Raw genomic sequence first — 134,602 nt, 5'->3', positions numbered from 1 at the left:
GTGCACCTAAGCACTAAAAAAGCATATATAAAAGTATAAGTAAAAATAACCGCAAAAATCATTAAGTATTTTTAGGAAAATATCCCTGACATCAAGGTTCTCTTTTAATAAAACTCAATAAACCACTACTACACACTTGTATTATAGTTGTAGACTTGCTGTTTCAAAGTACAAAGTTTTTCACACAACTTTTCTTACTATAATCATAGTAAAATGTCGCAAAGTAAAGTATTATCGCAATTTATACTGTCAAAATTTTAAACTCGTTAAAAAGTTGTTTAGCATTAAACTAAAACTTTTTTCTCGCTGCGTTTTTAATTGATAAGGCAACTGACTCCTATTATAAGATTCCTAAAGTTCAGGCCACTCGTGGTCTCCACTATCTCAATAAAAGATCCCGACGTGATGTTTAATATCTTAATATAGATGTTCTTAGAGGGTAGAAGGAATAGTATAGCAGATTAGTACAACAATCGAAACAAAACTTATTTTTTATTTACACGAACTAAAGAAATACAAAGATACATTATAACTACATCACACTATACTAAAACTACATTTAAACACAAATGATAGTAAAATACTAATAAGTTTTTTAGAACTTAATCAAGAAAGCATCTTAAATTTAATGTTTTTGAAATGCATCATACTTAAGCACAACATACTGCCGAATGCTCTGCCGAATGCTCATAACTTTCAAAATGTTGTTTATTTAATATCAAAAGCAAAGAAAACTTTTTTTTCTTACGTATTCATTGAAAAGAAAATAACTCCTAAAAATAAAAAATGTCTGCGTAAAACAGTTTACAGCATCCGCTTTTAAATGAATTTATCGCGTGAATACTGCGACAGGCCCCTGAGAAAAATATTTTTTTGGAATTTTTATTGTAACGGATGTTTTAGTCAAAAAATATATTTTTTTTAGTATACTTACTTTGCTGTGTTCTCAAGGGTCGTTTTTTTTCCCAAATTTATAATGTTTTAATGATATATACAAATATGCCCGATTTTTAATTTCAAAGATCTTCAACTTTCTAACGGTTACTGAAGCATAAAAATATTATAACTTATTTTAATACATTTAATTTTGACTATTTTAAATGGTCCACCCTTTTTTAATCTAAACTGTATTTATGTAAGACAAGACATGACCCATGCACATTTTACTAAAATTATCATTATTTGAACATGAAGTCTCTCATATTTATTTTATGAGTGTATTAAAGTAAGTTATATTTTTTTTACTACAGTGACCGTTAGAAAATTAAAGGTCTTTAAAGTTTACAATCGGGCATATTTATTGTATAGTTATACAAATAATATATAATTATTAGTAATTCAAGATTGGGTGAGTCACCAAAGTACAATTAGTATTACTTAAACTTTAATAATACAAATACTTTTGTAAATTTTTGTTACCACTTTATAAAATAAAAAGTAATTTTTAAATTTATTGTAGTGGAATGTTGTAACTAATTAAAATAACAAAAAAAAATTCTTTACAGAACTAAGCTTAGAAAATTAAAAAAAAATGAAACTATTTTTCAAGGAAGGTACTTGGTTTGCTTGTTTTATGTTTTGGTTTGCTAAGTTTGTACTTGTAGAAAGCTATTCAAAAACATTTCCGGAATTTATTAAAGTAATTGAAAAACCTAAAGTGCAGTCGTAGAAGTGAAATAAATTTAAGTTTTTTGGTGTTAAAAACAAGGTTAAACGCTTTTACTTTTATAAACAAAATTGTGTTATTATTTTTAAATAATAAAAAAGTATTATTTTAAACTTGTATCTACTAAGTTTTATTATTAATTTTTTACTTAAAACAATATTTCTAACGCTGTTTTTCCTTAAAAAAAATTTTTGCTTCAAAGCTTAAAAGCTTGTATTAAGAATACTTAGTATAGAATTATATTTCACACACTTTGTTATTAATTTTTCGTATAACTTTTTTTCTTTATTAATGTTTAACTAAACTACAAGTTCTAATTTATTAAAAAAAAAAAACAGATAAATGTATACCGAAATTAAAACTAAGTTATATACGTTGATATAAGGTTTGATCGAACCAATTTGATGTTTTCGTTGGTATATGTTTATAAGTAAAACTTTATATAATTAAAGCATCTTGCAAATATAAAGAAAGTTTGTTGAAACTAATTATCATAATTTAAACAAGTAAATTAACAGTAAGAATATAAAATAGTTAAAGTGTATCAACTTTTTGTCTATAATTCTAAGCCAATGGTTATTGAACAAGAAAAATATAAGCGCTATAAAAGTTTAGTCTAAGGATCTAGTGTACAAAATAAACCTTTCGGTGGTCGATTTATACCAATAATTTTTGGCGTATAAGATAAAATTCTTAATATTTTTGTTCAACTGTAAAGTGTACGTGTTACACTTGTAAATAACAAGTATTAATTTAGCCAAGTATAATGAAATAAGTTTAAATCTTAAAAAACTCTACATTTAAGTGTTTTATTGTTGATAATTTTTTTTATTTTGACAACATAATCTTGAAAAAGCAATAAAGTTAATAAATACTTACTTTATGAGTATACTTACACTTTTAAGCAAATATAAAAAAACTAATATGTATCTTACTAAAAGCTAACAATAAGACAGTCCTCAACAGACGATCAGTTTTTTTTAATGCTGCTGTATAATTAATAACTGTGTAGACAAGGTTGTAAGTCTTTTGACAAACTTAGACCCCATACGCTTTTTATGTATTAACACTTGGTTTAAAAGTTTCATTCTGTTAATAAAGACCGGACTAAATTATAACACTAGTTACAAAATGATGGTAAACTAACTTTTTTTATTTAAAAAAAGGAAATAACTGGCTGACAATTTGTTTTTAGAATGGCCCTATCAAGGTTTTTTTCTTAAAGCTTTACTTATATTATCATTAGGTACAGAGGAATTATATTTTTTTCTCCAATTTAAATTTTTGGTAGTGTTTATTAATTATATTTTAACTATAAAGATACTAATATTAATTTTAATTGGTCGAACAATACAAATACTGATATTTTTTGTTTGTTAAAATATGAAACTTTAAAAATTTGTGGAAAACAAAAAAAAAAAACTTTTTCAATATAAAAGCTACACTAACTTTGATTTAAAAACAAATATTACAAGCAACAAAATAATTATGCTATCATTAAACTAGTACAAATACTTTGAACATTAAAAAACTCTGTTCATAGAATACTTGAATTTTCTTAGTAAAACAAAATTGCATTTTTTATGATTATTAAACCTCTTTAAAAAACACTTTATTTATAATGTAGATAAAGATAAGTATAATTCTTAATTGGTAACTAATTTTAATTATAAAATACATTTATTTTATTTCATGTTTACACGAACATAAATTATTAAATATGATCAAATAAAAGTTTTTAGTATATTTATATTAGAGAGATTTCGATTTACCTTACTTTTTCATAAATTAAAACATATAAACGTTATTTATAAAAGTTGTTGTTTAGTAAAAGCAGCTTAATTTTTAAAACTGGTTAATAAATAAAAAATTAAAGGTTTAGCTTTTTAGTAAATGTTTTTGTTAGGCTTTTAGAATACTAAAAATTTTTGTTAACTGTATCAGTTTTATTACTTAAAATGTTTTAAGAGCAAGAAAAAAAAACAGTTTTAATGCTGTTTAGAAAAAAAAGTTATAGTATAGTATTTAACAAGTAACCATATAGCCTTACATTTTACAATTGTGAATACAAATAAATGTTTTAAAACAATTAATTCTAAATTTCTGTGAACATGTAAAAACTTAATTAAACATAAAGTTACTTAAATGCTTTTTAACGAGTTTTAAAATCCATTAATATTTATTATAAAAAATATTTTTGACAATTAAGTTATTATTAGGTGGTTACTTAATATATGTACAACATATTGCATTTATAATAGTGAATTAAAAAGTATAATTATAAATAAAGTATCTTAATACAATAACTGTTTATCTAAAACTTCTTAACTGCGAATGCTAACCTTCTTAGAATGTAATCTGTAAGAGAAAATACTATTGTATGAAGTACTATAAAGGAGATTGTTTGTTAAACATTCTGTGACAGTTTTAAAATCATTTACTATTACATGTTACGTCATTTTTTACAACTATAGACGTTGTTGTTTGTCACACAGTTATAAAAAAAACTACATATTTAAAATTTTGACTTCATTTAAAAAATTAGTACAGTATTTTAATAAAGTTTTGTACTAAAAGATGTAGAAAATTTCGTTGTAAAATATAAACACGAACTAAAATAGGTTTGATATCAAAAAAATACTTTAAGCTTCTTTAATTTTTTTTCAATTACAACAGTACAAAATAATAAAAAAATGTTTAATAGATAAAAAATATTTGAATTTAAAACGAAAATAAAAAAACATTTGTTTATATAGTTTTTCTTAAAGTCTAATTTTTAAAGGATTTTTTTTTGTATAATCATAAAAGTAAATTTTGTAGATACTTTAAAGATTCTATTTGAATAAGATTTTAAACAACTGAAGATCTCGTTTTCAAACGAGTGAAACATTGTATATTGTTAATAAACTATAAAATCTACTACTGATATTTAAAAGCATTAATCTTTTTTTTAACTTGATCTTAAATTAAAACAGCTTAGTTCATGTTATACTTAGTACTTATTACGTAAAATAAACATATAATAGTTAAAAGAACTTGGACTTAAGTTTTTAAATTTTAGAAATTGAACTTTACAACATGAAACACTTTTACACAACTTCATGAACAATTGCTATCACAAAAACAAAAGAAAAAGTATGTCAAAAAACATCATAGAAAGCTTGAAACGCAGAGAACTGAGCATCAATTTCAACCCTGTTAGTTTCGTCAGCGCCAATTACTTCAACGAGTCGATGATCCAGAGCATGCGCGTAGAGCAAAGTGTGTCCATCAAGCTGGAAACTAGCAACATCCACGTCCGGTGCGGGTCTTGGAACAGCGGCGGAAGATTACTCTGCTGCGGAAAATCGCAAGTAGGAGTCGAGATCTTGAAACCGTTTCAAGGCTTCCAAAACATTACGATTCCGATCGAACAAAATCATTTCGTGTGCGAAACCAGGTTCATGCCCAAGCACCAAAACTTGTTCGTCGTTTCAACCAGAAACGGCGCGTCTTTCGAGTTCAGCACAAACGGGCTGGAAATGGACAGTCAAGTGAGAATATGGGACGTCGAGACGAGTAATGTGACCAGGGCTTACGGGTTCAGGGGGCTGGCAAAAAAAGTGGCGACGTCCCCTTCCCTGCCCCACCACGTCTGGTTCAACGTTGACCAGGGGATGCGCAAGGTGGCGGAGGCTGACATGAGAGCTCCGTTGTACAAGACGGTGAAGTTGGGTTCCGATGAAAGACCGCGCGCGGGTTTGTTGGACTCGCGAACTTTCGACGTGAACCCGGTGGACGGAATGACGATCGCCGTGTGCGACAGGAGCAAACTCGTCTTCTACGATCGGAGGATGTTGAGCTCCGCGTCCGTGAACCGCCCCGCGAAAGTCGTCAATACTAGCCTGCTCGACGGCGACGGAGTTTTCATTGTGCAGCTCAAGTACGACCCTAGCGGAAGAAAATTAATTTTCACAAACTCGTGCGGCTTCAACACAAACCAGTACGCATTGGACACGAGGGTTGATGGTATTCGCAAGTTCACGTTCAGGGACCGAGCAGCCGGAGCCGTCACGAAAATTCCCAGCTTTCTCGGGGAAAAATATGTTCTCTTCGACGTTTTTTACAAAAACTACTCGGCTGTTTTCGACCTCGAAGACATGCGCTACATGGGCACGATGAAGCTTTTCAAAGAAACGAACTTCTTCTCCAACGGCTGCAGTATGCCCCATCCCCATTTCTGCTTGGTGGCGTCGACGAACAACAATTTTGTAAGTTTAACGACTCCCACTTCTTCTGGTTGAAATTGAAAACTTGTTCGGTTTTTAATTGGTTTACCGCAAAGTAAATTAGTTACGTTTTGTTAATACTAGTTATACATACCTAATAACTAGATCGAAAAATTTTCGCTTTTTTAGTGCTTCTATATAACCTAAAGTGGTACTGTTTATTGGATTATAATGATGTAAGTTTGTTTTTAATGTGAAGCTTGATAAATTTCTATTTTTGTTCAAGTAAACCCAGCAACTTAACTTTTACATCTTTTTAAAATTATCATTTTACGGTACAACTGTATTAAACTTACAGTTAGAATTATTTTAGTGTTATAACAACACAAAATAGAATCAATTGTTGCCCTTACTTTTAATAAAGTTGATACGAAATAATTATGTTAAACTTCAACTGTATTGAAAATTGATTTAGAATTGTGCCTAAAACTTGTTTAAAATTAAAGTATATTTTTGTTTTTATAAGCACCAGTTTTATTAAACACAGTTTTAAAACATTTCAATTGCAAACAAATCAAAAGGTAACGGGTTTAAGACTTTTTTTGTAATGAAAAACAATAAACAAATATGCAATAGTTATAACAACATACATTTATTTTTGTTTTACAGATGTAATTATCTAAAAAGTATTAGTTTTTATACATGTTATTAATTCAAAATATTTTAGACAGTCTTTTTTGATGTTTTTAAATGATAATTAATGATAACAAATTATATAAGTTTGATAAAAACATAAATACAAAAGTTATAGAAGTGAAAAAGAACTTTATTGAAACCTTGAACTTTAAAATAGAATTGTTGAAGGCAAACTGCTTTTTTAAACCTCTATGGCGTTTAATGATATGTATAGCTGTTAAAGTCCTGATTTGCTTTAACTTTGACAAAAGATGCAATAAAAATATCATCTAATCATTATATTTTTTTAATCAAAAACTTATCATTATTTTAAGTTATAAATTGATTAAACTTATTGTCTTTGAAAACTTTTTTAGCTATTGTTATTAAATTTAAAAATACTCTATATAAAATTGTTTAAAGTAAAACTTAAATATTAGTTTAAGAAGTAAAAAAAAGACTAAACATATATGAACAAAAAAATCTTAAAAATAGTTTTTACTAATTCACTGTTAAAAGAAATAAACTGCGAGTCAAATAAGTTTAATATTTAAAAAACATTATTGCAACACTCTAGAAAAGTTGTTTGATTTAGATTTTTATTTATAAAAAAAAATAAGAACTCTGTTTTTAACACTGCAATGTAAATTTAATGTTTCAAACATATAACTTTTGTGGTGTACGACTCAATGACTGGGGAATTTATTTGTACACCAGGTATTTAGCGTTAGTTGACTATTATACTTGTATAAGTGGTAAAAAGAAAAAAAAACTTAATTATAAATATAGCTTTGTTTAGATTTTTATTAATAAAAACAGTTTATGACTAAATTTCAAACCTATACAAATCTTAAAATAAGTAGACATTAAAAGTTACAATAAACCAAAGGTAGTTGAAAAAAAAGAAAAATTTTCCATTTCAACAAATGCGAGCTCATTTATTAAAAAAAAAAACTAAATTCAGAAAATTGTAAAACAGTTTGCTACTATTTTTCTTAATTATCAACATGTTAATATATTCTAATCGAGCTTACTTTCATATCTCGTACTATTTTTTTTACCAATATATTTAATACCAATTTTGAATTTTTGCTTATAAAACTATATCCTCTGTAATTTTTTGTGATTCTTCATTTTCTAACATATCTTTGTTTCTCAAATAGATATACCTAAAAATAACTTTACTGACTGCATTTTAATAAGTAACTACAATTAATGTACTCTTTGTAAATAGTTTTTATTTAAATTACTTAAAATATTTAATGGGTAAAAAGAAGAATATTTGAATAAAAAAAAAAAAAAAAAAACAATTTGAATCATGCATATTTAAAAAAAAGTTTTTTCGCATTATTTTAACTTAATTTTTAATTGTGAATACTTTAGTTTAAATAAAAACAAAAGTTACATAAAAATGGTATAATTCATTACATAGAGTATAATGGTGAATAAAAAAAATAAAAAAAGTTGACAAAAGCTTATTAAAAATTTATCCCAAACCTTCCCACTGGCATGTGATCTAAACTTTTTCTAAAATTGAAATAAATAATAACTGAAGTTACAAATATAAGCAAAGCTATGTTTAGTTTGTTGAAAAAAATTCTTCTCATATCATTAAACGTTAATGTAAACATCTGTAAAATTTATTTTTACCATATCAACTTTTTAATAGCGTGTTTTAAAAAACTGGTTTAATTTAAAATGATTACTTTAACACAAACTAAAGTAGTTTTTAAACTGCTGAAACTATATACTTTAAGAACTCAAGTTATACAAAAACTTTAAAGTTAATACAAACTAAGTATGATGCTCTTAAAAACTTTTTTTCTAATAATTTTATTTTTAACATATGTTGAGACTACTTACTATTACTTAACGTTTTATTTACTATATTTCTTTTATCTATTAGAACTGTTGTACCAATAAAACACCGTCAACACAGCTTAAATATTTTGTTTTTTATTGCAACGTTACAAAAACTTCTAAACTGCAAGTCTAAAATCATTTCTGCAGCTAAGCATGAGGTTCAAGTAAATTTGGATACCAAAAGTTTTTAAAATTTTGGCAGATCTTCTTTTACTTGATTGGCTAATAAGAAAATAGCTTTATTATATAAAATTATAAATTAGTGGTCTTAACGATGTAAAATCGTAAAAGTAATTGTTTTACTGTGCACTGAAATTTTGTATGATATAAACATATTTTAAAATGATACTTATTTAGTTTTTTTAATATATAATTTTAAAATAAATTAACAGTTCTGAAAACGTTATTCATATTCTAAGATAAAAATGTATAATTTTTTTTAATGATAATTTTTGTTTTCTATAGTTTGTTGTACAGCGCACAACTTTTGAAAAGGTAGAATGCCACTGATATACACATCAGATAAGTTTTAAAAGTCGTTGTGTATTTATAGTAGTTTTATTAATTAAAAAAAAAGAATTTTTTATTTTAGCGTTAAAATAGTATGTAGTCTCACTTATTATTTATTACAAGGTATACAATTTGTACTTACAAAGTGCAGCTTTTTGTACATACATCAAACATATCTTAAGTAAAGAACATAACTGAAGTTAAAATAATGTTAAAGTTAGTACTTTCAGAACAAGCAAGAATATTTTTTTGTTTTGTTTAACATTAATAAGTAAAACAGTATCTTTATGATTTCTTAGCCAACAATCCAATATGTTTAAACTAAAACAAAAAATGTCTTGAATGCATAAACATAAGAAAAGAATAATAAAATTCCTACTCTTAAATACTCTTAAAAGTCTTTTTTGTTCTAGATAAGTAACACATTATTATCAGAATTGAAATAATTCAAAGTTAAATTTAACTAAAATACAATTTTCTACTGACATCTTAACATTAAAAATATTTGATTAACGAAAAAAAGATTACCACAGATATCTGAACAACTTATATTCGCCAGTTTATCGCCTTAAGAAATACAGTTTTTTAGAAGTATTCAAATGACCTAAATAGTTGTGCTACAGAACAATCAAGCTAAATAACATTAAACTGATAAACAGAATGAAAAAATTATGTTATAGCTACAATCCGAAGAAAACCTACTAATAAATTATATTCTTAAAACCTACATATTTATATTCTTTAGTACAGTCCTCAGTGATTCTGGTGTGTGCTTACAGATAGATTATTTATGGAAGTTTGTTTCATAATTAGAATACTTATACAAATTAGTAACTGTAACTACTACAACACAAGTAAAACAAGAATGTAGGCCAGTAACTGATGGCAAGGCGAATTAAAGTAATAAAGCTAGCTTTCATTATTAATAGTGTATTTAAGTATTTAGAGTACTTTATTTTTGTTAGCGTCTTAAATGCGCTTTTTAGATGATATAATTAAAGAAAACTTCCTTAGTTTATAAATTAACTCGTTTTAAAAGAACTGCTACTATATTTTCAAACTAACTTGTTCGATTGGGTTCGATTTATTAGAAAAATAATATCAAAAACAATTTTTCTTTACATTTAGTATACTTTTTTTTTTGTAAAAAAAAACAAATTTTAACTAAGAAAATTAAACACACACGTATATTTTAAAGTAGCAGAATAACGGGATATCGAATTTTGTCTAAAAACTTCAAGTTACAGCTAAAATGTAATTTAAAATAAAGTTTTTAACACAGAAAAATTACTACCCGACAATAACAATAAAAGTATGTCAATCGTAATTACAAATCTAGAAACATCTTTGTGGTTGTAATAAATTTAATTTATTTATGCTTGACAATTTGTTTTTCAAAGACAACTTAGTAATGAATTTAAATTGACCAACAGTAAAAGATTACTTCTTAGAAAAGTATTACAAAATAGGTATTACGAAAAAAAACTACAACTTAAATGATTTTATAGTAGTACCTTTAAAATTTAACCTTAAGACCTAAACTTATCGTTCAAACAGTATAAAAGGAACAAATGCAGGTTGATAAACCAACAATTTGAATGTCAAACTAACATTAAATTGTAAGTAAACTAATAATATTTGGCTGTGAAAATATTGATTTTAAGTTAAATACCCAAACAATTTAAAAACACCATAAAAACACAGAACAGTCAACAAAAAAAAGTTCAACAATCCTTCAATGCCCATCATCTTAATAGTTTTGTTAGTTTTTGCAAGGTCTTTTATCAGGCTGGCATTCTTGTTTTTATGAGGAAATGGTATTTCCGGAACTGGAAGATTAAGAAATTCACAAATTGGTTTCCAACCATCGCTAAGTTTCCAAATAAGAAGCTTTTCCTTAGGTGCTTTCTAAATTTAAGAAAAAAACTATGCTTCTAACAATTTTTAATTTTTTTACATTGAAGTTAATAACTTTAAGTTTAGACTTTTTTTTAAGTAAATAAGGTTTAATACACAATTACCTATCACTTTTTTATTTAAGAATATAATTAGAAAACTATGGTTAAAATTAGAAACTGGAGCTTTTTAATAGCCTGTATAAGAAAATAAAAGTAAAGATCGTTTGTTAAATTCAAATAACTCAACTAATGTTTTTATTGTCTTTAACCATTGATAATGCATTTATTTAAATTTCTTTTTGAACATTAAGTACGTTGGTATAAATAAATATATATATATATACGGTAGAAACATATACACAATTTCAAAAATAGTTTTATGAATGAGTCTTTAACAATGTGTTTCAAACCAATTATAAAAACAAAAAACAAGTTTTAAGTTTTGATTGTTAAAAAAAATAGTGTATTAGCTTGTGAGTGTATAATCTTATATAAATTTGTACCGACGTCTATAAAAAATGTAAAGAAGTAAAAGAGCTTTAAATGAATACTTTATGTATAAATGTAAACGGAGCTTTGAATAGAAAAATAATTTTTAACTTATAAAAAAATATTATTAAAAAAAATAAATTATAATCTATACATCAACTTGTAGTGTAAACGTATCTAAGTAGTTACATATTTTTAAATTTATATTGCCAGTTTTTAATGGCGGTGTATTTATAAATAAGTTAAAAAAAAGATTGTTGTTAAACGGTAACTTACATTTCTTACATACGAGTTATGCTTTCTATACATCATTCTTAAAACCGGCTCGTTAATTTTTACTTTATTTGCCCATAAGCTGTCTTTCACTTGGAATCCAATCGTTGTCGTCACTTTCAATTATATTTAAATAACGGTCAAACTAGCTACATTTGGATAATAAGCATCAAGAAACATTAGCTAACTTGCCACATTAAAAAACTTTACGAATGGTCTCGCATAAAAAAACGACAACCTTCCAATCACCTTCTCAAAAAAAGAAACTTCCAACACGGACCTGACTTGCCTGTCAAAACTTTTATACCATTCATCTTCGCTATTTCTCTCGCAGTGTATTATCTTTAAATTAATAAGTTTTACTTTTTTTTTGTATTTAGTGATTTTAGTCTAACAATTTTTAAACAGAACAAATAAAAATACAACATGACTTAAGGTTTTAAAGATTTTATAGTTTATATGTTGTATACAATATTTTTAAAATAAAAGTTAACAGACTTTTTACCTTTATCATAAATTAAAAAAATAAGTTATATTCACATATTATACTATCAAAAACTACTTATTCAATATTCAATTACTTTAAAAATGTCTTAAATCACTGAAAATTTAGAATTTGTTGTGTAAAAGTTCAGTTTAAGTCATACCAAAAGTGTCGAACTTTTATGAGCTTTAGCAACTCAACTAAACTGCTGCAAAACAAACTAAATATATTTTATTCCTTATTAATGTAACAAAAAAAAATCATTTAGTATTTCTATATAGATCATATTATGTTTTTAATGTTTTGTTTTTGAGCATATATCTACCCTATTTCAAAAATAAGAACCTAAAGCTACACTTTATTATAACTGTTTTGTTTTTTCAATTGCACAAAAACATGCGTCTTAAAAATGTAAACAAATATTTGTTGTTATTCTACTTAAACAAACTTTAGCTTTAGGACACGCTTCAAGTATCTGCTCCCAGAGACCATTAGCTGGAATGTCTGTGACGGCATCAACTCCTTCCAACATTTTTCTTATTTTATCCGCATGGAGTCCCTCTTCGCACATTTTCGTCCAATCAGCACCGTTATATTCGTAATGCTGCATGAAATCGTGCACGTTCAAGCCAAGGTGACGCAACGCAGCCGCCATACTTTTCGTGCCGCATTTTGAAAATCCCGTGTAAATCACTTTCATTGGTTAAACTTTTTATCGTGGAAAATTCTTTATAAAAAAATACAGTTTAATTTAAATTATGTGACTTAATTAATCTCTGGAAATTCGCCGTACATGAATAAGCAATTCTCATATTATGTCTGTTGAAGATTTTTGATAATGGATTATTTTTGTTGAAATGCTTTATACTAGATTTTTGAATTCTCTGCCGATATTTGTTTTAACTGAACTATTTAATGGGGGGTTATACCAAATAATTTTTCTTGTTCATTTAGTTTTTTGCTTGATTAAGTCACATAATCAAAAAATATTAAATAAAAGTATTCTAATCCAGAATCAATGTAATCGCTGGTGGCTGCAAATATAATTTAAAAGGGGGTAATTACCGTTCAAAGAACATTATTCACAAGGCAACAGTCAACTATGACCTTGAAAAGAAGTTCTATATCGGCTTATGCTCAACTCAGTTCAGATTCCGATATGCTAACTATAAAAAATCTTTTAAAGATGTTGTATATTTAGCTTTAAAGTACATTTGCTACCTAAAGCGCAAAAACATTGTTTTTAGAATAACTTGGGAGGTGACAAAAAGAGCACAGCCTATAGCAGATGGTAGTAACCCTGTTTGTGGGCTGTACTTAAAAAAATCAACGGCCGTTGTGTATGCGTTAAAAAAGAGGGTTTCTTAAATAAGAGTAGTGAATTCATATCGTCTTGTCGACATATGAAAAAGCTCATCTTAAAATTCAATAGATATTAAAGTATCTAATGCAGGGGTCGGCAGTCTTATGTAACTCGCGGGCCAATTTTTTATAAAATATTGTTCGTGGGCCGCACTATTTAGAAAAAAAACCCTTTAAGGGACGCATTTATTAAAAAAAAGTTCTAGTAATAAGTAGAACAATTTTATTTAAGATCAAAAATATGATATATTAAGCAATATTAAAACTAATAAAGAGTGTTTATTGATTGAAAAGTCTAACTGTAAGTTTTTACTACAAAATCTTTAATATTTGTTGTTTTTTATATGTATATTTTTTGCTGAAAAATAGCTCGCTGGCAACATATTTTGACTTTGGCCGCAGTTTGCCGACCCTTGATTTAATGTAATAGTATCTTGTTTGTAGTTTTGTGAATTTTAGTTATTTTTTAATAGATTAATTTTTGCACTGAGTATCTGTACTGTATAATATTTTATAATTACGTCATAATGTTTTTGTATTTTTGCATAATTTGTGTATTAATGTTTAGCAAAGTACAATTCATTTCGAACCTATAGCTGATGATTAAAAACAATTTTATAGTTTTTACAAAGCATATGTTCTGTAATTTTTACACTTGAGTTTTCTCAATAAGTTATATATATTACCGTCTTCAGGCTAAATCTAAGTTAAAGTGCTTTTGACAATCAAAAGAAAAAAAAATGCAATACGGTCTTGTATAATATGTTTATATTATATAACTTAATTATTTGAAAAGTTTAATTAGTTAAAATACACATTATTATGTTTTTTTTTTCAAATACTTTAACATCATTTTGAAAATAATCATATGGTAATAAATAAGTTATTAAAATGTCACTAACATAAAAGATAACTGTAATAGTATTTTAACAAATTTAATGTTAGTAACAACTTTTAAAAAAGAATAATAGTTGTAAAATACTAAAAAAAAAAGATATGAATTCTCATATATAAATTCAATAACAAAGCAGTTAGTTTTAAAAAGATTACAAACTTATTTCTACAGTCTGCGGTCTGCATTTTTAAAAAACAATATTATGTTTTCAAATGCATAAATATCTTTAAATGTCACTGAAAAAAAGTATAAATAAATTTTAAGCCATGTTTCTAAAGTAATTTTTATTAAAAAAATAGTTTAAGATGTATTTTTAATATATTTAATAATTAATATCAAAAAATAGTACTCACTAATTTAAAAACAACAACTATTTGTACGAATATTCAAAACGATAGTAAATTAAATTAAATGTACTTTTTATAAGCTAAAAAATGTAAACTTGGAAAAATTATACCAAAGAAGTTCATTTAACTTTACCAACAAAGTAAACCTATAAATAAACTTTTTATCCCAACATTTTTATTTGTTAGCTACTAACAATTAAAATTTTATTAAAAACCTAACATTTGCTTTTTAGAATGCAAAGCTAAAATAAGGAATAAATGAATAAAACTCACTAAATAAAGTAAAAAATAACTTAATTTATATACCTTATTTATACTATACTTCAAATACATTAACAAGTAGCTAGTTAATTAAGTCTACCTAATTTTTAAGAGAAACCTAGTTGTTTAATGATTTATCAAACACATGTAGCTTGCTTTGTGTGCTAAGCAAACAGCATAACAGAAATTTGTTTTTCTACTACTACTATTTGTTACGTTATAAAGTATATAAACTGTAAAAAAGTGATTTTAAACACAACAAACTTATCTTTTATTCTTTGTAGCGTTTTACTTTTATTTCATTTTATTTGTAGATATAACTCTATTTCGTTAACATTATAAAAACAATTTTTATATGTATTTTGTTGTAAAGCGTTTGTATTTACACTTGAAAGCTCCTTGAACATAAATAGTCTGCTTTTTTTTGAAACTAATCAGAATTAAAACCAAAACTAGTATATATCTTTAATCATACAATTTATTTTTTAAAGACTATTTTTAATTTTCAAGTAAACTCTTTATTGAAACATACTTAAATTTTTTATTTGAAAAAAGACAACTGATATTAATTTTTTTCTAAAGAAAAAGTAATAGACTATGAGTAGCAACTATAAATACTAAAAAATATTAAAAAAAACGTGTTTCGATTATAATAAATAATATTTAAGTAACGTTATACATTAAGTAAGGTAAATCGACTTATGTCTCAAAATTTTTACAAATGCTACACAGTCTGTAGTGATTATTTTCGTTTTGCAAAACGAGCAAAAATTTCAATATGCTTAAACTTGTGTATAGTTTTTTTACTTTTTGATCATAAAGAATTTACATCTTCTTATATACTAATTAATAACAATATTAATAATATATTTCTTAGTGATATCTAAAGTATTTTTTTCATTAAAACAGTAATTTACACTTTTTTATGTTTGAAAAAAATGTTTCTAACACGGTTTACCAAAGTTGGCCGAACGCCTTGGGTGCCATAAGCTACAAAAGAGCCAAAAGGAAGGGGGCTGACTAGAAGTGGGGCCCTAATTTGAAGAGCTCAATATTTCCAAATGTATTAGGCGTTTTTAAGGGTAGTTTTGAAACTTACACAGGATATTCTGGAGTTGGAGATGCAGACAAAAAACTCTTAATTTGATGGTTTTTTGAGAAATCATTTAGGAGGGGCCATTTTTTTTAAATTTCTTCAAAGAGAGCCTTATCTTATAAAAAAAGTTTGAAAAACCCTAATTTATATAGTTTAATGAACGAAAAAAAAACGCTGAAAATATTTACTCCTAAGACCTAGTGCAGGAAAAAATCTTTCGATTATCGAGTCGCACACCACTTGAATACCTTTTAACGTCTTGTCCGAGGACCAATTTAGATGTTATTGAATTTTTTGGTCATTTATATAATTGTTCACTGAATAACTTGTGACTATTTTTCAACTACTTTTACAGTTTTCCATCACCAAAAAACAAGTTTATCGTTAATGTTATTTGCTCAATCGAAAATTTAAACTAAGACCTCGTGTTTGTCGCTTGCCTTTTTTCTTTTTGCAAGAAGTATATGTTTTCTACGCTTTCCAACAACTGTTACCCCTAACCCATACCCTTAGTCTCATATTTGGTCGGATGGAAATTGTGTGCGAATTGGACTTGAGCGGTTTACACTTTTAAACACACATTTTGTTTTTAATGAATATTTTTTTTTCTAGTAAAGAATTTTTTAAACTACTAAAACACTTTAGTTGAAAAATGACAATTGATAAACTAATGTCTAAATAATAAATAACCATGGGTAGTAATTATAGTAATTAATTTAGCAAACTAAAATAAAATTTTCAAGTTACAATAAACAATAATTTATTAAACTTCTGCACAAAGTAAGTTAAACCTGTGGTGTACGACTAGATAACCGAAAGGTTTTTTCGTACAACAGGTTCTTAGACCAAACTATTTGAGCGTTTTTTTTGTCGTACAATAAACAATATATAAACTTTTGCGCATGCCAAAAATTCTTCAAATGCGACAGAGTCTGTAATGTTTTTTTTTACACAAAAAATTGCAGAATTACAACTAGTTTTTAAGTAATGTTTTTAGTGTTCTCTTACTTTTGATATTAGGAATTTTCATCTTCTTATAAACAAATAGATGTAACAGAAATCAAAAAAGAGTTTTTTTTGTAGTATTATCTAAGACATTATTTCATGAAAACTGTAGATTACAGTTTTTCTATGTTTGAAAAGTATTTATTTTAGGAAGTAGTTAGTTTAAAATATGTAAAAATAAATTGCTTAAACCTTTAAACATTTTTTAACTATTAAAACTAATAAAATGACAACATGTTAGGCAATTCTTTTTATACAACTAGACCTTATAAAACAAAAAAGTTATTTGTTCTTCAAATTCTTAGCGAAAATGAGAAAATAGTTTTTAATATTTGAAGATAAGTTATAGTCTTTTAGCTTATGTTTTTGTTTGATAACTAATCATTTAAAAAACAAAAGCTAAAAAAACAAGGATTTATCAGTTGATTTAAATAAGAGCCGTCTGTTTCCGAATTTTTCCAAAAAGTTTTTACAATACTTACTATAATCTGGTAACTAATGTCTATCCGCAATAACTTTCACTCGGACTATTTTTCAACTTTCAAACTTTTATTTAGACCAATCAGTATTAAGAAAAGTTGTGCTAAGATAAACTCTAACAAATTAGCATATGTATAAACTCGTGGAATACTTTTTTTGCAAAGCTTATTTTACAATAGACTTAAATATGGCATTAAAATATACTTGTATCACATGCTAGTTAATCTACAACTTTCTTGTTTTATTAGCTGAAGGAATAAATATCAATCATGAACTAATAAAATTGAGTACAAAAATACATTTGATACACATAAAAATATTACATGAGATCTGTCATAAGTAGTCGCCAAAAGCTGTTGGTATTACTTTAAAAAGAGTAAACCGGACGATATAACTACTCGTTTAATTTTTCTCTTAACAAAGTCTCCGTTCTTTAGAGTTTAGACTAAGGCATTTGTTAGTACAAAATACGCGGAAAAATAACTGTAATAAATTAATGGTATCTTTAAATTTAGGATAGAAATAAAAAATTAAAAACATTGAATATATCTAATTAATTAAAACTAATGGTGTTTCTTTGAGTTAAATTGAATCGAAATTAGACGGAAAATTTTAGGTTGCTAGCAAAGTACTTCGCGTTTTTAGATACTTAAGTATATAATAAGTTGCACTTGAATGTTAGAATTAATACTCATTGCTGAATTAAACTTTTACCAATATTTTACAAGCACTCTGCTACTAGATCCACTAAATACAACGCTTTTGTAGTTGAATCTAGTACTTTTTTATTACTTCAACTAACTATACGCTGAAAGTTATGCAAATAATTCACAAGTAGGGTTAACATATAGGGTTTTATCGAAAAAATAACACGAATCTATTGTAAAGAAAATGTCATGCCAACTACACAAAGTAATATTAGTAACTGATACATTACAAGTTGAATGTATAAAGCTAGCTATAAGTAATTAAGAAAATTATTGTACTAATAAGTATTTTTAGTATTAGTTACGGTTTTTACAGATAGCGTTACAAGTATACGTCGTGAGTTTTATAAAATCTAATACTTTTAAACTTTTACTTATTATATTATCACCCAAATAACTTGTTCATTGGCGTATTTATTTTCTTAGGAAAAATTATTAGTTATCTTTTTAACACTTGATACAATAAAATAGATTAACAAAATTAAAAACAACGTAAAAAATTCAAAATGGTTGTAAAAAAACGGTAAATCAACATTATTTTTTTCTAAAATAAACCAAATTGCAACTGAAATATAAACTAAAAAGTTTTTAGTGCTGAAAATTATTATATGGAAAATGCAATAAACACGTCATTTATAGTTAAACATTTTCAAATATAAGCAAATTTTATTAAACTCAATTTCAGTATTTATGTTTTTGTTATGATTACTTATCAACGAATTTAATCTAACCTCTACAAAACTTACTAAAGTTTAGACAAGCGTCTCGATAATCTGTTGAATAGAAATCTTGATGTATTCTTAAATGTATATAACTTGAATTTTTTTATTGATTAGACCAGAGATAAATTACAGTAGTCCTTTTTTTTTAAACATGAAATTATTCAAAAAACTCTCAATAAAAAAACACTAACTTTAATAGTTTCATAATTTTAATATTAAGAATAAATTTTCAAAATTAAATATCTCATCAAACAGAATAAAAGAACCAATGGCAGATATAATTCTCAACAGATAAACTAAATATTCAAAAAGTAAACAACTTTAATTTGATTAACAGGTTTTAGCCGTAAAAACTAACTATATAAAGTACAGTACCCAAATAATTTATAAGCACCATACGAACACAGAACAGTCAACAAAAAAAAGTTTAATAATCCTTCGATGCCCATCATCTTGAAAGTTCTGTTAGTGTTTGCAAGATCATTCATCAAGCTGGCATTCTTGTTTTTATGAGGAAATGGTATTTCCGGAACTGGAAGATTAAGAAATTCACAAATTGGTTTCCAACCATCGCTAAGTTTCCAAATAAGAAGCTTATCTTTAGGTGCTTTCTATAATTTATTATTTAAAAATTCTGTTTTCAAAAGTTTATCACAGTTTTGTTTTGGTCTAATTACTTTAAGTTTAGTAAAAGTTCTATCGATAAAAAGTTATCATAAAAGAATAAAGTACAAAAGAATTAGTATAGGAATAAGTAATTTTGTAATTTTTGATATAAAAAAGATAAAAAGGAAAGGTTTAAAAACACATTCAAAAAAAAAAAGTTTGCAGTAAAATAAAGTTCAAAGTTTCTAAATTTTACATTAATACTATTTTATCTAAAAACTAATCTCTTTTTATAAGTAAAAGCGTTTTTTCAGTTGCAAAGAACTCATAAGAAGATTAGTATTAAACTTCTTAAAGCTGATTTAATTTAAAACTAATCATAAAATCTGTTTATACATTAGTTTCTAGTGTTTTTGTGTCTTAAAATTTATTCTTACTTTTTTATTTGTTTGTAACTATTTTCTTAATGGCTGCGTATCAAAAGCAGAATATTTTAAAAACAAAATTGTTATTATTATTTTTTTGTTTAAATTAAACTAATAAAAAAAAGTTTTTTAAATGTATACTAACATTCCTTAAATAAGAATTGTGCTTTCTATACATCATTCTTGCAACCGACTCATTTATTTTCACTTTGTTTGTCCATAAACTGTCTTTCACTATGAATCCAATTGTTGGCTTCACTGTTAATTATCTTATATAAATGAAAAAAATATTAGAATTTAAAAAAATACAGTAATATTGAAAGAAACGGACTTACTTGCTACTTGACAATACTTAACAAATGGTCTCGCATAATAAAACGACAATCTTCCGATCAGCTTCTCGAAAAAAGAAGCATCGGTTCCGGACCTCAACTGCCTGTAAAAGCTTTTGTACCATTCATCCTCGCTATCTCGCTCGCAATGTATTATCTGTTTTTTGCTGTACTTAGTGATCTTTGTCGAAAAAGTTTTAAGTATGAACAAATAAAACACCAATTCGTTAAAGGTTTTATTATTTTACAGGTTGTTTGATATGTTAAATGGATAGTTGCTTGATGAAAAACAAACTTTTTTTAGCTAGTCATAAATTTTAAAAGTGTTAGGTTAGATACACATTTGTTAGCAATAATCGATTGTTTCATCAAAAAGATATTTTAAAGTTAAGATTAGGTAAAACTTTTTGTAAGTAAAAGTCCACTTTAAGTCACACCGTTTTTCAATGAACATTTGTATTTCTTAGTAAACTAAACTGCTGCAAAACAAACTAAATATCTTTTAAAAGCTATGTTTTCAATCCTGATTTATAAAATAATAAAAAATTCAAAGAGTATTATAATATGGACTGTGTGTTAGAATTGCTAACTTTTTTGTTTATGGACATGTGAATATCGTTATTCAAAAGAAAAAATTACAGCTAAAAAAATACTTAATTATTCTAAGCTTACATTAAATAAAAAATTCAAAAAACTTAATACGATATTGCTGTTATTCTACTGATTAAACCAACTTTAGCGTCAGGACACGCTTCAAGTATCTGCTCCCAGAAAGCGTAGGCCGGCATGTCTGTGACGGCATCAACTCCTTCCAACATTTCTCTTATTTCATCCGCATGGAGTCCCTCTTCGCACATTTTCGTCCAATCAGCACCATTATATTCGTACTGCTGCATGAAATCGTGCACGTTCAAGCCGAGGTGACGCAACGCCGCCGCCATGCTTTTTGTGCCGCATTTTGAAAATCCAGTGTAGATCACTTTCATTGGTTAGTTTTATTGTGAAGCCTTTGTTAAAATATAAACAGTTAAATGAAGTTTACATAATTCATAATTCCTTATTGGTTAATGAGACCAGTTTGTAATTTTTATAAAAGTTTTATAACAACCAACTATTTTAAACAGAATGTTTAACTGAAAATTCACTCTTTGTTCATCATTAGTTGTGTTTTTCAAACTGAGCTTGAAGTACAACAAAGCCTAATATGGTTAACAAAAAAATATTGATACCTAACTTTTAATCAGCACAAGACACACTAATGATGAAGTTTAACAAAGATACAAAACGACGCTACAAGATTTAATAAGGGACTACGCATAATCTTATATAGTTTAATTTGTTCAACCTTATTATATCTTTTTAGTGTGCGTCGCCTAAAGGTCAAAAGTTCATTCCTCTTGTTGAGCCAGTTTTTAACTTTTTTTTTCACCTTCAGACTGTTACACTAGGCTGTAGACTTATATTTTTACATTTTTTATGCAAATTTAACTACAAACACATTTTAAAAGCTCAGTTTATTTTTATATATGCTGCGTGTTAAAGAAAATACTTTTGTCGTTGGCATTTATAAATCTGAACTGAGTTGAGCACAAGCTGGCTGCAAAGCCAGCTACGCATTTTTTCTGCAATTTAGTGAGATTTAGTGGCGAAGTGCGAGTTTGTTTTGTAAGCCACGGTCGCAGTAAAAATGCTTTCTTTAGTCTATTAGTTATTAAGTTTCAAAAATTCTGCATTTAGTTTGTCAGTACTAGACACATGTAGATCTAAATTTAAAAACCTAAAGCTAGTTTTACTAAAACTCAAGTAATGGTAACTACGCTTAGAGCTGTATGCATTGTAGACAACGTTCGCAGAATAGCAGAAAAATACATATATATGTATATATATATGTGTTACCACCTCCACACTGAACTTAAGTTAAACATGTTTTTGAGAATAAATTTAAATTGTTTGCAACGGTGTTTCATGAAATATTTATTATGTAGTTTACTTAATCATATTCATAACATATTTATTTATATGAATTTATTAATTTTTGTGAATTTTTAAGTTCACTGACACCAATTTTCAATTTATCATACTAAATAAAAATACAACTAAAATATCACTAACTAATAAAATTCAGCTGTAATAATTTTGGTATTGTAACAAGAAGAGTAACCTTTGGTAAAAAAATTATTTTTTTAAATACTAAAAAAGTAAAAATAAAACCTCATATACGAATGTATTAGTATAGCTATAAGTAAAAAAAAAACAGATCAACTTTTTTATATAAGACCAAGACAGTCAAATGCCGTTTCCACATTTTACTTTCAACTATAGCTTCTAATGCATGAAAATCTTTGAAAACTTTGTTGAAAAAAATGTGATTAAACTTTATGCAATTATATTTAAAAAGTGCTTTAAATACTACCTTTTATAAAGGCATGCTTAAAAATACTTAATTATAAATGCTGAATGAAATTTAAAAAAAAATTATAAAAACAAAAGCTGTGTGAATCAATATTTGTGATTGTAGTAAATAAACTTAAATATACTGTCTGTAAATAGTTAAAAACTAAATATCTACCTAAATGTTAGCTAGTTAACTAAGTCCATAATGTTTTATTTAACAAAACGTTGTTGGTTAATAGTTTTATTAAAAAACTTGTTTTGTATAGTTTTGCTAGTTTTCAAATACTTTTTAAAACAAAAACAGTTATTTTTAAAAGGTAGTTTGAAAATAAACTCTTTGACTGCTATACTGAAAAATATTTTATAATGCAAGAAGTAAAATATCTTCTATTTTTTCAAGCTAAAAATGTAGATAAAGCTACGTTCTAAAAGCTGTAGTGCTAGAACAAGCAAAAATGCAAAATCATAACTGCTTCGTTTTATTTTTAAACTTTTTGTTGTGTGCTAAGCAAACAAAACAACAATAAATACACGTTTGCTTCTTACTACTAGTAATTGTTATTATGTAAAGTAAATTAAGCACAACAAAATTTTACTAAATACAATACACTCATTTTTAAGTCTTCATGACAGTTTGTGTTGATTTAATTTTGTTGATATAAAGTAGTTCTATTTTTTTTATGTAATTTTTTTTTCAGAAGTTTTTTGTTACATAAAAGAGTACCTTAAGTATAATTTTATTTTTTATCTATGAAAGCACTTCAAATTCAAAAAAAAATTTATATTGAAGACTATTTGTGTTTTTTCACTACAGTCTTTATGGAAAATTATTAAATAAGTTGTTGAAAAAAAATAAAGACAAGTAACTGATTAGGGTATTTGTACTTAGACGTATGATTAATAATAAAAAGCGTTAGTTTTAAAGACAAAATATCAGACTATAATAAGCAATTATTGTTAAAGAAAAAATGTTCTAAAATTATAACTAACTATATTTTAGTATCGTTGTACACTTTTAAAAAGTCGTTTATAATAATTTTACATGTGATCTGTAGTGTTTGGGTTTTTTTTTTGCTTAAAAAATGGTAAATTTTTAATTAAGTTGTATATAGTTTGTTTTGAAATTGGTTATCTTCATATTGTATTTTAATTTTTGATAGTTTGAATTTTTATTTTCTTTTAAACTAATAAAACATCGGAAAAAAAATTCTTTGTAGTGTAATCAGAGAACATTTATCGATGAAAGTGTTTCACAGATGTATATGTTTAAAAACTAAGACTTTTAAATAGTACGTATACATTATAGTTAATAAAGCCTTAGCTGACCTAAAAAAACATCAAACTCAAAAGTTAAAATTACTGACAAAAAAACTAAACCGTCACTTCTACTTGTTTTTACTGATCACTAGACTACGTTAACTATTTTTATACAGTTACTTTTACAATAATTTTCAACAAAACAAAAACCATAATTTTTTAACAGGAAATTATTTTGTTACATGGTTTTAAAAAATAAATCATGGCTAGTCAAAGGGTGAGATCTGGCAGTCTTTCGTACATAACAGGCCGGACTTATTTGACGAAGACATAATTCTACTTAAAGTTATACTAAAATAGACTTTAATTTTTCTACAAAAACATTTGTAACACTATTATTATGATATTACAACCACAGTTTACATATACTTAAACTTATATCATATATTTAGTTTTTTTTGTTATGTTTTTTTGACTCTTAACAGCTTCACATCCAAAAACTATGTTGCAGATCGGATCCAGTCCGCGAACAGTTTATTCAGTTTATTGTGTGTAAGTAAACTAGAACCTGAACAACACTAGTTTCATCATTTTCTGAAAAATTTTTCTTTTGTTATTTTATTTAAGTTTATAGCTTATTTTAAGCCAAAAGTTTTAAATACACTAGCTATAACAAAACGTATAAAAACTAAGTAGAGCGCTGAAGCAGTGGTCTTCAACTTCTTCAAATGCTGTGCACACTAGAATACTGAAAAATAAAAAATTTGTGCGCATTAAACTATAAAAAGAGCTCTTGAATACTTTGAGATTAGTTTTATACCATTCAAGTAGAAATAAGTTGAAGCAGTGATACTTTTTTATCTGTTACTTTTAAAACGAACTAAACATGTATCAGCAAAAATAGTTAATAAACAGTTTTCATTTTTGTTTCATATTTTAGAAATATGAATTTTAGAAATATTTTCATATTTTCATTGCAGATTTTGTTTCATATTTTAGATTTTACAAAAATGATACAGTTTATAGAAGGTTAAACAGTATGTACTACACTTTGTTTAAAAGAGTTACTTGCTATCAAAGTTTACGATACGTTTTGATGATGAACTTATTAAGTTTTACTAAATTTCTTGGTATTTTGTTTTCTTTATTCAAAATACCTCTAAAGTTCTTAGTGAGTGTAATTTCAAATCAATACAATATACGTAAATTGATAAGTTATAAAACGATGGGTAGGTTTTTTTATGGGTAATATTTTATGGGCACTATTGTATGGGTAGAATTGCTGCAATCAATTATGCCCATAATTTAATGTGATGTCATCAAAATTATGTGTAGTATTTAGATGTTGCTGCAATTAAGCTGCTGCAATTAAATGAAAATAAAATACTGTCCAGGCCTTATATAAATATTATGGATAGTTTTTGTTGTTTTAAATTTATAAACAAACAAATAAGAAATAACTTGAATACACATAAACCAATAGTTTGACTTATTTGTACATTTAATTAAATAATATTTTGTAAACTAACAGAAGTAGAGGCTAGAATTATTAAAAGATTATGAATAATTTTTTATTCAAAGTTAATAAAGAAAAATAAACAAAAACTTGTATACACTTAAATAAATTGTTTGATTTAAAAGTTTATTTTTTAATTTATATTTAGTAAACTTAAAGAACTCGTGGCTTAGCCTTATGTGTTCTATTTTATGGGCACTATTTTATGTGTAGAATTGCTTCAATAAATTATGCCCATAATTTGATGTGATTTCATTTAAATTATGGTTAGTATTTAGATGCTGCTGCAATTAAATGAAAAATAAAACAGTGTCTAGTTACAAATAAATTTGTTGTTTGGTTTATATGTACATTTATTTAAATCATAATTTATTAAAATTTAATAATTAAAAGTTTTGTTAAAATCATAAAATAGTTCCCATAAAATAGTAAACATAAGGCCAAGCCACTACTTTTATAAGTTTACTGAATATAAATTACATATATACAATTATAAATCAAACAACTGATTTATGTGTGTTCAAGTTTAATTTTTTAATTTTGTTTATGAAATCTTAAATACAAAAACAATCCAAAATACTTATAATATGCCAAGCCACTACTTTTGTTAGTTTACAAAATATAAATCACAAAAAAATACTTATAAATCAAACAATTGGTTTAAGTGTATACAAGTTTTTATTTTTATTTTTTTCTTTATTTAATCTTAAATAAAAAAATTATCAATAATCTTATTATATGTATAGCCACTACTTTTGTTAGTTTACAAAATATTATTTACATTAATGTAAAAATAAATCAAACTATTAGTTTAAGTGTATTTAAGTTATTTTTAATTGTTTGTTAATAAATTTAAATTATCCATGATATTTATATAAGGCCTAGACAATATTTTATTTTTATTTAATTTCAGCAACTTAATTACAGCAACATCTAAATGCTAACCATAATTTAAATGAAATAAAATCAAATTATGGGCATAATTGATTGAAGCAATTCTACACATAAATAGTGCCTTAGTACACATAAGGGTAAACTACTACTTCTATAAGTTTACTAAATATTAATTACATATATACAACTATAAATCAAACAATTGGTTTATGTGTGTTCAATTTTAATTTTTTAATTTTGTTATTAAAATAAAATAAAAATAAAATATCCAAAATATTTATAATATGCCAAGCCATTACTTCTGTTATTATAAAAAATATAAATTACATAAATATATTTAAAAATCAAACAATTGGTTTAAGTGTATTCAAGTTTTTTTTCTTTATTAAATCTGAAATTAAAAAAATTATTCATAATCTTTCAATAAGTCTAGCCTCTACTTCTATAAGTTTACAAAATATAATTTAAATAAATGTACAAATGAATCAAACTATTGGTTTATGTGTATTCAAGTTATTTTTTATTTGTTTATAAATTTTAATTTAAACTAGTTTGTTTATAAGTTTAAAACTATAAAAACTATCCATAATATTTATATAAGGCCTGGACAGTATTTTATTTTCATTTAATTGCAGCAGCTTAATTGCAGCAACATCTAAATACTACACATAATTTTGATGACATTACATCAAATTATGGGCATAATTGATTGCAGCAATTCTACCCATAAAATAGTGCCTATAAAATACTACCCATAAAAAGTCCTACCGTAAAACGATAATTCACTTCTTTACAAAGAAGAGCTTTGACGTCATAGCACGCGTCATAGTTAGTAAATTTCATGAGCTTTGAAATCTACAAGTAAATAAACTAAGGCAATCTAACTATTAAAATAAATGAGAAAGTATTTTAAAAGTATTTAAAAATTTTGAAATTAATTTTAGACAAAATAATTTTGTTACCGAACGTTACTTTTAACTAACATACTTATAAAATGTTTTTTACCATTAGCTTCTGCAACAAAACTTAATAAATTTTATCAAATTACATTATCAGATTGGTTAAGCGTGTAGTATTTTTTACTTTATTTAATTTTTACCAGATCACATAACTTGTTTTTGTTTTCCTATTATCATTCACTTTATTTAGAATGAATATTATTTCTTTGACCTATATTTTACATAAACATAGTAGTTACGGTAAAAGCATTTCTTTCATTCCGTACCTACAGAAGACTTTGTTTTACAAGTAAATGTCTCTATAATTTTTCAAGTTTTAACAAAAAGTACAAAACAGGTTTTTAATTTATTACTTTGTTTTTTGTTAACAAAGGTTAACTTTTGCATTGTGAAAAAGAGGTGAGCAAAGCAAAAAACAAAAAAAAGCTCAAAATTTCTACATTTAATCCTTTTTTGTTGTTTTTGGTTCAGCAATGCAATTAAAACAGAATGGTTATGTAAATACAAAAAAAAATCGGAAATAAAACTTTTTTCTGTTCTAATTGAAAGTTTTTAGTTATACTTTGTTGTTAAATGTTTTGATAAATTCGGAAAAAATAGAAGTAAACAGAACAAATTTTGTTTATCAACAAAAAAAAAAGAATTTCATTTTCCCCCACGCACTAATTGAAATAGGTCACAATAAAAGGCAGTCAGCAAACTCAGAGGAGCAGTCAATCTGCTTCCAGCGGATCAGGCCCATCTGTCGGCTTTGAAGTTTCCGGATCAGGCCTCGTTATTGGCACAGAGTTGCAATCAGTTGAAGAGCAACAACTTGCCCGTGCTCCTTTATGTAACAAAATATGAAGAATTAAAATAAACGCTTTTTTTTTGAAGATTGTTGTTTTGTTGTAAATCATGTTTTATTGTAACTTCAAAACATTTTATTAGAAGAAAAGAGAAGTTTTATAAAATGTTTAAAAACTCAATAGAAAAATATGTGTATGAACACCTCGGGCAAATTTACTTTCAACTATTAAAGCTGTTTCAAACTCACTTTTCTCCCTTTTCGTATGTATCCGAATCAGTAATATAGTAAAGAAGGGTTGCCATTTCTTCGTTTAACTTTTTCTCGTCAAGCTTCTTATATTTATTTTCACAATCGGCCATACATTCCGTTGCAACTAAGTTTTGCACTGAAATATTATTTTCTATAACATCAAGCATACTTTAAATTTGTGACAAAATAAGCAATTACTTGAATATGCAATGATGATTAATAACACGTGTTTGCTACAATTTTTAGTAAACAGATTATATTTTAGTACTTGCCTCGTCATAAAAAAAAAATTAGCAAATACGCCTCTTTTAGGTCTCACAAAATATAAGTTAGTTCATCTTACATAAAAAACATTAATACTTGAATGTAAAATAATACAAACTTAAACATATTTCATTTATATCGTGTGTGAATAAAAAAATGTTATGAAATAGAATTGCAAACTCAAAGTGAAGTGAAACATTGCACATCCAGTTTAACTTTGGAACATCGTGAAACTTCTTTCTGAAACTTGTAAAAACATTAACGAGAAACCAAAAAAAAAAATCAACTAACAAATTCCTTCGCCCCCTGAGTGATTTCGTCAACATTCAAACGTTTGACCCAAAATAAATTCAACACTTTCGGGAGTTACAACATTAAACGCATCGCCATGGAGTTTCTAGCTCCTCTCGTGCAATTGAGACCGTTAGCAGATGCTGTTTTGCGCGATTAACAAAAAGCACACGGCGACTTTCCACTTTTCACGGCTTTGCACTACGTTCATATTGGCGTTCATATTGTCTGAGTCACTTAAATATAAACTGTTGGTATTTTATAATAGTAAGAAAATCGTTAAGTCACTTCTTATAAAAACACTATTAGTGTCAGCTCCAAAAGCCGAAAAAAACAAAACATCTAAAGTTTTTGTGTGAAAATATTTGAAGTAGTTTAAAAGTCTGAAATAGCTAACATACTATACTAATCTTTTGTAAATGTGAAACAGTTTTTTTACGTTGGATATTCGTCATTTGAAAATACTTATAAATAAAAAAGTTCGAAAAAATAGTTAAAGAAACGTACTACAGGTTAAACAATACTTTTACTAGTCTTTTTAGTTTAATAAACAATAGTCTTGTATATGAAGTTTTTTTTGCTTGAGTGTGTATAATTTGTAGCACATGAAAATAAAAGTAAGATAACTAAATATGACGAATGTCATTACAAAAGAAAACAAAAACAAAGAAAGCTTACAATTTAATTAAAGTTATATATGAAAACATATGTTTCTGTGTGTCAACACTTCAACTGGGTTCTGTAAAAAAAAAATTACTGTAATGAGAGAATAGAAGCATAGAATAAAGTAGGTGTATATATGTTTTCATTAAAATAAGATATATTCTACAGATAATAGTTATTAATAGGTGAAATACTTAATATTAAATCCGACTGTTATAAAACTATATGATGTTTGTAATTATTAAGTCTAAAATAAATAAGTAAGCTAAATTACACAACAAAACATAATATAAACAAACAACTTACTTTAATAGGAAAGATAACTAAATCAAAATTTACTGTTGTTAACTAACGAAAAAAATACATTCGTTACAACTAATAATTACGTCACAATGTAAATGAGGTTATTTAAACTATTTAATTTGTATTGTAATAACATTAATTTTGTTTTTATGTAATCTATTTTGAACAAAAATAAAACATTAACCATTAGTTAGTAAATCAATAAAATTTAATAAAACTTAACGACGCTGAAGGCAATAAAAGTCACAGAAACTCGGTGTATCATGTATATTATATATTGAATGTTAGTAATGATTGAATCAAAGTTATATAGAATTAGGAAGCAGATTTAGTTCAAATGTAAAAATCAAAAAGTGAAAAAATGAAAAAATTAAACTTTAAGGAAAAAAATTAAACTTTAAGGAAAAACAAAACACAAAAAAAACATAATTATTACTAGGCTTATAATGTACTGACCGATAATTAATTTACAGCGACATACATAAAATCATAATGACCTGAATTAAATATATATTGTATTTTATAATTAATAAAATAATTAATTGGTAAAGTAGGAGTCGGCTGTATAATTTAAATATCCCATACAGATATTTTATATATTTAGTAAGTAAATTGTGTTATATGTGAAAGTTAAAATGTAAAACAACAAGGTAGTCATATTCTAAGTATAAACCTGCAGTAAAAAACCTACTTGCTCTCTTGGGCGTAGTAGGTAAAAAAGCACGGTTTATCTGTGATTTGAATACAGGCTTCCAATTAAACTTGGAACTTAACATATAAAGGTGTGAAGAATTATAGTCGGAGGGTAAAGTGAATATATGAAATTTCAGAGAATATAAAGTGACTTGTGTGAAATAGATATAAATAATAAATGAATAAAACTATATGTTACTTAGGATATATAATTATATTAATATATGTTAAGTGAATGTGTGTGTGTATGTGGAAGGTGAATGAAAAGTATGAAAGGTGAGAAGGCGCCAAGGTGTTATTTGAAGAAGAACCGTCGGTTGTGTGCACAGTTGTTTGAAATATCACGTCTTTTATTTAGTAATTGTTTACTATCTTCTGCTAAAATTGCCATTCGTTCAAGGTTGCATATTTGGCAGATCTTGCTCGCGCTACTGATGTTATTGTTGGCGTGGTAGAGGATGCTCCATTCCATTTCTGGTTTGGTTCCATACCTATCAAAATACTGCCAAACTTGTCAGATTTCGTTTTGTAGCTGAAATATGTATTAAGAAACAAAAACGAAAATAAACTAAAATGAGCTAACTCTATTTGGTAGCAAACAAGTTTTACTAATTTATGCTGACCACACTAAGTAAAAATAAAAAGGTGGCAACAGCCAGCAGTTCTAGTAAAATTTTGTTTTATACTCTTGCTTTATATAAAGACATTAAATAAACTAGTCTTGTTATTAGAGTGTTTTTTTGCCTAATTTTAGCTGTAATTTTCTTACACTTAGTTGCTTAACGGTGTTTAACTGAAAATAAATTTAACCAGAAAATATTATCAAGAAAACATCGGCGAAAGTCTACAGAGCCTAAGCTTGAACTTTTTTATGCCGTGAGACAAGCTAAAGTTGTCATAAAGGTTGTGATCTGATGATTGAAATGGTGTGATCAAGCCTTTATGTTAACAGAAATTATATGACTAAATGTGACTAAATATGATGAGTACTATTAAAAAATTAAATAAATAATATATGACTAAATATGATGAATGTTATTAAAAAACTACAATAACAAAAACAATGACAGTTTAAGTTATATTAGAATGTAAAATTGAAAACGCGAATTTATCTTGTTGTTAAAATTTAAAAAAATATTAACTAAAATGAGATTTCAAATGATTTCGATGATACGTAAAGTATTCAAGTAGCTTATCTTAAAGTATAAACTTGCACTTCTTTCATACATTATAACTAATGCCCTACTGGTAAAAAAAAGATAAGCTTACAAACATAATGTTTAATAACTTTATTAATTTTAACTGTTAATTCTAGATAAAACAAATTTTCTAGCAACTTTATATCAGTTTAAAGTTTGAAATGTCAAGCAATGCAAGTTAATATATAAAAACAAAAAAAGTTATATGTGTGCAGTAAAACTTAAAAATAGTGTTAGTTTTGCATTATTTAAGTACCATTTAACTACAAGACAAACAAATTTTTTCATTATAAACTTTATTAAAACTTAAGCGCTTTCGGAATGTCCAAATTCCCTTATCAAAATGCTAAACACTCTCTAGTTAAACTAACACAAAATAAATTGAGTGAAATTATATCATTTGTAAAAAACACAACTAATTAAAACGACAAGTAATTAACAAAAATGGATTATTTAAATACATTAATAGTTACTCTTGATCCTTTATCAGGACCAAGCTGATTATTCAAATTTGGCTGGAATTTTTTAATTAAAAGAGCTTCTGAAGATAATAATTCATTATACGAAGTGCACGTTTTAATAACTTTGAAACAATTATAAATATTTTTACAATTAGTACAGAATACACAATTTTCAATATGTTTAAACACCGCACTGTTGGTTGGAGTCACATGTTCTTTAATTCTGACGAAAAGTTGTCTTTCTGTCTCACCAATGTACTGGTTGTTCAGATCTCCTGGACACATAAATTTATAGACAAGACAACTTTGATACAAGCTACTTATTGAATCTTTTAGGGAGAAATATTTCCCTACTTTTTCTGATCTATAAGTAATGCGTACTTTTACCCCGATGCTTTCAAATACTGCTTTTATGTTCTTGGCGAATTTCTCTGACGTCTTTTTAACATATGGTATTGTAAAGAATTGTTTCTTATCATCTTTATTTTCAATTAATTCTGTCTCAAAGGTGTCTTTCTTTTGTATTTGTTCATCGATAAACTTGGCCGGAAATGAGTTTTTCATCAACAGCTCTTTTACCTTTTGCCACTCGTTATTTTGTAAATCTTCTGTAACGAGATTTTTGATTCTGTGATTCAGGTTTTTTACTAAATTTCTCTTCCACGACTGCGGTACACATGAGTTAAAATTCATGAGCACGCCCGTGCTTGTTGGTTTTCTGAATATTGAAGTTATAAACTTGTTGTTTTTTATTGTCACCTGTGTATCGAGATATGTTAGTATGTTGTATCGAGATATAAAGCATTATTTATTTTGTTTAAGAGCACTTTTAAGTAGGTTCTTAAAAAGTTAATTTTCTTTTGTACTAAAATGTTTTTTGGTTCTAAATTTTTATTTTGTTTTTATAACAGCAATACATTAGTGATTTTACAAATTGTTGAATGTACAAACAAGTTCTTAAAAACAAAGCATAGGCGCTAAAAACGTTAGTTTCATTTATTTAACTAAACACGATCTTTTAAGAATATCTTACCTTAGATTAAAATATATACATAACTGAAATACTTAAAAATACAGTTTTAATATTCAACTACCATTTGCCACTTAAATGAAATATATTAAGGCTCTGTATCATTTGTAGAAGTTTTCAAATACGCGTCTGATAACTTACTTATTCTATTGTGTAGTTGCTAAAGAATTAATTATTATATATCAAACACGTCATTTTAATATTTTTTGGTAATTACGATTGCTAATCACAGTTTGTTATTTTTTGTTTCATACAGTCTTCATCAATTGACGTTTTTCAACTAAAAATCATTAGTATATTTTAAACGAAAGTTTACTTGAATTTTTTTTTGTGAGATACAGGGTGTTAATAAAAATGTACTAGATTTTGTTTGAAGTTCTGATTAGTGTCATAAACAAGCAAGCAAACTATGTTTGCTACAAAAAACATAAAAAAAACAATTTTTTAATTAAAAACAAAATAATCTTATATCTACAAAATTAAGTAAAGATAAAATGCTATAAAGACTTAGAAATAAGATTATTATGTTTGAAATGACATCGTTGCAATCAATTTACTTTATAACGTATCAATTACTAGTATAATAGAAAATAAAATTCTTTGCAATGCTGTTTGCTTAGCACACAAAACATGTAACGACTTTTGATAAATCATTTAGCAATTAGATACCTTTAGAATAAAACATTTAAAATAAAATAAATTTTTCTCGGTTAATAGAGTTTTATTCATTTATTCCTTATTTTAGCTTTGCATTCTAGAAAGCAAATATTCGGTTTTCAATAAAAATTTAATTGTAGTAGTTAACAAGCATAAGTATTTCAAAATAAATCTAATTAAATTTGTTTGTCTAGTTAAAAAGTACTTTTAGATATAATTTTTAAAATTTACATTTTTCTAAATATTTGTTTAAAATAGATTTAATATCTTTTACTATTGTTTTGAATATTGGTACAAATAGTTGTTGTTTTTAAGCTAGTGAGTACTGTTTTTTATACTAGTTAGTAAATATATTAAAAGTATATCTTATTCCATGTTTTCATAAAAATTACTTTAGAAACATGATATAAAATTTAATTTTACTTTTTTCAACAAGATTTTAAAGATATTTATGCATTTAAAAACGAAGTATTGTTTAAAAAATACACACTACATTAGACTGTATAAGTAAGTGTGTAATCTTTTTTAAACTAATTGCTACTTTATTAAATTTTTAAATGAGAATATTATGTTTAGTTTTTAGTATTTTAACAAATATTATTCTTTTAAAAGTTGTTACTAACATTAAATTTGTTAAAATACAGAATTGTTACAGTTATCTTTTATGTTAGTTACGTTTTAATAACTTGTTTATTAACATATGATTATTTTAAAATTATGCTAAATTATTTGAAAAAAATATAATAAATTTTCTTGTAATTAATAAAGCATTTCATATAAGTAAATAGTTATACAAAAACACAATATGTCCTGGAAAAGACGTTAAAAGGTATTAAAGTGGTGTGGTGCGACTTGATAACCGAAAGGTTCCTCGTGCACCTGGTCCTAGGAAAAAATATTTTGAACGTTTTTTGTCGTATAATATACAAGTCCACATTGCAATTTTACTTTATCTTAGTATCAAATGTACTTTAGCTTAGGTCTAGCCTGAAGCAGTAACACACATATATCTATATACGCTTCTGTCATTTTGTGAGTATTGTATACAAGACTTCCACAGATAGCTCTAGGCACAATTCCCATGACTTAATTTTTGTAAAGCTAGATGAGGGTTTTCAATCATCGACATGTGTCTAGTGTTAAAAAATTAAGTGCAAGTTTTCAAAACTTTACAATCAAGAAATCTTTGCAGAACATAAAATGAAATTTTTAATCAACTTGTGCATAAATTATCCCAGATCAGATAGACCGAACAAAATTTTCCCATATGAGGCATATATTAAAATAATACACAGCTTGAGAGGTAAGTTAGCTAAATATGCGTAAAAATTTACCTAAAAATAACTAACGAATTATGAAAATAACTATTAAATGTGCATATAGCCAATATGGTAACAACACAGTGTTGCATAAAAGTAAAAAACAGCCTCAAAAAACTATTACAATCAGCCTATTACAATTTTTAATCATTAAAAAAAAAATTTAACTTTTTAGCTTTTTATACAGTCACTTGTTTAATTTTTGTAGTTTATGTTTTTTTTTGTTTGTTTTAAAATAAGTTAAATTTCAATATTACCTTGGGCAGATTCAAAAATAAGTTACAATATTTTATTGTTCTTTTTTGTACAATGTACCTTAAGTATAATTTAAAAAAAGTTATAATTTTGATGAGCAAAAAATAAAATCTCAAGTTAACTTGGTTGTTATTCGCCTTTTGCTAAAAACTTTTTTTTAAAGTTACAACTTGGTCTCAATATGTCCTGGACAAGACGTAAAAAGGTATCCAAGTGGTTTCGACTCCATAACTGAAAGGTATTTTCGTGCACCATGTCCTACGACCAAATATTTTGAGCGTATTTTTTGTCATTAGGGTTTTTTTGGATTGAATAATGTTAATTAAACTGTGTTTTTTAACAAGGATTTTAAAAATAACAGTTTAATGAAAGTGATATACACCGGATTTTCAAAATGCGGCACGAAAAGCATGGCGGCGGCGTTGCGTCACCTCGGCTTGAACGTGCACGATTTCATGCAGCAATACGAACATAACGGTCCTGATTGGACGAAAATGTGCGAAGAGGGACTCCATGCGGATGAAATAAAAGAAATGTTGGAAGGAGTTGATGCCGTCACAGACATTTCAGCTAATGGTCTCTGGGAGCAGATACTTGAAGCGTGTCCTGACGCTAAAGTATTTTTATCATTATAATATTAATAAATAAAGTTAAAGGTTTTTGAGAATTTTTTTTTTGTGAGAGTTAACTATAAAAACTTTGTGTAGCTGTTTGTTCTTGTTTAAAACTAGTATAGATACAATACATAAACAGAAAAAAAGCAAATCTTCTAGGGTTTGTTTTAAATATTTTAGGGAAGTGTTTTTACTATACAAGTTTATAAAAGTTTATACTATGGAAATCAGGATTGAATAAATAACTTTAAAATTAATTTGAGTTTGTTTCGAATCACTTTAGCTTACTTAAAAATTTTTAAAGCTCATGAAAGTCAGAAATTTCAATATGAATTAAACTTGACTTTTACACATTACTAACTCTCAGTATTTATGTTTGAAGATGTTTTTGAATATAATAATCGAATACTTAATGTGCATTTCTTTTTAAAGACTAGTATCAAACTTAGAAAGTTTTTAATTTATAATTCATTGCAAAAACGAGTTAGCTTTTAGTGAAATATTTTTTTATCTTATTAAATATTAAAACTGTAAAATTGCCGATGGTTTTTTTTTTTTGTATTTTCAATTTATTTTTTAATGACAAAAAAATAATTAATAAACATATAGATAATACATTGCGAGCGAGATAGCAAAGACGAATGGTTTAAAAGTTTTGACAGGCAAATTAGGTCCGAAATGGAACTTCCTTTTTTTGAGAAGCTTATCGGGAGGTTGTCGTTTTTTTATGCGAGACCATTAGTTAAGTTTTATCTTACAGTAAGTGAGTTTGGATCTTTTGATGCTACTTTTATGAATTTTAAATTTTAATAGTTTAACTTTTATATAAAAATAATTATTAGTGGCGCCAACAATAGGATTCCAAGTGAAAGACAGCTTAAGGAGAAAGAAATTAAAAATAAATGAGTCGGTTTGAAGAATGATGTATAGAAAGCATAACTTGTATGTAAGAAATGTAAGTAAAAATTTAAAAACAAGTTTTGTTTATAATAATAGCTTAGTTCAATTTAAAAAATTTAGAATTAATTTCGTTTCTTTAAAACTTTATAAAAAAACAATTAGTAGTTTTGTGTTAGTGCATTATTTAAAAAAATATCCGATAGTTTATTAAAGTACAACAACCGTAAGTATTTGTTATAAATCTAAAAATTGTCTCCTGTTATTTGATAACGCTTTTTTCTTTACTATAAACTAAATTCGCGTTCACTTTTTTTCATTTGAGCACCTTGTTTACACTTATTCCTTAATTAATTATCTTGTTTAACTTTTTGTACTACTTTACAATTTTTGTTGATGTCGCATCGAGGCAAATTAGTATGAAATAAAAGTCATCGTTATTTTAGTAACTTAATAAAATGTATAAAAAAAGTATTCGTTAAAACGTTCTATATTTACAAATGTATGTTTTATTTTATTATTAATACCCAACTACCTTATGCTCATAAATATATTTAAGTAAAAAATATACGACCACAGACAGTATTTTTTTCAACTGATATAAGATAATTGTCCTGGGCATGACGTTAAACAGTTTTGTCGTATGACTCGATCGCCGAAACCTGTTTTCGTAAATCAGGTCCTTGTAACAAACTTTTTGAAAGAGTTTTTTTGTTGTTGTTTAATAAAAAAATATATATATAAACAATCAATTGTAAATTTATTAGAACAACTGAAAAGCTTAAACTTCTAACAATATTTACAAAGTTTTTTGAATTTTCTAACATTTTGCTTTTGGTCCAAGTCAAACACTTTATTTTTAATAAAGTAAATTCTTTAAAGTATATTTTACCTTGAAAATTTTCATTAAAAAAAAATTCTAAATGAGTAAACTGCTTTTTTATTCTTATACTTTTTTCAAATTCTTATTTAACTTTAGTATTATAAAGTTTTGTGTTTATAAACCCTACTTGAGAACAAATATTTTATACTTCATAGTATAATTAGAACTATAAAGTAATAGTAGCCATTTTACAGTACAGTTAAAAAAAAAAAGAGATTTTAAGCCATAAGTAGTAGTAATTTATAAAATGATAGTAACCGTTTTTCAGTATATTTAAATTATATTATATATATATATTAACTTTAAAAATCTTATAGCTTACTATAAGAGTGAAACATTGTTTGGATAGTTTTATTTTATAAAAAAAACGTTATCTTATTCCTTATAACTAAATAATTTAAGAACTTTTTATTGTTCAATATGGAGCAAATTACAATATAATAAGCTATAAGTTATCATTTCACACTAAAACAATAAAAAAATTAAATATTTATAGTTTTTTATTTTAAATAATAGAATACGCCAAAAGAAAAGCTTTTTATTTGGAAACTTAGCGATGGTTGGAAACCAATTTGTGAGTTTCAAAATTTTCCAGTTCCGGAAATACGATTTCCTCATAAAAACAAGGATGCCAGCTTGATGAATGATCTTGCAAACACTAACAGAACTTTCAAGATGATTGGCATCGAAGGATTATTGAACTTTTTTTTGTTGACTGTTATGTGTTTGTATGGTGCTTTGATATTTTTTACTTAAAATGACTAGTTTTTAAGTTGAAAACTATCAAATAATTTTTTTTTGTTATTTGTAAAGCGTTTAGTCAGTTAAATGTTTTACCTGTATTTTAATGATAAGTTTTGGATCATCAAGAATTTTTCTAGATGTACTTATAAAATTATTACGTTATTATTTTTTACCAAAAGCTATTTATATTTTTTTTTCAAAGAAAAACTTACCAGCATTAATAGCATTATACATGATGTTAAGCATTTAAATAGTATTGAACTAATACAGTTTATTTAACTAAATTAGAATTTCAAGAAATGTTATACAAAATCACTCTGCAAAAACTTTTCAGTTTGTTGTCTAAATCAGCACACTTAAATTCAGCCTGAAGGTGCTAACACATACATAAGTGTATATTCTGAGAATTTTGTCTGCAAGGCTACAAAGCTTCATGCAGTTCTGAGCAAGTTCACATATTTTGATTTTTCGTAAGTGTTTTAAGCCGACATATGACAAGTTAAATGCAAAATGTCAAAAGTTTACAATCACTAACCTATAGCAAGCTTCATTTATTGCGGCCCTGCTTTAGAAAACAAACTTACATATGCTCACGAGATCATGGCCAAATTGAATCGCTGACTCTAAGCATTAAATAAATCAGATTGCAGCTTAAAGTTCTAAAAAAGCATTCACTTCAATCATGATTAAGTACGTTTCACAAGATGTAAACAAATAGTAAATTATTTACCTATATGGTACCAATTTGGTTATGCACTAAAAAACTATCACAGCAGAAACTTATGGATCAAAAATAGGCACATTAGAAAGTAATCATTGAAGTTTATTAAGTTGCAATTTTATGAGTTTTTGTGCAGTCACTTGTTTAAACTTTGATACTTCTGTTTGTTTGTTTGTTTTAAAAAGTGTTTGTGTACTTACAGCTTTATAAGACAGATAGATATTAATAGGAGAGGATTTGTTGTGAGCTGCGTCTTTGACAACAGCAAGCATCATTTTTCGTGATAATATTCTACGAGATATATTTTATTTATACAAAAGAAAGAAAGTGAAGAAGATAAAGTGCACACTACAGAAAGCTAGAAACGAACATAAATGAATGAAATAGAAGCTAAAACAAATCCTTAGAAGATAATACAACGGAGCTTCTACATAACGAAATGTTGCCGAAAATAACACATACTCTGGCTCTGCCAACTGCCCTAAATTGAATATAATATGCTGCTTTATAAGCACTGCAAAAAATATAACTACTTGTAGTACAATGTTTTAAAAAATTTTACAACAACTTTAATGTTTATTTTTATGGTTATTTTTTGTTCAGTAGTAATTTTTTTTCTAAAAACTATTAAACGCAGCATATTATCGGCATGGTTCATTTGAAAATTAGTTAGATCTTAACATCACAATGTATTGTGCAATTAAAACTATAACCATCAGATATGTAATTCTAAAAATTTCTAAAAAGTAAAGTAACAAACTACATTTAAATCTATTTAAGAAAAAGCATTTCACAAAAATTTGAAAAAAAAGTACAGCAACAACAATCTCATAAAAAAAATCTAATTGTTTAAAGAATGTGTTACAAAAATATTTATTAACTGTTGAATATTATAAGACTATAATTAAAAAGCTTTTAATATATAAAAGCATGATAAAAAATCTAAAATAAAATAATTTTAACACTGAAATATCTAACAATGTAAATATTGCAGTCAATTTTGCATAGTACTTATAAAATCCGAATTTCAAATAAGTTTTGTAGCAATAAAAAAATAGGAAAAACTACATTAAGAAAATGATTAAAACTAAAAGTTAGCAAAAATAAAAGCAATAAGACAACAAAGTGAATAAAAGACATCCATAAAAATACAGTTGTAAAAGTATGTGCACTTATTAACAAATTGTGTAAAATGTATTCTGGTTGTAAGGTATTATAAAAGTGCAAACTTTGTAGAAAAAGCAATAAAATAAAAAAGACCTACAAAAAGCGAAGTTGTACAAAGATGTGCACATTAAAAACAAAAAAATGCGTAAAACATATTCTGATGTAAATAAAACGATATTTTGATTTCAAAGCAACACAAATGATATTAAAATGAAATTATAAAAAACTTTAAAGTGTATCATTCAAGCAACAAGTTTCGCGTCTCTCGCCATTTCATAGAAAATTCCCTTCTTCAAATTGATGAGGTTTTCGGGTGAATCCAACTGAACTAACTTACCGGCGTCCAACACTGCAACTCTGAAAATTAGTTTGAATTAATTTAAAAACACAAAATAATATTTTATTTGACTGTATTCTCATCTTCTTGTTTAGTACGCATAGAAAGAATTAAACTAGTAATATTTATGTTTTTATAGTGGGTGTCCGAAAACAATCCAGTCACTTTAATCAATAATGTTGATGTATTTTAAAAAAGCCTTTTTTTCGTAATTTATGCTTACTTTTTAGTTTTTGTTAATGTAAACTTGTAAAAACAAGTTTATTTAAAAAATTATTTTAGTCATGTTATTTTCAATAGGATTTTTCAAAAACAAACCGGTCACTGTCCATAATAGTGTTGAGCCGGTGGGCAATTGTGAAAACTGTACAATTTCCAAACTGTTCTCTTATTGTTTCCTGCAAAATTTTTTCATTAAAAACAGAAAGTAAAATTATTTAATACGTATACAAAATAAAATATTAAAGTAGCTAAGAATTGAATATTGTTTTGTTAATAAATTAATCAAAAAACATAACTATCAAACCTTGAACTATTGTGAAAGATATATCTTTTGAAACATAAAAAGTTGGGATTTGATAATAACACATATGAAAAGTAACAAAAATATTTTTTGGGCGTATAAATAACAGTATAAAACTTATAAAGAACATCAGTGTTATAAAAACCTTAATCAATAAACAACTTAGTTTTTAATGTCAAGTCAATTCTAATACAACTTGTAGCAGTTATTTTTACTCATACCTGTATGAGCGAGTCAGTTTCGAGATCTACCGCGGCGGTTGCCTCATCCAAAACAAGAATCTTGCTCTTCTTCAACAAAGCTCTCGCAAGACACACTAGCTGCCGTTGACCAACACTGAGGTAAGTTTGTTAGATTTAATAATTGTGAGCAGTTAAACATACATGAAAAATTTTCTTGCTGGAATGTTCTACATACGAAAATTTTAATAAAGATTGTTTGCATTATAAGCTTACCTTATAATGTAAAACTTTTAAAATCATGATATAAAAAGAAAAGTTAGAAAAATTATCACAACCGTCTAATTTATTCTAAACTTTACGTATTGTTCTAATCGTTTTTTTTTTTCTGCCCACGTTAAGAAATACTCAAATTTTTAATTAAGTTAGAGATATAAAAATCTAACATAAACAAACGCACCTCAAATTTTCCCCTCCTTCAGATATTTCGTGGAGCAGCTTGTGTTGAGTCGCAGCCACGAACGCCTTCAGGTGGGAAAGTTCCAACACCGTCCACAGCTGCTCGTCCGTGTAAACCTCAAACGGATCCAGGTTCATTCGGAGCGTGCCAGAAAACAATATCGGGTCCTGAGATGTTTGTAAGTGAAAATTCTTTAATCATCCATTTTAATGTAAGTTTAAAATGAAAGTATAAAAGAAGTTCAGTTCCGCTAAAATAACAAGCGCTATTTTTTTTTTAATGTTAATTTTTTTTTTTGAAATTTAATAGACAAAGTTTTTCTAGAACAATTATATTTTGAAATAAACTTTAATGGCTTTTCGTGGTACAAATTTCAAATAGATTAAACTTTAAATTTGTTAGCTAACTTAAACTACAATATTTGAAAACTAATTAAGTTAAGACTGTTTATCTGAAGTTTAGCTTAAAGTATTTTTGTTTGACAATTTCTCAAAGTTTTCTTTTAAATATAAAATTAATATTTGTACAAACTTAATATTTTGAACTTACTACGTGACTTGTAATTGAAAATTTAAGTTGAATGAAAAATACAGTAAAAAGCTTACAACTGTCTTGTATAAAGCTTTTTTTAGAGACAATTAAAAATCATATGTAAAAACTGCTGAAGAAATATGTAGTATAGTTCCATACAAGCTCATGGCTACATGACAATTCATACTCCGATAGTTCGAATTCTTAAAAAAACTATTTAAGAGACCGTATCTCAAAAAGGAAGGTATTTTAGAAAAATAAAAAAAATAGTTTGTAGGTTTTATTAATATCTACAGGTATTTTTTTATTTTTTGCAAAATTTTAAATACTTTTGAAGATAGTTAAAAATTACTAGAAATAACTATATTTTTAAGTTTATTTTAGCCATATTTCAAGAAATATTTTAGAAATTTTCAATAATAAAAAAACGGCTTGTAGATATTAAGAAGACCTAAATGTATATATATTTTCTAAATATACATTACTATTTTAGTTATAGTCCTTTCAAATTTTTTTAAAAGAATTTGAATTGTCCGAATTTGAATTGGCATGCACCCCAAGGTCCATCTCTTTAATAAAAAAACATTATGTTAAAAAACTGTATTTTTTGTTTTATTTTTGATAACATAAATTGAACTTACTTACTTAGTAACAGAAATACCTTATAAAAATTGAAAATACTTTCAAAAGAGACATTAATTACGACCAAAAAAGTAGCACTTACATAAATTTTCTAAATTTTGATCTTTATTAAATGTTTTTATTGCGTCATGAATAATCTCTTGCAAAGTGGAAAATTTACAACTAATAAATTTCCAAAGAAAATTATTAGTAGAATGTATAAGCAAAAAACACTTAGCATATAATAAAAAAAACTATAAGTTAGTTATTAAAACTTCACAATACAACAAACTTTTTATCATTAGTCTATTAAAATAATGTTTTTTTTTATAAAAAACCTCCAATAAAATTGTACTTGTTTCAACAAAAAAAATATAAACAATCTCACTTGAGGAATAATAGCAATTTTAGATCTGAGCCGGTGAAGACCGATGTTCGAAGTATCGATGTCGTCTATATAAACCACTCCGTCCGATGCTTCGATTATTCGGAATATTGCTAAGGTAAGGGACGATTTACCAGCACCCGTTCTACCGACCACTCCTATCTGGATAATGTGTATCAAACTTTGATATCCAGCTCGGTAAAATAAATATTTACGTTATTATCAAATCTTAACGTATATATTTTTCATTTCGGTATTATGTTAAGAAAGCAGAAAAGCTAAATAAGTTTTTGTTATGTCTTATCATCTTAGTCTTATAAAAATACAGATAAAACAATTATATTAAATAAATTATAACTCTTAAATTAAAAAAACATAGTACGTACAGCATTTCAAAATTCCTTTTATTTTATTTCATATTTTACAAAAAAAGTTAGAAGACTCAAACGCTTTTATTATACTTTTAGAGATTCAAAACGTTATGAAGAAAGAATAATAATAAAACCTATTGATTGTTATAAACAAACTTTTTCGCCGCCTTTTATATTAATTGAAATGTCTTTCACGACCAAGGGAAGTCCTTTTCTATACCTGGTGCTGTAATTTCTGTACTCAATTGCTCCGTCTTGTGGCCAGTTTTCATCAACATTACCTCCAGCAAGTGGCGCCTTTCAATTATTAATGTTGATTTTTATACAAGTTGTTCAAGTACTCCAAATAAGAAAGAGTTGAATTATTTTATTTTAAATATTTGCTGTATTATAATAATAAATAGTTTTAATAGTGTAAAAAGTTTAGTTTATGTTTCCTTGACAAACACATAAAAAGTATTTTCTAACTAAAGAAAACATTCTAACGAATTTGTTTTAAGTCTTTAAGCTCTGGTGTTAACACAAAATATTTGAAACAAGTTGTATTTTTTGAATAGTTAATAAACTAAAAGTATATAAAATCGACAAAACAGATATGTTTTAACTAAAAATACTTCTTTGATAAATAATAACTAATATAACAATTTAAGTTAACATTAGAATTTTGTTTTACAAGCATTTTATTAAAGAACTTATTTAAACCTCTTGTTCAATGTTGGAATACTCCTCCACTCTTTCAACAGCAACAATGTTTGTTTCTAACTCACTCGACTGCCTTACTAACCAGTTCATTATTTGCGTTGTCTGTTAAAACTATCAGTGTATAACAACATAGTAAAAGAGTCGTGTGAAGAAGCTAAATAAAAACGTTGTTTGATCGCCAAGTTGTGCTACTAACTTTTTAACTATCTTTTTAGTGATGTGGTCAAAAATTTTGAGTTTGTTATATACATGCTAACTTTCAAATTGAAAAAAACATCAGTGTACAAACTAACCCTTATCGCGTAACTAATGGACAGACCAACCAGGCCACTGTCAATGTTGCCTCTCTGAATCACGGCAAAAACTGCGGTGAAAAAAACAATGAGGCTTCCAATGACTGTAACCCGCAATTCCAACCATCTGTATTAGGTTTTAATTTTTCTTTAATTAGTTTTTGTTTAAAAGAATTCTTGAAGAATTTTGATTCGAAAAAGTTAAAGATTGTGTATGAGTTGAATGATGACATATATTAAAAATATGAAAACAGTGAAAGGTATTACTATTGTAATATTTACTATAGTTATGTTATTTTATATAACACATAAAGTTTGGTAACAATTCAGACAGTACAAACTGTTGTAATCAAACAAGTTATACATAAAAGTTACAAAAAAATATATTTGCATATCGTTTTGATTTAATTTGTAGAACATTTTGATAAGATAAAAATAGTTTATTTTTGTTATAAAGTTTTACATTAACTTACCTGTTTGAAACAATGTTGGGATAATAAGCAGCTTGGTTGTAATCAACTTTCTTTTCGCTTTCCCTGATAAAATCATTCTGCAAATTGTAGGCTCTGATGCTGGATGCTCCTAACAAATAAAAATACTGTTAATAAAACGACTGTTAAATATCTAATCAGGGGTGGGCAAACTAGTGCCGGCAAGGTATTTTTCAGCTAAAAAATAATTTTTGAATGGTGAATAAAAGCATTTTGAAAAATATACAAAAACTTTTAAACAATTCAAAGCAGCAAACCGTTCAATGATTCGCTGAAGTGGGAGTAAATTGGAGACCTTCTCACCGATTCCAACCTCTTCAGTTGCCGTGAAGTTTTCACGAATATTCTCTGTGTGTTATCAAAAATACCAGTTTTGAGAAGTACTTTAGGTATATTTAATCTATACTTACTATAATGATAACGTTTTTTCAAAGGATTTGATTTAATTAGAAAATATGTTTTATAACGATTAAAACTATATAAATCAAACAGTATTATAGACTAAAAGGTTTGAAAAAATTGATCATTTGATAAAGTTAAATAAGTTAATTTTTGAAAGTAAAATTTTACAAATTTTTATTTTTAAATAAACAAGGCATCTACTTGTACAGCGTAGTATACAACAAGTATGGGAACGATAGCAGCAAGAAATATTGGAAACGAATAGCTGATTACAAATATCGTTGACAAAACACTGAACACGGTTGACAAAAACGATTTGAGGTTTGACGGAATGACTTCGTCTATCAGGTATACATCCTTACTGTTTGTAGAGAATGGTAATAAAAACAGTGTTTGAAAATAACTGATAAAAGAATTAAATTTACACAGAGCTACACTTTATAGGAGCCAAAATTAATAAAAACTAAAGTTTTTAATGAGTTTATTACTTAACATTTTTTCGCGCTTTATTTTAAACTATTTAATTACCTAATTATTAAGATAATACTATATATATATAGTAAATATCTCATGCCGCTTATTAGTGTATTTACTCGTTAAAATTGTGAAAACGAAAAACATATCTAAAATAATAAAGTCAGTAAAACAATATTAAACATAAAAAATGCTAGAACCTGAATCTGTTGATGATCCTTCCAAGAGGAGTCGTGTCGAAGAAGCTCATTGGAGACCGGATTATTTTCACCAGCATTTTGTTGTGGATCTTCACTGCGGCTCTTACGGAGCTCCATGTCAGTAAAATTGAACCGATGAACAAGAATACCGCTGTAATAAAACAAATTTTGGTTTTAAATTACACTGTACTTCATAAAAAATATATTTTTATATAAACTTTATTTATTTAAAATTTTCACATAAGCTTAATAGTGTTTGTATTTACATTTTTCCAGCATATAATTAACAATAAAAGAAATTGATAATTTTTTTATAGACAAACTTATTTTAATTACAAAGAAACCTTTACCTTTACAACTATTTTACTTAAAATGACATCAGCTTGTCAAAAATTTAACGATATTTACAACGTATTTTAAGACTTTTGTTAAATAATCAACTATACTGTGTAAATTTTTGATAAAATTTAAACTACTTACAAAAAAAAAAGATTCAAAAATATTGCTTCTTTGAGGTATACAGATTTAAATACAGTTTAAAATAGTAGTAAACCTTTAAAACTTATGTATTATAAAACTATTGTTAACTGAAGTTTAAGGTTATTTGTTTCATATAAAAGCCACGAAATTTTTTAAATGCATAAGTATCAAGTATCAGTTATTTTGTGTACTATTAAGCAACTTTTCATTAGCTAAACAAAACACAAAAGGTTTTAGTCAGTTCCAAGTTAAAATCTACAGTCAAATATGATAAATATTTGACCTAACAGCAACTGAAACTAAACATAAGTTTATAGTAAATTCAAAATCGATTTTCATTTCATTTACTTTGAAAAATTACAAATTCCAATAAAAAGCTTTGAATTATTTTCTTAAATTCAAAACTTTTTATTAATGGGTCAAACAAAAAAGGTGATATTTGTTATCACTCGGTATGTATGAATAGAAATATATTTTAGAGTAAATATTAAAAAACATCGATCAATATACGAGGTAACCGCCCGCCATTGTTATTTAATGAAGTGCAAGACAAAAAATACTGGAACAATTTGAATATATCCTGTTGTAAACGAGTGCTAAATCATTTATTAGTAATGGATAAAAAAAACTTAAAATTTTTGTATTTAAACTACATTTGTGTAAAGCTTTAAATGAAATATATAAAGTACTTGTTAAAATCCTTAAACTAATAAATTTTTAAATAAAAAATTATAAATGCAAATACGAGAAATAGTGTGTCTTTTGGTCAATTAAAATAAACTTAGTAAACTTAATTCTACCTGTTTTCTGTTAATTAACCATCAACAACATAAAAAGTTTACACTTTTAAAATGAAAAAAACTTTCATTTCAGTGCATAAAACACGACGATCTTGGTATTTGAATATTTAAAACAACAACCTTGACCAAGACCGAACAGCCCGTATACTTCTAATCTGTACATGGTTGAGTTTTGAGTTCCTGTTACCGGGTCCACTGGGTCATTTGACCAAGCTGTTAGGTATTTTTTGAATGTTTAAATTTGCTGAAATTCAAAATTTTTTTGTTTAGTAACAGCAAAACATCTTAAAAATCCTTTGAAATGAATGAAAAAATTTTGATACCAGGTAAAATAACGAGGAAAAATAGGTATTCTTATAATTTCACTTACTACACAAATTTATATTGTAGTTTAAAATAAAAATTTATTGAGTACTTTTTGGGTTGATTGTAACAGCTAGAGTTCACAGATTGGACTTAAGTAGATAAATACAAATATTTTACTTCAAAGAATTCCGTTACAAATCAATGTCTTACACTTTTAAAGATCTTTAGTTATAATTAAACTCTTGACATTAAAACAAACTTAAAAGTAAAAGGATTTTATTTTTATTTAGTTTTTATAAAATATTAAAACTTGAAATTTTCTAATAGAGAGATTCATGGTTTTTCAACGAAGTTAATTAAAATAAATTGGTCAAAAAAAAAACCTTTCAATATAATATGCTGTTGTAGTTTAAACGGTTATAAAACTAGCAAAAACGTTTCACCAAACTTAGTAATGTGGTATATTTTTAAACAAAAAAATAATATCAAACTACAAAACAGTAAATGAAAAGTAGTGAACCTGACAGCCACAAGCCGCTACCAATACTAGCAGCATTCTGAAGAGTGAGATTTATTAGAAAAATAACGAAGAAAGGTCCTCCCAAGGCTTTTAAATACAAGAGAACATCTCCGAATTTTATCTGTGAAAAGAGGTTAAAAATCATTGTAAAGTTTTTACATGTAAAGCAAACTAAGTGTAAACAGAAATCCAATCAAAACTGGTGATAGTTTTGAAACTATTTTGTATAAAATTTATTATAACGTTAATTCAAGCTTAATAGTTTTATTGATACAAATTATCTAAATCCTATACCTTACTAAGTTAAAGAGGTCTGTATGAACAAGTTAGTAAAGGAGTAAAGGACTTTTTTGAAATAAGTTTTGTAAGTTTGAAAATGTTTAAACTGAATCAATAAAAATTAAAAAAATAATTAGTATAAATCAGGCTATTTTTGTTGAGATTTTTAATTATTTTTTATTTTAATGTTAAGTTGTTTTTTTCACGCATAACTTAATGTTTTTAAACTAAAAAATCTAACGCTATATAAACTTATATAGCTATTTTAAATTTATATAAAACTTAAAAAAAATTTACATATCATTTTGATAAAACCAAGTTGTTCTAGGACTATATCAAACGTTTACAAAGCACATCAAAAAAATACAAAATAAACAAACACTTCCAGTCTCCATGTTTTCTGCGGTCATCAGTTTGTCTGCTGGCTTTTTATCTTCTCGGCTCATTTGCTCACAAAACTTACTCACTGACTCTTTTCGACTGCAAAAGTTTAGTGTTAGAATAAAATTTAGAATACTTTTTATTCACAATAAACCGCTAACCTCATTCTGCGACGATTTTTAAATGATGACTGAGAAGGCCGTGTTCTTTTTATTACTTCTTCTGTATCTAACAGCGTAAAATAAATAAATACATGTTGAAATTGGTGTTTGATTATCAGTTTATAAAATTAAGTTACATTAAAATAAATTTTGCCTTAAAAAATTATGTAAAAATCAAATGAGGTGATAGGTTGTTTTAACTTAAACTATAAACTATACTTAATTGTTTTTATCAAATAAAATTTTTTCTAAAAATAAAACAAGAGTAACCTATATTTAAACTAGTTAAAATAAATTCGATATAAAACTTATTAAACTTGAAAAAATATGTCAAAAAGCTCTAGATACTTTTTAGTTTAGCTAATTATTTTTGCTTGATGATCATCCAACCGTTTTCTACAAGCAACAAATAGATAAAAAGTTTTATTTTAGTACAAACGGATAATTTATTTTTTGAAACCAACTTAAACATGTGCAGTTAAATATTATAATCTAAAAAACAAATTATACTTTATTCAGTTTCTAACCTGTTTCGTCATTACTCGAGTCTTCTTTGGATTCATTGTAAGTGTTCAGAAACTCGCCAAAATGTCCGTTATTTTCAATCAACTGCTGATAGCTTCCGACTTCGGTTATCCGACCATCGACCATCACAATTATCCGATCAACCGAAGGTAAGAAGGAGACACCGTGCGTTACTAACAACCTGGTCTGTTGGTTAAAACATGCTAGTTGTATTGTGTAACAAGTATGTTGTTATTAAAAATTTGTTAGTCAACTTATGCTAATTACAGTTAACCTTGTTTAATAAAAGAACTTTAAATAAAAATTTTTAATTTAATGATTTTATTATACTGTTCTAATTAAACTAACTGATATTCGGGTAGTATCTTTTTGTAAAGTAAAGTTTTTTTTTTTTTCAAAAAAGTACATATAAATTTATTTTACTGTGCTTTTCAGCTTAACAAACTTAAAGTCAAAAATAAAAACTCATAACTATTAAAGACTCCTCTTTTTTAAAAGTACTTTTCTTAAAAAGTTAGTTTCATGAGTTCATACATACTTCAATTGTTTGAGTATTTAAATATTGAACAAAAGAACTTGAATATGAATTAGAAATGTAATTAATTATTGCAAATAACAATTAAATATATACTTGCAAACCTTATTTTTAAGAGCACCATTAGGACCAATAACTTGATCAAAAATATTTTTACCAACATGAGCATCCACCGCGCTCAGCGGGTCATCAAACAAGTATATCTGTAAAAATTACAAATTGAAATTATTTATTTCTATTTGATTTAAGTTTAAAGTTATTATTTATTGTTTTAGATAAATAAAAAGCAAAAGCAACTATAAATTTGAGTCTAAACAAGTGTATATGTTCTTAAATTTACTTCAAACTCAAACTAAGTCTATTTTAGTCAGCATTAATATATTAAGTTCATTTTTTTTTTCAAATATTGATATTTTGTATGAAGTTCGACTAAGCTTTAAACTTTTCAGTCTTATTTTAAATTTGTTCCTTCTTCAACTGAAAACTTCTATTAGCTTATGTTTTGTAGTTTATCTTTAAATAATTACTGCAGTAAGACGGTGTTCCAATTAAATTTTTAGAAAACTAGCTTATACTATATCAAAAACTAGACATAAAATATTTTTTTTTAGCTTTAAAACTTTTCGATTAAAATGTATAGATGTTAGTTTCGCTAGGGTGATTACAGTTTAAAACTTACATTTCAAAATTAAAGATATAGTATTTTATTAAAACTAACATCGCGATATTGGTAAACAGCTCTTGCAATTGAGATTCGCTGCTTTTGCCCGCCTGACAAGTTAATGCCCTGCAAAGTGAGAAATTTGCTATAAAAACAAAACTTTGACGCGGTGATTTTTTATGAAAACAATTTACAAACTATCTGAAAAAACTGTCTTCAAATAAAAAACTGTTGAAAGCCATTCAAAAACCTCACTTTAATAATATTTTACTAAACATGTTGGTAGTAACAGTTCAAATTTTCAAACAAACCCTTTCTCCAATCTCAGTGAGGTCGCCGTTCTGCAGCATTTTGAAATCTTGTTTCAGTTGGCAGCTGGTGACTGCTTGTTCGTACAAGACGCAACTGAACTGCTTGCTGAACAGAATGTTGTCTCTCACCGTCATGTTCTGTATCCACGCTTGTTGAGGCACATACGCGCATGTTCCCTTGAATACATTTGCAGTTAATTATCTCGGAATATTAAATTTGAGTTAGTTATATTTTGTATTTTTAAAACACGAGTTACAAGTTTTTTTTAGCTTTTTGTATAAAATAAGTTACCTTTAAACCAAAAATTTCAATTCCAAGATTACAACAATATTTTATAATTTAAAAAAAGTTAATAAAAATTTAGCTTTTTAAAAACTTTTTACAGTTGATTATATTTAGCAAGCAATTTTTTTTCTAAGTTTAAACTCGTAATAACAGCTAATAAACTTTTTTTATACAGTAATAAAAAAGCTTTTCATTTTAATTACCTAAAACTTTTAAATATAGAACAAAAATTTAAAAATACATTGTTTTTAATAAGAAAAGCTTGTTTAACATTGTGAAGTTTCACTTATATTACTAAAACTATAAACGCTAAAAGTAATAAAAATTTGCCTTTATTGTATAATTTGAATTAAAAACAGTAATAGAAAAACTGTAAGACTAAAAGTAACTGCATTTAAAGCATTTATTTTAAAGATTCAATAATTTACCTTAACTTTGACAGTTCCTTGAATTTTTTCCATGTCGCCAAGTAGGGCTTGTACGAGCGAAGATTTCCCGCAGCCCACTTGCCCCACTATTGCCACTAACTCCCCTTCCTTGATGTGCATGTTGATGCTGTTTAAATTAGTTGATACTGTGGTATAACGGTTTGAAAATTAAGTAATATCTAAAAGCTTTATCAAAGTAGGGCTAGTAGAAACACTTAAAGGATATGTTTTCTTTTTCTATCCAATACTTTCATACAAAAAGTTTTGAACTTTATTTTTTTAAATGTTGTTTGAAAAAGAAATATATACACAAACTAACGTTTTAAAACCACAATATTAAAATCATTGATTAATTTAATAAGAAGTCAATATCAATATCAAATCATTTGAATACAAGTGTCAAAAGTTAAAACGTGACAGTATTAATACAGCTTCAACTTAAATACTTTTGAAACATCAATAAGAGCTATGTTGGTTTTGAGTAATATACACAGTTTAAAAACATAAACAGAAAAACTGTTTTATTTTCAAGGTTCTATGTTTAAAATATAAGGGAAAAATTAAAAAGCCATAAAGTAGTAAAACTTTCATTTTAAGTACACATTGGGTATAACCTACATTAAAAGCTTACATGTAGGTTATTTTAAAAGTTTTTTTATTTTGAAAGTGCATTATTGACAAAGGAACAGAAAAACAAATTTTAATCCAACTGCAAGAATAAAAAACTTATAATATCATAAAAACTACTATATATTGAATTTTTATGCTGTTTTGTCAAGTCATTCCTCATCTCAAATTTTATCTTAGAACTTAAGCAGCTTTGGCGCCATAATTATAAAAGAAGAAATACTTTACATTCTTATATGTTTTGAATATTTATTGCAGTATTAATAAAAAATTTCAAATTTTGTAAGTTGTATATCGAAACTTCTATAAAGACATTAAAAATATTTTAAATAAATGTTATACAAACTATAAGGAATATGGTAGACTAGTAAAAACATGATTCAGTTGAGTTTGAATTAAATTAAACGACATTAATTAATGTCAACATTTCTTTTTATTAAAGTTTTTGCAAGATTTACTAAAAATAAATAATTAATTTTATTATAAATTTTGCTTAAATACATTTCTTAATATCTCTTTCATCAAATTAATACTACGGTTTAATTTTTTTAAATAAAGCTTTTTAGTTTACTGTGAACAGCTGCACAACTATACACTTTTAATGAGGTAATTTAAACAAAAATATTATTAGTCGTACTAAAGTTTGCTTATAATCATTAAAACTAGTAACTTTTTTACTAACTTTTTCACTAAACTAAAAACCATTTATAAATATACTAAATTGCATAGCTTTACCAAAGTGTGGTCTTGTAAAACTTTTATTATAAAATATGTAGTTTTTTTGAGATTGCATTTGGCATATGAAAAGCTATCAACTATTGATAAGGCAATTAAAACATCGACAAACTCATTCAATACAGCAGCATCGTTTTTGTCCCATGAAAATTTCCCATTATCAACAGAAATGACGTTTTTGTCTTCAAATGTGAATACTGAACTTTCATTGGTTGTTCTTTCGACGTTTCTCGGGTTCAATTCGCTTTGACAAAGGAATTTTTGTAATCTTGTTAAACTCACTTTTGCCTAAAAAATATATATTATTGTAACTAAGTAGATGTGTTTTATATTATTAAAGAATATAATTTACTAAAAAAAAAACATCTACATTAGTATAACTGCAATGAAAGCTTTAAAATATTTTCGAGTCATTCCTGTACGAAAAGTTAACTAGATAAAAATTTAAAGTCATAAAACATACTCACACAATCAGTTTTTATTTTAATGAAATTAAGTTTATCGTTGTTAAAACTAAAGTTCAAGTATAATGAATTTTCTTTAGGGATATACCAGATTTTGGTTTAAAAAATATCCACTGAGTCACAAACTTTTGCAGATAATACTACTAAAAAACTTTAAGTTAGTAGTTCAAAAAAAAACTAACAAATTAGTATATTTTTCAAGTAAAACAGTTAATAATCTGAAAATTAATTATTATTCGCAAAAAAATCAAAAACGAATCATAATTTAAATGAAAGTTTTTGTTTGTTCACTCTGCATTCTATCCATGCTTTATTAATCAATTTAATGAATGCTACTGCCTCAAAAATTAAAGAAAAATCATTACAGCCAGGAAAGTAAAAACCATCGTTGAAAAAAAAACTCAATGGATGGTTCAACATCTACCTATCTGTTTCAATCTAATGTACCATCACTTTTATTGAACTGTTCTACGACAGTCAACAAAAAATAACTCACATCGATGATAGACGAGATCATCATGGGAATCATAATGATGGGAAACCTGAGAAGTTCGAACAGGGCGAGCGACACGAAAGCCTTCTTCGCGTCCAACACGTGCGACTCGTCCGACAGCACGTAAACCGCGAATGTTACTAGACTCACCTGTTTGAAATTTATATGAACGTTTGCTGTTTTATTGAGGTAGGTGTACTGTTTATCGCTTATTTAAAGACAGTAAAGTCTTTGTTTCATGTGTACATTGTTCTGCTTCGTTTTATAAACAACTTAATATTTTCTAATTAGACTTAGCAGACAATCTAAAACATAAAACTTTTTGGACTAATTTTAATACAGTCGTCTTATTTCAAGCTGCTAACAAGAAAAGGCGCTAGACCCCAGGTCAGTCCCGCCACGGACATCAAGTATGAGGCTGATTTCAACTTCTTTGTTTCCTTACCTCTTATCACGTTCACCTTTTCCTATGATTTTTATTAAACTTTTTATGACTTTTTGATTAAGACAATTTTATGTAATATTTATAAGTCAATCAAGTTTTGACAGTTTTAAGGGAAAAGCTCAATTGTGAATTTATATTAAATCTGAAGAAATTTTTTTGATTAAATACATTAAACTGAAAAATTTTTTGTTCAAACACTCATTTAAAACTTTCATTTTAAATTCAAAAACGATTTAACTTTTTTTAAATATCCAACCATTTAAAAAACTTCTACGAAATTATAAATAAAAAATTACCATAAAGGACATTTCCCACGCATACATTTTAAGCAACTTAATACCATTGAGTATTTCATTCATCATTTTTATTCGCTCGTCTTTATGCTTCATTTGGCATGTCTGTTTATTTTTAAATTTTCACTTAAGATAACTTTTATAGATTTTAACATGATTATAAATTGTAAAAAAAAATCTACAAAAATTAAAATTAAAAACTAGGTACTTATTATTAGAACCAGGCTGTTGGTATAAATATAATTGAACTGCATTAGTTTCTAACTAAATATTATTTAAAAAAATCAACCATTAAAGAAAAGATAATTTCATTACCTAAAATTTTCTAATTAGAATTTATTCGAAGATTTAAAAAATTTCTAAATTTTAAAGACGATTTCAAGTAACTTTCTATACAAAACAAGCTCTACTTTTCTAGATTCTTTAAATAGAAACTTCGATTTTTTTAGGTAATAACATTGTCATCAGATAGCAATTTTTTTTCCAACACAAACTACACTTTTTAAATTTCTAACCCACCTGCGACTTGTAAGCCTTCTTGGCGATGACCCCGTTTATGGGTATCAGCGTCACCATGACGGCCAGGCCCGCGAACACCGAGTTTCCCAATTCGTTGTGGAGAAACACCAACGCGACGACGATCTGGAAGGGACCGGACCACAGCGTGTTGAGGTAGGGCAGGAGGTCCTGGAGGCGTTGCGCGTCCACGGACATCAGGTTGACTATTTCGCCCGCGGTGGACTCCTTGCGCGACGAGTTGGACAACACCAGTGCCTGAGTGGCGGTGTCAAAAATTAGTGGGGTTTTGATTACTAAATAAACAACTTGTATAACCTGCTCAACGATATCAAAAAACTGTTTGATTTTTTTTTCTTACTGCAATAAGGTAAGATATAAACACAATTTAATTCGATGATTTCAATAATAACAGTGCCAGAGTTTTTGTATTATTTTTTTTTAATACAAAAGTTGAGATTTAAAAACTAACATTGTTTTAATGAAGACGCCATAAGTATGGTAATAATAAATGAAGGATAAAAACTAGACTTTAGCATGAAAAAAAAGAATTAAGGAAACAGTGTTTAAAATGAGAGTAAAACTAGGAATACAAACGTTTGAAAACTATAAAATTAGAATTAGTAGCTGGATGGTGATGATAAATGCATTTATAAAAATGTTTAAACTACAACTGAAATGTTTAAAAGTAAAGTCTAAACCATTTGAACAGCAACGTAAAAATAAAAACTATCCTTAGTATTGGAAATTTAAATTATGAGTTCATTATAAAACTATATAATATTTATAACAAAAAAGCTAGAATTATTTGAAGATTACAATACTCATACAATTTATTTAAACCAATATATCTAAAGCTAAGGGTACAATACCGCCCACTTTTAAAAACCATTGATTTTTTATGATAATTTCGTTGTACATTACTATTTTGTCTAAAAAAGGGTGATTTTGCTTTTTTTGGAAAACTCTAATCAAAACTGATAACGAACTTGTTTGTTCAGCTTTTTTATAAAGGTATAGTACAGGGTTTCCCAAAGTGGGCCAAGTGAATCTTTTGGGGTCCATTAAAGAAGTTTAGGAAGCTATGAGCAGTAAAAGGGCCATGAGGTCATACTTTGAAACTTAACTAGATATTCTGGAGTTGATGATGAACAACAAAAAAATGTCTTATGCGTTTTTAATGGTAGTTTTATAGAAATCTTACCGAAGGGGGCAATAGCTTTTAAAATTACTTTAAAGGGGGCCATTTGAAAAAAAAAGGGAAACCCTTCTACAGTACTAAAGATAAACAAACTGTAAACTTTACTATCCTACATAATATTAACCTTCCTGTAAACAGCACTGATGATGGCCGATCGCAGCCTCATGCCAGTCAAGAAGCAAATGTGAAAGTACTGGTTTATCACAACGCTCTGCACGAAAGCCACTACAAGCATCATGACCGATAGCACGTATCCCTGCCATATGGGTGATTTCCCTTCGTTGAAACCGATCAGAAGACTGTTTTTTTGGTTCATTTAAAGATTTAAAACATAAAAAGAAAGTTTAATATTACTGAATAGATTTTTAACTATACTAGTTATTGTTTGAACTTATACAAAACTTTAAATGAAATTTAATAACTAAAATACCATTTATTTTCATATATTTCGGGATGACAAAAATCAATCAACAATTTGAAAGTAATGATAAATTTAAAAAAAATACCTCAATAACTGAGGACTGATAAACTGCAAGGCGTCGTTCAAAATCTTAAGAAAAACGCTGGAAATAAAAACAGGACCAAAAGTGTTTCTGAGTGCCCGAAATAGAGATGCTTCTTTCTCATTGTTTGTTCCTTTACATAATTATTTTATTGTTAAGGCCATAGGGGGTCCAACACTTTTTTTACAAAAATTATCTTTGGTATTTATATGAAAACTTTTTAATGAGATAAAATCTTGATTTAGTTTTCTTTTTTTAAAGACTTGAGAATAATTGTGTGAAAAAAGTTTAAATTTCATTAAGTTAAAGTGAAACTAAAACGTTTTATTGGTATTGTTTTTTTTTGTTAAAAAAATTCAGTTTACAAGAAAAAGAATAAACCATACAAAAGTAAAATGACATCGCTCTAAAATAATTTTGAGAATTAATCTATTCAAACATAAAATATCAAATATTTTATTGAATCTTTATATATAATTAAAACAAGATACATAAAAATTTAGTTCTACAACAAACAAACTGTTACTAGGATCTTGTATTAAAACATCTGTAGCTTCCGGAGACTTTATGGGGCTTTCTTCGCTATTACTTTCAGGATTGCATCTTTATTTCAGGAAAATATATTGTTTTATCAAATACTAGTAATACTTAAACAACTTTTTGTAAAATTTAAAAACTCAATTAAGATAATTTATTGTTTTTTTTACGTGTCTCAATACATTTTCTAAGATTATCATTCAGCAAGTGTACTAAAGCTAAACACAAGTACAAACACAAAACACGAATAAAAACTCCAACAAACTTGCACAGCCTTCGTTCGGCGTTCCAGTTCTTCATGAAGTGTCTGGCAGACCTTGCGGACTTTTCAGTGTCGTTGAGAAGCCACAGATCATCTTCAACTATTGGCTGCTTGTATCCCTTGTATACCATTCTGCAGTTTGTGTGTTCAAAGTAATATTTTAAAATACAGACTGTAAGTCTTTCAACCAGCAAAAATACCAAAAAATGGTAATAAGAGACAATTTTTTTTAATTTATATAATGGGATTTTAGATATTTAAGCATTGGAAAAAATTCTAAATAACTATGCTTGAAGTAAATATTATACAAATATGTACTAAAAGTTATTGAAAACTGTTTTATATTTATAAAATTATACAAAATATAGCTTATGCTGTTAAATTTGTACATTTACAGACTCATTTTAAAAATATGTAATTATACATTTGTTGAAAATATCTTGTATTCATGAATTTTAATTTTTTAATATTGTACAGAATTAAAGTGTTTAAAATATGTAACTTATTTTATTTCAAGTAAGTATCTGTAAAATGACAATAAAATAATGATACTATTATGAAAAAAAGAAGTTATTTTTGTAGCTTGTTATTTAAATTTACATTAGAAACAACATTCAAAAATGTTTTAAGAAAAGTAAGACAAATGGAAACAATTTTACTTGAGCCGTTTCAATAAGCTTTAAGAGAAAAAAAAAACTAAATCCAAAAATATATAATAATAATTCTCAAATACTAGAATAAAAGGTAAGTTGGTAGTATGCCTTTTTTAGTAAAGAATTGGACAACTTGCAATATTTCAAATAATACTAGTTATGGCTTCAAAAACACTAAAAAAAAGACTCAGTTTTAAAAACAAAACTAAAATTTACTTTTAAATAACTAAAAACTAAAACTCTATGAAAGTTTTATTAAAGTTCGTATTTACAATTTAAAATATTATCGTTACAATTGTTTTGTTTTTGAAATTTAAAACGGATTTTTTATTTTCTTTAAACCATAGCTACTCTCAAGTACTTGTTTTTATATCATAGAGATAAATTATACCTAGTAAACCAATGAAACGTAGCTCTGGAGTAGAAAGATGAGGATTTTTCTGGGCACAATTTCGCTCCAGACCGTGAAAGGTATCCATTTGTTTCGTCTTCTTTTAAATATTTGTCCTACAAATGTGTGATTTTAAACGAGTTTTAGATTAATGAAATAAAATAATTGTTTCCATTTAACTTTCCTAGAAAACATTATGTAGTCGCAACACTTATAGAAAAAAATCAAAGTTAGCGAACTATTAAGTTAAAGCATTGCATCTTGTGTTAATTAAAATGTTTACTTATTTTTTTAATCTTAGTTACAAATAATGCAAAATTGAGGAGCAACATTTATGTTACTTTATAGCCTAAATATTAAAATCGAAATTTTTTTTTTTTTTTAATCTAATTGGTATGTTACTAGTGTGGATTAATTAAAACTAGAAGAACTTTAGCTTCTATTTTTAAATTATCAAAAACTTATTTGGGGCCAGTTGTCAATAATTCTTTTTTTCTAAGTTACTGATAAATCCAAAAATCTAAATGTGTTTATATAAATGAAAAAAATCTAACTGCTAAACTATACAACAAAACAAAAAAATTTAATAATTCATATCATAAAAATAAATCTTATACTGTGTAAATAGCTTAATCATCTGTGTACCTAGTTATTGTCTAATTAAACTAAACATACTTTACTTAGACCAGATCTTGGTCCATCAACAGCAAAAGACATGACAAAATGGGAAAGTGCACAAAAATATTTGATGATAAATATTATGCTCCTCACAAAATCTCCACTTGAGACTTTCTGAAAAAAAAGCATTTAAAGACATATGTTGCTTAAAATGATAACTAACTAAAAAACAAATAAACCTTAAAAAATTTATATTTAAATAATTCTTTTTAATTCCTTTCTTAATTTTATTTCTGTTCATTATACATTTTTTAATAAAGTTTATAAACTTATTGCTAGTTATTATTATACTAACATCACTTCCAAACATGACTTGAAATTTCTCAAAGAAAATAATTCCCCAAAATATTAAGCATAAGGCCCACAAAACACTGAGATGCCCTGAAGTTTTAATTCCTTTTCTTCTGTCATACTTCAATGAAAGTATAACATGGACCTAAAAAATTGCTAAAATTTCAAGTAAAAAAACTTGCAAAAAAAGTTAAGAACACTACTTTCATACAAGTTATTTTAAAATGTAAACTAAGTAAATTTATTTTTGCCGATAGGTATGTTTTATTTATAGTACTGTAATATAATTTATAAACTTAAGGTAGTTAGTAACGTTTTAATAAACTAAATAAATTAAATATAAGAAAAGTAATATATTAAAAGTTTTGTTTTATTATTTTGAAAAACAAAAAAATTCTAACCATGGTAAATCCAACCAAACCTGGTGAAAAGATGTGTGCTAAAGGTGGATTTTCACCTTTTATATACTCGTAAGTTGCATAACAGACATCTACTACACACAACATTTTCAAAAGTATTGTTACGAGCTGTTAAAAAAACCATATCTTTATATCTATTTACTAACATTATACTTCATCATGTTAATATTTGTTCATAAATAACTTAAAATTGTTAGAATTCATGGTTTTAAACCTGAAAGTATCATTAAACCAGCTATAGAATAATACCTTAATTAACCTAAAGACATTGATTATCATTCCTTTTTCTAAACTCACTTTAAAGTACTATAAATAATAGTTAGTTTAAAAAACAAGTTGTAACTTATTAATTATATTCAAATTGTTTATTCAAACAAATCAAACAAACCATTCTCAGTTTAAAAAGTCTAGAGGGAAATATTTCAGCATGAGCAGACTTCTTTCGTTTCAAGTAGACGGGTAAAGCAAATATCCAGTGGATGAAACATGGAACTAATTGGAATACTACTTGTTGAAAACAATCACTAAAATGGGGAGTTGCCGAGTTCAGAAATTCTGTTAGGTTCTAAAACAAAAAAAAAATTTCAACATATTTAATAGAGATTGAATTACATAAATCACAATAACCTAAGATTTTTTCTTGAAATTAAAATAATGATGTTTAAAGTACATGTTCCTTTTCTTTGCCAGCATAAACTATAAACTAAACAAAACTAAATGAATTGATTAATGTTCATTTTAGTAAAATAAAAACTTTGTACTATTACAAGCTTTTATCTTCTAAACAGTAAGAAGTTGTTGCAGGCATTATAATACAACAATATCTCTACTTTTTTTCAACTGTTTTTATTTCTAATGTGCTTTTTTTGCATAAAAAAACTAGTTAAGTTATTCAAACTCTAAAATAAATTAAAAAAAAAAGTAAAATGTGTACAGAATTTTTCTATAAAACGTGCAATAGACAAAAACTTTGCTAATTTTTAAATAAAGAAGTTACAGAACTACAAGTACAATAAAATTTAGATACATTATAATATTTATTTTTGCATCAGTAAAAAAACAGTTTCAAAGCAATGATTGTTTAAATACATTTTAAAAAGACTAATGTAAATAAGACTACATAGTATGTTTTATCATTAATTAAAACTATAAGATGTATACACATGTCTTTATAAAAACAGGTTACAAAAGCCTTTTTTTCTTTGTAAACAACCATTAATTTATTTTGATTTTTAATTTTATCAACTTCGTATATTTCAATCAAAATAAGTAAAAAACAAACTTTTAAAATTCACTAATGTCATGGTTGCTACTGGTTTTTGAATAAAAACTTTTATGATGCCAAAAACGTTTTTTCTATATGATTGTGTCAAATCGAAACTTTACTACTAAATATGTAAAATTTGCTTAAAATTCTAGATTTTTTAGTGATTTTTATTTCTCAAATTTGGATTTTTCCAGGATTCCAGGTTTTGTAGCAACCCTGTAATATTTTCAAAAAGTCATAAATTCAAAGATTTTCAATGATTGTTTTTTTCCTATGATTATGTTTAAAATGTTACGATTTAGAACATAAAGGTTATGTGGCCATCCTAACAAAAACAAGTTCTAAAAATTAAGAACAAGTATATTTATCGAAGTAAAAATTATAATAAACAGCACTAAATAAAAACAAGTACTTACAAAAAACTTCTCTTCACCACATACTTTAGAAGCTAGATCCATTTTTCTTTTTTTTTTGTAAAAACTAGTATTCCAATGTACTATTCATATTTAATTCTGTGAAATTTAAATCAGTTCAGTAAATAGATGATTTATAACAAAATTTATAATAAAATACTGTTGACAAACACATATAACTGCTTATCAGAAAAAATTGATTTCTTATAAAAAAGCTTGAGATTTTATACTTATTTTTTTCAACTAAAATTAGAAAAAAACTTAAAACTAATTATTTTTTAGGACAAAGTGTTGCTAATAAATATTTTCACTATAAACAAAAAACTTTTAGCAATATTTTTAAGCATAAAAAACAATAAAAACAGGACAAAATAATCAAGCCATAGTAAAAACCTTAGTGGTAAATTGATGTTTTAATTGATAATATTTCTAATTTTTAAACTACAAAATAAGTTAGAAACTGCAAAATATTGTATACTCTTTTCGTGAACTAATTCAGTGGTCTTCAAAGTGTGCACAAAATCTGTTTTGGTGTAAATGGAAAATTATTTAAAACTTGAAACTTACACTAGATATTCTGAAGTTGATGATGAAGAGCTAAAAAAATATTTTAGGCATTTTTAATGATAGTTTTGAAACTTATACTAGAAACTATGGAAAATTTTCATAAAATTGGGGACCATAAGTTGTAAAAGAGAAAGCAACAAGGCCATAATTTGAAACTTACACTAGATATTCTGGAGTTGAGTACAAAAAGCAAAAAAAAGTGTGAAGCGTTTTTAATGATAGTTTTTTAGCAATCTTGTCAGAGATGGCCATAGATTTTTTAATTTCTTTAAAGGTTGTCTTTTAATGAAAAAGTTTGGAAAAACCTGCCTAAGACATTATGAGAAAATTGTACATTGGGGTGCACATTTTTTTTTTTTGCAATTTTGGGTGCACATACTTTATTTAGCATGACAACCACTGAACTAACCAAAATTAATTTATGATGCTTTTACCTAAAAATAAAAGTCAGGAGGAAATCCTTGAAAATATTTAAAACATTTCATTCTAACAAGATTTTGTAAACTATAGCCTACAATGGAAATTACACCACCACTCATTTAAACTTTGATTTGTAAAATCATTTACACTCACATTTTTTCAGTTGTCTTTTCTACAAGAGCAACCATAAATAAATAAATATTAAAAGAGATAGAGGAATATCTATAAAAATAGGATGTTGAGTATAAACAAAATAGAAGCAAATTTACTTTAAAACAGATTAAAATATGTTTTTTACATATTCTTTGAGTCAGATATATTTTTTGCAATGATTTTTTAAAGATATGTAAATGTTTCAGTTTAACTTAATTATATATCACACAAAACAGTCAAGGACAACTTTAAAACACAATGATACAGTGTAGTACACTGAAAATTCTCTATTTATTTTTTGAAACTATTTAAGTTGTTTTATTGAAAACTTATAAAATTATTAGAATATACCTATTAAATTCAAAACTAGTTGTTAAAAAATTTATAGTTCTTTGTTTTTTTTAAATACAACACACTTTTAATTTAGGGTGACAGAATTTAGAAAAATCAAAATGTTGTAAAAATTAATATTAAAAACCTCTACATAGCTTGTCTACATGTGTTTAAGTATGATTTTGTAAGGAAATATACAGTATACTTGTAATTAAAAAAACTGTACTAGATTTACTCACTCAGCACTGTCAGCAGTGCAAACTCAATCTTGTAATAGCTTGTTTAGGTAACAACATCAATTTGAAACTTAGCAGATTGTAGCATGCATTGTTTTGTGCTAAACTGCTCGATTCCGAGCTCGATACAGGTCTACTTTAATTGTTGTAGAAAAGTTGTTACAATAAATTTAAAACTATTGACTAAGAAAAAAATCTGCTTACATTAAAAAACAGTTTTTAGTAACGAATTTATATATTGGATAGTGCAGAAGCTTAATTTTTTAACTGTAAATGTTAATACACAATATAAAACTTTCTGAGCTGATAACGGAAATAAGTTGAAGACTTTGCATTTACATTTATCATGAATGTTGTTATACTCTTTTTATAATATTTTGAATTAAAAAATGTTTTCAAAAATTATCATTTTTGCTTTCTTTAACGATACTACTTTATTTATTAAAAATAAATGCTTAAAACTGTAATTTTTTAAGTAAAGTACATTTACTATAAAGAGTTTTAAAAGTTTGCTAAAAAAAGTTGTGCTTCATTTTGAACAACATTAATGTTTGATAAAACTAAAATTTTAATTAAATAAATATTTAAAAAACTAAAAGATATGTACTAAAATCAGTTTCGTTCTTATTAGAACTCATTAGTCACTGCAACTATTTTAAATGAATGTTGCTCACGGGAGACTTTTTTCAGTAAAGTGCATCCCGCGAGCAATTCTTGTAAGATGACTTGCCCGCGACTTATAAAATACACTTGAGCCGACCCCTAAATGAACATTAAAATTTAAATAACTACAACAGATAGAGCTATTTTATATAAGACAAATTTTTATTAAATATTCTTAAAGATCTTTTTTACTAGATTAGAATTTTTTTACTAATTAAAAGTAATCTTCACCTGCACACTTTAAAGTTTTTAAACTCAAAACAAATAAGTGTTACGCGATATATTTTTGAAAGCTATTTATCTACAAATAATGTTTAATGCCTTTTATTGTGTAATGGAAAAATATTGGAAAAGCTGTATTATTGATTCTGTAAGAACCAAAGTGTGTGAGTATATGCATACGAATAAACTATTAAATAACTAAAAATATATACAACTGTTATACTATGTCACTTAACAACTACAAAAAGACAAAAGCAAAATATTGTTACGAGTTTTTTTTTATAGTTAAATTCACTAAGAAAGAGCCGTTACACTTTGCTTGTTTGGTATATAAAACTGTAATTAAAATCTAATAATCAAGTAAAACGGTATACTGTGCAAAGTGTATAAACTGAACGCCGAAATTTAACACAATTAAGCACACTTAACACCGCTGGCGAAACACAAAATTTCTGATTCTCTGACTCGAAGCTCAACTACTTGACTGTGGTTTTGAAGTCTAAGCTTAATTAGAACTTAATGTGTTTCTTAGTGATTATAGACTTAACTGTTTGGAGTACGTAACAACTTTGCTTAACTTGAAAGCTGTGGCACGAGCCTTTGAAAACAGAAGTAGCATGAAATGGTTTAGGTTAAACCTATCTATGTTGATTTGGCGGCAAAGTTAGTTAATACAAGCGACGTTAAAAATTATGCAAAACTTAAATAAAAAGTTCAGTGCTAGCTTTAAAGGTAGGACAAAAATATATTACAACTTTAGTGTCACCTAGCCGCATTACTAAACATTAAATAAGCTGTGTATCAAATGTTTAATAGCATAAATGCTTCTCCATTTTGAACTTAATCTATGAAGGTTTGAAACTAAAGTAACGTTTTAATTTAGTATAAGTATAAACATCTCATAAAAAAAAATATAAATATAGCTGTAAAAAAATAAATTACAGCTAATTTATAAAGAGCTACTACATAAATATAAACTTTTATAAACAAAATAATATTTTACAAACCGTTTTTTGATTATCCGATAATCACCTAAATTTGTTTTATTTTTTTTTTTTAACCTTCGCATAAGCGTAAAACAGTTTGTAAGAAATAAAATAATTTAAAAATTTATATAACTTTGTCTAGTTATAATTTTGTAAAGCTTTATCTTTTAAAAGATTTAGTTTTAGATATATTTATCATTTTCATTAAACTTTTGAAATGGATCTTAACGATTTTGAAGACAATGGCAAAGTTTTTTTGTAACAATTAATAAAATTTTAAACACAAAATTTTTATTCTGCAACCTTTTAAACTAATTTTATAATTAAACAGTATGTAACTTAATCTTAAAATGATTTATATAAAAACTAGCTTTCTTTTAATATTTAACGTAAATTTTTGCCTACTAAATAACATAAGTTTTTGATACTTTTATCACTCTATTTCTTAAGAGTAGATTTATAGATCAATGTAAAATAAAGATTTGTAAAATGATTTTGAGTATAAAAATGATACTCACGCATATTTTTAAAAACAACATTCAAATACAGTTAAATACGTTGATTGTTACAAGGTTAAGTTTTTTTTTTGATATTTTACTAGTTTTTTTTTTTACTTTTATATAAAAAAAATCATATTTAAAAAGCTAAACTGCTTTATAGATCGCTTGGTTTAATTATCATTCATAAATGCATAGGCTTAGTTTTATATTTTACTTTAATTTTACTAACAATCAGTAGATGCTAAATTTTGTAGTAGTATCTTTAATATATAAGATTATAACAAGACTTTTCAAACAAATTTATAAATTTTTAAATGAAATTATTAAATTTTAATTTATTTATTTTTAAAACTTAAACATAAACTGAAAAACATTATCAAATTAAATGTTTGCGAAAATTTATACCGTAATGCATTTTAGAAGGGTGTTGATGTACTCCGGGCTACCTGGGTCTCTAGCTTTGTGTGAAACCGTCTTTGTAACAGATTCGGCAGTTTCGACAGGAGCCAGATTAGCAGTAGCTTCGGGCCATCTTTATTTTTAGTTGCTACCTCGTTCTGCGACCGAGTGCAAGAAAGTTTAAGAGCTAATACCTTATTCGTTTCACTTATAATACAAGTTTAAATATAGACTAACAAGTATCTATATGCTTTATTATACAATAAAATCCAAGAAACAATAAGAAAGGTTTACTACTTGAGAAAGCTTCTTGCAGTTCACAATTCTAGTTGTGCTGTAACAAATGGTTGCTCGTACAGTTTACTAGTTCAGAAAATAGGGACTTATACTTCCTCGTTGACACCGGATGTAGAGCGCGCGAGATATAAACATACAATATTGAAATAAAGAAAATGAAATATAAAAGTTATAAGTTTATGCCACCGAATGCGTGGGCTTATGCGTGGAGTTCAATGTTCAAATTGATCCAAAGTGGAAGTTTTTACTGTAGGACAGCTTGTCTACTACAGTATGCGTAGGCTTATGAGTATGGCACTTTAACTACTCAAATCGAGTTGTACCCCCGTCGACGTTGCTAAAGTAGGTATACAAAATGTATATAAAACAAGATAAAAAAACTACGAAGTTATGAAGCTAAGTACAAAGTAAATATTTCAGACAAACAAATACAAGGTTGTGCCGGAAATCATCTAGCTTTTCCAAGATGGCGACTTATGCTCAAATTTGCGAGCAGCAGAGTTTCGCTTCGTGCTTGATTCGAGGTAAATGACCTAATTCACGCTCTGATTGGGCGTATTTATAGTTTTTCGATTCTCTTTCTGGAGTTTTCGATTGCAAAACAGTTCCGCATGACAAAGGCGTGATTACAATTATAACATGCTGATTGAAGCATGATTGGTAGTTAATTCTACATGGCATTAAGAAAAATGCGTCCACTAGCAGTTGTTATTATTTGTCGAAAACAATGTTTTTGTAAAACAAAGTGTTTTTGTTATTTTCAGAATTATTAATAAAAAAACGATTCAAAAATGAAATTATTTATAAACTCGACTTTTGGACTATCGAAGCGAAAATAATAAAGTTTTCACGTCGATGTCCAACATCGACCTTATTAAAACTTTTACTTTTTTTAATGAGTAAACTTTTTGAAAGCAAAAAAAAAAGTATCCTATTTGTCAAAAAGTCGTTCTCTATATAGTATTTAAATTTTAGAGTAGAGTTTTAGAACAATTGGTGACAAAAGAGTAAAAAGAAGGATAAAAAAATTCAAAAAAAAAAGTATGCATACTAACAAAAAGTAAAAGATAAAATGCATTACATTACAAAATAAATTTATTTTCTTAGTTGTATAAAAGATTGTATTATCATTTAATACTGTTTATATTTTGAAATATTTTTTCACCTAAATCTCAGTCTTAACATTAAAACTTGATTTATTTAGTTTCTTAAGTAAAAATTTTGAGTAAAAACTTGGTTTTATTTTAATATAATTGTTTAAATGCTATTTTCCATGACTTTCACATATCTTTTTTTAGATTTATCAAAGAACTGACGACTTGTCAGTGACGAGGTCTTTGACCGAAACTTAGTTTGTAAAATAAATTTTTGAAAGAATAAATTCATTAATTAACATGAACATTTAATAAACCATGTTTTGGTTTTAAGAAAACAAATAAAGAGTTCTCAACCACTGGAAGAAAAATAATGAATATATTCTTTCATGAATTTATTTTACAAACTAAGTTTCGGTCAAAGACCTCGTCAGTGCTTAAAAAAATCTAAAATGATATGTAACAGTCATGGAAAATAGCATTTAAACAATTAAATTAAAAACAAATTTTTACTCAAAATTTTTACTTTAAAAACTAACAAGCAAAATTTTAATATTAAGGTTGAACTTAAGGTAAAGTTAGAATTTTAGTTAAGATTAAAATCAATATAACATCAATAATAATAATAAAAGCTATATGTAGCTTTTTTTTTTCTTCTAGTTAATTTTTAAAGTAAACATTGCTTAAACAAAAATTTGGTTATTAAAGTGATCTTAAACTTTTCAGATGTATTTTAATAAAGCTTATTTTAATCGTGACGTAACTATTGAAAATTTAAACAATCTTGTGCTTGTAATAGCTATGGAAATTTTGAAATCCCTCCCGAATGCTTTATATAAAAACTTATAGTTAAGATAAATTATTACCTAAAAACAAAACAAGTTAAATTTTAATATTAAAATTGAATTGGGGGTAAAGTTTAAATTTTAGTTAAGTTTCAAAATCGAAGAACAACACATATAATAATAAAAGCTTTATGTAGCTCTCTATTTTCTTCTAATTGATTTTTAAAGTAAACATTGCTTAAATAAAAATGTAGTTAATAGTATTAAGTGAGCTTAAGTTAAGATGCATTTTGGTCGAGCTAATTTTTACTGTGACTTAAATATTGAAAATTTAAGTAATTTTGTACTTGTAGTAGTTACGAGAATTTGAAATTTTGCTTGAATGATTTTTATAAAAAAACTTTTAGTTTCAAGAAGGTTTTATGCATGCTCTAAATAAATTTTTGTGTAGCTATTATTTTCTTGAAGCTAAAAGTTTTTTTTATAAATACAGCTTTTATGATTGTGGTTAAGACTTAACTAAAATTTAAACTTTACCTCAAATTCAATCTTAATATTAAAATTTAATTTGTTTTATTTTCTAAGTAAAAATGTTGAGTAAAAATTTGTATTTATTTTAATTCAATTGTTTAAATGCTATTTTCAATGACTTTTATATATCGTTTTAGATATATTTAAGCACTGAAGAGGTCTTTGATCGAAACTTAGTTTGTAAAATAAATTCTTGAAAGAATAAATTCATAAACCATGTTTTGTCAAACTTCGGAAAAAATCTAAAAATTGAAAAAAAGTTAATCGAAGTATCAAAAAAAAACTTTTCATACGAAGCAATGCATAAGAATGTGTTGAAAAGTTTTATCGAAATGTTTAAGTAATATCAGTTTAGTTTGAAAAAAAATTGTTTTTAATGTAATTATACTTAATTTAAAACTGTAAAGTAGAGTACTTTAAAGAAAAAAACTTATGTCAGCACACATAAACTAAAAATTTAAAATTTCTTTGGCATAAGTTCTAAAAAATCTGATTGTTGCTGACTTAAATATTTTGAATACATACCAAATACAATGCAGCTGTATTTGATAAAAATAGCAATCAAAAAACTCACTTTTTTAAGCATAGTTTTTTTTTTGGTTTTACTTATATATTTTAAACAAATGAAGCAAGTTAAAATAAAAAACGTTTTTATCATGTAACTGTTAATTTTTAAATGGCAAGTGTGTTAATAAAAGTAAAGATCTTTTTTCTCAACAAAATAACAAAAATATTCTATAACATAGAATAAACAACTTGTTGTTTAACTTTTTGATACCATAAGCTTATGAACTTGACGATGTTAAGTTATTACTAGTTTAAAATATTTACACTTAAACTACTAAACTCATGCAGTAGAAAAAAAAAGATTAACAACTAAATTGACACTTTCAATAAAACTACTTAAGTAGTGTAAAATATTGAAACAAATTAAATAAGAGATATTTTTATTTAAAAAAATACTTATACAGTAAAAAAAAATTATATAGTTTTTAGTATTTTTCATTATATGTATTAACAAAAGAGTTTTTTTTAATTAATTAAAAAAATTATACTTTCGTTTTGTATTACTGTAGACTTTAATATTTGACTTAAGTTGTTTTGAAAGCTATTAGTATTTGAATTTATCGGATTAGTTTTGACTACTTTTACTTCTATTCAAGATGATTGGGAAACTGATCCATGAAAACTTATGTTAAGAAGAAGAGCAAGGAAAATATTAACATACAAAAAACAAACAGTGATAAGTAAAGCTTCGAAAAATAACATTTGTAGCAATCTGATAGCTACTAAAAAATTGCTCTGAGCTTGAATGTTTAAACATAGGCTTAATTAAAGAATAGCTGTTGAATTTCACTGTGAATTGTGTCAATGCGGAAACTATCTAAAAACAGTACTAAAAAATCGAATACATCAGCATGTATTAGTATAAAGTGACAAGATTTCGGAGTTATAACTAATATTAAATTAGTTTTCTTATTATTTGAAACCAGAGAAAAGAATGTTGGGAACAATGTTGCAACTGCTCAACTTAAAAAGGCGATTTGTTGTAAAATCAAAGCACCATATAACGTTAAATATCTACAAAGATTATTGTTTTATATTCTTTAAGAAAAAAAGAATAGAATGCAGAACTTGTGTGAAAATTATGAAAAAGAATTTACAAGATTACACAAAAAAGACAATCCGTAGAAGATAAAATGACATAACTTTTTATGTTCTGAAAAGGAGCTTTTATGTAAATAAGTTTATTAAATCCTAGAATAGGGGTTTCATTTAAGTAATTTTTTTATAATCCAATTTACCATCATAAACATTTTTTTTTCACAAAATTCAAAGTAACAAAAGAAAAAAAAATAAAAGCTCATGAGTTAAATTGGTTAACTTTTTAAAGTCACTTTAAAAGGGATAACATGAAAACTGTTTTTTTATGATTCTGATTTATGATCTTCAAACTAATTTAACTTTTGTCTTAATTATTTGTTTATTGCCAGGTCAAATATAGTTATTAAAATGATTAATTATATAGTTACATTGTGCATTTATAGTAGTTTTTCATTTGTACATGTGTCAACCAATGGATTTTTTTCTTTCAACACGACATAAACGAATTGAGTTATTTACACATATATGGTGTGAGGCTTGATGACCGAAAGGTCTTTCTCCACACCAATCCATTGACCATAGTTGTGAGAGTTCACTTTTTTCTTTCTTTCTTTCTTTCTTTCTTTCTTTCTAACTATGTATTAAGTACATACAAGTTTTATAACTATTTATAAATAAGTTCAAGGAAATATATTTATTATTTTTTCTACGTTTTTTACAAGGATTAAATTGGCATAATGTAAAGATATACTAAAGTTTTGCATAATTTAGAAGATTGTTGATTAAAATAAAAACACAAATAAAAACATTTTTTAGATTTGTAGTTTTTATTTTATTTTTTTATGTTAGAAAAACATCAGAAGAGCTCATTCTCCCCTCTGCAACGGTAAACATTTTCTGAAGGTCAAGCCAGTGAGTTTGAGCTCATCACATGTTATTTCACCTGCCCTTTTTTGAAATTTACTAAGAAAAAATTTACCTTTTATTTAAAAATAAAACTAAATCTGTCTATAAACTATTTTTTTAAAATAACCAAACTAAAATAAAAATGAAATTAAAAGTTAATTCTAACCCTTTATTGAAAAAACCCCTGTCAACACTCAAACCCTGCAAACATGTGTATCAAACACTCACAAGGTTAAAATCCCAACACCAAAAAACCACAAAGTGTGGGAAAATGATGAAGCTCAAATCCCCAAATAATTATCCGCCAACGCTACAACAAAAAACACATCAACAATCCAATCATGTGATCACTGCCACCAGTGTGAACTTACAATCATGCTATCTAAAGGTTTTAGAAAAACTTGAACCAATTCAAGACTAGTTTGAAGTATTTTAGTTTGTTTTATAAATTCAAGCTTGTTAAAAGTTTTCTCTGATCTCAGGTACTCCAGAATTTAAAAATTTTAGACTAACTTTTTTGACTTAGAAATCTATTGTTTTTCTTATAAGTTATGTGTTTTTCCAATATATTTTTTTAAATCTGTGATTGACTACAAAAAAAAGCCTAATGTATGAACTTTATGTCAGCTATTATAGAAAATAAAAAAGTTGTTTAATTCTAATTAGTTCTAATTAATTCTAGTTATTTTTGTAAAAAGTTCGAAATACTGATGGTTAGCATTTATTGTCAGTTTTGTAAAAATCTATAAAAAAAATATATCATTTTTTTTTGTTTATTGAGCTTGACACCTAAAATTTTACATAGGTGTTTCTTGCTTTATTTAGAAAAAATATTCTTTTAGAACAAATCAAATTTTAAGTATTTACTTTAAGGGCATAGGGGGGGGGGGTAAACACCCTTTTTTGGTTTTTGATTTTATTTTATATAGTTTTTACTAAGCTACAAGATGCTTTTTACAGATTTAAAAATTTTTAAATAACTTTTAAGATATAGCCGGTCAAAGTCGGAGGCAACAATAGAATCCTTATGGGATGCGCAAACTAAAACGGCAAAAATAGACTATTCAATAAAAATCTATCTTCTCCTACGGTTTTTGATATAACTACCTCAAACTTTCAGGAAATGTTCCTTGATATATTTAGAAAATTCTGTCGGAAGGAATTTAAAAAAAAATTAAAAAAAAAAAATTTTTATAAAAAATAAACAAAAAAAACAGTTTTTTTTTTGTTTTTTTGTTATAAAATTTTTATTTTTTAGTTTTTTTAAATTCTGTTCCGACAGAATTTTCTAAATACTGCAAGGAACACTTCCTGAAAATTTGAGGTAGATATCTCAAAAAACGTAGGAGGAGATAGATTTTTAGTGATTTCAAGTTATTTGCCGTTTTAGTTTGCGCCTCCCATAAGGAACCTATTGTTGGCTCCGACTTTGACCGGCTATGTCTCAAAAAATATTTTGAATTTTTTAAATCTGTAAAAAGCATCTTGTAGCTTAGTAAAGACTGTATAAAATAAGATCAAAAACCAAAAAAGGGTGTTTACCCCCCCCTATGCCCTTAAACAGTTTTGAAATTAAGTTTGTTAAAAAACTATTTTTTTCTTTTAAGATATATTTTATAACTTAGTAAAAATTAGACAATAAAAGTTTTAAAAATAGCGTTTAAAAACTCTACAGTGAGATAGATTTTAGTCAAGTAGTTTTTGTTTGCATTTTTAGTTTGTGCATTTCATAAAAAAACCAATGAAACTTCCAAACTTTGATCCCATACATTTTAAAAATAATTTTAATTGTAAAATGTACAATAAATAATGACTAATAGCTTATTTATTTTTTAATAAAACTAAAAGATTGTGTTTTCCTTAAATAAACATTTTCGAAAATTATTTTGCTGTTGAAATTTATAAGTTTGTTTTGTTTTCTATTTTTGTATTTTAATCAGGATCTCTTTTTTTAAAACTAAGATAACTAAGATTATATTTCCCTAAAATAAATTTAATTATGTAAAACTGCAATAACAACTTATACTATTCCTTGTTTTAATAACACAAGATTAAATATTTTTTCAGCTAAGTTAAAAAAATGGCTGCTACAAATTCTAAAAAGCTTGTTGCAACAATTTTACAGTATGTGGAAAGCGAAATGAACAAAGCTGGTAATGCTGACAACAGAAAAGATTTAGAAAATGCTTTAACATCGTTGCAATCTGCCTGTAAAATTACTTCTACTGAAGTTCCTAATAATCAAAAGTCTCTTGAAGAATTATTTTTAATAGCATCCACTAAAACTGTTAGTAATGAATTTAGTAAAACTTCAAAAATTATCAGTATAAAACTTCCTTTATTTAAGGCCATAGGGGGGGGGGGGTAGGCCATGTTTTTTACAAGTTGATGTTATTTTATAGAGTTTTTACTAAGCTTCAAGTTGCTTTTTACCATTTTTAAAAATTCGAATTAGTTTTTGAGACATGACCGGCCAAAGTCGGGCCGCATAACAGGTTCCTTATGGGGAAGGAAAAACTAAAACGGCAAAAAAAGACTAATGCATTCAAAATCTATCTCCTCCTTCATTTTTTAAGCAATCTTCTTCAAACTTTCACAGTCTATTCTTTATACAATAACAAAAAAATTTATTTGTGACTTTAAAAAATTTCAAGTAAAAATACCTTTTTTTTGAAAAAAAAAAAAAATTTCATAAAAAATCACTTTTTTTTTTTGTCAGAAAATTTTTATTTTTCAAAATTATTAAAATTCACAAATAACGTTTTTTCTCATAATGTAAGGAACATTTCCTGAAAATTTGAAGAAGATTGCTTGAAAAATGAAGGAGAAGATAGATCTTAAAGCCCGTTTTTAAAAACTTGAGAAAAACGGCTTTAAAGTTTTGGTAAATTTTTTTATGTTTTTTTTTTGTAAAATTTTGGCATAAGTTTATGTAATCAACATCAATATATTAAAATGTTTTTTATTCAAATTTTTTTAAATGTTAAAATTTTATTAAAATTTTATTAGAGTTTTATTTAAATAAAGTAGAATAATTAGATGTTATGTTTAAAAAAAAAAAAAAAAACTGATTTTCTCTGCTTCGGTTGCTTCCGAAAAGATGTTTCCGACAAATCATAACCGGTCATAAAAAAAAAGTTACTTAATATTTTTAAAATCTAAAAAAAGCATCTGAAAGATTATGAAATTTACTATAATATAAGTCTATATGTTATTTTTGGTCAAAAAATGGCTTCTACCCCCCCTATGGCCTTAATAAACTCTTACCAAATATTAAATTAATATTTTTTAAAGTTTAAACTTGACCCAACGACTTAAAAAATATATAACTAGTAATTGGTTTACACATCATTTCATATATATGACATTTTTTTCAAAAGTTTTGTTGTTAAATGCATTTCTTAAACTAAATATTTTTAGTAAAATAAGCAACTAATACAAAATTGATCAGAAAGTTTGAGTTTTTATACTAAGAGTAACATATAAAACTTTTAAACAAACACAACACTCTCAAATATTTAATCAATCTTAATAAGTTTTAAATATTTTTCATCAGAGATATGCTATAAAACAGAGTAAAATACATTTAAATTTTGTTTGTACTCTATTCTGTTGCACATATCTGATAAAAATTAGTTGAATTTATTAATCATATAATTGTTTTATATGTGTTATAAAGTTTCAAACTTTGTGGATACCTATATTTACCTAATTAAAAAACTTGTATGTTAAAAAAAATATTGAAATTGGTAGTTTACATGAATAAAAAAACTTTTGAAATATAAAATAACATTTTCAATCAAGCTTAATTTTGATTAAAATATTTGTTTGTGCTTAAAATAAAGACATTCAACTTAAAAATGTAAAATAACTTATAAAACAAGTATTTGTTTTTGGCAATAGCATTCGAAAAGTAAGTGATTTGTTACTTTAAATTTTTTGTTTTGAAACAAGTTTTATTATATTTTTAAATTAAAAACAATTTATTTCTAAGCTAGAGATTGTTTAAATAAAATGTTAAAACTGTTGTTATATTTTTATTAGAGCACTGAAGTTTCAAAAAACAGGGAAACTAAATACAGAGATCTCTATAATATGTTAAAGAATCTAAATAGTTACAATGAGCAAATAGTGTCTGACAAATCTGTATCATGGCTAAAACAATCAGCAACCATTGCTCTTGAAGTAAGTTTAAATGTGAAAAAGTTTAACTTTCATTATTAGTATCATAAATATAGTTGTATCTAAAAACCTAATAGTATTGTTAAGGATAATTACTAGTTTCAAAAAAAAATCTATTTAGTTTTTATAGTAAAGAATATAAAAGTACAATAAATAGTGAGAAGAATTTAGTAAGAGGAATGTTTTGAAATACTAAACATGTTTTAATTTTTAATTCTTGCATGTCTATGGGATTATAAGCAAACATAGATTTAAATCAAGGTACACAACTCAGATGCTTTTTTGATAGTATTTATTTTTTAAGTGTATATCCAATTATGCAAAAAAAAAAACAATCATATTTTCTTTTAAGGGCATAGGGGGTGGGTAAATCACCTTTTTCACAATATAGTCTTATTTTATTGAGTTTTAGGTAAGATAAAAGTTGCCTTTTACAAATTTTAAAAACTCAAAATAATTTTGGAGATATAGTGGGTCGAAGTCAGAGACTACAATTTGTATTTTATGGGAGGCGAAACTAAAATGGCAAATAACTAGAAATCACTAAAAATCTATCTTCTGCTATGTTTTATGAGATAATTACTTCAAACTTTCAAAACTTCATAATTACTTCCTTGCAATATTTAAAAAATTTATTTTGTAACAAAATTGAGAAAAACAAGAATTTTATGACAAATAAACAAAAATAAAATAGTTTTTTTGTTTATTGTTTTTATAATTTTATAATTAAAAAAAAAATATTTCCAACAATTTTTTTTAAATATTGCAAAGAAATCTTCCTGAAAGTTTGGAGTAATTATCTCAAAAAACAAAGGAGTAGATAGATTTTTAGTGAAATAGTCTTCATTGCTTTTTTAGTTTCCGCCTCCCATAAGGAAACTGTTATAGTCTCCGACTTTAACCGGTTATATCTCAATTTTTTTTAATTTATAAAATCTGTGAAAAGCAACTTGTAGCTTAATTAAAACTAATAAAATAAGATCAAACTATGAAAAAAGTGATTTACCTCCTTATGCCCTTAATTGTTTTATGGCTGTTTCTAATTTTAAATGATATTTGTATAAGTTACTTTATTAATTTAATTACTTTATGTGTTTTAATTTAAAAATGTTTGTTGTGTATGGTGTATAAATAGTTTTTGTAGTTTTGTTTTTATTCTACCACCTAATTCTAATGGAATAAATTATCACCTGCTATCAGCCGAAATTGGCTATGTGTGCTCACAAATTAAATCGTGTACTAATACACAGAAGCTTAATATCACTAATGTAAAAAATTGATAAATAACAATAAACTTACAGTATTAAAAATCAAAAAATAAAACTTTTTATTTTCTGGTTTCTTTATCTATTTGGTTTTTTTTAGTGTTTTTTGTTCTTTTAGTCGATTGTAGATAGAAAATACCTTCTATTTGTTATTTTTATTTTCAAGAGTTACCCTTTTACCACCAGTGCTGATATTTAAGCTCTGTCAGCAAGTGGGACATGCTGTACAGCAGAGGCTCATGGCCCACCATCAGTACCTGACCAAGTCAACAAAGCCTGTACCGCCTGAGGGTAGAAAACACAGTAGTGAGATTAGTATGCACCAACACCTTCTTGTTGGTGATGTTTCCTAACAACTCTAGGATGTTACAGAAGCATTGTAAGTGGAAGATGCTAATTTTCTGATCTGCACACTCTACAAGGTCCATGTTTTGCTACAGGCACAATATTTGTTTGTCAAATGCTTAACTTTGTTTATCTTAAACTTATGCAGCCATTCAACAAAAAATTACTAAATCTTTACTGATCTATCAATTTATTTTATGTTTAATTATGTTTTTGACACAATATTGAGTTAAGTGGATTTACTTTTATGTCTTTGCTGTTGGTTTTGATTGTTGGTGGAATATGTTTTTAGTTATAAAGGTAATCCATTGTTAGCAGATTTTATGTATGGTGAAGTAAAATACAACATTATGAACATTATTATGCATACAATAAAGAAGAGAAAGCGTTTATTGTAAACAAGCTGTTGAACTCATCTACCTGACTGTTCTACTGTATAAGATTATCTCAAGCCGATCATTTTTTACTAATACTGCTTACCACTTTGCACCCACTAAAGAAAGTAAACTGTGGTGGAACAACACCTTTTTAATTGCTGGCTGCTTAGCTGAAGGCAAGTGGTGGTTGTAACAACACAAATAAACCCTGGCGCCCATCCATTTGTAAAGCTAAATTAAACTTGGAAGCAGTGACTCACAGTGGACTGAAAAAGAGGCTGACCATGATTTTTTTTACTTGCTAGAAAATAAAATTAATTAAAGTAAAACTTATCTAAAGTTATGTAAAGCTCGGCTTGTTTTTTTCAAAAATGGTAATGATTGTTTTCTGCTTAAGTATTTCAACAGTTAAAGTTGTTAGGTAGTCAGTTTTTAAAACTTTTATTTCGAAAATTAATTAAGTTCTTTTCTAATTTTTCAAATAAAAGCTTTCAAAAATAATGAAAGTAAAACCAAAAATTACTTACACTTTGTTAAAATTTCTATGATATATTGTTCAACAAAAAATAAAACACGTTATTTAAAACTTGAAATTTTTTAATTTTTAATAACTTAAATAAATAAACATAAAAAAAAAGATATTGCTTATAAAAACCTATAAAAAAAGTTTTGTTCCACAAATTCTGGTTTTATGATTTTTTGTAGATTCTCTGTTTATATGTGCTCTAGCCTGATAAAATTTCAGTTGAGGTTTTCTAGTGGCTTTTTGAGTTATTTGACCCTAAATATACCTTTAGATTGCCCTAAAAACACCTTCAAATAGTTTAAAAAGTAGCAATAATAAAAAAAAAAAGTATTCAAAAATTTGAGTTGTCATATGAATCTAGTTATATTTTTATTGGAACTGTGCCATATCAGATAGAAAACAAAAAAAAAGGACATATAAGTATTTCAAACATTTTTGAATAGTTGTTGCAAGCTTGAATTTTTATGTAAAATTGAAAAGTACTTTTGATAATTTTTGAAGATGAACTTAAGAAAATTGGCTGCATTTTAACTTACATATTTTCTGAAATACCTTAAGCAGAAAAGAAACAAAACTAGTTAAAAAAAATACCGAGTTCTATTAAACAATATTCTCTCCCTTTAAACTTCTGTTTACGAAAGAAGTCAACTATTGATTCAACCCTATTGCGTGACTGTTGCTTTCCGTGTGGTATCTTTGCAAATATCCTGTGAATCTGGAGTGACGTCTCAAGCACATGGTCAGGGTAAAAAATTAAGATTTTAGTTGTTACCCATGAAGCAAAATTCTACTATCCACAGTGAGAAGAAACTCAACGGAACAGACATGCTTATACAGCTGAGATCGTCATTGTCAAAGAAGCTGTCAAAATGACAATGAAAATAGTGTCAAACCTCCTATGCTGCTCCAATTACTGCTTTTTGATGGGATTTTTAAAATCTTCTTGAAGTATTGAAGTGTAAGTCTAATGAGTTCCCGCTACCCCAGTGTTTAAAATAAATCCTTGTCTACTTTTACCTTAGGGTTTACTCCTAAAGCGTAACACTAACAAAAAGCATCCACAAAAAGTAGAGGTAAGCAAAATTTTTACTGAGCTGGTGCCAAATCAGCTTCAACCTATAAGGGCTTGTGAATTCTAATAAAATTCAACTAGAATTTAGGATTTTTTTTATACAACAGTTTTAACTAATGTACACCCTTTACAACTTATTCTTGTAGTAGAACGTGTTGTTTTTCAACTTAAGAGCATTTAAATTTAAATACACTAAGCATCTACTAGCTTTTAAAGCATAAAAATAGTGTTATAAGTTACATCATTTTAAAGTTTTAAAAGTATCTATATTTTTTATGAAAAAAATTATAACATACAAAATTAATAAGTACTAGTATCTAAATATCTTTTTGATCTAAACAACGATCTTTTCATAAACATTTTGCTAAGTTAAAGTTTTCTTATTGTAAAAAAAATACTTGTACAATAATATTTAAAAAAAAATCAGTACATCTAGTTAAGCATTTTTTGATAAGTATAAGTAATTATTTTATATATTCTTTGTTTTTATTCTAAAAAATTTAGCTGAGCTTAATCCTAATCTTTAAAGTCAAACTATTTTATAGTAAATAGTTTTGTTTTAAATAAATCACTATTCTTTGACAGACATACGAGCCAGTAAAGTTAAGAAATTTGGCAAGTGGAGTTTTTCACAAGACTTGCGAACAAGCTTCCAAAATTCCAGGCTGTTCCAGAGAGATTGCTAACACTGTGCTCCCAACCATTGTAGACACCATTTTATCTTCTAAAAAAACAGTTAGTTTTTACGAGCTAACGTAAGCTACCACATTAATTTTTTTTTTAATTTTTGATTTATAGTTTTTGAGTTTTATAATTTAAAGAAATAGTATCATCATATAAAAAATTGGAAAAAAATCTGAAACAGTTTTTGAGTTTTAATAATATTGTAACTTTTTTATAAGTTTAAGCTTAGACTATTTCAGTTAAAAAACGTATACGAATAACGTTCTAACTTATTAATAGTTTTTGGTAAATGATATACAGAAGTTTGTTATGAAAATTTTTGTAATGCGGTTAGTTGATATATGTAACAAAATCATGTTTTATGGTAGTTTAATAATAAATTAGTTTTCAAATTGACACTTAAAATTTAAAAATCCTTTTTTGTTTACAGGTTGACGAGCCTATATTGTTAATTTTAAAATCAATTGTTGATGTGTTTCCCAAGTGTGCCGAATTCAAAATAAAAAGAGGAAAACTGTGTAAACTTCTGCACAATTTCATTTGCTGTTATGATCAAAAACTTCAAGATATTTCTATAAGGTATTGTGTATACTTTTTTATTAATTTTTATGTTTTAGTGTTCCAAAAAACATTTTAAGCGTTTAATCATACCAATCATTTGTATGTGAACAAGAAAACATCATTTAGAATAGTTCCGTTTCAACTGAGAATATTAATAAACTCACATCAATACTTAATATTTATATAATGACATAAAATAAGTTTTTAATCTATTCTCCAGAAAATTATATACACCAGAAAAGAATTCATTAAACGGGAATAAGGAGATACTATCAAAGTGTCACGACCGTTAAATTTCAACGTTTATCATTAAAAAATAACCAATAGATTAGTAGATAATATGTACTTGTTTTAACATTGAGCGTATTATTAGCATATGGAGCAAGTTGCCGGTGATAGGCAGCGGCGGCGGCCACGACGACCAGGTTTTTGTGGAAGCGTGGAACGGTCAGCTGGTCGAAGCGGTCAACGCGCTCGAGTACTGCGTGGAGTTTGTAGTCGACGAGGACTACGGTTTGTTGACACTTTTTACTGTTGCAATTTGCTACTTAAAATGTGTGTTTTGAATAAGTAGTGTTATCGGATTAATTGTCAACAATCGCTGTTCATAAAATGTTAATTATATTACCTTGAAAAAATTTCGAATAATGAGCTGTTCTTTAAATCTAAATCTTGTTGTAAAAACAGACTCGTACACATATATTTCTAACTCATTTAAAGTAGAAAACCAGCTTAATAGTTTGCACGAAATTTAGTGACTGTTTACTATAAACATTTTTCAATGCACATTGTATTGCAACAGACGGGCTTGATTCTATTTACGGCTCAACGACTCTTCACCTCAGCAAAATTTCCGATTCAGAGCCGCAAGCTTCTCGCGATATTATACAAAGGTGATTTTTTTAAAAGTTTATTTTTAAAAGGTTACTACGAAGAGATTGTATTTAGAAAGTTAAAAAATATCAAGTTTTAAGAATTAAGTTGTTATTTTTACAAATTTTCATATCTTCTGTATCTATTTTCTCAAATAATGATTAAGAAAATAAAGTTATTGTAACGTCTTTAAACTTACACAAAAAAAAAACCTTCAATATTTTTTTAGGCATCTTATTCCGAGTTTAAATATTTTCGTGCACTAAAAAAGTTTATTTTCAAATTTAGAACGACCACATTGTAGCTTGTATTATGAAAATAAATTTTAAATAAACCAGGTACATATCTGTGTGCAAGTGTATTTGTGCGCTCTTTGACGTTGACTTGGAATCAAGCGTGCAAATCCCGTTCAAAAGAATGATTGACCTCATAAACAAGCTGATTACGTTTTTTGACAGAAACGGGGTTGGTTTATTTTTATTTTGAATTACATGCGGTTACATGGAAATTTAAGTTCCGACAATTCAAATTCTTAAAAAAAATATTTAAGAGATCATATCTTAAAAAGTAATATATATTTGAAAAAGTGCAAATACGTATGTAGGTCTTATTAAATATCTACAAGCATTTTTTTCATTTTAGCAAAGTTTTAAAAATTTCTTGAGATATTTAAAATCTGCTGAAAATTAATGTGTTCTAAAACTTATTTAAGTTATATCAGAAAAAAAAATGCGAAAAATAAAAAATGGTTTGTAGGTATTAATTGGCCTACGTATGTGTTTTTTTTTTCAAATATACATTACTTTTTGAGTTGTGACCCTTTTTTTAAACAATTTAAATTGTCATGTACCCATTTATATTCTAGTCTTATTTGTTGTTCGGAAAACAAATACTCACTTTTTACCAATTAAATTTTTCAGCCACAAACTCAAACGGTGCTTGCGAGGAAGAGGTACTTCACAGAAATGGAATTGAGCACAGTAAAGCTGTTACGTCACATTGCCAACGGGTTAGTGCGTTTAAAAAATTAAAACACGATTCGAAGTGTTTTATGTTTTACTAACAGAGTATATAATTATGTTTTAGCATGCCGAAAACGGAATACGACTTTGTGAAGTATTTTCTTCATCGCGGGCTGGGAATGATAAAAGACGCCAAGTTTAACAAATCCAGCAAAGTTAGATGTGAATACTACGAATTCGTTTCTCTGTGGTTGAGAGTTAGTTATCTTTATACTACTTTTTGTTAATCACTTAAACGTGGATCAAATGATATTTATAATTAAATTACTTAAATACAAATGTTAGTTAGTACTAGGCTGACGTGAATAAAATATGTATACAAATTTAGTTTATGACATTATCTTTTTTTTTAATATACATAATGTTTTTATAATTTAAATTATAAAAAAATAGTCGTAGTTTATTTTAGGTTTTATCACTATTTTTTCTCAATAAATTTGAGCAAACTACGTTTATCAGTGTTAATACTAAATCAGGCTAAGTTGGTTTTTTTGGAACTAAAAGCAAAACGTCAGATTTTGTCAGTTCAAGTGCTTAAAAGTTTGTGAATCTTTTAAAAATTATAAATTCTTTTTATTGAGTAGATTAGTATATTGTGAATTTTTTTCCAATTGTCAATTGATATTGTAGTACTATTGGCAAAATGTAAGAATTTATCAGTACAACTGCTTGTAGATTTTTGGGATCCTAAAAGTAATTTGAGGATCAATTTGTTTTTTAAAAAATATTAAAATGTGAATTTATGTTTTAATTAATAAGCATTTGGTCTTTTTATCCTTAGTTCTACTTAATCAAAGCTTCATTGGCAAAATGCCATGATTTGTCGGTACAAATGCTAGAAAATTTCTGAATTTCAGAAATTAGTTTTTAAAAAAGTTTGTCTTAACTTGAATATATTATTAAAATATTAAAACAAGCATTATGTTTTTGTAGCCCAGTACACTATCTGAATTAGCACCCTGAAAGTATAATTTTTAATATTTTTGTAGCGGTAAAGTTCAAGTTGAGACAACTCAGAATGTTATGATATTTTTAAGAGACCATATATAATAAAATGATTTGAAATTTAAACTTTAAAAGTGTACTGTAAGTTTCTATTCATAGTAGACTATGTCATTACAACTAAACTGAAAGGCTACGTAGTTTCATCTAATTATAAACCCAATTTGGCGACGCCCAACAAATATTAGGAAAAAGTCAGTCTAAAAAAATTAGTTCCAGTCCTAAAATTGCAAAACTTAGCGTACTAACCCTGTTTGGTAATTTGTAACAAGTTGTTGTTATTTCGAAGTAAAAACATTCGTTTCCAATTTTTAACTTTTCATTTTATTGATGAATTTATTTCCAAAAAAGCATTATAAAGCATTTGCAGAAATTTTTTCGACATGATGTGTTTGTATTTGTAAATGGTCGAAATCAAAGTGATGTAAAACAAATGTTTTGATAATAATAAAACAACTTTTATAAACTTTTTAAATATTAAAAAGAAAATATTTGCAACATGTTTAGAAGTTGAAGTTCAAAATTACAAATTGAATAATATTACAAAATGCAAACCCAGTTTTTATTTTATTATTGGTTTCAGTAGGTAAAGATCAACCTTTTGAAACATAACAGTAAAAAAGTACAACAGAATATTTAAACAACTTATTATTACGTTAAAGCAGTGGTCGTCAAGCTAATCAAATTCTGTGTACACCAAGTTGCAAAAAATAATATCGGTGCACCCCAAGATCTAATTTGAATAAGCGCCGCTAGTGGTGGGACTACATAAACTTTTTTATTAGTGCATTTCTCCTTAAAAGTCATAAATCAATTTGTATTTACATGCAAACCATTTACGACTGAAGCTAAAACTTTTTATTTGATCTTTTTTTTAATTGACTTCTTTATTTGTTTTACTTTATTTTTACAATTATATTTTAGTTATGTGGCTTTGTCTTACATACTTATTAATTGAACACTTCTCCGCAATTACTACAAAAATCCCCACTTCAGTATTCTTTAAATACTTTATTAATTACATATTAACTACATACTTAATCTAACTCTATGTATTTTTTTTGTTATCTCAAAATTTCGTGTACCCTAAAAATTTCGTGCACCCCACAAAAAGTTTCTTGTACACCTTGTGTGCGCCAGTGTACACCTTGACGACCACTAGTAAACATGAATGTTCAAAAAAAATTCAAGCAGAAATTTTTCGCTCCCAGTTTTTTAGTGACGTCATTAAAGTTTTCAAAGAGTTAAACTTGAGAATTTTGTATAAATAAGCATAAATTTTTATCATGTAAAAGAATTATTCTTAAAGGTGTATGGCAAGTTATTTGACGCCAGCTTCATAGACTGGTAATATATAAACTATAACCTGTATGTTCGAAACCATTTCACTTCTAGTAGTTTAAAATAAGCTTTCTTAATTAAAACGATATTTAAGCACATTTAGTTAGATATTTTAAATAGAATATTCTTAGTAAACTTTAAACATCACAATGTTTAGATTTAAGGCATCTAGTCATACATATACGCTTTCTAAAAATAATAAATTAACAAAAAGATTACAAATTAAATATAAGGAACTTAACAAAACTTATTTTATGTGTTTAATCGATAATTTTGTGAGTAGGTTTATTGAACAAAAATAAAACGAAAATATACTTAGAAAACACTTTGGTCCAAGGATCTGGGTGCACGAAAAGACCTCCCGGTCATTGTGATAATTAACATTGTATTTTATTTTGTCATAGTATGTATAAATTATGTCATACTAATGGATCAAGTTAGTTGATCAAACATGTTAAAAAGAGTTTTTTTAATATAACATTCAAGTTATACATAGTACAAATCATAAATGCTAAACGTGCTTTTAGCTGTAATGACAACAAATGTTATAAAATTTTTTATAATGTTTATAATAGGTAGTTAAAAAATTGTTAATATCTAATTTGGTTTTTACATCTTTAATATCATATGAAAAAAGAAACTATTTGATATATTTGATCTACTGAATTGTATAAAAAAATATATTTTATAATAATAAACTTTGTTTTTGTCATAACAAAGCATTAAGTCTTGCCAGATTTTCTATTGTTGATTGTTGATTTTCTATTAAAACAAAATATTAATTTAAATTATATTTAAAATACAAGTAGTTTGATAACTGTTTTCAATGAAACAAGTATGTAAAAGTTAAGAAAAACAGTTTCGAAAAGTACTCAATTTGTTAATTAATAATGGTCTACTTTTCAAAGGTAGACCGGTCAAAAATGCACGAAGTGACTTTTGCACAAAGAGTTATGTTTCAAAAATAAAAACAAAAGTTAATAAAAAAAAAAGAATAAAGAATGTAACCAACCAAGGGTCATGGTTAAGGGTAACAGTAGTAGTAAAAAAAAATTTTAATAAGAAAAAAAGGTAAGCATTAGGAGTAACAGTGATAGTAAAAAAATGAAAGAAAAAAACGACCAAGAGTAAGGGTCAGGGGTATCAGTAAAACTTAAAAAAAAAGAAAATATACATTAAAAATAAGAGAAAAAAAAGTTTCAAACTGAACAAAAGTTTCCTCGTGCAAAAGTCACACCGCGCAAAAGTGTCATTCGTACATTTTGACACCTACCCTTTCGTTGTTTTTACTGTTAAATTACAACGAACTCGTTTTATATTCTATTTAACTATTAATTATTATTAACCTCCTTAAAAATGTAGAAAGGGAACCACTTATTTCTAACCCGCGATCAAATCCCACCGGATTAAATCCACTTCGGTCAAATCCGAGAACTGCTTACCTACCAAGGGTAAGGGTTAGGGGTAACAGTGATAGCAAAAAGTATATAACTAATAAGTATATATAAAACAAAAAAATGGAATAAATAAAGAAAAGTAAATAAAAAGTTTTGAATTGGAATTGTGCGCGGGTGGAAATTGTCAGTATACCATATAGAAAATGTGCTAAAAATTTATATTATTAGTAGGCTACGCAGTTAAAACTATTCTAGTAGGTTACGTTGTTTTATCTGGTTACAACTTGGCGCCTAACAACAAAAATTAGGTAGAATTTCAGTTTAAATTGCAAAATTTTGCGTACAAACCCCGGTTTGTTAATAATTTTATTTTAGTTTTTGAGTAAATTTAATTTTTACAGGAAAAAGGCAGGTGGAGCAATTTCGTCAAAAACGAGCAGTGCCAAGATGAAAAAACAATATATCAAATATTGGTTGAAGATATAAAATCTACTGGGCAAAATACGTCTATTGTTCGTTGTTGATTTTTGTTAACTACACAAATGTTGTAAAAAAGTAGTTAAATCTTTTTAAATTTTTTAGGAATTTATTTATCTTAGTTTAGGTCTTCACTACTATTTGTTAAAACTCTTTTAGTTAAAATACTTTTATAATGATAAATGCTTGTGTTACACTCTATTTATTTAATTGTTGCTTTCGATAAAGTATTTTTTATATACAAACTACAGGGTTGCCACACACTCATGGAATTCAGGGAAACTCAAGGAATTTTCAAGTTATAGAAAATCTAAGGGAATTTTGATTCTTTTTTTTTTAACTCAGGGAAACTCAAGGCAGTTTTGGTTTTTTCTATAAATTTAAATTAAAAATATCTCAGGAATTTTTTTCTGGATCTAGAATGAGATTTAGTTAATCTAGTTTCAATGTTTTATACAAAAAAGTTAGTTTTATTTATTTTTAAGTGCTTATTTAGAAATTTTTTAGCCTTGCGGCTAGTTCTTCAATATTCTTAGAATAAACATTGTGATTTTTTAATAAATAATAAAATTTTTAAGAATTTGAAAAAAAACTTAGGGAAACACAGGGAAGTTTAAGGTTACTCAGGGAAGTTTCTGGTCACTCAGGGAAGGTTTTTTGACTCAAAGAGTGGCAACCCTAAAACTAAGTTTATTGAAAAGGTAACAAATATTTTTTTGTTCACTATTGTGCTTTACAGCTCAACTTATCCGGTCTGTAAGTAACTTGCTCTGGTAGCAGCGCTCTTTCTGTGCCGGCATAACGGCTTGATTATTTCTCATTAATATTATTTATCATACCAACTTCTCACGCAGGTTTTAGACGCGGAGGTTTCGAAGAAGAACCGAAACAACGGCAACAACAGAAGCAAGAAGAAGAGGACCCCGCTGATGGTCGACACGAGAAACACCACCACCAGCTGTTTGTACGATGAGAGATCTCAGGTTGAACTGTGCGAGAAGGCTCTGAAAGGTAGTTGGATGCAATGCGTGCTTTTGTTGTTTTTGATTGTTCAGAAAGCCGTTTCCCAAGCGTAGTAGATATTAAAACTTTAGGTTTGATATGTTTTCATCTGCAAAGCAGTAAAGTCTAAACAGCTTCTTAGTTAAATTTTATTATCAGGAATTTAAAAACACAACTTTTCTTCTGTTAGAAAAAAAAACAAAAAACAGTGTGGCAACGCACTACAAGTTATGATAATACTAAAATTTAAGAAATTTATCTATTTGTGTAGTTAATTTCTAGGAACAGTATTATAGATGTTTCATTAGTTGTAAATAATGGCGAGTTCGGTTTTAAATCGTACACCCTATAAAAACTATGTGAAGAAAAGCAAATAGAATAAACAACAAATAAAACTGTTTAAATGTGGACAAAAAAATTGTAACAGCTTCGCAAATGATCTTAAGATAACTACTAAAAAATATTAAATAATTTGACAATATTTACTTTTAAGATCTTATTTACTTTTAAGTTAACGAAAAACTAAAAAAAACCAATCGAACAAGAGAAGTGAGCATAATTTTCTTCGGTGAAAATGTTAGTTTATGTAACAGTATACTATTTATTATTTATCTGCTAAATAGTTTGCATTTGTACACACTTTTTCAATTGATTACTACTTCAACCAAAGTAATTTAAGAAAACTTGACTACCACCTGCTAACTGTAAGTGAATAATATATTCTTGCTGACCACATCCTGGGCACCTGAAAATTTTTTCTACTTTAACGTGTGTCCTTTTTGGATCTTGTGTAATTTTTTATTAAACAGTTGCTGTTGATGTTGTTTACACATACGGATTGGAACATGACGAGAAACGAGCTCTTCAGAACACAGTTGTTGATTTGGTGAGGAAGCTGCTTATAGAAGACGATTCAACGGTTCTGTATCTCAAGTCAGTTTCAAAATATTGAGCATACACAACAGGGTGGCTGCAGTACTGTTTTGTTTTTTTTCACTTATTTAATTTTAGAAAATTAAAAACAGCAGTACAGTGCTATCAATTAAATCCTATGTCTGAACCAATTCCCTAAAGTTTTAAAACCTAACCCTGAAATCTAACCCACTTTACCCAAAGATATAATAAATAGTAAGTTTGATTGATTAAATTAAGGTTGAAAATCGCTTAAACTTCAAATAACTAGATATCAAGTTTTAGCCAACTAAATTCGAGTAGCAATACTGCAGCCAGCAGGTTCATAACTATTACACTCGGAAATTTTTTTTTGTTGCAAAAACAAAATTTAAAACTTTTAAACTTTGTTTGACAATTACAAAATATCAAGCATTTTAAACCACAACTTTCATTTACTTCTTTCGACGCAGGAACGAAAGCCTCAGGAAGGGCTTGTACGAGCTGCTGGAAGCCGTCTGCTTCCAGGAGAAGGTTCCCGCGCACCTGCAGTCTTCCGCGTACAACCTGATGCAGTTCGCGCGCAACAACGACGTCAGCACCGACGTCAAGAGCTTCTTGCAAAAGTCCTTGTTCAAGATGTCGGCGTTGCAGAGGACCACCATCATAAGGGAGGCGTTCAGCTACACAAAGTAAGCGTTTTTATTGAAATGTTAACTTATTGATTTGTTCGAAGTTTCATCGTTCTTTTACTTTTTAAAACAATTATTAAGTCTTTTAAAAATTTCAATTGAAAAAAAAACTTCTTTAACTTAATTAATGTTTGGGTAAGTTTTCACTGAAAAGAAAAAGTTATACAGGAGTTACATTGTTGTGAAATAAAACAAAAAAGTTTTTTAAGATGTTCAAGATCTAAAGTTTGTTAATCATATTGCAGCACCAAAGCAGATGATTCCGAGCCAGAGGACGAACAAATTCTCAGCGACTATGAGCCTGAATTGGAAAACTTATCCACGGTTGAAGCTATCAATGAAGAAAATGTTGAGATGAAAAATGATTGTTCGGACAGTGAGTGTGTTGTCAATGGGAAAGTTGACATGGTTGTTGAGCAAGATGAAGACACTGTAAAAGATGTTTCAATTGCATCATTAAATGTGAAAGGTATTTAGTTGTTTCATAATGAAAAAACAGCTACAAATTAAGATATTTTTTGTTTAGGTTTTGTTAACAGGTACTAATATAAACACAATTTTTTGCCCTGAATGGCTCTTTAGTTGTAATTTATGATTGAAAAAAAAACAAATAAAAATAATGTAATATAAGTAATAAATAAAACGAGGCGCTCAAAATTAGGAAAAAAGTTGTTAATTTTATGAGTAAATTAATAAAAGTTTTTTAAGATGGTTTGTATGTATTGTTTAAAGTTTTTGAATCTAAAAAAAAATTAAAAACATTCTGGATTACAACCATATTTTAATACTATTTTAGTTAATATTAAATAGTCTAAAGTTTGATATATTTTTCCATTCAGTTAACGATTTCTAGCTATTTTTTAGTATCTTGTTTTGTCTTATATATAACATCTTCCATTTATTTATTAATTAGCATTTTAAAGATCAGATTGTAAGGGAAGAGCATTACAAGGCGAAGCATTGTTTTTTTTAACTATTAATAAAATATTAATACTTTTTCTCCTTATAACTGTATAAGTTTATAACTTTAATTGTTTATTTTGATTGAAATAATTTTTTTCTGTAACAAATAACACAGTATAACTTATGTTTTTCACTTTTTATAAAAAATATATTTTTGATACCAACCAACTTATTTTACACAGGCTCAAATATTTTAAACAATGACTAACATAAATTTTTTAATAAATATAAATTTCACTTTAAAGTTATAAATTGAGCATGATAATTTTATAAAAAATGCAACTTTTATTTTATGAACTATAAGTATTATATGAACGTTGCTTTTATTAAGCAGTTAGGTGTTTCAACGTTTTGGTATTAAATTTTCAATTTATTATGTATAAAATCACAGCTCAAGAGAACTTTGACAATAATCAGGACCAAAAAGATAACAAAGAAGAAAGTACTGCGTTAGAGAACGACATTGAAAAAGTTCCTGTAGAATCACGTAAGTTATTTTTACAACTTCACAAAATATTATTATAGTTAAGCCAATTTTCTGTCAATTTTTGATATTTTTCATATAGATTGTTAATTTTAAGTTTATAAAAACAGCGCGATTGCATATTGTTAATATCGCATGTGAAGTTAGTGAGAAAATTACTGAAAAAAGAAAATCGTTTGAAGAAAATAAGAATGAGCCTAGCCCAAAGAAAAGCAAAGTTGAAGAAGAAACTAACAATGTATTATCGGTTTGTTTTAATATTAACTGTTATTTTAAGTTGTAAGATCACTTTTGGATTATTTAGTAAAATGTTATTTTAAACCTTTAAACAATTTATATATCGATCAGGAATTCCCAATTTTTTTTTTTTCAAATTGCCCTCTTTTAACAAATTTAAAAGGCTATCGCCCCCTCCAACAAGACTACCATTTAAGACATCCATGACTTTTTTGCTCTTCATCTGCAACTCAAGAATATCTAGTGTAAGTTTTAAAATCGACCCCCCCTTTCGCCCCTTTACTAATTATTGCCCCCAACTTACTAAAATCGCCCCCAGTGGGGCGGTACCGCCCACTTTTAGAAACCCTGGTATTGATTGTATGTAGCTAAAGTAAATTGGTTGCATTTGTTTAACATTAATGCTTAAACATATTTTAAAAATCCTTTCATTAAAATTATTTATAATTGTTTTTCATTTGAATAACGATAAAAATCACTAATTGTAAAATCATAGCATAAGTATCTTGAATTTGCAGATATTGTGTTATTGTTTAGATATATTAATTGTTTTTAAATGTTGTAAGCATATTTTAAAATTAAAATCTTCATGAAGTTTTTTTATACATACTTCAGTTAAATAAAATGACAATATAAATATAATAAAACTGTTTTGCTAGGAATCCGATGATGAAGACACTAACAATGTGATCTCAGATTTCATAAAGGCCAACCAGTAACTAGTTAAATTTTTACAATGTGTCCAAATAGCAAATTGTATTTTAGTTAATGTTTAAAAGCTAACAGTGTTTTTTTTTTTGAAAAGTCTTTAGTAGGCTAATAAGACATTTTATCAGTCTTATTTTTTCTTTTTTGTTATAGGAAATTAAAAAATTAAGAAATCGCTAGAATATTACAAAAAAAATATTTTGTCATCTCTTTTTTTTTTATATAGTATTTTAAGACTTGTTAAAATAATACGTGCTATTTAAAATAAATAGAGTTGTTCTTGCTATTTTTAAGATGATAAATTTTAAGTTTTGATAATTTATTGTAACTTTTTTTTAAAGTATTTCGATTAGTTAGTATTACCAGTAAAGTTAAATATCATATATATATGAAACATAGTTTTAAGACTCCACTTATTAATAGTTTACGTAGATGTACTACAACATAAATATCAATTAATAGTACAAACTTAAGTCTAGCAGCTAATGCAATAGTTTATAAACACTACTCATACTATAAATAAAAAAAAATGTATAATATCAACTAAATGTAGTCTTACGATATAGGGTTAATTAAAAAATGATACTTTGTAATTTTAACTACAAGTCGTTTATTTCTAACTCGGCCAATTTCAAACTGACTATTTTGAAATATACTCATATTTAATTTTAAGATTTATATTAGAAAATTTATAGGTTTTGGGTTGATCTTATTGATACAAACATACACTTTTTGCAAAATAAACGCTTTGTCTGAGCTTAATTCGTTTTGGAAATCTGTACAGTATGTACTTATTAGTACAGTATAGAAGTATATATGTATAATTAATACTTAGTATAGAATTAAGTAAAAGGTCTAAATGTGATACGGCAGTCTATCACTCTAATGAGAAAATTTTTGTGATCTGAATCTACTTCATTTAAAAATTAAAAAAGCATTTCTTAAGTCTAATAACAAAAAAACAAATTTTAAAAATGTGATATTAGTAAATATAAATAAACCAAAATTATCAATACAAAAAAAAAGAAAACAAACATTATTCTCCTTGATATATTTCAATTATACTATTGATTTGTAGTATTTCAATTTATTAAAACAATACAGTTTGGTTGTTTAAAATTGGAAGTAATACTTAAAGCAAGCAAAATACAAACTATGATTAAACCTAAATAAAATCGACTCTCAACAAAATTATAATCAGGGTTGCCACTTTACCTGGAAAAACCTGAAATTTGACAGTTCAGGGAAAAAAAACCTGGTGTTTAAGAAATTTTGTAAAAACCTGGAATTTTCACATGTTTTGTAGTAAAATTTCAATTTGACTCAAAAATTCTATCATATAAATAAAAATCTTTTGTCATCATTAATTTTTTTTTTATTAAAAAAAATATTTTAAGTGGCTTTACAGTATCTTTTCAATGTTTTTATACTACTTTGCACAGTTTCTTACCATAAACTTGACTTTAAACTAAAAATAGACCCAAAAATGTGTTCTTTTAAAAATTGGAAAACCTGGAACAATTTTTGAAAAAACGAGTGGCGACCCTGTATAATAGTGCGGAGATACCAATTTAATATGTTGAACCATAATTTTGCTTAGTTGTTATTATTTGCTTAAGTCTAATTTACAAAATGAAATAGCAGGTTACTGTAGCTTTATATTTTAGTTTTAAAATTGTTAAATTAAAAGTAACAGCAAACACAAAAACTTAGTAAGTATGCAACTGAATACATATTCAAAAGAGACTACTAAGATTTTCATATTACACGCATATACTAAGTTAAAGTACTAAGTAGTACTTTGATTTTTTATTCGTTAAATATATTAAGAATATCCTGCTTCTTTAATCACATACTATGATAAAATTATGTTTTATGGTAATAAAGTTTTACTAGTTTTAAAAAATCATTGAAAGGGTAAGTGTTATCCGCACCTTTTAATGTTCCAATATTTTAGCAAACTATGACAAGTATTTTGAGTTTTTCTCTTAGTAATAGTTTTTTATTGCTCTTATTAAAAACTAAACTTTATAAATTACCTATTTTATTACTTATTGTATGTAGCTAACAAATATAAGCCAATCTAAATTAATTTACGTTGAAATCAATTTGTGAATGTTCTATTCAGAACGTATTTTAAAAACGCTACTACCTTTACTTTACTTATAGTTTGTAACTTGAAGGAAGTTTTGAGCTTGTAGTATGCAGAAAATTTTTTCCAGTCTAGTAACATACGTAAGTTACCGCAAAGACCACTGAAATAAGCAATCAGAATTACTTAAACGAAATATGATTACATATATTTAGGGTTGGCAGTTTTTTTGGGTGACAGGCAAGATTTACCGGAAGAAAATTTTTCGCTCGCCTTAGTCTGTATTATTTACTATTGTATTACTTACTATAAAGTTTGTAATTCTTTAAGAAAATTTTTCGCTCGCCTTAGTCTGTATTATTTACTATTGTATTACTTACTATAAAGTTTGTAATTCTTAAAAAAAATGAAATAGATTTCTTAATGTTTTTATTGTGAAAAAAGTTCCAATGAAAGCAAGCTGACTTTTTTCTTTGAAAAAAATCAACATAATCCTAAAATAGTCTAAAAAATATAGAAAAGCAACACTTATTGCAATAAAAGCAACTTAAGCTATTTAACAATCTTTCTTACAAACACCAAATACATAGTTGTTTGACATGCATGTAAGTGTTCTTTAACAAGCATTAGACTACAATGCACAACCATTAACAACAGTCAAAGGAAATCGATTGTCACAACAACTGTTGGAGATGAATGTGCGGTACAGTCTAGGGTAAAATTTTAAGTTAGTATACTTTTACGAGTTGATTTACTTTTAATGACTATCTCATGTAGTAAAAAATACTAAAAAATTTTTGTATTCGATCTAAAATTTATCATAAGTATGAGTAACATATGTTTGTTTTGTTAGAACTTATTAAAGTTGATAAAAGTAAGGAAGTAAATGTGTTAACTACTAATTCAGATTTTTACAAACTCTAATGTTCTAATTTTACAGAAGGTATTAAATAAAATATTTGATGACTTTAAGAAAAACCTTACATCGTAAATGAGGATACTTAACATAATGATTGGAAAATGTTTTACCGTTTTCTATTATTATTACATTTGTTAAAAAAGTAGTTTAGTGTTTAACTATTGAGATATTTCACAAAACAAGAAATTATCCATGAAAAGTCTTTTGTTCATATATCATAATATTTTACAAGCATCTTACCTTTCATAAAATGAAATTGACGTAGTTTATGAAAGAAGTTTAAACAATAGTATTTTTATAATAATGAAAATTCTAATTGAAACTATTACATACATGTTTAACGTTTCGTTTTGTATGCTGTTTCTACATAACATATAAGTAGAATATTTTACAAAACATGTTCGTACTTCTTACTTGTGGATCCCATTAGACTCGCAAGTGAATTTGTATTAGAGCAGAGCTATTCTTTATATTTGTAGCTTTTGCGCATAATTTTTAAAGATAAGGCACACGACAAAAGTGTAGGAACATATTACGTTAATAAAAACCAGATTTAATGTGTTTCGAATTAGTAATTTCAACAACTTATAGCAAACTAAATACATTTAGGCTGTTAATTTGTTCTAGCATTATAAAATTTGGATTAACAACAACAAACTAAATATTTTAAAGCATTAAATTAGTAAATATACTAGATAGTTAAATTTTAGGTTTTAATAATAAATTGGAACTGTATGTTAATATAAAGAAGTTCAAGATTAAATGTTTATTCGTATAAAATATAGATATGCAACAAATAAATATCATAACTAGAATTCAAAAAAATATTAGACTTGACACATCACTAAAAAAATTAGTTTCAGATTAGTCTATAATATAAAATTAAAACAGTGAAGTAGTTTTGATTAAATGTTTTATTAATGAATAAAGTAAGTATAGTTTTCTGACGATTAAAGTAACATATATAAAACTTTTTATAAGAAGTTTAAAAAAAAAATGCTATTGTAATTATAAAATAACTTAAAACAAAACTAATACATATATAAAATGGAGCTGAATTAAATTGAAGTTTACTTAGCAGTTATTAATTGTAAAACAAAAAACAAAATTTATTAGTCCATGTAGTTTTTTTAAAGTTTTAAAATCACTGATGCTGATTAGATTAAAATATTCGAGATTAATTATTATTTTTATTGAAGAAAATTAACTTATAAAGATTTTAAATTTTTGCAGTTTTTGATAGGCTTCAAAAGTTAACTAAAATATAAAAAACAAACAAATTATTAAAAGAAGACTTAATCATTTAACCTTTTAAGTTAATTTTTCAATATTATTGTATTTTATATTTTTTGAACTTTTATTTACAGGGGTTAAATTTACACTTATGTTTTTTTAATCGGACGTTAATAAACGATCTAATTTTAATTTTGGCACATTTTATTGTATAAAACTTGAACTTTATTTTAATTAGATAATTTTTTGAACCTAATTCACTTTAAGTAATCTACTTCATTTGATAAATAATGTGTCTTTACTTTTCAATTCTAGAAATAGGATAGTTTGTTTGTAAAGTCTTATATAAAATTTTATTAAGAATGTTAAATAAAATTTCAACCGGATAAATATTCAAATTTATTATAAATATCTTAAGTTTTTGTTTAAAATTCAGCATAACAATGAAAGTGTTCTTAAATTATAAACACATTAACTCAAACAGGTTAAAACATTCTGTTATAATTAAATTTCAAGTGCATCATAAGTTGTAAATACTATAAAAATAATTAAACATATGAACTGGAATTGAAAACTAAAAAGAACAGTTGAACAAAATCAAGTATCATCTTTTGGTAAGTAAACTATAGAAAATTAAATAATAGACTTCCCAAAATTAAGTATTTTAACAAATAAGAACATGCCTAATATAAAAAAATATTCAAATAAACTAAATCAGAAACTCTTAATTGTGTAATTTTGTATATAAGTTTTCACTAGGTTAGTTGAAGAAATACAGGTTTTTTTTCATTAACCGGCTACTTATTTTATAAACTATCCAAATAATAGGCAAACAGTCTTCGAGTCCTTAAAAGAAATTAGAAAACATGTAAGAGTTATTTTTTTTTTACAAATAAACTCGGGCTTACTAATCGTATCATATAATAAGCGTGAAATGCAAAATTAAAAATGTCTAATTGTATGAAAATCATAACAGAGTCAATACAATCGTTGTAAAAGCTCAATTAAAAGCATTAAATTTTTGATCATAAACCGAATTATATCGAAACTTTATACTTTTTTAAATAAAATCTTATTTTCAAAAAAATTTCAACGCTTTTCATTCAATGTTGGTTTTAAGTTTAAAATCTTTTAATTATACAAAATGTCACGTAACTATTTCTAAATATAATTTGGTTGAGTTGTTACAGCTGTAAATGTTTTTTTTGGGAAACTGTTTTTACATTTCGATTTTTTTAAAGTTTGTATTTCAGTCTATAAAATACACAGTTTAAATCAGGAAAGATAAAATAAATTACTTTAAAATAAAGATAAAAACAAATTAGTTGCTTTTCTTATGACCACTTTTAGATAATATCATTAAGTTCATTTTTTAAAAGTTAACAACGCTTTTAAAACAGTTTAAAGTATTGTGTAAGTAGTTAATAAACTTTGATGAATTTCATGAAAACAAACAATAAATTTTACGGGTAGTTTTAGAAAAATAATTAGACCTTAATAGTTTTTCATAGGTTTTATTTTGACCATGAGTTTATTCTAAAACTTCAAAAGAGGTTGTATTTAAATTATAGGTAAAATTAGAGGAAAAAATAGTCACCAATATACTTAAAACTAAAACATTTTAAGTATAAAGCCGTAGTTTCTAAAATTAGTTGTTTTTAATAGAGATAAGTAGTTTAAAAAACCTTTAATATTAAACTAAAAAAAATTAAACTTGTAATTAAACTATAAAAACATTGGAGTTTTCATTTTATCGAAATCGATCTTTTCTACATTAAAATAAAAGTTGTACAATAATCATCCTTTAGTTACATGTAATATAAATTTTTAAGAAACAGTCACTAAATAAACCGATTCACAAAGTTCACCTTTGTCCTTTTAGAACAATTTAGTAATGTGGTTATATTTAACACAGAAACTACTTCTAGTTTTTACACCAAAAGGAATATAAAAATTAGGTGGCCTTTAACGTATTACTGACTTTATCTTTTACAACCGTTTTACTCATTGTAAGTGGCAATAAATGTTGAAAGCTTTGAATAATATTGCTTACGATTTTTTTTTCTATTTCCGTAAAATTTATTGTTTGTTTTTTTTTAATTTATAAAAGTTTATTAACTACTTAAATGTTATTTCAAATGTATAAAAAAAGTTATAGATGTTTTTATTTTAGCATAAAATAAAGTATTTAAATAGTAAGCTAAATAACTGTTCCATTTAAACTTAAGTTTTTTTTTTTGTTTTTTTGAGGAAATAAAAGAAAAAAATCTTCTTTTTATCTTTGCAAATCTTGCTTTCTTTCTATTATTGTAGTTAAAACTTGGAAATATATTCGAAATAAAAAGAAAGTTTAAAATAGATGAAAATTTATTGTTGTTAATATCATTATTGTTAAAATTATTATAGTTTTTTATCTCTTTTTCTTATTTAAAGCATAAATTTTACAGTATTTATCTTCATACTTTATAAAAGTTAAGTTCAGTAATTGTAAAAACCGCTTCTTTAAAATTCTTAAAAAAAAAAATTACAATAGTTTATTTAACTATTCAAATGTAGACTTGTTTTTACTGTTCACGTTAGATTATTAAATAAAATAAAAATTTCCTTTTTAACAAAAACACTTATAAAAAATTTTTTTTTGTAAAAAATTTCAGCGTATTTTACTTTCTTTAAAGAAGTTGTAACCTATAATTCAAGTATTCACACGTTTATTATTAGTGTTGTTTATCTACTTTTAAAAGTTAATTTAAAGTTGTATATATAATTTTTAGTTTATATGTTACTAAATAAAATTCATAGTACAATATTAAACACAAAGTTCAGTTAATTTTCGTTTAGTTTTATTTTCTTTCATTTTTCTTTGTGTTTAAATGATTGTTCATTACTAAAGATTTAGATATTTAAATGATAAGAAAAACTATGTGTAATAGCTCGTAAGAAACTTTGTAAGCATGTGGTGTACAATTCGATAACCGAAAGATTCCTTTGTACACCAGGTCCTACGACCAAACTTTTTGAGCGCTTTTTTTTCCTTCAATAAACAATAATAATAATTTTTTTTTTGTTTTTTATTCTATAAGACAGCTTGGATGTAAGACCTAGAACATTTCTGAATAGAATTACAACCTCTTTGTAACTTTTATACGAAGCTAAAGATTGTATTCTTTTACCTTTAATAATAGTTGTATTGAAAGCTTAAAATATTCTACGTTTAAGTCATACTAGTAAAATAAATTCCATGAACTTCCGACAAAAATTAAAACAATGTTTTTTAAAACATATTTAAATAAACATATTTTTTTATTTTAAACAAAACAAATTTTGGATAAGAATAAATATACAGCTTGTAATTTCCATATTAAAATAAACGTGTTTTTCCATGTGTTTATCAATTTTAATATACTTTTAAGTAAAATCCGTATAGATAATCACATACCAGCACATAAAAATATTTGTACTGTAAATAAAGCAACAGAGTAAATTTTAATATTGTTAAACTCAGCTTAAAAAGTTTTCTGATTAATAAAGAAGCGTATGAAATTAACAAACAAATTAGTCATCTTAAAATCAATGTTATTGTCACCAAGTCGAACTTTTTGTAACGTAAAATGAAAAAAATAGGCGTAAAATTGCAGGTTGGTGTGTCAACTTAATGGATACTCATGATAATCTTAACAAAACAAATTGTCACTACTCATTATCTAAACAAACAAAACTAATACCATATAAAACAGTATATAAGGAAGGTTCACCCATTACGGTGATAACAATACCGGAAGTTTTACTTGAAATGTTTTCATTGAAGGCATTATTGCTTTATGAGAATGATTTTAGTTGAACGCTCAATATTTCTTCTAGGCTTTTCTACGAAAACGGAAACAATTTTGACTGAAATTAAATTCTATAAATTATAAATTGTAGGCTTCGATTACAAATAAAAACTTTTAAATATTTTTTAAAAGTTGTTCTATAAGGAGAACAAGTTTAAAACGTATAAAACAAAAAACAAAGATGATATGGTTTTAGAATAACATGACTGCGGGACTTTAACACCTTTTCGTTTTTAACTTTTTAATTCTTGATAAAAATAAATGATTAGTAAAAAGTGTATATAGGTTTTATATTTTACGAAGTAAAATCACGGTAGGCCAATTTTAATCAAAGTTTTATGTTTTAAATTATAAATAATATTTTTTATTGAAAAAAAACTTCAAGAATTAAAAACAAATTATTTATAATAATATTTGGGTCTCAATTTAATATATCAGAAGATTTACCTGATATCATTTTATTAAAAGCACTACTGATAGTTAAGAAATTTTAAAAACTTGAATAGCCAAATTTTCTTCTGTGAAGTATAAAAGTCCAACACTTTAATTGTTTAAAATCAATCATGTTTTTAACAGGTAATTTGAAGATATAGTTTTTAAATTTAAGAAATTTAGTAGGTTGTATGTTTACCAAACACTTGATTGTTTGTATTAAAGTTAAAAAAAAGCAATAAACACTTAGGAAAATTCCGAGTCATTTGACATAAACTAAATAAAAGTATTAAATCTGATTTATTGTTAAGTACTGGCATACATTTTGAACATAAAAATAAAATAAACTGAAAAATAATTTCTTCAACGTTTTATTTGTAATAATTAGATTATTTAAGCTTACAATGGTGCAGCTTTTAGTAAAGTTTCATACCAGTTAAAAATACCACCCAGAAACTAGTGCAAATGCCTGTTTAAACATCAATTATAGAAATTACGAGCTACAAAGTAAACTTTGTGTATCTGGTAATTTACCACGGCTCAGCATAATTTTATCTAAATTGGCGTGAAACGCTACGCAACTGGAGTAAAAAATATCAGGTTGCTTAGACTAAGCGTAAGTCCAAATAAGCCCTTGGTGCTATTAAATGCTCGTTTTTCAAAAAGTAAATCTGTAAACTCGTTTTCGGCCTTAACACTTGCTACTGAAAATTGTAGATGTTAAGTTCAAATTTCGTTTTCTTTTAAACAGAAATTACTTGAAAATCTGCTACCGAAAGTTGTAAACATCAATTTTTTTTTTGGTTTTTTACAAAACAGAAAGTGTCTAAAAACTTAAAAATAGAAGGAAGTACTAATAATAAAGAAATCTAATTTTTAAGATAGTTAAACCCCAAATATTTTCAAAAGACCAAATTTTTGTTATAAATAATAGATCAAGTACACAATATTATAACTATAAAAAGTATATTTTTTAATATTTATTTGTTTTATTTTTCTATTTAATAAATCATTTCGAATAATTGTTAAAGCAGCACTATAATGAAAATATGAACTAATTTAAAATTATAAAATACAGTTTATGTATTTTTTTGTCAAATAGGTTTAACATAATTGAAAAATTTATAGTTTATTTCTTTAGTGCATAAACTATTTAAAACATTTGTAAAAAAATCTTAATTTCATCTTACTTTTTATATTTTTAAAACTTTTTACCTATAGAAAATTTTAGTTTTAATTTGAAAACAATTTATTTCATGAAATTGATAAATTATTACTCGACTAATTACATAGTAATTTCTTTTCTTTTAAAAGTAAAGAAATAACAAAAAAAGAGAATATTTTAAGTTTTATTTAAGTTTCAATTGTTAATGGTATTAAACGTTTTACACATGGACAAATTAAGACGGACATTAATGCCTGTGCTAAACTTTAATCTCTAAAGTTAAATGTTCGGTTCTTCTACTTAATATTATGACCAATAGTAAACGATATAAACACAAAACTAAAACACAAAAGTTAAGTCGCTTAAACGAATAATCCTAGCACTAAATACCCCAGACCTTAAGTAATCTTTCTTGAGCCAAATACTACCTAACCCTAACTTAAGCTCTAACTTAACTTTTATTTGTTTTCGTTTTAGTAAGAATCTTAATTGAATTTTTATATTGGAAATTTTTATTTTCTTCAGAACGTATTAATCGTTTTTAAGTATAAAAAGTAGAAACCAATTTATTCTAAATCGTAACTAGTAGTCTTTAAAGTTATAAAAACAGTGTTTACAATCTATATAACTTTAAAAAAATTCAAAATGTAAGTTGATTTAAATACTATTTATCAAACAATGTTCTTTACTAAACCTTAAAAAAATATAATTTTTGACTTTACTTGCAAGATAGTTGTGTTCTTCATTCGCTACATAATATTTCATTTTGTTGTCATAATAAGATAACGAGTACCTTAAGTTTGATATTCATTATGTGTCAAAGTTCATATAGTTTTTTAGGATTTTTAGATTTTAGTCAACTAACTAACATTTTGTTTTACTAGCTACTAACTTAAATATCGTCTTTTTTTTACAATTATATATTTGGACTTAAAAAAATTATAAGCTCGTTAAACTAAAGTGAATATAGTATTGTTGAAATTATTCAATTTAACAAACCATCTTTACTAAAAACAAATCACTTAAAGAAAATTTTGATTATGAAATAAACTGCTAATACTTTCTTTATCTTGATTTTTTTTCAAAATAAAAAAATATAAGCACCAGGTTATTTTTTGTGAAATGTGTTTTACTTAATAAGCGTTCTTTTTGTAAAAACATAAAAAATAGTTAGACGTACTTTAAATATTGATAAATAAATTATGTTTTATAACGCTTTTTGTATTGTAAAACGTTTAACACAGTATAATAAATCCCAAGCTTGTAAGTGTGTGCCACGTCAAATCTTATTTTATTAGTTTATATAAAAAAAGTATAGTATGTAAATTTTCGTTGTGAACAATACTAAACTTTAACTTGCATAAGTTATATTTATCATAATAAAATTATTAAAGTACAAATTTTTTCATTTTTTGAATTTAAAGCAGAATAATGCTATGACTTTTAAGAGTTATTTACTATTAATGTATTTCAATGTACTTATTTGCTATTAAAAGATTATGAGTTCTAATAAAAATTAATTTAGATATTTTAACCGAAAAACTTATATTTAAGAAAGTTAAAAGGTGCAAATTACTTTTGCATTTCGAGAATGAATTTTAAGTTTAATTGAAACTGATACTTGATGACTAACTATCATTGAACTTTTGAAAAAGTCTGAACTGAATTTTTTGGTAATAAATTAAAACTTAAAAAAATGTAGTTAAATATTTTAAATAAAACTGTTTGGTGTAACTAAAAAAGAAAGCTAAGTTTTAATTCTTCGCTTTTATTTTTTTGATGCATTTAAGCAGAATGCATTAAGTAATTTGATAACTCGCAGTAAAAATTAAAAGATAAAATTATTACTCATACTATAATTATTTCAAAATAGATTTGTAAGATAAATTAAACATAAATCTTGTTTAGCACGCTAAGCATCATTCGTTTTAGTTTTTTTATTTTCTTAAAAAACTCTTATGTACTATAGTTATGAATTGAGGGAGATTCGATTGTTCTTGTTATTTTTAATTAAATAATCATTTACTGTTTTGTTATAAATTTTGTTTAAACCAGGATACAATTTTATGTCATGTCCACGACAAATAGTAAATTTTAGAATACTTAAACAGGACATTTAGAATACTTAAACAATAAAGTATTATAAAATTTACTATTTTGTCCTGGACATGACATTAAACTGTATCCTGGTGTATGAGTCGATAACCAAAAGGTTTTTTCGTACACCAGGTCTTTAGACCAAATTTTGAGCGCTTTTTTGTTATTTAATAAACAAGTTTAATTATTTTTTAACACTTGTCATGTTTGGCAACACATTAAAGTTATAAAGTAACAACATTTCGAAAGTTTATCATAAAAAAAAGTTTTTATAATAAACAGCTGTAAGTAGTTTGTATTTAGAGTCTAAAATAAAATAATTTCTGTTCAAAATCTAAAGAAAAACAACACTACTATCTTGAAACTTTGTTTAGAAATTCTCTTTTCATTGTATAATTTCTACAAGAATGTACTTATAAAGATTTGTTTCAGACATTTTGTAACTTCCATTTTTAAGCTGAAAGTAAAATAGTTTCATACTGAATAAATAAATTTAGTTTTTGTGTTGGCTTGGTACGAAGCTGGTAGTTATAAGTTTTGTTTCAGTACATTTATAGTTCGGTAACTTATATCATTAAGTAACAACAATGGCTTTTATAGTTAATACCATAACAAAAAATGTCATTTTATTTCTTAAAAGGTAAACTTGGTTCTAGTTGTAAAAATAGCTTAAAATTGTTAAAGTTAATAACAAAAAATTCCTTAAGCCCATTAATTAAAAAAATTCCTTAGTCAAGTATTTATGTCCTCTAAAGTTTATTAAAGAGACGGTATTCAAACTGGATTTAAGTTTAAATAAAATGATTGATTCAAACTTTTATACATTTATTTTGTACAAACATGTTTATAATTACATTATGAGAAAATTCATGTTTTATTGCAATCATAACAATTTACGTTTGTTTCAGAAGTATGAGCCTAAACAAACATGTTCAAGCAATCACGATAGGGACTCACATCAAAGGCTTGGCAGAAGCTTTGAAGTTTTTTAGTTGTGTACTTTGGTTTGCTGTTTTACTTAAAGGATACAAAGTTCATCTTATTAGCATAGTTGCCAGATTTCTTTGACCAAATCAAAACACAATTATTCGAAAATGACATTTTAACTTAGAAAAGACAAACGTTATTCAATAGTCTTGACTTGACTTCGTTTCAATTTGAACATTCTAAAAAACATAAATTTTTAAATGCAGATTTTATGTTTTGAAAATTTTATTTGAAACTCACGTTTTTTGACAGGTAATTGTACATTATCGAATTCAAGCACTATTATGGATTATTATGCAAAATTATGAATTTACTTTAGTTTGTTTTAGAATTAAACATTAAAATAAGCAACATTTTAGTGTGAAGTACATGATGAAACTGCATTTGCAAAATATATTGTTCAGGAAAGTACTTAGAAAATTATAATTTTGCTATTAAAAAATAAAAAAAGAGCTTTTTATTTAAGAAGGATGCAAGTTCACTTCAATAAAAAAAAAATTATAAGCAATAGATAAAAGCATCTTAAGTCTGTTTTAGAAACAATTAATAAAAGTTTTCCGACTTCAACAATGCTTTGAAATAAAATAATTCAAATGTTTTTGTCATTATATTAAAAAGAAACTAAGTCTAAACTTTCCAGTCTAGTAAAAAAAATCAAAAAGTATAATTACTTTAATAAAACACAAAATATACACTCTGTAAAATATGAAAAGCTGATGTTTAAAATGTGTTGGTTCTGTCGAAAACTTTGTTAACTACCCACCATGATAACACGTTATATTATACTAACTTACAAGAAAAATAAGGTGTTTAGTAATTACAAATTATAAATATAAAACTAAAACTTATATCGTTAAAAAGTGCTTTAGTCCAAAAAAAAAATTATAAAGAATAAACTAAACTTATTCACCAGTAAAAAAAAACAGCTGGAAATAAATTAAAGACCATTTGTTTAACCTCTTTTGTTGCTGACACTTTAATATTTGAGTTCATTGAAAGATTGAAAACATAATCCAAGGTAGATTAAACTGTTAAAGTTGTTAAGCTTGGGAGGGTCACTTTTAATTTCTGGTTAAATAAATATTTAACCTAAATGTCGAAGTTTATTTTATAAATACCTGCTGTCAGCAAGTAAATGAGTTTAGCTAAGGTTTCCATGACCAAGGTGTTTTCAAAATAAAGCTGTTCTTTGAAGAACAAATTTTTTCTAATTTTTTTTACCCAGAGTGCTAAAGCTTGATTTATTACTTGACAACTTGTAACGTTAAATTTACTTGATTCAATAGTATCTGTTAGGATTTTTTTTTATGGTTTGAATACTTTGCCAAACTATACGTATATAATATTTGTTGTTTAACTATGTAATTTGAGTATATTTTATATCTATTTAAAATTTTTTATAAATGAAGAAAATATTAAATAAACGTAGTAGAGTTAGATAACATAAAACTGTTTTAATACTTTACATATGTTTGGTTTTCACTATTGAATAATTTAAAAGAATTTATTAATTATCAAAGGGTATAAACATATAAAGTATGAATTAAACAAAAAAACTTCTTTTTATTTGAGATATAAAACGTAGTGGAAATTCTTTCATAGTAATTGATTTTTAAACAATTCAAAAGCTTTATAAATTTGTTGATAAATATTTATTAATTTTAAATTTTAAACTTATTTCTATCTTCTTTTACTGAATAAACAGTTTCTTAGAAAATAAAATAAAATGTTTCAAAAATTTTGATAATTAATTAGCTTAAACACTCTTAAGAACATTTAATAAAATCAAAACAAAAAATACTTTGATAAGACTAAATAAAGCTTACATCACAAACACAAATATAAAGATATTAGTAAATAAATGAATAAGTTGACATTTGTACACAACAATAATAAAAAGAAACAAAGTAATTATTCTACCTTTTAACCGATAAAGTATACTTTTTTAGGTTTTTAAGATTTTAGAACATAGATAAAAATGTTTTAATATTTGATGTGTTGAATTTTTGTCATATTTTATTTGTTTTCAATAAAGTGAGCACTTTAATCAATAGTTTAAATCGTGTTTATCTCACAGGTATATCAAAAGCATGTAAGGTTACAACTACTTACAAGTAAATAACTTGGTTATTTTTTTTCTTAACAATCAGCTTATGTACTTATTTTAAAACATTTTTTAGAAAAAGTATAAAGTTACTGTTTTTGACCTCTGTTACATTTAACGGTCCTTAAAAATAAATTAAGATAAGCAATTTAAGCTGTTTGATAATAATTCTTTTATACGACTTAAAAGCTTTATAAATTTCTTGATAGATATTTGTTAGTTTTATATTGTAATTTTTTTTAATCTTATTTTACTGAATGAAATATTTTTCATAAAATATAATAAAATGTTTCAAAATTTCGATAAATTTTTGCTTAACTTTCTTTAGTACTTTAATAAAGACAACAAAAAAAAATTTTGAAGACACTAAATAAAACTTACATCTTAAGTATAATTTGAAAATGTTTGTAAATAAGTGAATAATTTGATATTTGATATTTGAACACAATAATAATAAAAAGAAACAAAATAGTTCTTCTACCAGCAAACCTATAACCGATTAGTTATATTTTTAAAAGTTTTTAAGAGATAACAATATAGATAAAAATGTTTTAATATTTTTTGTGCTGAAGTTTTGTCATATTTATGTTGGCATTAAATAAAAAGAAGCATTTTAATCTTAAGTTTAAGATCGTGTTTATCTCCCAGGTATATCAAAAGCATGTAAGGTTACTACTACTTACAAGTAAGATTTTTATTGTTTATTTTTTTTCTTAATATTCAGCTAATGTACCTTTTTGGAAACATTAAGAAAAAGTATAGAATTACTGTTTTTGACCTCTGTTACATTTAACGGTCCTTAAAAATAAATTAAGATAAGCTTTTGAATTACACAATACGTAATGCTTTGCGTGCATTAACCTTTTTTCACTAGGTTAAAACTAAACACTCAAGTTTAAGCTATAAACTGTAGAGCAAAGTATTTGTATCCTGAAAAAAACTCGAGTAAAGTCAAAGCATATAATTGAATTAATTTTTTTTTTCCAAGTTTTTGTTGATGTATATTTTTGCGCATGAAAAATACCAAAAGCAAGTACAAGGCTTAAAAGAAGACTATACAATACTAGTTTTGTTTAAGTTAAATCTAATGTGGTACCTAAAATAAAACTTTAATGTTTTTTACTAAATTAAAAACCGATAGGTACTTTGTTTAAAATAAACTCATCAACAAGTACAAACTAGTTTTCGATCTTCTACTGTAACTTTTAATTAACTTTTTTTTTAATAATTTATACTGAAAATGAAAAACCAATAATCATGCTTACCGATCAAGAATATTTTCTTAACTAATGATGTTTTTATTCATTTAAATTCAAAAAGCTGACAAACTTGACAGCTAGTATGCCTTAAGCCCATTGTAATAGGTTTTAAGCAGCACAATATAATTAATATCTACAAATTATACTTTAGGATTGTTAAGTGTTACAACAATATTAGAAGTTAATATTTACATCATAAAAGACTAGTTGGTCTGTACAAATTTACTACTTATTATTTGTTTTATACTAGTTTCATAGAAATTAAAGTATATTTCTCTCTTTTTACAAAAAAAAATTACTTCTTTATTATCAAAAACTTTCGAAATAATAACTAAACTATTTATTACTCTACCCTACAAATACTTAAAATCTAAAAATATATGAAACAGTTTTAAAAAATGAAATTTTTGAAAGTAAAATTCAAAAGTCTATGTTTAGGCCAAATAAAATTTTATAATTTAAATTCTGTTTTATATACTTATGTAATGAAAAAAATTATGATTAATTTCTCTTTTTCAACAAATAAGTAAACTAAAATAACTTTTAATTGAGTTTTAAAATTTAAAAAGTTTAAATTTAATTTTTTTGTTAAGCATTTGTTAAAAAATTGGTTTTATTTTTTTGTTTGAAACAGTTTTACAGCCTTTTTCCGTATTTCTAAACCAATACTAATAATAAATACTATTCTCGCTAAACAAAAACTTCAATACTCAATGTTCATTTGTCCTGGATATAACATTAAAATCTGTCCGTAGCGTGCGACTCAAAAATTGAAAGGTTTTTCGTGCACCAGGTCCTAGGATCAAATATTTAAAGCGTCTTTTTTTATTATATACTATTACTTCATTTTTTATTTATTTTAAGCTTATCTACATTTACATTTTCTTTTAGAAAATAAATGTAACTAAAAAGATCAGTTGATCATAAGTTTAAAGTTAAACTGTTCAATTAATTTTAATTGTATTTACGGAACAAAATATGTAAAAAGAACTTGAAAGTAACTACAAAATATTTAGGAAAATAATTCTGATGGAAGTAAATCTAATAATTTTTTTATTAATTTCATCTTAAGTAAACAAACTTTATTGTCATGATATACCAATGCCAGATAACATATTTTTTTTTCTTTTTGAAAATCCTAAATTGTCAACTGACTGCAAAAAGGCTTTCGTTAAAACTAAATGCATCGAAAAACAAAGTATTTAAGTCTATTTTGCTTTCGGAGGTAAAAATAAGAAAATAATAACTTATTCGACACAAATATAAAATAATTGTTTTAGAATGCTTAGACAAAGTGTTTTTCGCTGTTCAAAAAGTTTACTGATTAACTTTTCAACTTTAAAGTGACAAAAATTTTAATGCTTGTAAATATGAACATAAAAATAAGTAAGAAGAAAGTTATTGTCAACATTAATATACTAATGTTAATTTAATGCTTTTCAACTGTCATAAGTGTAAAACAGATTGTTTAAACATTTTTTAAATTGTCAAAAATTACGCTAGTTTCTTAAATTTTAAATTTTTAGAAAACTTAACAAATTTATTTTCTCAAACAAGAAAACAAAGAAGTCACCTAAAGGCGATTTAGTTTGTTTAAATTACAAGAGTTTACATAAAACAAATGCTTTCAGTTATTTTTCCTTATCTGGTTTAAAGCCAATACTTTGTTTTAAAAGCTAAAATGTTTTTCCTATTATTTTGAGATAGAACTTGGTCGAAAAAACAATACTATTGTCACTTATTACACAAAAAACTTAATTAGATAAACGGGTTTTATAACTAATTAGTAAAAGTTAAACAAAAGCTATAGAATAAGTCTGAAAACTTCATAGAACGTAAAGAGACAAAAAAAAAAGTTGTTATTAGTTGTTATCACAAGCAGTTACAAAAAAAAAAGTTCATAAACTAAAAACCTCAAACTAGTTATTATATAAAATATTTCACGCTTACTTTTTCTGACTTTAAATTATTTTTTCTTTACAACATCAATATTAAAATTAAAGTAAGCTGATTTTTTTATATATGTTTTTTGTACTATAAGACAATATTAGCTATGAATAAAACTTTTGAAGCTGTACATAAATAACTTTAATACTTATAAAAGTTATTGAATACACTTATTTTAAAATAATGATTCAAGTATACAGTTGTACTTGAATATACTTTACTTAATAAACATTTAATTTTTAAGGTTACTTTTTTCAGCTGTGAGATAGGATAAAACGTTTATTAGATAAAACTAGCTACTAAAACGATCGTACTTTGATAAATCTTGTAATAAAAGTTATTTATAAATACTTCGAATTGGTTTATATTTAAACTATTAAGGTAGCTGAAATTAAAAAAAAAACTTGAATTTTTAAATATATTAAAGGCTTGATATTCGAAAGTTTTATATTTTGTAAAAACTTTTAAATAGCTTTATAACAAAATAACGTATTTGTAATTCTTTGAAAACATACATTAAAAAGTTACTGAGCTTATACCTGACATATAAATTCAGAACGATACTTAATTTAACATAATTAACAAAATTTATATAAACATAATAAAGTTGATTTTATGAAAATAAGAAATAACTTTTAGTTTTGTTATATTTTTTACTTTTTTTACTGACAAAATACTTTCAAGCTGCTTTGAATTGAGTTAAAACATGTAAAATGGTTGTAGTAATCAGTTAACAAATTTTTAATTAAATATAAACATGTTTAGTTTCAATCTAGCTAATTAAAAGTTTTTTAACGTAGCAATAAGACTGTTTGTTTTTAGACTTACTTTGACGTTTAACTAAAATGTATAATGTATTTGTAAGCTTACAAAATAAAGACTTATTAACTAGTTTTACTAAACTATTTAGTTTTCCTTACTTAAATATTTAATATCCAAATTTTTTTTACGTTTATAAGAAACATCATTGTTTACTTAAGTATAAAACCTATATATTTCAAAACGTGCTTTTAAATTTCTTAAACAGTATAAAGCATCTTATAGTATAAATTATTCTATACTAGTATTATATTGTTTATTGAATGACAAAAGAAAGGCGTTATAAAAGTTTGGTATAAGAACCTAGTGTTTGAAACAACCATTAGGTTATCGAGTCGTACACTACATGCTTATAGAATCTTTTACGAGCTAACAAAACCAGTTATAAAAACTTAGAGTTATAAACTTCAACAAATAAAACAAACCATAAAAATAAAAACAGTCAACAAAGTATATCAAAATTTTTAAAAATCAGTGCTTAAATACATAGCATTTCGTTAATTAAATATAAAAAAAAAAGTTTTATTTTTATTATGTAATAATTTTTCAAAATGTCTTATCAATAATAAAACAGTAAGTTTAAGTATAATGAAATAGCATTATTTGATCATGTTCAATTTTTTTTATGAAAGTGTATACTTTTTTTTTTCTAATGGTAGTTAGTTTTTAATGAAAAAAGTCAACAATATTATAATCTCTTATTTCAAAAGTATGGTAAAAATTTATACCTGAATTTAAAAAGTTATACAGTTAAATTTTACCGAAAGCATCGAAAACATAATAGTAAAAGTTTTAAGCAGAAAATTATCCAGTTATTATCATTAATGGTAACTTAGAAAAAAATATAAAGATTACGATTTCTTTTCCAGTCCGACACAAAAAGTAATTTTAATTTTCGGACAGTAGAAGTTCGCTTGACAGGCGACATTGCAGAAAGGCACACAACCATGAAAGTTGTAATGTGATTATTAGCGACTCTATGAAGCAATTAGTTAACAGAGCGAGCTTTGTTACAATTGTCCCTTTTCGTATAGAATTTAATGTTGTGAAAATAAAATTACTTGTTTCTTGCTGTGGCATAAACAGCAATTACAAGTAATGAATTAGTACTTTAACTAATATTTTACTTTTAAAAATAGTTGTTGTATATGAACATTATATATAAACATTAAAGTAAAATATAAAGCAAAGCTAATATATGGTTATATTGTACAAAATTTTAATAAAAATACTTTTTTTTAACTTAGTTCGCTTGCATTGATGCTTTTTGGGAACATTTAGTCGAAAATCTGTAGTGAGTTTTTATAATAAACATTAAAAACATTATTCAACATATGTTTTAATTATAAAAGCTTTTTCATAGCTTATAAACTAACACTAAATATAGCTGATGAATTTTAAAATAACTTTGTAAGTTAAGAAAAACCAGTTAAAAGTTTACATGTGTTTACTAAAATTAATATACTCAAAACTTTTATAAAAATTGCAATAGTAGGGCTAAAGAATTACTATTTACATTTCAGCTAATAATATTTTCTTTGTAATTAAATTAAGTAATTTAAACGTATAGTACTAACGTATTTTATACCAAATATCTTAATGTAATCCTGAAAAAGACCAAATAATAAGTTATACCATATTTTAAAACCATATTTTACATTATTTATTTACATTATTTATTGACGAAGTTCTTATAAATTTAGTTTAAAATAAAGAACCTGACCTATCGTAGTTTGGCTGAGATAAATTTTACGCGTTATATTTTTCATATTCTATTAAAACGAGTTTGTAAGAGATTTGCGTGAAAATTTAATTTACTAATTTTACGTGAATTTTAGTCCAACAGTACTTGATAATTTGTAAAAGGCGTACTAAATCAAGTTAAAAATAAATAACTTTGCTTACTTTTATGTATTTTTAAATGGTTATATTAAGAGTTTAAAAAGAAATAAAAAAGTATTATTTGGATACTACAACTTTTTCATAGGACTTTTAAATTAGATTTATTTATTAGTTTAAATTTAATAACATAGTGTTCATTCAATTGTGAGTATAATAAATCTAATATGGTTTATTATTTTAAGTTGTCTGTTTGACAATTTTTTTTAATAAAGTATTACAATTTATGTACAAACTATTTTTCAGTAAGTCCAGCTGGTAACTAACAAAAGCATGTCAACAACTTGATTAACTACTTAATTTCTATTTGTTTAGCAAAGACATTTGTTTATAAAAAAAAATTAAATCTAATTACAGTAAATGCTTTTTTAACTAAAGCTTGATACTTATTACTTATAAAAATTAAAGTTAGTATAAATAATTACTTTGATATTTAATTTGAACATAAAATACAAGCTTATCATTACAAAATGTAACGTATAAAAATCAACTAAATCAGAGATTGCTCTTTTTATTTCTAATTATTAAATAACTTGAAGTAATCTATGGTTCATTTTTGGGTGTTTTATTTTAGCAATAACCTACTTGGCTGAGTTTCAGTTTTTGATTTCGACAGGTGTTTACCAAAGTTTAAAAAAAAATGTCTAATTTCTTTAAAAATTTTAATCATAAGACAATTCTGTTTTACCTTAATTAGTTTTTCATTTACAAAATTGGTTTGGAATTAATAAGTACCCATTTACATAACAAAAATACTATCAATCAACTTATTTTGATATATTTGAAAAATACTGCTTTAAGACATGTTATTGAAGGTTTTACTAAAAACAAAACATTCAAAAAGATTTTTTTACCCCTTTAAGTTTTATTTAAATTAAAATTAATTTTATTTCAAACTTGTGTACATCATTATCTTTCTGCGGTCATGATTTATGCTTGCAATTCAATAACTAAATCAATTTAAATGTAATTGAAAAATGCAGAAAATTGCAGTTACTTTTAAAGTTTCTGTCAGTCAAAACGTTTTGTTTACATTAGATTTTTTTAGTTTTATTAAAATTCAAAATAACTTAAAAACTTTAAATAAGCGGAAATTCATTCATGGAATTGTATATAAAATTTGTCGGATATTTTAGCCTTATTTTTTTCTACTTAAAAAAACTTTTATGCTATTATTTGATAACAACAGTAGTGCTTTTTTGAAGACTCTTTGTTTTCAGTTATCGAACATTTCAAAAGTCAAAAAGAAATATTTCAAAAGCTAACCTACCTACATAAAAAGCACCAAAAGAAAGTAGCTACTAAGTCAAAGTAGTTTTGCAAAAAGAAATAGTTTCTGAGGCAGTTTCTAGACACAGGTGTCTTTTTGAAGTTGTACCACATTAGAAATACGTTAATTAAATAGCAACTGAAATCCCACTAATACTAGGTGGTCATTATGTTATTACTTTTAACACCTCACTGAGCAAAAATGCGTAATATTTTTGTTGTAGTAGCGGTAGTTATGGGATAAAGTTAATGTTTGCTCCGCTGAGAAAAACTGTTAAGCTATAAATTGTATTAAAGTAGAAATATTTTTATACCTTAATGCACGCATTGTTTTTCTAGAGAATTTTTTCGCTTTTAAATTATGATTAAAAGATTAAAACGGGTTGCGATCAACCAAAAGAAAAAGCTTTAATAAAATAAAAACTTGTATGAGGCTAAATTTTTATAACTAAAAATAATAGGTTTTTTGTTAAGAAAACCGACTATTACTTTGTTAAATCTTCGAAATAGAAACTACAAGTAAAGTTAAAACAACACAACTATTCGTGTTTAAAAACACTACAAAACTCTTTTGTAATATATTATTATAATTTAAATACAGATTTATCTATTTAAATTAAATTGTCTAATTAGACTTAAGTACATACAAATATAGAAAAAACAAAAAGCAATTTTCTTTTAACAACAGACAGCAATAAACCTCAAAAGTACTCCAAACTTAATACTGAAATGAACAACAAATACGACCCGTCACTTATTATTAGTATATACGCCAGACGTCACACATATGCACACATTGGACGCGTTCAATTGATTTTCAGCTTTCCTATTGTCGCTTTTTCGTGCTTGTCTGATTTTCTCTTCAGTTTCCGGTGCCGACGACGCGTTTCCAGTGTACGAAAGAAACGAAAAAAAGCGAAGGGAAGCAAGAAGAAAAGCGCGCCGCGAGTTTTATTGCTTTTGTCGGAACGAATAAAGTGCTGTAGCTCGAGATTTTAACACGCATTTTTATTGCATCTTGTTTACCCGCGGTCCGAGAGCGATATCGTAAACACGGCACTCGAAGCCTTCTTCGTTTAATTCGAATTTTTTCAAGTGCTGCTACCTTTATTTTTCTCAGTAAAATCACTCTTAACTCTTGACCCAAGTTTCGTCTCTGCGCTAATATTTGTTGACTTTTATTAAATGGAAAGCTTCGGTGGCGACTAAAAACAAAATTCAGATTTAAATTTAAAAATTATGTTTTAATTTACTTCTGTGCGCCGATAAAAAGCCATCGAGACAGCGCAGCGATAGAAAAACCCGGCAATTTTTTGAGAAAAGGAAACAAAACCCGGTGAGGCCAGTGTAGCGTGAAGAAATTTTTGTTGATGATGTTCATTTTGAAATCTGCAAAACTTTATCGTTGCTACCAGACCTTGTTTAGGCCTGTCGGATCAGCAATTGGTTTTGCGAGATCTAGAACGAAATGCTTTCGTTTTTATTTTGAAAACAGTTTATCTGATTCAATTATGTTTATTTCGATACAGGTCTGTTTAATGTTTAGAGCATCTTTTTCAGTGCACATATAGTCTGAAAGTTATTGAATTCACTTGATAACAACAGATTATGCTATCATTTTTTGTCTTAGCTTTATGACATTACTTATTATGAATAACAGTTTTAGTAGGACACGAGTATAAGAAAAGGTTTTAAAGTACACCATTAGTTTACTTAAAAGTTTATACAATATTATCATACAAAAGCCATATAAAAATTAAAAATGCTGCTTTTTTTATTTTGTTAACGTTTCACTTAAAGTATACAGTCGAATTTTCAGCTCGCTATGGTAACTTACACCTTAAAAGCCATGCAGATAAACTTTTTGTCATTTAAACTAAACAACACAACGCTTTCGCATTGTCTTCGATACTTTACACTTAAAACACTTTGCGATAACACAGCTTTGCGATAAGCCTCTCGACCACAGGTGCCACAATGAGGCTGCTTTGTAACTCGGCGCTGAAATTGCGGCGTCCATTAGAACGAGCGCAGCGCGGGTTCAAATTCAAACCGTGTTATTCTTAGATGCCACACAACAGGCAATACGCATCCAGACATGCCGGGTATTTTCTGGTCAATTACCGAAAACCCGCTTTACAAAGTAGCTTTTGCGTTTCAGGCCGCTTCGTATCACATTGAGATTTTGGGAGAAAAAAAAACGTCAAGTTCTGAAGCTTTAAGAAGGTGCTAAAATAAGCTCTTAAACACTGTTTGTAGCAACTGCGTCCAACAAAGACTCTGCAAACAAGGTGATAATTGCGGGTCGATGCACCAAATTGCCTGAAGATTCGCTCTAAATGGCGGCTCAATGGCGCATGAAAAAAGAATTTTTTCTCCATTAGCTCTGTTTTGACTCGCACACAAACAAATTAGCCTGCTGTAAATTGTTTGAGCACACATGAGACACGTATATGAAGCGGAGTTTTTACTACACCTTTTATTTTACTTTTTCACACCAAGTTTGAACTCTGTAATCGCGTACGAGTTGTCAAAGTCTAATTGATTGGAGGAAGTTTTATCGTTTAGCGATGCCATTTGAATGAAGCTGAGCAAACACCATTAGCACGCCAATTGCTCTTGCTTCTCGCTAAATCATTGCGATAACAATAAAATGTTTTTGAAATGCTTTTATTTTCACTTATCAAAAAAAAAACAATAAAAACGTCGTTTTTTTATAAACTTTTGGTTTGAAATTCACTATTCGTTTAACAATTGCTTTAATTTTACCATTTAGTTACAAAAAAAGTATCGAGATTTAAAAAATTTAGCTTTGTTACGTAATAAAACAATGTCAATTGCAACTGTGACCAGAAGGAGGTTGCTGTACCACCGTGGAGTGGACGACCAGGCAGGGACGTATGTGACCGACTACATGGAAGCTGTCATCTGCATGGTCCTGGTGGTGGTCCTGTGCGCCAAACTGATCACGGGTAAGGGAAACCACCGCAAGTCCACGTGCGCGGTTGTCATGGTGATAAGTTCCATCAGCGTGTCTGCGTTACTTGGTGGGTTCACCCATCAGTTTTTGCAAATGGTTAGTATTTGACTTTTTTTTTAAATTGGACCATGAAAATTCGCCATACAATTTTCACACAATTGTAGCGTAATTCACCTAGAAAAAAACAGTTTAAAAATTTTTATTAAAAAATTGTTTTGAAGTTTTAAGGTTTAATTAATCTCTGAGAAAAAAGTTTGGACCTATACCAAAAAAAATCAGTCTATACCAAGAAGAAATATAACTTATTTAAACTTATGTTTGAATAGGTTTAAGAATTTATGAAAAGTTTAAATTTTCAAAAGCAAGAGACCTTTATTTTTTTATGAAAATATAAATTTAATTGTAAACAACTTATTTTAAAATGAAAAGGTAGAACCTTACGAAAATCACAAAGACGCTTACGAATGGTTGGTTGTATGGAGAATTGCAAGTTCCTTCTCAGCCTTTCTCTGCTTCGGACAAATTATGCTCGCTCAACAAATCGTTAGTTTAATTTAATAAAGTGTGTTTGTTTTGCGTTGTATATGTTTTTAATTTAGTATAAATATTGACTTTGGGAAACTATCGTAGTTCGTACGGTACAACTTTTATACAAAATCTATTTTTAAAATTTAGTTTTGTAACTTATAATAATCACAATCTTGAGGAGCATAATAATTTTTAGATGGAAGCGGAAGGAATCTACATAGGCAAACATAAAAAGCGATGGTTTTATGCGTTTGTTACAATCAGCTGCACTTGCTTGTTCGTGTATTGCTACCTCATGCTGTTTGAAGATTCTGATCCTTGGTCTCTTCGAAACACATTTTTTGTTGTCTATATCTGTTAGTTAAACTCACTTAAAATATGTTTTTAGTAATTAAACTTATTTTTTTCACTCTAAATATGTCAAAAAGTAGTTAATTATGATTTTGCTTAGTTTATCCCCTTAAAAATTAAAAAACGTTACATGATTTCAAGTGGTATTTTCTATTTACTAATCAAGTTGCCGTAAAAATTCTTTTCAGAATAAGATGTTTCTAGCCGTGAGAAGCTTCCTTTTTCCGCAACTAATTAATCAAATTACCCACTAAGTTTTGATTAATTAGAAAAGTTAACAAGCTACGAAACATAATTGCTTTGACAGTCATAACTGCTTCTTTTTACATGCAAACTAACACGAGTGATTAATCAGTAATTTTACAGTTACAATGTTGCAAGTCTCGATGATTGTTTATGCAATAACCAGAAACCAGCAGTTTTGTTGCCAAAGCAACCTTCACGTTACCAAGCGCAAGCCTGACTACAAAGGTAAGTGCTGTGAATTAATCGCTTTATTGAGTCACTGTATCATCACAAATCGCATTAAAGACTACTTCGGGTATTTTAATTTTATGTCTTTTGATGTACACGATTTTTAGTTTATGTTTAGTGCTTTTAGCTTAATAGCCTTTAAGTTTATAGCTGTGTCTAATTATTTTATTTTGCTGCTTCTGCGTTTATTTATCTAAAAGTATCTTAATTGTGATCTCTTGTTAAAACTTTGTTTGAAGTTTTGAAAGAAACATGACTTTAATGTCATAGTACTTATACTTAAGTAGATTAAGGTACAAAAATACAGTTTTGTATGTAACAAAAATGTATTCGGCAGTCATATCACAAAAATATCTTAAAAATTTCTTGCTTATCTGTGAAAGATATTAAAGCAAAACGATGTATTTTATTTCACTAGAAATAAAAAGTTGGCTTCTAAAAATAATTTTGTACAATTAAATTATTTTAAATTAAACTGATAAAAGCTTTTAATATAAATGTGTGTAAACCGTTATTGTTACTACTTTAAAAAATGTCTATGGTTATTTTATGATGATATTTTTCTTTGAATGTGTTTTTTGAATAAAATTATAATACTAAATTAGTCCTTTGCATAGTTATTGGATATTAGAGAATTACAATGTATATCTGCTTACTTATTTTCATACAAGTATCATAATAAAATATGATAAAGTAAACTTTTTTATTAACTATTAAACAAGTAGATTGGTTCTCTAAGAAAAATTGTTGTACTGTGTATTGAAATGAAGCTTAACTTCTTATATTTATAAGTTTGTATGAAATTATGCTTGAGTACAAAATTTTAGATTCAAATTAACTGTTTTTAGCTTAAAGAAAATTACCGATATTTTCAGTAATGACATTATTTTATTTCAAACTTACAAAAAATCAATAAGACATTTGAATTTTACAGAAGATGTAATAAACAGCGATAAGCAAATCAGTAAAAGTTTTATTGTGAAGGAAGACTTTTTTTGTTACAATGAGGACATTTTATTGAGGAAAAAACTGCGAAAATCTCACAAAGTTCACCTTGTTGCATCAATACTCTTTCTTGCTGCAGGTTAGGCTCAGATCACATTGAACTATTAAATTGAACCTAAAAATTGAAATAGTAATATTTACAATAACTTATGTTTTTAAGGTTTTACTTTTTTACTAACAATATACATAAATAAGTAGATATTGTTTAGGCAATAAGGTTTTCACTTTTAAACAATTAAAAAAATCAAAATGAGTGTAGAAAAAATAATGATTAGGTTTAGTTAACTATCAATAAAATGTATAACATAGTAAGGTGTTAAGTCATAGAGTCTAAATCTAGACTCCGTATATTAGAGCAGCAAAACGTCGTAAGTCAGTAAAGTATAAGCGTATAAAAACTATTCCTTACTTCAGATAAATTTTTGATTTGAAAAATTAAAAATTTCTATCTATAAAAATACTACTTGTTTTTTTATAGTTTAACAGTATTTGATGCTATTTAATTTACTTTTTCCTTATTATAAAATTGCGCCTTAAAAAAGTAACTTTTATGCTTGTTTTAATAGTTTCGAAAAATTAAAAATAAATTAAGATTATTAAAAAAGTTAAGAATATATAAATAAAGCAGTTTTAAAACCATTTGTAAAATTTACAAACTTAAAGATTAAATAAGCTTTTTAGATAAATTTTCTAAAACTACATGCTTGAGTTTACAAAAAACTATTTCAATGTACTTGAACTTTTTTTAGTAATTGCGTTATGGTACGATTTTAATTTCATAATTTTTGTAAAACTTATTTTTTTTTATAAATAAAATAATAAGTACGTAGTAGGTTACATAATTTTAATTTTTTAGAATTCTGAGTACAAAGAAACAAAATTCAGTTGTTTTCTTTTTTTAACTATGAAGTCTATAAAAAAATTTAGTATTTTATGCAACTAAATCTGCTTAAACTATAGAGTTTTTTAAAAATTTTCTAGACAAAATGTTTATTATTTTCCTGTATAAGATGAAGTACAAAAAAGTAAGTAACTAAGTACAAAAAAGTTTTCAGTTATGGTAATTAAAAGTTAATTAACAACATATGAAAATATGTAGATAAAATTATAAAAATTATAATATTTTTTATTTTAATAGGTATAAGTATTGGTAATTAATAGTCTAATTTTTTTCTTAGCTTAGTTGTATTAGTAGTAAATTTGAAAAATTTAACCAGCAGGGAGAAATTATTGTTAAGGTTAATTTTAACTTTAGTTATTTTTCTGTATCAATACTAAACTAAACAGAGCTGACAGAGGTCAACTTAATAGGTCAATATTAACAAAATATTATTTGATAAATACTTCCCTTTTCTGCTAACCTTTCAGTTAGTAAATAGTATTATTCAAATTAAATAAACGTAAAAAAAAAATTCTTATAAATTCAAACTTTACTGTACTGCTAGCTACAGTATGTTTAAAATAAACATAAAACTAGTTGATTAATAATAATACATTTTACTCTTAATGTATTTTATCTTTTGTTCTAGACTAAAATATATATTGATTAATATTGCTTTTCATACACACAGAAATAGTTTTGAACTAAATAAATTTTTAAATTGTTAGTTAAAAGACCTTTTCTTTTTTAAATTAAGTATTACAATTAAAACTTATTTATGATAACTATTGAAAATGATAAATATTTAGTTATTAGGTCTATGTTGGGGGCTACTTATAGTATTTTAACTAAGTTAATAAGGTTTATTTGAGATACTTTAAACTTCAAAATAACCGCAAACGCAAAGTATTAACGTATTATCAAACAAAAAAAAAACAAATCAAACGGTAATATAAAACGTTTATAAACAGGTCTGACTCAATTCGTGCTGGGACGCGTCTTTGATTGTGCCGACCACGACCACCACGACGATCACCATGACAACAAGTGCCCCCTGCCGCCCCATTTCAACCACAACGCCCTGCTGCACGTCTGCACGACACTTTCGCTAATGACCACTTTCGTTGCGCAACTGCGCACCATCAAATGTCATCAGCAGCATCAGTTTCTTCTGAGGGAAAGCACCAGTTGTTGCGATCAAAACGCGAGCAGCTCCACCAGTTACTTTGATGAAAAATCTAACTTATGAGTAGAAAGTGTAAAATGAAACTTTTCTACCTCGCTGATGCAATACTTTTCGAACTCGCAAACTTAAATATAAATTTTATAAATAGTAAACTAATTCTACTTAGAAAGCTGCTTACATTAGATTAGACTATTCAACGGTTCTATACCAGAAGTCAGTTTCAAAGCATTCACAACGGGCAGGCTGCAGTAGTACTGTTATGATATTTTATCACCTATTTTTTAAAGAAAATTAAAAACAGCAGTACAGTACTAGCATTTAAACTTATCCACGGTTGAAGCTATCAATTAAGAAAATGTTGAGATGAAAACTGATTGTTCGAACAGTGAGTGTGTTGTCAATGGGGAAGTTGACTTAGTTGTTGAGCAAGATAAAGACACTGTAAAAGATGTTTCAATTGCTGCATTATATGTGAAAGGTATTTAATTGTTTCGTGATGAAAAAACAGCTACAAGCTAAGATATTTTTGTTTAGGTTTTATTAACAGGTACTAATATAAACACAATTTTTTGCCTTGTAGGGCTCTTTAGTTGCAATTTAAAACTGAGAAATAAAGTTAAATAAAAAGATAGAATGTACCATAAATAATAAATAAAACAAGGCGCTCAAAAGTAGAAAAATAGTGTTAAATTTATGAGTAAAAATAAACAAAAGTTTCTTAAGATGGCTTGTATGTATTTTTAATTTAATAAAAATGAAAAGATTCTGAAATGCAACCAAATTTGAGCACTGTTTTAGTTTATTTTAAATAATTTAAACTTTGTTTAATTTTTCCTATCTCGTAAACGATATTTAGCTATTTTTTTAGAATCTTGTTTTATTTTATTTATAACATCTTCCATTTATCTATTAACTAGAATTTTAAAGTTTCAGATTGTAACTGAAGAGCATTACAAGGCGAAGCATTGTTTTTTTTAACTGTTAATAAAATATTAATATTTTGTCTCCTTATAACTGTATAAGTTTATAACTTTTATTTTTTATTTTGATACTAATTAAATAATATGTTTTTATTCGTAATAAATAACACGGTATAACTTAAGTTTTTTTAACTGTTTTTAATAAAATATATTTTTGTTGTACAACTACCTATTTTATTAGTTAGCACAAATAATTTAAACAGTGACTAAGATAAATTTTTAAAATAAATAAAATCTTCCTTTTAAGGTTAAATATTAAGCATGATAGTTTTTTTTAAATTTCAGCTTTTATTTTATGAACTATAAGTATTATATGAACGTTGCTTTTATTCAGTATTTAGGTGTTTCAATGTTTTTAATATTAAACTTAAATCTTTTTTTAATATGAAATCACAGCTCAAGAGAACTTTGAAAATATTCATGATCAAAAAGATGACAAAGAAGAAAATATTGCGTTAGAAAATGACATTGGAAACACTCCTGTAGAATCACGTAAGTTTTATTTACAACTTCACAAAACATAATCATAGTTAAGCTAATTTTCAGTCAATTTTCAATACTTCTTATATAGATTGTTAATTTAAAATTTATATAAACAGCGAGATTGCTTAATGAAATTAGTGAAAAAAAATCTGAAAAAAAAAAATCGTTCGATGAAAATAAGGATGAGTCTAGCCCGAAGAAAAGCAAAGTTGAAGAAGAAATCAACTATGTATTATCGGTTTGTTTTAATATTAACTGTTATCTTAATTTGTAAGATCTTTTTTAAAATATTTAGTAAAATGTTGTTTTAAACTTATGAAATATAATATAGTTTCCATGTAGCTAAAGTAAATTGGTTTCATTTTTTATCATTAATAATTAAATATATTTAAAATATTGTTTCATTAAATTTTTTTATACTTGTTTCCCATTTGAATAATGACTAAAAACACTGTAATTGTAAAGTCATAGCATAACTAATTTAAATTCCTAGACATTGTGTTATTACAAGTCATAAGTGTTGAATATATATATTTTTTGAATATTGTACGCAGATTTTTCAATCTAAGTCTTTATGAAGTTTTATACATACTTCAGTTAAATAAAATGATCATATTAAATATAGTAAAACTATTTTACTAGGAGTCCGATGATGAAGACACAAACAATGTGATCTCAACGTTCGTAAAAGTCAAGCATTAATTATTTGATTGTTTACAATGTGTCCAAATAGCAAATTGTATTTTAGTTAATGTTTAAAAGATAACAGTGTTGTTTCATTTTGAAAAGTCTTTAGCAGGCTATGTAGACATTTTATTAGTGTTTTTTTTTTATTTAAGAAATTGCTTATATACAAAAATACTTAAGTACATTGTCTTTCTAAAACTTGGTGTTTCAAGACTTATTTAAAATTCGTACTACTTTAAATACATAAAGGTGTTTTTGTTATTACTAAGAAAGTTAACTTTACATTTTAATATTTAACTTAATAAAAGCTATTTAGAACTATATAAGTACTTTAGCTATTTACTATCATTTATTAAATAGCATAGCAAAATATTACATAAGTATCAAAAAAGATTTTAAGGTACTACTTATTGGTATATTATAAAGCTATGTTAAAAAAAATGTGTTACGTAGTTTATAATAACTAACCATATTAAAAAAAAAGCTTCTACTTCAGTTTAAATAAATGCTGAGTATATGGTATCAATAAATATAACTTTTGGTTAGTTTAATTAAAAGTCCTTCATTTCTTACTCGGCAAATTTGAAACTGGCTACTTTCTAACTTTCTTAATTTTTAATTGTTGTGTTTTGTATTAGCCAACTTATAAGTAATGGATTAAGGTCACACAGTGGGCCCATATCGCGTTTAACTGGAAATAGGGAGTTAATTTTATTGTAAAATTAATCATTTAAAATTTTCAAAAATGTTTATTTTTCTTGTATTCTAAGGTTGTATCTATTGAATTTTCAAAACAAAACGAAAGAATTCTTAATAAAACATAAGTTATTGAATTTTAAGTAGTAGCTCTTATAAAACGTTTTCGCTATATTAATTTTTTATTTAAAAAATATCTTTGTTTTAATAAAAAATATTCAAATGATGTTAAATTCAAATTTGTTTAAAACAGCTTGATACTAATTACAAAGTTTTAACAATAAAAATAAATTTTTCAACCAAAAAACTTCATAAAAACTTTACATATAGTTTTTTTGAAAACACGTGAGCTAATTCTTTCTAGAAAGTTTCTTTTATTAAAAACTTCGTACTCGGAACAAGTTTTGTTAGTTTTATTTTAATCTAACAAATCTGAGGATTTTAAAAACATATAAATATAGATATATTCCACCAATACAGGAAATCTTTTAGTTTAAGAGGTTTGTAGAGTGTCAATAGAAATAAATGACTAAAAAAATATCAAAAAGGAATAAACAGTTAAATAAGGCTGTCATGCATCTGTTTATTAGCATACCATGGTAAAAAAATTTTGTTTAATAATAAAGTTTTGCTAAGTTTTAACTTAATTAAAAAAATGAAAAGAAAACTTCTAGTAATAAGTATATTTATGACTAAAGTATTATTTTCTTCATAAATAATTTTAGTTTACTGTTATGAAAAAAGTTATAAAGTAAGCATTTTTGTGTTTACTGTTTTAGATAGTAATTTTATGTTTTTTTAGTAAAAACAAGTAATGGTTTTACTTTTTTAAGTGACTATTTTTTTACTTACTGAATTTAGTTAAAAAAACAACATTGAAACTTCAGCATACATGAGTTGGTAACAACGTATTTAAAAAACAATAATAAAGTTTTGATTTTTTAAAATTAAAGTTTGTTTCTTAAGATTGAAGTAATAGATCTATACTTTTGATAATTTTGAGACAATTTTAAAGTTAAAATAATTCTGTAAAAAGACTAAAGCAACGTTTTTAAAGACTTCATTTATTAAAAAGTGATAAAAAACCATAATACCTTTTGACTATCACTCTTTAAAAACTTCAAGTCTTTAACATAACACTAACTTAAATGCTAGTTTAACGCATAATAAGTGTATAATTTAAGATCACAGTGTGCACGAAATTTATTTTAGGGTGCACGATAATTATTTTCAAACTTAAACTCGATATTCTAGAGATCAAGGGAAAATACAAATGAAAAGGTCCTGAGTATATTTGCGAGAAGTTTTTAGCTTAAGTTGCACAATTTTTTTTAAGTATAGTGTTCACAGATTTCAATTACCGTAAAAGCAATTGATATAAGAAAGCATAATTACTCACAAATTGATTTTTACATAAACATTATATAATAATTTAAATCAATCAGAAATTGAATCTTTTTATAGTTGGCGAACAATATTATCAGAAAATATCTTGTTCATCCTGTATTACGTTCTTTATACTAACAGCAAATAAACTTACACTTTTTCAGTTTTGCAGTTAACAAGTAGTTATTTAGGCAATTTTCAACTAAGTTGAGTTGTTTTTATGCCATAATTCAATAAGCACTAAACCAGCGGTTTTTAATCTTTTTTCATAATTTACCCTTATTGAAGGTAATAACCAATTTTATCCCAAAAAGAGTAGATTTTTATAAGTTAATAAAAACGTAATTAAAATAAGCAAAAATAAATGATTTAACATTTTAAGTTTATATCATGGTATCAATATATTTTAGATTAACTAAAACTTTTGTTAGAAAGATTTTGAATTTTTTTTTTGTTTATTTATTATATTCTTAATGAACAATTAAATTCTAATTTTAAATATTTTTTCTAACTAGAGGTTAAAAACTTTTTTCTTTACTTAATTTTTAAGTTACATATTCTAATAGTTTTTACTCAAAATAGACTGCCTCAAATGATTAATTGTATATGAGTCTTTTCTTTTCAGTACCATAAATAAGATATTTTGTATGTATGATTCTATATAAAAGTATTTCAAGAATAAAAAAAACTTATAATCTGGATTATTCTATAATTCTACTGTAAAAAGTCTTAAGATTTTGTTTTAAATTTATATAGCAAAAAAAAGGTGTTTTTAACTATAAAAACATTAACTCAAGTAAATCTAAACTTAAAAAAAAGCAATATAAATTGTAAATGCTATAATAATAATTAAACGTGTGAACTAAAATGTGAAATTGAAAAGAGTAATTAAACAAATAAGATCATCTATTGATCAATTAAATATCATAAAGTAAATAAAACAATACCTCAAATAAATTAAAATAATAAATTAAAAAACACTTAAAAACATGAAAAGACAAAAATAAACTTAATCAGAAACTCTAGTTGTGTAATTTTGTATTTAAGTTTACACTAGATTAGTCGAATAGATACAGGATTTTTTTTCATCACCAGGCTATTTATTTTATAAACTGTCTAAATAATTGACAAACAGTCTTCGAGTTCTGAGATAAAATTAGAAATCATATAACAGTTGTTTTTTTTGTACAAATAAACTCGAGCTTACTAATCGTATCATATAATAAGCGTGAAATGCAAAGTCAAAAATGTCTAATAGATTAAAAATCATAACAGAGTCAATACAATCGTTGTCAAAGCTAAATTAAAAGCTTTAAATTTTTAACCATAAACCAAATTAAGTCGAAACTTTATACTTTTTTAAATAAAATCTTATTTTAGAAAACATTTCAACGCTTTTCATTCAATGTTGGTTTTAAGTTTAAAATCTTTTAAATATACAAAATGTCACGTAACTATTTCTAAAAATAATTTGGTTGAGTTGTTACAGTTGTAAATATTTTTTTGTTAAACTATTTTTACATTTCTTTTTTTTTTTAAAGTTTGTATTTAAGTCTATAAAATACACAGTTTAAAATCAGGAAACATAAAAGAAATTACTTTAAAATAAAGATATAAACAAATTAGTTGCTTTTCTTATGACCACTTTTAGATAACATCAGTAAATTCATTTTTAAAAGTTAACAAATTAAAAAAAACAGTTTAAAGTATTCTGTAAGTACTTAATAAACTTTTATAAATTTCATGAAAACAAACAATAAATTTTACGGGTAGTTTTTGAAAAATAATTAGACTTTAATAGTTTTTCATAGGTTTTATTTTTACCATAAGTTTGTTTTAAAATTTCAAAAGAGGTTATATTTAAATTATAGGTAAAATTAGAGGAAAACATAGTCACAAAGATACTCAAAACTAAAATATTTTAAGTATAAAGCCGTAGTTTCTAAAATTAGTTGATTTTGGTAAAGATAAATAGTTTTAAAAACAATTTTTAAGATTTAAACTAAAAAAAAATAACTTGTAATTAAACTTTCAAAACATTGGAGTTTTATTTTATCGAAATCGACCTTTTCTACATTAAATCGAAAAACTGTACAATTAGCATACTTTAGTTATATGTAATATAAATTTTGTAGAAATAGTCACTGAATAAACCGATTCACAGAATTAACCTTTATCTTTTTAGAACTATTTAGTGTGGTTATATTTAACACAGAAACTACCTCTGGTTTTTACACTAAAAAAAGCATAAAAGTTATGTGGCCTTTAACGTATCACTGACTTTATTTTTTTACAGCCGTTTTACTCATTGTAAGTGGCAATAAATGTTGAAAGCTTTGAATAATATTGCTTACAATTTTTTTTTTCTATTTCCGTAAAATTTATTGTTTGTTTTTTTGAAATTTATAAAAGTTTATTAACTACTTACACAATATTTCAAATGTAAAAAAGTAATTATAGATGTTTTTATTTTAGTAGAAAATAAAGTATTGAAATAGTTAGCTAAAATAACTGTTCCAATTAAACTTAAGCTATTTTTTTTTGTTTTTTGAGTAAATAAAAGAAAAAAATCTTCTTTTTATGTTTGCAAATTTTAATTGCTTTCTATTATTACAGTTTTAAACTTGAAAATTTTTTCGAAAAAAAAGAACATTTATAATAGATGAAAATTTGTTTTTGTAATATCATTATTGTTAAAATTATTATAGTTTTTTATCTTTTTTTCTTATTTTAAGCATAAAGTTTACAGTATTTATCTTCATACTTTATAAAAGTTAAGTTCAGTAATTGTAAAAATCACTTCTTTAAAATCTTTAAAAAAAATTTACAATAGTTTATTTAACTATTCAAATGTAAAATTGTTTTTACTGTTGAAGTTAGATTATTAATTAAAATAAAAATTTCCTTTTTAACAAAAATACTTATAAAAAAAATTTTGTAAAAAATTTCAGCGTATTCTACTTTCTTTAAAGAAGTTGTAACTAACAATTCAAGTATTCACACGTTTGTTATTAGTGTTGTTTATTTACTTTTAAAAGTTAATTTAAAGTTGTATATATAATTTTTATTTTATATGTTACTAAATAAAATTCATAGTACAATATTAAACACAAAATTCAGTTAGTTTTCGTTTAGTTTTATTTTCTTTCATTATTCTTTTCGTTTAATTGATTGTTCATTGCTAAAGATTTAGATATTTATATGATAAGAAAAACTATGTGTAATAGTTCGTAAGAAACTTTATAAGCATGTGGTGTACGATTCGATAACCGAAAGGTTCCTTTGTACACCAGGTCCTAAGACCAAACTTTTTGAGCGCTTTTTTTCTTATTCTTTAATAAACAATAATAACAATAGTTTTTTTGTTTTTTATTCTATAAGACAGTTTGGATGTAAGACCTAGAACATTTCTAAATAGAATTACAACCTCTTTGTAACTTTTATACGACGCTGCAAGATTGTATACTTTTATCTTTAATAATAGTTGTTTTAATATGCTTGAAAACTTAAAATAATCTACTTTTAAACTTATACTAATAGAATAAATTCCATGAACTTCCGACAAAAATTAAAAACAACGTATTTAAAAAAAATATAAATAAACATTTATTATTATTTTAAACAAAACAAATTCTGGATAAGAATAAATAAATTGCTTGTAACTTCCATATTAAAATAAATGTTTTTTTCATGTGTTTATTCATTTTAGGTTACTTTTAAGTTAACATCGTATAAATAATGTCATGTCAGCACATAAAAAATTTTTACTGCAGACAAAGTAACAAAGTAAATTAAAATATTGTTAAACTCAGCTTAAAATTTTTCAGATTAATAAAGAAGCGTATGAAATTAACAAATAAATTAGTCATCTTAAAAACAATGTTATTGTCACCAAGTCGAACTTTTAGTAACGTAAAATCGAACAAATAGGCGTAAAATTGCAGGTTGGTGTGTCAACTTAATGGATACTCACGATAATCTTAACAAAACAAATTGTCACTACTCATTATCTAAACAAACAAAATTAATACCATATAAAACAGTATATAAGGAAGGTGCACCCATTACGGTGATAACAATACCGGAAGTTTTACTTGAAATGTTTTCATTAAAAGTATTATTGCTATATGAGAAAATTTTCAAAGTTATTAAGTAGTTGACGTTCAAAATCTTCTGAGATTTTCTACGAAAACGAAAACAATTGTGACTGAAAGTAAATTCTATAGATTATAAATTATAGGCTTTGATAACAAATAAAAACTTTTAAATGTTTTTTAAAGATTATTCTTAAAAGAAGAACAAGTTTCAAACGTATAAAATAAAAGACAAAAATTATATAGTTTTAAACTAACATGACTGCGAAACTTTAACACCTTTTCGTTTTTACTTGTTAATTTTTGATAAATATAAATGTATAGAAAAAAAAAATATAGGTCTTATATTTTATGAAATAAAATCAGGATATGCCATTTTTGGTTAAAGTTTTATATTATTAGATAGTAAATAATATGTTTTTAATTGAAAAAAGTTTCAGAAATTTTAAACAAATTATTTATAGCAATATTTTGGTCTCAATTTGATATATCAGAGGATTTACCTGATATCATTTCATTCGAAGCACTACTAATAGTTAAGAAACTTTAAAAACTCGGTTATTAGAATTTTCTTCTGTGAAGTATAAAAGTCCAACACTTTAAATTTTCAAAATTATTCATTTTTTCAACAGGTAATTCGAAGATATAGTTTTTAAAGTTCAAAAGACTTGTAGCCTGTATGTTTGCCAAATTTTTGGTTATATGAATTAAAGTTAAAAAAAAGCAATAAAAACTCAAGAAAATTCCGAGTCAAATGACATAAACTGAATCAAAGTATTAAATCAAACTTATTGTTAAGTACTAGCGCAAAAAAAGGAAAAAAAAAAACTGAAAAATATTTTCTACAGCGTTTTATTTGTAATAACTAGATTATTTAAACTTACAATGGTGCTGCTTTTAGTAACCTTTTTGTTTTCGTATTTTTTAGCTGACAGTACTTAAAGTTCCATACCAGTTAAAGTACCACCCAGAAACTAGTGCAAATGCCTATTCAAGCATCAGTTATAGAAATTACGAGCTAAAAAGTAAACTTTGTGTATCTGGTAATTTACCAGGGCTCAGCATAACTTTATCTAAATTGGCGTGAAACGCTACGCAACTGAAGTAAAAAATATCAGGTTGTTTAGACTAAGCGTAAGTCCAAATAAGCCCTTGGTGCTATTAAGTGCTCGTTTTTCAAAAAGTAAATCTGTAAACTCGCTTTCGGCCTTAACACTTACTACCAGTGGCGTCGCGTGGTATTTTTGTTAGGGGGTGCTGCAGATTGAGTTGTCAACTTAAAAAAATCCCCTAATTTGAAACACTAAAATAAAGCTCAAGGAGTTAGAGAGAAATAGGGAAATTTTCAAGCTAAAAGTCTTTAAGATATTAGCTTAAATACTTCTTAATATGAATATAAAAAAAAACATGATATACTTAAAAATATATATTTTATACTTAATTTGAAATATACGAGAAATTTGTTTAAAAGTACTTTATGAAGGAAATAGATTACTATGTTGCTAAAAAAGTTTATCATAATACAGTACATAAATTTACAATATATCATACATTGATAAAAAGTTTGTATGTATTAACATAACTTAATTATAAGAGCAAAATAAGTTTTTTTTTTACAGATTAAAAAAATATTTATTTTTCGTGTTTAAATAACTTCTTACAATACAACTTTTAAAAAAATTAAAAACTACGTATTTAACTATTTAAGTATCAATGCTTTTGTTAACAAAAAAAAAGAAAACGTGTTTAAAAAATTAAAATTAAGGATCAAAAAATTTCATTAACAACTTTTTTGTAGATTATAAAGTTAACTCAAAAAGTAAAGTAACTTTTAAAGCAATTAAAAACAAATTGCTTCAAACAGTAACTTTGTTTCTTTTGAGTTACTTACTTATTTTTCAATAGTAAAAAATAACATTAAAATTGGAAAAAAAATCACACGAGAAGGAATTTTCTTTTAAAACTTTTACAATGCAACACAAAGGTCTTGAAAAAGTTATAAGTATTACAGCAGTAAAAAAAAATTGACTTTATTATTAAAATAGTTTTACACACTAAAAAATTAAATAAAATTCTACATACGTTTTGAAACATATATAATTTTAATATCACTTATAAAAAACTAAAAAGAAAAATTTAGTCAGAATTAGCTTTCAATATAAATAATAAACAAATAAAGCAAAATTTGTTTAAAAGGTCTTTGCTTGCAAATTAAATAACTACAAGTTGTAAAATAACCTTTAAAAGTTTATATCTAGGATCAAAAAATAATTATCTAAAACAACTAACTTTTACTAAAAACATAATTGAAGTTAAGTCAGAATTAGTTTTCATATACAAAATTAACAAACAAAGCAAAATCTATGTGATAGTTCTTAATTTGTAGACTAAAAAAATAAAATTTGTAAAATAACCTACAAGCATTAGCATCTAATTAATGAAATACTAACTAAAAACGTATAATGTATCTGAAAAAAAATAAAATATAAAGTTTAGTCAAAAGTAGCATTCAGTACAGAGAATTAAAAATAAAATAAAATATTTTAGGTAGTTCCTATTTGCAAACTATAAAAATTAAAAGTTTGAAAGTAACATATAAACTTTAATACTTAATAACAATAAATATTAATCAAAAACACAAAACAAAATAATCTTAATTAATCTCAGCTAAAAAATATATTAGGATGAAACAATGTTTCAAATATACCTTAGCTCTAAAGACTTTAAGTTATTAAGCTAATATTTTAGTTAAAACTGCAACAATCTTTGTAAACATAATAACTTTTTCCTCATAATATATTTTATTTTAAAGTAACAAACACATATATAAAATAAAATATTTTTTTTCATATAGTTCAAACTTTTAGCTTAGTCATATAATAAACTTCAAACCTCTTGATGTACACTCTTGGGTAATTGAAATATCTGGTGTTGGTCTGCTGTTTTTTAACTTGAGCTTTTCAACCTCATACAAAGCATTTATATCAAGGCGTTTAAGCTGATCCACAGTCCATTCTTTATAATTTGTAGTTTGCATGTTGTTATTTTTTAAAACAACCCTAAAAAATTAATTATGCTCGTGTTGAACTATTTGTGAAAATCTTTACACGGTACTGATATTTCAAAGCTTTTTTTTTTTTTAATGTGAAAAGTATCTTGTAATATATAAGTAACTCTTTAATACAATTTCTAATGCTAATTTTTGTTATAAAAATATGATAGACCCCCTATGTCCTTTGTATTAAACAACTTTTTCAATTAAATTAAATAGATGAAACTTGTTCGTTTTAAAACAGGTTGATATAAGTTTAACTATGAGAATTGTCTTTTGTTGTGTAAGTAAGTTTATCTAAAAACTTTAATGTATTTGCCTAAAAAATCAAATTGGAGATAAACAATTAGTTTTTCTTTTGTTAAGTCAGTTTGTACTTTCCTCTCTTTATAAAATTTTAGTGCTCTCCAATTTTAATTAACTATATGTCAAAATTCAATTCAAAGAGTAACTCAAAACAATTTATAGTTTACTTTAAAGTCTACAAAGTAAGCTCAAGCTGTATTAACCTATTTTATAAATGCTTTAATATCAATTTAAATTTCATGTCAAACCATACAGAAATCATGGAATGGTATCAGAGTTCTTTTTAAAAATTTTTTTGTTATTTTGATCAGAATCAAATAGATGCTTAAAATAAAACTAGGGCAACAACAGGTTCTTTATGTAAGCAATTTTACAGAAAAAAAAAACTATTTCACTATATCTTACCTTTTCCTTTATTTTCAGCAATTGTTAACAAAGTTTTTTAGCAAAATATTTAAGATTTTTTGAATTTTTTTAAGAATAGAGTTTTCAATTTTTGAGTGGTATTTAGTTTAAAATAAAGTTTTTTAATATCTTTAATCATAATTTTGTTGTAAATATTTTTACATTAAGTTGAGAAAACTTTAGGTTGTAGATCTAAACTTAAAAATTTTTATTTTTTTCACAAACTTTATTATCAATATAAGGCAGTTACATTTAAAACTTGCATGTAACTTGTTAGCTACATATTGCTTATTTCAATACTAAAAATTATCAAAAAACAAAGTTAGTTATATTTAAAAGAAATTCAATCATTTTATGTTAATAAGATAGGTTACTTTGTTTTCTTTTACTTTAAGGTAATCTGGAATAAAAAATTATGATATATAAAAAAAAAACTTAATGACCATTTTTTAAAGAATTATCAATAAAACACACACAAATTTATTGAGTTTTGAATTTTTTTAATAATATCCTTTAAAAACTTGTTAGAACTTTTGGCTTATATAGATTTTTTTGTATATGTGTTGACCACTGGGTTTTGATCTTGCAACTTTCACCTCAAAAACCAAACTTTGCTTTCACTGTATTCAAGTTGTTTATATTTAGTAGTTTTTTCAATGTACAATGTTCAAAAACTAATTAGCAGTATATTCATATTCACTATATTCTTTATATTCAGTTTAATTCACATAGCGCTGCATTGAATGCAGCTCTAAAAATAAGCTTTTCAACAACTTTTTGTATAGGATATTTGTATATGTTTAAAATGCAGCACACACAGTTTTAGCTTGCAGCGCCAGCCATTTAACGAATATTTGAAAATTGAATGTAAAATTTAAAAAACTAACAAATTTATCGTTAAGTTC

At 25.6% G+C, this 134,602-nt stretch overlaps 1 protein-coding gene and 1 pseudogene across 2 annotated transcripts; one reads left to right on the top strand and one right to left on the bottom strand.

The window, feature by feature from the left end:
* Window positions 1–40,568: 40,568 nt before the first annotated feature.
* On the bottom strand, window positions 40,569–60,747 carry LOC145834313 (multidrug resistance-associated protein 1-like; annotated as a pseudogene). Its single transcript, XR_014369783.1, has 33 exons — window positions 60,657–60,747; window positions 60,260–60,400; window positions 59,962–60,078; window positions 59,287–59,402; window positions 58,207–58,374; window positions 57,447–57,620; window positions 57,065–57,239; window positions 55,743–55,997; window positions 55,227–55,328; window positions 54,851–54,952; window positions 54,489–54,635; window positions 53,641–53,816; window positions 52,167–52,293; window positions 51,453–51,629; window positions 51,199–51,267; window positions 50,585–50,683; window positions 49,948–50,131; window positions 49,421–49,487; window positions 49,259–49,358; window positions 48,600–48,720; window positions 47,894–47,986; window positions 46,494–46,644; window positions 46,021–46,180; window positions 45,675–45,765; window positions 45,400–45,508; window positions 44,927–45,053; window positions 44,634–44,735; window positions 44,088–44,228; window positions 43,564–43,722; window positions 42,024–42,190; window positions 41,606–41,720; window positions 41,180–41,259; window positions 40,569–40,881 (listed from the first exon to the last, which is right to left on the bottom strand). The product of XR_014369783.1 is annotated as a multidrug resistance-associated protein 1-like (transcript).
* A 13,376-nt stretch (window positions 60,748–74,123) lies between these two features.
* LOC145834666 (uncharacterized) lies at window positions 74,124–92,432 on the top strand. Its single transcript, XM_082942153.1, has 17 exons — window positions 74,124–74,338; window positions 76,096–76,236; window positions 80,404–80,553; window positions 80,933–81,081; window positions 81,437–81,576; window positions 81,866–81,956; window positions 82,275–82,401; window positions 82,857–82,945; window positions 83,023–83,155; window positions 87,100–87,210; window positions 88,030–88,186; window positions 88,987–89,110; window positions 89,542–89,760; window positions 90,006–90,229; window positions 91,115–91,210; window positions 91,318–91,454; window positions 92,104–92,432. The coding sequence occupies exons 1-17, from the start codon at window positions 74,132–74,134 to the stop codon at window positions 92,161–92,163; spliced, it is 2,355 nt and encodes a 784-aa protein (XP_082798279.1). The 5' UTR covers window positions 74,124–74,131; the 3' UTR covers window positions 92,164–92,432.
* The last annotated feature ends 42,170 nt before the right edge of the window (window positions 92,433–134,602 follow it).

The sequence above is a fragment of the Thalia democratica genome, chromosome 4 (genome assembly GCF_965202585.1).
Source record: "Thalia democratica chromosome 4, ktThaDemo2.hap1.1, whole genome shotgun sequence".
Taxonomy (NCBI): Eukaryota; Metazoa; Chordata; class Thaliacea; order Salpida; family Salpidae; genus Thalia; species Thalia democratica.
This window is presented reverse-complemented; position numbering and strand designations above follow the sequence as displayed.

What these genes read in the sequence shown, in the direction of transcription:
- LOC145834666 (XM_082942153.1), top strand. Translation starts at nt 74,132, where the DNA reads ATGGCTGCTACAAATTCTAAAAAGCTTGTTGCAACAATTTTACAGTAT. An exon ending in TTACGTCACATTGCCAACGG is followed by an intron (nt 82,946 to 83,022) that starts GTTAGTGCGTTT and finishes ATTATGTTTTAG; the next exon opens with CATGCCGAAAACGGAATACG. An exon ending in GTGCGAGAAGGCTCTGAAAG is followed by an intron (nt 88,187 to 88,986) that starts GTAGTTGGATGC and finishes TTTATTAAACAG; the next exon opens with TTGCTGTTGATGTTGTTTAC.